Here is a 109,752-nt window from a genome sequence, read left to right as displayed (position 1 = left end):
TTTTTTTTTTTTTTTTTTTTTTTTTTCTCTATAACCAAAGCTTTCATTGAGAAGACATGAAAGAGAGCCAAGGGACTTACAACAACAATGCCCAACATAAGGAGCAAACTAATTAAATAACAAAGGGCTTCAACCAAAGAGAATCATGTCTAGTGAATAATTACAAAAGAAAATAATAATAAACCTTGGAATAGGAAGCCCAAAGAGAAATACTAAATTTAGGCAAAGTCCAAACCTCTCCTCAAGACCTATTAACTTCTCTAAATATCCTATTATTCCTTTCATGCTAAATACTTCATAAAACAGACAAAAAACCAACATGCAAAAGAAATTGTCCCTTGTAATGAAACTGTGGGTACAATAGAACAGTCCATTGCAAGCCAACAAACCCCGTAAAACTCTTCAAAACTACCCAAATAGAACAAGCAAATTGCCAGCTCCAAAGAAGATGATTGAGACCCTTGGATGTACTTCTGCAAAGAATGCACCTTTACAGCAATAAGCCTTGTCACTAGCCTTCATAAGATCATTAACAAGGTTTTGATTGACAGATTTAGGAAAGTTCTCTCTAGTACTTTCTAGGAATATCAAGGAGCCCTAGTTAAAGGAAAATAAATTCTAGATGAAGCCATTGTGAATAAGACGATTGAAGATTGTGAGGATTGTAAGGTGGAGAGTTTATTTTTAAGATTGACTTTGATAAAGCCTTTGATCACACAGACTGACACTTTTTGGACAAAGTGTCTTGGAAGAAGGCCTTGGGTGGAAATAGGATTCTAGACGTGGAACTGCCTTCAAATAGCAAATTTCTCCATTCTAATCAATAGTAAACCTAGGAGGAGAATTTATGCCACAGATATCGTGAGACAAATAAATCTTTTATCCCCTTTCCATCCTTGTAGTTGTCACGTCATTGGCAAGTTGGTGCCCACAGTGGATGTCTTTCATGTGGGCCGAGAGAGAATTCATTTATCCCATCTCCGATTTGCAAATAGCATGATATTCTTCCAATTGGGCAAGGGTAGAACAACCATTTGGTCTTCTCCCCTTCGGCTCAAGATATAGGACCAACAGGTGTTCCTTCACTCTACAAAGGACCCTAACCCTATTTAAGCTTACTTCTCCTTCACATGCTGACGCCTCTAATGTTGTATTCAAGGTAAGTTTGAGCAGTGGATTCATTCATTGAACCTGTGTTTTTCGGTGAGGATGGTGCACTTGAAGATTCTTCTTTTGAAGTTTTTGACTTATTATTTTAAGATTGTGACAAGAAGGCTCCTCTTCCATCCTCCATGCCGGAAAAATTGTTTCACTTATTGAAGCCTATGGTATGAGAAAATATAGTAGCTTACTATTTTAAGTTTTTGACTTATTATTTTAAGATTGTGACAGACCCCTTTATTGGCATGAGAAAATAAGAACATATAGTAGCTTGGGACATAAGATCAGTATTATCACAATGCAAACCTCCCTCTTGAAAGTTGGATACTTTCCAGCTTTTTCAGCATCTTTTCTATGACTGGAAGCCAAAACAACCCAAGTGGCAAATATAGGGAACATGAAACCAGTTCCCATGTACTATGGACCTGTCCAAATAGAAAAATGGGTGGGGGGAAGTAGCATTGACTCCAACTTCAAAAGGAGTCGGCCATTCATCCTCAAATTCATCTGTGATATGAAATGAAGGTGTCATCCTAGACCCAACAGCAATTTTGAGTGTATGCCCTTTGGGAGAACAAGAGTTGCTAATTTAGAGGAAAGGGGAAAATGTAGAAGAAGCTTCCCGAGAAGTGTTTGATAAGGTCACATCGAAATTTCCTGAACAAGTGAAGTATTTGGGCGAAGGGTATTGAGAGGAGTGGAAAACATCCATTGTATTTCAGTTTGGTCAGGAGGAATAGCTATGAGTCTAAGTAGAAGTAGAGGAGCGATTTCATATGAGAGTTGAGGGATTATATGTGCAAAGAGTGAGAGAGTAATGCAAATGGGTGTGTATGCTTGTGGAGGTAAGCCATGAAGGTTATATGGTCTAGTATCTGATATTCACTATAAGAACAGTAGAGAGAGAAGGGGGAATTAAAGTAACTAGTGGTTTCCAAGGAGATATTCGAAACTCTTGAAAGTCTATATGGTTTTGGTGTAATTACTTCTCCTTGCATCTTCATATACTACAGTGAAAGAAGTTTTTTCACCATTCCATTTTAGAGCAACTTTAACCTCCCCCTGAGAATACGCTCTGATCCTCATAGCAAGGAGAGATTCAAACCTCTTGAACTGGCCTTGAATGACGTTATACAACATAAAATAAAGAATAAAAAACAAATGCAACTACCTGAGCATCCTCTCTGATTCTTAGGTTTTGTCCAGCAGGATTCAACAAATCATTGACAACCTGGGATGAAGAAAATGTTTTAGTGTCATTAAAATTACAACACTTAAGTAGAAATCTGATTTTGAACTACATCGATTCTTTCATTAGAAATCCAAAAGCTCAAAAAAGTTTTCAACATGAAGCGAACAATGTTTTAAAAGGTTCAAGGTGGCCTCAAGGCATTTTCTCATGGAGAGGCGAATCGTAAGCCTAGAGGCAGTATGAGACATAAGCCTCACTTTAAATTTAGAAACATATTTAAATCATAAAACATAGAACCTTATATATTCTAAAGATTATAATATTCATTAAAAGTACACTACGTACTCTAACAATAAGGAAAAAAAATTCAATAGTCCATCGAGGTTTTGTTAATAACAATCTAAAGTTCATCCACAATATCATTATCACTAGGAAAATGAAAAAAGAAATAACTCCCCTTTTGCTGTGTTGCTGTCAAATAGTTACACTAACACCTTGAAATTTTTTTCTTTTGCTAATGCAGCCATTTACTATCAGCTTTATATTAAAATAACGCAACAGGAACCTTCCGCCATTTTTGTTCTTTTAAGTCAACCGTTTGAACTTCTTATGTATGCCTTTTCAGTTTTCAATGCACTTTTCATGTATTATTTGATATTTGCATGGGCTCACAGTGATGCCCCACCACCAAACGAAATTGGAAGACATGCACTGCTGGAAGGTAATTCACCACGTCATGATGAACCACATGGGCCCATGGTCCACTACCAACACAAGGCATATGCCTTATCGCCTAAAAGGCGTTTGCACAAAGGCTTACGCCTCTCTCAACAGAGGCATAAGCCTCTTTTTATACCTTCAAGGTGTAAGCCTTGAGGCATCGTACTGCTGCCTTGCCTCAAGGTTTATGCCTTGAGTGCTTTTTACAACATTGGAAGTGACAATAAAACGAAGCATTAGAAACTAAAAAACTAAATGGAAAGGAACGTACCTCATTGTAGATTTCTAGGTATGACACCCGAAGAAGAAACTCCCGATTTGGAGTCTGGATGTAGAAGACGTTAAACAGAGTATTTCTTTCAAGATTATGATTTAAACCGTATATAATTTTTTCATTATTACCTCTTGGATGATGCTAAATGCATCTTTCACAGCCAATGGTATTATTCCTGGCGACCTCTGATCACCCTATAAATGAGGTATGAACTATGTAAGTTTGATGACAACATCATCTAATCCAATTATGTAGCTACAGAAATCTTATTTTTCATAGTCTAATGAGAAAGTATGAAGCACATTAGGTTTAATTAAATTTATAACAGCCTGCGATCCTCCTTCAAATTTCCCCTGAAATGTCCTCTCATGATCAAGCGATAAAAAGTTCATCCTAGAATATGTAACATTTTAACTAAAAGTCAAAGGCATCCTTTTCCTGTTTAAACCTAAGAAAATGTAAATAATGAAATACTTAAATGTATGTGAATAATTGGCATCTATCTATTTCATTGCTGAAATTGAGAAGATTTCTTCATACTGAGGTGTGGCTTTTTTTTCTCTTCTTCTGTTAAATTGTATGTTCTTGTTCATGTAAAGATACTGATCAATGACAAAATAACGAGGAAAATAAGTCTTTCATTTTACATGCATAGTGTGAGTCTTCCCACTGCTCGTCACCCCATATGCAAATATCGTACCTGTGGATGAAAGAGGAGGAACATGATTAGGAAATAAACAGAATATCATATTATTCAAACAGCCTATCATGCTCATAAGTATATCTAATATAGAGATTAACACTAATGAAAACAGTCTTAATCAGTAATTATAATACTCTGACTACTCTTAGTAAGCCAGATGATCTCATGTGTACTGGTCAGGTGATCTCATGCGTACTGGTCAGGTGATCTCATGCGTACTGGTCAGGTGATCTCATGCGTACTGTTAGGCCCTTCATTAAGACCGTAAAAACAAAAGAAAAAAGGGTTTGGCTTCCCTTCGAACCATAGTGACAGACAAAATTATGGTTGCAGCTTTACTTTATTTTATTTTATTTTATAGGAAATTATAGTTGCAGCTTTAAGGAACCAGGATCAACTAATAGAATGTAATACGTTGTTCTTTTACTCCTTGTCCTTCTCACTATGTATTTTTCTCTCTGGTCAAGTGTAAAACTAAGCAAAATGAGGTACGTATATCTTTTATAATTCAGAAAAGCTAACTGAATCCCTAAATCCTAGGTAACACTAAATCTAAATACATTCATAGATACTTGATAACCATAAATCTAGGTAACGATCAACTACTTCCTTTATTTAATGGGATTACACAAATATTCTTAAATCAAGGTCATTCCTATAACAAGATATGATTCAAACTATTCACATAGAATGAACTTCAAAGCAAAATAGTATCAGAACAATATATCGATACTGCTTACCATTAACGCCATCCATAGCACCACTAACAACATGTTGTGCAGCAATATCATAGACATTACGAGTAGTTGTTGTTGGACCAAAAACTCGATCTAAAAGCAAGAAGAGAACATATTTGAAGTGAGATCACTACTTTTGACATAATAACAAAATTTAGAATCGTGACTTCTTCCAACAAATAAATTGATTAAAAATTTAAAAGTACTACAATAAAAATAATTAGTACATCTTGCATAACTATTTGGAGGAATTGCGAGATTAAATACAAAAATTTAGGGGGGGGAAAGAGAAAAAATGGATGTAAATACTAAATATGATATGGAATGGCATATGAAACATTAAGTATACATATCAATAAAACTTGAAATACTTTAGATTCTAACATACAATTTTGATAATTTTGACAAAACATTCAGGAGGATAATCACATTATAAAGGAATGTAGAATAACGAGTGTAGGATTAAGAGATCCCATCACCATGGCCTTTAACTCAACAAATTGGACAACATGCTAAGGAATTATTGGCAGTAACACTATTATCATTTTCACCATTGATAGGAGTATGATTCTTAATTTTTGTTTGTCGTGCGTCTTTTAATCTCAGGGGTAAGCAAACTAAGAAATTACTTCTGCATTCTTTCTGCCTCAACTAAGTACAAATATCTTACATCAAATGGTATCAAAAACACTTCAAAAATTTACCATAAGCATATGCTACAGTCGGATTATGCTCATTCCGCACAATTGTTTCACCATCTGCATACCATGCAATATCCTCTCCTTGACGAATCTCCCTTGGACTTTTCAAATATAAACAATCACTTTTCATTAGAACTTGCGCAGAAAACCTAATCATCAAAGCTATAGATGAATTTGTAAAAACAAAATGCACCTGAGAGGACGAAAGCGGACCGTGACTGTGACATTTTCTTTGGATCTCTCCACATCCAATTGCACACTTTCTGAGTAAAAGTACTGTGGCTTACTTCGAGCTGAAGAAGATACTGGAGAGCTCTGACCATCAACAGAAGTGTCCAGGTTCTGTTTAGATGAAGAGGTAGTAGAAGTTGAAGGCGATTTGGCAACCCTTGTACTAACAGAACCCAATTTTTTTGACTTTGGACCTTGCCGGGATGCCATAACCCCTTCAAATGGATCCTGGAAAGTGATGTAGAATAAAATCAAATACCGTTCAGAAACAATTTTGGTATCTCAGTCTCCTAAAAATTTCCATTCCTTTCGTGGGGTATAAAATTCCAAATTCAAGGCCGTACTTCAGCACGTTGAGATCATATTATCACTTTGCAACTAGTCTAAAATTAAATGAGCTCAATAAAGAATCTCTAACGCCTCTTTCGGACGAATATTTGCATATATGGGTTTTCATTGCAAAGGCAAATTTCACTCTCACCGAGCTAACTTCAAAACCCCACCAGTAGGGTTAAACATAAGTTAGCATGCGAAATAGAGCAAATTACGGAAGTAGAAGAGGGTTAAACCAGTCCGCCATTTCTCGAGACTTAATCAGCATTTTCAGCAACAAAAAAGCGAAGAACAAGAGCAAGTCGAAAATTCCTCAAACATTAGAAGAAAGAAAGGCCATTCAAAGTCGAATTCTACTACGTCCTGGTGAGGCTCAAGCAGGACAGTACCCTTTTTCCCGTTTCGCCCAACACCCATTTCCTCAAAACCAAACAGGATAAGATTGGAGAAAGTAAATTACCTGGACGGAAGCTAAATCAGAGAAGCATTGCAGACGGAATCAAGCTTTTGAAAGAAAAATGGGAAAATTCAGCAAAGGAATCTTCATCGAACAGAGGGAAATGCAGATCTAAGAGTGAGGAAGTGGAGTAAATTAATCAAAACAAATAATAAAGCAATATAACATCATAATCAAGTCATCATTATCATGCATCAGTGAGAGAAAAAGATAGAGAGATTAGAAAAACATACTATAATTTGTTAATTATAATTGTAGCTCTCCTTACTTGCCTTGGAAGCGATGCCCTCCATCAAAGGCAAACCGCATTTCCAATCAAAACTTTTAGAGAGAAAAGGAAGCTCATAAACTTGCAATTTCAGGAAGAGAGAAGGAAAAATGGAGAACAAAAAGATAGCAAAAGGGTCTGAAATGAGTTCTATGGCTTCGCCTTTTGGCAGCACTGTGTAAAAAAGACTACAAAAGAGTTGGATTCCTGAGGTCTCTTTTTTCTAATGCCTCAAATTACCATCCTCTCCTCCTATCTCTCTTCTAAATTATTATTTCTTTTTAACCTTTTCGGTCCTCGAAAATATCTCTACTTTTACAAAATTACAATATTACCCTTCTTTTATGTTAATCGTGTCCAAAATTACCTGGAAAAAACTCGATTAACACAACCCAGTTCGTACCATTGAGTTGGGTTATGAACTTATTTGATTTGGATTGAATTGGATTGAGTTCAAATAAACAAACACTTTATAGATCAGACCCGTTACGAGTTCCCATAAACTAGTTTAGGTTAAACTGAACCGACCTGAATTTATTGTTAATTTTATAACGTTTTACTTTTATTAAAAAAAAATGAATAAATATCCCGAATAAAACAACCAACCTAACCCAAAAAAAATTGGATTTAAAAAACGTCTCATCCTAACCCATGAATACCCTTAATTAACGTTTCAAAAACTACTGTAACAGTAGAAAATTTGTTGTAATATTGAATAAAACGTCTGTCCAAGTGTTAAAAATGCTGTTATTTCATATTTAATAATTCAACGGTGTAAAGTTTATTATTTAATTTTTACAATGAAAAGTCGTAGTTATAATCAATTAAAACTTCATTATTAGTTACCAACTTTTTACTTTCAACACGGTAACGTCTCGAATTATAATTTCGAGAAGGTAGGAAAAACTCGTCATTTCATACACAACCAACCCAAAAATAACCTCGAGTCAAACCCTAATGTAGCATTGATGCAACATACAGATAATAATCAAATTTTTAGCATCATAACGTTGAAATAAGTCGATCTAAGCATAGCAGGATAAAAATGAATATTTCTTTTAATTTATTTTTTTTTAATATAATAAACTATTTGGGGTACGAGAATTCGAACATCCAATCTTAAAGGAACGAAGACATGTCAATTACCGCAAAGTTATATTTCCTTTCACAAAAGTCGAAAAACCACCGAACCTATTACAGATCAATTCAAAAGTCTCTGCAATTGAAGAATGAGAATGGTCATAGGTCTTCATAGAAACGTAGATAAGGCTAATGACAAAACAAATAACGAACCTTTATGGCAACTTGTCGGTTTCGGGTACAGGTACCCTTTTGTTGAAGGTCGTTCGAGCTTTTCTTAGGAGCATGGCATGGGTTACTTCAGCGTCGTCACGCCTGGTACTCGAAAGTTGGCTCGAGGTATTTTCTCTACCCCTTCTCACCCTAAAAAAACAGGGGCACCTTGCGCCCTTGAACCGATAACCATCTTTCGGCTAACCTAGCCTCTTCCATCCCTTGGGATCAACAAGGGGGTAGTACAGGAATATTCACCTGTTGTCCATCGACTACGTCTTTCGGCCTGATCTTAGGCCCTGACTCACCCTCCATGGACGAACCTTGCGGAGGAATCCTTAGGTTTTCGGGGCATTAGATTCTCGCCAATGTTTGCGTTACTCAAGCCAATATTCTTGCTTCTGCTTCGTCCACCACTGTTCGTGCGGGTGCTTCCCTAGGTCACGTATAGCACGGTTATCCCACGTAAGACAAGGACGATGAAATTAAAATAAAATAGATGAAATAAATAGTAATTTAAAGTATTTTGTTTTTATGTATTTATGTGAAGATATTTAATGAATTTTGTTGGGCGGAATGAGAATATTTTTTTTGTTTGGTTCAATTTAATATAGTTCGAAAAATATTATATAATTTGCTAATAATGGAGTTGGCGAACCAACCCCCTGAGACCAGAATTTTTTACTTGTAGGGCAGGTATCCGGTGGCTTACAACCTACCATGTACTTTCTATATATATATATATATATATATATATATATATATATATATATTTTCCCAATAATGCTTTAAAAGTTTATATATAATTTTTTAGAAATTTTGAAAAATGATTTTGTTTCATTTTTTATTTACTTTATTGCTATATAAAATCTAATTTATCATATATATATATATATATATATAACTTATTTATTTTAAATGTTGAAGATAAACTTTTTAATTTAGTTTTTTCATAATTTTTTAATATAACGTATCTCAAAACTTATTTTTACACATTTTCATGCTCAATTTGTTATTTTGTGGGTTAATTTTCTATTAATTAATTTATAATAATTCGCTAATTTTTCGTTACTATTAAAATTAATTACAAAATTCTACATCATAATTATTTCAAATTAATTAATGAAATGGAAAAAATGATCATTAGTAGTGAAAAATTGAAAGCGTAAAATCTTCAAACTTATGAAATTAATAGAAATTAAACAAAAAAGAAAAAAGAAAAAGAAAAAATAATAATAATTTAAAATTAAGGAAGGAAATAAAAATTAAACTCAAAATTAATATATAAATGTCTAACATTTTAAAAATGAAGGGTTGAAATGGAAAGAATATTTTTATCTTCTAAAAGGTAAAAATGTATTCCTATTTTTCAATTTTTCACTCTATTCAACGTAAATTTATTTTTTTCTTTTCGACTTTTTTGACAATATTACTCTCTCTACCTTACTTTTTTTTGACAATATGTAATTTTTAAAATTTAGATATTAAAATATAATGATTCTAAATAGACGAAGAAACTCAAATTCATGTAGGAGCTAAATGGAACCACGTGCTCTCACTGTACCCTGTCATTTTGTGTGCTAAATGAAACTCGAATTTGTGACTAGTTTTGGTTTTTTATGGTTTGTCAATCTATGCACGAACATTTTCATATTCTCGGCATTTTATGCTTGTCAAAAGCATTCGATCAAACATGTTATTGGGAATTTTATCTAAGAATGAATAATGGAAAGATTTCATTGCCAATCTAACGCAATAACATTCTAGATAGTAAATTTTAGGAGATGAATAGTAGAAAGTAAAAAGATACATACACTTAATCAACTGGACTATACCATATTGTTCAAATACATGTAAAAAAAAAAAAAAAAAAAAAAAAACTAACGAGAATGAGGGAGACAGAAAATAGAATAATGAGAGCAACACAAGTCAAACCGTCCAACAAAGAATAAGAGGAGAACAAAGCGAGTCTCGACAGACATGAGAATTACTAATTAGAGCAACACAAGTCAAGTCGAAATAGGGAATTACTAATTCCCCATCTCATTCGAGACGGAGGACGGATCGAGTCCATCAAACCGTCCAACAAAGAATAAGAGGAGAACAAAGCGACAATCACAGACATGGTTTACTGGTTTACTAACTGTCAACCTTTAAAAAAACTATATAATTAAATATTTCATAAATAAAAATATTAAAAGTTAATATGAATGCTTTTTTTCTTCTTTTACGAGTCCGTATTATTTGTAGAGATAACAATATAGACCAAAATATTAAACGCATCAACAAATATCCGTCTAAATTTAAGTGACTACCATTTTAACTCAACCTTAATATGAAGCTCGGTCAAAATTGAAAGTAATATTCCATAATGAACGTCGAAAATTTAGTCAAGTTTTACATGAAAACATCATCACCTAAACATTGGGTCCAGAAGGAAGAAAGTAAAAGAAAAATATTGTTCCATCCAAGTCCACAAAGAAATGAAACCTGACCTCTAGCTAGCTCATCAGAGGAACTGCAAACAAAATATAAAACAAAAGGAGAGATATCAGAAACGGGGTTTCAAAATCATCATAGATAAATGCGTTGAAGAGAAGACGTGACTAAATGCACAAACGGATTTCTAATATGGATCGAACACGACACAGACAATTACGCAAATGAACTAAAATCAGTACGGGAAATGAATCTACATTTCATGGACAGCTTGATTCGTGATGTTGAAAGATATGCGTGGGAGGAAAAATAAAAGATAAAGTTATTATTCAAGAAATGAGTAGACAAAGCTATAGATTGATCCAAGACAACTGAGAATCGAATCTGGCTTCGAACAGTTCATATGAAGTGCAACTTAGAACTGTAGGAGACACAAAGGTGGATAGAACCAGGGCTACAAAGGTACTAATAGATGAGTGAAAGACATCTGATCTGTAAGTGGTGGGACTGGAATAAGTGAATTGTGAGGAAATGGACTCACAAAAAAACTTATACATCGGTCTGGAAGTAAAACTAGGATTCCTACAGTGAGGACCAAATGTGATAGAGTGTCTCGTTTATACAAAGACATTGAGTATCTATTTTATTGATTGATGGAATGGATTCCAAAAGAATGTTCGACCCGAGCCTACTCTATGTAACAGGATAGAATATTGGATAAAAACATAGAAGTTGAAAACATGATGAACATAAAAATTAAAACAAACATTTTTTTAGTTCAAAATTGAAACAAACTTCATTCTTAAAACATTCTACATCAAAGTACTTCAACTCTATAAAAAAAGAAGCACTACACTATGGGAAGAACGCATAAAGATGCCTCACGAATTTCTGATTGCAATATGATGCTCCATTTGGAGATTGAGGAGTCAGAACAAACCACATATAATCATTTTGGAATAAACAGACAAAGGAAGATGACAACATCCAACAACAGAAAAGAAAAACGAAGATTGAGGAACATAGTCCAGCAAGTTAATGAAGTACAAATTAAAGTGACACAATGATCACAGGATTATGTCACAAACGAACTATTAACAGTGCAAACAAAAATTGAATGTCGGAAATGAATAGCAACGAAGTATGCAATATCAAGTTATGCTGTGTTATTATCACATGATTAAGATGAACAGCATGGATGATTTTTTCCTTCATACAACACTAAATGCAAATGGTAACTAACAATTTTAAAGACTAAAACAATGGAAGCCGGGTGTGTACCTCAAATATTGCTGGGGTACATAAATACCCTAACTTTATCACCCTGCAAAATTGTCCAGTAATTCAATCAGAAAACACATCCCCAATTTACAATCCTTGAAAGTATATGAAGTAACAGCAAAATCATTCCATTTTACCATGGATTTTGGGGGCAAGTTTGACTTGAACTTAGCTCGAACAATGCCACTGTTACCATGAGCCCTGGATACTTTGCCCCAAATGCATCGATAGTGAGTTCCATTTTGCTTCACTTTGGCCTTGTAAATGTATGCCAAGCGTTTTCCAGCATACCACGCGACCTCTTCCTTGGTATTCACACCTTCAATCTGGATCAGTGATGTTCTTGGATACTGGTTTGACTTCGACCTAAACACCAACCGCACATTCTTAGCTCCCTCACAAACTACAACATCCCTCAGTAACTTACAACTAAACCTAACGCATATTTCAATTCCAGTTTCGTTCATTTTCTCGGCATCGCACCACATTAAAGAGTACTCTATTGCACCATTTTCTGTTTTCCAATCACATACTACGCATCACTAAAAGATAACGATTATTCCATTATCAAAGAAAAACCAATTACCTCTTGTAGCCAAGGACAGTTCCTCTGACGTAGAGTCTGAAACAAACACAAAAGATTAGCACAGCATTGTGAAGAACAAATAAAATCAAACAATCAAAACAGGTCGATCTAGGGCTCAGGAAAGAGACCTGACTCTTTCTCCCTTGCTTCCCTTCACCATGGCTGCCGCAGTCTAAGGTTCAAGAAAACGACCACTGCAAGGCAAGAAACTAAGAATTGAGATCCGTAGTCAAATGTAAATGCTGTGGAGAAGGAAAAAAAAAGGAAATCTTAGAGGAATAATCACCTTCGATTTGGAGGTTGAAGTGCGGAAGATGGAGCTGTGTTCGGCGGAGAAGGCGAGCGCCAGTAGAAGAGGAAGCTTTTATAGTGGAGGTTGAGGGCCAAAATGATTTGAAGCACTTCTAGGGTTTCTCTGTCGGGTAATACGATGTTTATTTTTTTATTATTTTTTTTCAACTTCTCCAAAAGAGTTTTAACTATTTAAATTTTAAGCTTAGGAATTTATTAAATATTTTTTTAATATAAGTATAAATTTGTTAAAGAAATAAAATTTAGAAATTAGACTTGTAATTTAATTTAATTTCAAATGAAAACGGTAGAAATGGACGTTAGAAATCAAAAATTAACCGTCGCTGATGAGGTAATATCAAAATACACTATTAATTTAAATTTAAAATGTTATATATTTTAAAGGTCAAGAATCGATTATAAAAGTTATTTTCACCTATGCAACTTAAATAAAAGTTTTATGGGCAAAATCTCATAATTCACTCGATGTTAAGATTAGGTCGCATATAATCATTTTGTGAAATATAAACTTTCTCGGTTAACAAATTTATAAAGAAAGATTAAATATTTCATGACAGAGTCTTATACAAACTGATTGTATAACATATCCCCACTTACGTGTGGTCAATGAAATAATTTGGATCAAATTATTTAAAATAATTAAAATGTGGGTTGCATCAATAGTGTTATCGAGATAAGCCACCGAGTATTATTCGTATGCTATAACATTTTAGGTTATTTCTTCAATATAATCCTCGTGTATATCAGACATATACAGTTCAAAATTATAAGAACTTTAGATTTTCATACCTTAGGTAACATTATACTACAAATAAACAATCAATATTATTATTAAAAACCTAATAATAACTACGAGGTTTTATGATATAAATCCTAATAATCTGACGTCCGATTAACACCAAATTTTGTAAGCTCTCACATATAACTTATACAAACTTAACCCCAAAATAGCAGGTCAAAACTCACGTCAGAACCCTAACTTTTAAGGTTATGGTCTATGACCCCATCTACCAATCTCTTACCTAACTCGACAATCTTGCCTGCTATTCTTGGTGTGATAAATGATGCAACATTCTTCTCGGTTGCATCATGACACTTAAACACTTCAAATAAGTGATTGATAGCTAAATCAATCATATCACGATATCAATTACGTCAAATTACTATCTCGAACCTAAACTTATAGCAATTATCGAACAAGAACAAAGATAAACAAAAGCATGAACAAAGCTTTTGCTTTTTAAATTATATATAAACTTTGGCACCAGTTAGCAGTAGGGATTCATAAATTTAAATTCAAAACTAGTCTACCACTTGATTATGTTCATCAAACTGCAACAATTCTTTTTACAAGTTTGATGAACTCAGTTTATCTTCAGATATACTACTTCCTTCTACCTACCATTATGATTATAGGGAAGTCATATCATACCTGCTCTCAATAGTTGAGCAACGAGTACTTTACTCTCAACACAATTCTACTCTTTTCCACGCCTAGCTTCGCACCTGTAACCAGCCAGTGACCTGGAGAATCTTGAGGCCCCTTGCTCATCTCCGTCGTGTCGACCAACTTCGCAAGCTTGTTGCCTTGTATGTTTTTCGAACCTGAACTCGAATCATCAGCAGCAGCATTACTATTATCACTGGACGAGACTAGTTTTTTCGACTTGTCGTTTGGCAAATGATCCCATAATGTTCTTCGTATCGTACATCCTGGCAGTCTAGAATACAGAAGTTTCATGTACAAAACGTTTCTTGATCCGAAACCCCAGACTCCAAGCTGAGCTCCGGTGACTATGTAAACACCAGATAACTCGCCCATGAAGGTTTCGGGGTTTTCGATAGGTGCGGTGCTCACGTGCGAAAAGTTCTTCCACTTTACTGGCTCGAACCATCGGCTATCTTGTTCCTCTGGCCCCTGCCACTTGGGAGCACCGATTGCAATGTGTGTGTCCCAGTATGGCTGCAGGATTTTTGGAAGAGTAGCTAGGTGTTGAAGATGGATACTCAACCGATTCTGCTTGCCCCCTTCGAGAGACAAACACATACCCGTCACTGGCTTACGTCCTATCAGTATCTGCATTATCATCGAGTCAACTTCATTTCATCACAAAATATTGTTTCACCAAAAAACTTGGAAGCATTTTAAGTTTTATGATACCTAAATACAACAAAATCAATGTGGATAATGGATACAACATATTAAGGGCATGAACTAGTCAGTCATCGAAGAGTCAGAATATAGAGCAAAATAGCCTAGAAAAAGTGAATTGATGAACATTGGTACAGAAAATATAAGACTAGGTGGAATAAAAAACACTGCATTCAGATCTAGAGAAGGCTAATTGCGTAAAATCGTTCAAAATCAAGATCGATGCGAACGTTTTCTTATTTTTTTATTGATGTCGTTTATGAACGAGGAAGCATGATGCAGATTAGAATTAGAAATAGCACTGTGCGCGTCTGGTAAATTTTCTAAAACAAATGAATGAAGAATGTTTTGACACAGTTCTCTACATCCTGATTCTGAAACCAGAAGACTTATTGCAATTTCAGAAAAGTTACGGTTTCATGTTCACGAAATGAATATCGAATAAGCAAGTTAAAAATAAGATCAAACCTGTTCAATGCTGACATATAGTTTTTGCCCCATTATGCTGAATTGCAAAGACGGGCATACCGGTTCTTTCCTTTGATGGCCAGGAATCGTGTCACGCACAGGAGCCCATACCCGAGGAATTTGAAACTCCAGGAAATATCTAAGTTCTTCTAATGGAGGTTTATCTGCAAAAAGGAAAACTCTCAGATCAGATTTAGAGATTGCAGGTGGACGAATACAAGTTTACTGATGCAGTAGAGCCGTGTATTCGTACATTCAAGATAGAGACGAATAGCTCGAGTTAAATGCTCCTTTCCAGCTACACCGTCAAGGAGAGCAGTTATCGGGTAAAAAGTCATCTCAATTACGTCTGGGGAGGACCTAACTGTTTTTGCCCACTTGACATGGTTTTGTTCTAAGTCATCTCCTCCTCTCCTCCGGAATATGACCGTGACATCCTAATTCATTAACATATAATAAATAACAAGCCACAACAAAATGAATCAACCATGAACTAACATTAGCGATCAAAGCGACGACAAACTAAAACGTCAATGGTTTCAGCAATCAAAGTGAATAACATGGCCAAAACATATCAAGTAGTGAGGAAAATGATCAAAATGAGTAAACAATAAAATTATACGTGCCCAGTGAGCGTAAAATCAGTTCTTCGAATAAATAACATAATTTCCACATACTTCTTTACCGGAGGGATATGGAGCAGAGGTAGGCTGAGGATATACCCCTTGGTTGTTGAATAGTCCTCCGTCGAGGCCCTGCAGGATTACGATATGAAGTAGGGATTAGGAAAAGGAAACTAAGTCTTCCCATAAATTAACGGGAGGAGTGTTTCAAACTTCTGTAAATAACCTTTTCCTTAAGTTTTCTACTTCCGGAACCTGCTTGGCCTTGCGTGTCAGAAAACCTCTGGTTTGCAATGTCCTGTACATATCTCTTTACCTCCATGGTTGATAAAGGAGAAGACTGGTGTTGTTTAACATATATCACATCCTTTCCACCAATAGTTATAGATGTGATTACATGTGTCCCAAAATTCTCAATAAAGCTGCCAGGAAATAAACTCGAGATCAGGAGAAAGCTTTATTGGCATTATATCACTTGCAAGAATGTGAAGGCTTCTCACCTTGCCAAGGCAGGTGGATCCCAAGAAGTTGGAACAGACCGCTTGACGTTTTCGTGCAACAATAATGAGGTACTCGTCAACTGAAATTTTGCAAGTGGAATATAAAATCCATCCGTGGAAAGGTTCTTTGCTGCTGCAGCATCAATCTGCTTTGAACCAGTGAAGCCGAATGCAGTATTAAAACTACCAGATGGATAACCTTCGGAAAGACCATCCTTTTGATTGAAATAATCTACCATCTGCAAGTATATAATCATGAGTGCATTGGTCAGTTCACTTGCAATAGCAACAGGGTTCTCCAAGGATAGTCCATAAGTTACTATCTACACAGCATAATTATGAGAAAAAATGCTGGGTTTAAAATTTTAAAAAAGAATTGTTAAGTAAAGGAATATCTGCTGACAAGGGAAGAGAGGCAGCCAACTGGTCATAAACTAAATTACAGTGCAACAGTCTAAGCCCACCGCTAGTAAATATTGTCCTCTTTGGACTTTCCATCCAAGTTTTTATAACGCGTCTTTGTAAAACGTGTCTGCTAGGGAGAGGTTTTCACACCCTTATAAAGAATGTTTCGTTCTCCTCCCCAACTGATGTGGGATCTCACAATCCACCCCCCCTTCAAGGCCCAATGTTCTCGTTGACACTCATTCCCTTCTCCAATCGATGTGGGACCCCCCAATCCACCCCCTTTTGGGGCCCAACGACCTTGCTGGCACACCACCTCGTGTCCACTCCCTTCGTGGCTCAGCCTCTTCACTGGCACATCCCCCGGTGTCTAGCTCTAATACCATTTGTAATAGCCCAAGTCCACTGCTCGCAGATATTATCCTCTTTGGGCTTTCCTTTCAGGCTTCCCCTCATTGTTTTTAAAACGTGTCTTTTTAAAAGGTGTTTGCTAGGGAGAGGTTTCCACACCCTTACAAAGAATGTTTCGTTCTCCTCCCCAACCGACGTGGGATCTCATATACAATTTCTTCTTGGGGTACTCTTGACAAAACAAAAAACTTAAAAGTTTTTGCCTAGAAAAGATGACAAAGGTGACTAATCGTACATAAAGTAAAGGGTATTATAAAAGCTATTTCAAATTATAACGATTCTACATCACCAGATTATGGCAAACATGGATAGAGATGCATCTTTTATCCAACTTTTCATCTGGCCAGGCAAGATAAAGATAGACATGAGGAATTATCCTCAAGTCGTTAAAAACTCATAATCGCTACCAAATCAAGGCAGCATATAATCAACTTCTGATCAATTTGTTGTAGTCGCCATGAAACAATTCCTTGATTAGGAAACTAAAGATATAGAAAATTTATATAGTTAGTTACCTCATCGAAACTACAAATTCCAGAAGATCGATGCCCAATAGGCTGCTGAAAGTTCTTGATATCCCAGGAAACATTGAGCAAAACTACATCATCATACAAACAGATATCCCTAGTGTGTTCATCGTCAACCTCTACTATGGTAGAGCCAGCTACGCCTTTACAATATAGTAACCTTGTATCAAAATTTACATCAAACCCTCTACCAAGTGCCTGTACAGCGTTAATAGCAGTGTGCAACGCAGTTCCACTCTCCTCCATTTCTCATCCGAAATCCTCCAAAGAGAAACAAGAACACTCCTCCTCCTGGATCAAAAGCAACCCCAAATCGGAACGGTACCAACCCACCTAAAAATCTTGTGCTTATTTTCCTGGAACCCCACGAAAATTAGGGTTTTACTCTCATCGATGCATTCCTCAATCGAACTGGTCATTGATTCTCAATCGAACTCTTCTTCTTCGTCTTCTCCTCCTCCTCTTCCCGCCTGAAGAATCAATTCCGAAGGAAATCCCGACGGTAGATCTTCAAACTGGATGGAAGATACTCCGAAACCTTGTCTTCAACTGCAAAATTCTTGACTCCACTCCGATATTTCTAGTGTCAATTTGGGCATATGCATTGACTCTACAGATGTTGCTCAACACGGAAATCAAGGGAATGATTTAAGGCGATAAAATCGCCACCGGAAATCGTGGCAATTGAAATCGAATTCTGAAAATTTTGACAGAGGATCGATTTGGAGATCGAGAGGAATGGAGAAGAAGACTTTGATCAGAGATTTGAAGGTCGAATTCCTCTGGTCTTCGCTTCCGTCGTTATCACGAAACGAAGATTGCTTCCCTGCTTGATCAAGAATTCTAAAGCTTCCTTTTCAATCGTGCGTATTTACGTTCACAAATGTCAAAATCTCATAGCTCAATTTGGTTCTAATGATAATATACACTATAAAAATTAAAAAAAAAAAAAAAAAATCTAGATGTCAATAGTTTCTCACTTCTTAACTAATCTCTTAATCACTTCGTTCATGTGAGATTGCAAATCGGTTGGAGAGAGGAATGAATAATTCTTTATAAGGGTGTGGAAACTAGCTCTTAACAGATGTGTTCTAAAACCTTGAGGGAAAACTCGAAAGGAAAAGCCAAAAGAGGACAATACCTGCTAGCGGTGGGCTTGCTTAGGTATACTGTTACCGTACACATTTCAATTCTATCTCATCGGGTACTCACCGGCTTCCTAAAGTACACTGACTCGTCCCTCAGTTGAAAGACCAACGCATATCCCGAGACCCTGGAGAGTAGCCCGCTCAACCCCACTTCCTCTCACAACCTCGGTTCCCTTTTCTGAAACCTACATTTCACATGAACCGGGTAGGAACAGAAAAACAGAGGTAGAGCTGCAAAACTTTAGTGATTGTTTTTACACATCAAAACAAGAGCACTCCAAGTTCTACAAGGAATCATCTTTGAAGATGTTCATCATGTAAGCAACTATAATAATAACTCATGAACAAATAATGAATTATGTATAATTATGTACACAAGACATGGACATTGCCACTATACAGTATCAACAACAACTACCCACAACAATCCTACCGACCAGGTTACAAAAAGTACGAACGAGTTCGATAAGCAGTTGACAACCTCAGTACTTCATCTAAAAGATCATCAAGAATCAAATCCTCCAACTCGAGAGATACGTACTCCGACTCGGATTCAAGGTTCATCCAATCATCGCCTTTTCGTAAATCTCTCTCCACAACATCGTCCAAAAACTGGTCTAGTTCGGGTCCTAAGCATAGGTACCACGCAACTTTTTCTCGGACCTCCTCGAGAACGTATAGTCCAAGTGGCATTGGACGGAGTTGACTTTTCGAGGAGAACGTTTTGAGGAAACAAATGAATGATTTTTCAAATACATTATGTAATGTCTCATAAACTAAATCAATCATAAGCTGATGATCAGAATCTTGATCAACCTTCTCCCAAGAGCGTTCGAGTTCGAATCTTTTGTAAGAGTGAGCCTCCTCTCCTCCTCCCTCGAACATCGAAGAACCGAGCGGTTGGTTTATTGCGTGATCGGTTTCGATAAGGCTGGTGAGCTGAAGAATGTACCTCATATAGTCGAAGTCACCGTTATTGATTCGATCGGGTTCGGAATGCAGAAGGAAAGATAGAGAAATCTTTTCAGTATCATCAATTATCTCATGATTCACAACGGTTTCAAAAGGTGGTAAAGCTTCTACGCTCGCCTCGGTAAATTGGTCGTTGGATGGTTCGAGTTCATTTACAATGCAACCTGACACGGTTCAACCAAACGCGTTTTTACGTAAGCTTCATAAAAGAGAACAGCATTAGTAGAACAAGATTGAATAGCTGTTTACCTTCTAAATCGAAGAGCTCGTGTTCTTGTTCTTGTTCTTGTTCATCAGCAGCCTCGTCGACATCTTGAATTTCCAACAGATGACGTTTACTGTCTGAAACATCAAGGCAAGGCATTTGCTTCCAAAGCTCAGCTGTCTCATCATTTTCGACCTCGTTTACGCTACCTAAATGATCAACAGCTATGTTATCATCACCTTGTTCTAACGCACTCGAAGCACTAGGCAACGGTTGAGATATCTCTACGTTCAACCGATGAGCTGGATTCTCGTCTCTTCGAACGTTATTACTGAAATGTACCACACCCCTTTTCGGTTTTTCGGGTCGAGAAACACCATGAGGAGGCTCAGTAAATAATGTATAAAAGAGATTAATATCCGGCATAGAAAGATTCCTTCCGAACGACTTTACAGGCGTCTCTCTAATCGGAATCTTATTGAACTTTTCTTCTCTGTTTCTATTGAAACCATACTCGGACAGTTGAGAACATCTTTCCAGTGAAGCAGTTCCTGTCTTGGTTTGAACTTCCTTATCAAGATTATCACTCTCAGAACTAGCAGCCTCACTATAGCCTCTAAAACCCGAGCCATCTTCGCTTGCAGTCATTTCTGATCTTTCCTGAGCCTCATTTCTGTCGGGAAGTTCATGTCGAGAACGATCTGCGGTCGGTGTTCGTTTACCTGGTTTCTGGTTATTTCCCTTCTTCCTATCCTTGATAGAGTGCCTTATTTTCTTCCTAATAAAGTTGAAACGCTTGATAACCAATTGATTCCACCCGACATACTTTAGTCCACGGTTCGAACCCAAAGAAAACGAGCTCGGTTGCTGTCGATGGCTCGAAGAACTATTAGAGTCACAAGGTGTCACATCTTCATTCATAGAAGAATCAGATTCAACCAACTTTGATGGTTGAGGGGCAGACTTTTTCCCTTTTGGAAACGACTCGGTCAGCTTGTGTTGGAGTGAGCTAAGCTTTTTGAATCCTTTTCGAGCTAAACCAGGAGCGGGAAAGGACCGTGATTTTGCTAGACTTGCAGACGACTTCGTATTTTTCGGGGTTCGGGGCGTGTGGCTATCGAATGAACCTTGTAACAATTCAGCAAATATTATTCTATTTGCCTTGAATACCTCTTCCCCATCATCATCTTCCTTTCTTTTCTTTACTTCTTCATTACATTTTTCTGTACAAGATGTCAACTTCATATCAATCTTTCTCTGAACAAAGTAATCAATATCCATGGCATCCAAAGAATTGCTCTTCAGCCCATTTGCTACTAATTTCATGCCACTTTTTTGCTGAGGACTGACTCGGCTGCTACCCGTGCTGCCTTCTGGAGAACAACACGAAGACTCGAAATGATGAATCGAGTGTGTTCGACTCAACCTTCGTTGCGAATTGGAGCTCAACTTCCAGTCTTCTATGCTTTCTTCCTCTGATGTCTCTTTAGCCATCACTTCACTTACCTGAGCTGCTCCAGATCTTCTATTATAAGGGCAACTCTGTGCAGTACACTGATAAAAGTATGATACATTCAGAACTTACTAATACTATCTTACATTAATGTTTCATTATCTCTGATAATGCTAAGATGACCTTACAAATTGAGGCGTGTTGTTATCGTTCATTTGTTCCGGCACTTCCGTGCCGTGGTGGCTGTACGGAGTCGATTTCGAACCTCCCTTGCCTGCATATGAGGTTTGAAGTAGCACTTAAAATACTTGGAAAGGGAAAATGAAATCAGATGAACTATATCGATACGAGAAATAGGATGCTGTTGGCTCAGTTGCCATAGCTATATCGACACGAGAAATGGGATGCTGTTGGCCCAGTTGCCATAGCTATGTTGACACGAAAGATAGGATGCTGTTGGCTCAGTTGTCATAGCTATATCGACACGAGAAATAGGATGCTGTTGGCTCAGTTGCCATAGCTATATCGACATGAAAACTAGGATGCTGTTGCCTCCCATAGCTATATCGACATGAAAACTAGGATGCTGTTGGCTCGGTTGCCATAGCTATATCGACACGAAAACTAGGATGCTATTGGCCCAGTTTCCATAGCTATATCGACACGCAAACTAGGATGCTGTTGGCCCAGTTGCCATAGCTATATCGACACTAAAACTAGGATGCTGTGCTCAGTTGCCAAAGCTATATCGACACGAAAACTAGGATCCTGTTGGCTCAGTTGCCATAGCTATATCGACACGAAAACTAGGATCCTGTTGGCCCAGTTGCCATAGCTATATCGACACGAGAAATAGGATGCTGTTGGCCCAGTTGCCATAGCTATATCGACACGAAAACTAGGATCCTGTTGGCCCAGTTGCCATAGCTATATCGACACGAGAAATAGGATGCTGTTGGCCCAGTTGCTATAGCTATATTGACACGAAAAATAAAATGTTGTTGGTCCAGTTGCCATAGCTACATCAACACGAAAAATAGAATGTTGTTGGGATGCTCTTGGCCCAGTTGCCATAGCTATATCGACCCGAAAACTAGGATGCTGTTGGCTTGGTCGCCATAGCTATATCGACACGAAAACTAGGATGCTGTTGGCCCAGTTGCCATAGCTATATCGACACTAAAACTAGGATGCTGTTGGCTCAGTTGCCAAAGCTATATCGACACGAAAACTAGGATCCTGTTGGCTCAGTTGCCATAGCTATATCGACACGAAAACTAGGATCCTGTTGGCCCAGTTGCCATAGCTATATCGACACGAGAAATAGGATGCTGTTGGCCCAGTTGCTATAGCTATATTGACACGAAAAATAAAATGTTGTTGGCCCAGTTTCCATAGCTACATCAACACGAAAAATAGAATGTTGTTGGGATGCTCTTGGCCCAGTTGCCATAGCTATATCGACCCAAAAACTAGGATGCTGTTGGCTCAGTCGCCATAGCTATATCGACACGAAAACTAGGATGCTGTTGGCCCAGTTGCCATAGCTATATCGACACAGAAACTAGGATGTTGTTGGCTCAGTTGCCATAGCTATATCGACACGAAAACTAGGATGCTGTTGGCCCAGTTTCCATAGCTATATCGACATGAAAACTAAGATGCTGTTGGCCCAGTTGCCATAGCTATATCGACACAAAAACTAGGATGTTGTTGGCTCAGTTGCCATAGCTATATCGACACGAAAACTAAGATGCTGTTGGCCCAGTTGCCATAGCTATATCGACACGAAAACTAAGACACTGTTAGCCCAGTTGCCATAGCTATATCGACATGAAAACTGGGATGCTGTTGGTCCAGTTGCCATAGCTATATCGACACGGAAACTAGGACGCTGTTGGCCCAGTAGCCATAGCTATATCGACAGGAAAACTAGGATGTTGTTGGCTCAGTTGCCATAGCTATATCGACACGAAAACCAGCTTCAACCAGTTTTCCCATCCCATCTCCACTCAAATCCTATCGATCCCCTCTAACAGCTAATAGTTGCACGATATCTAAACCGTTTTAACCAGAAAGTTAGAACTAGACTACACAAATCAAATGAATGATGCCAACAAAAACTTTAGTGGTTGAGAACAAAATACAGAAGCAATAGGCTAAAGTTCTTCATGTGCTCAAACTTACTTCTTGAATGCTTTCTGTAAGGAAGCATCTTTTTAACATTATGCCAGGGATGGTGATCAATGGCCTGAAATATGTTCCAGAAGCAGCCCGGAATGTTTCGGTTAAACGGCAGATTCGAGTCCTGGCGCCGTGTGTGCTTTTCCATTTTAAACATGATGAGACGTTTTCCTCCAAGCTCTCTACACACAGCTGCTTCTGTTTGCTATCATTCTTTATGAACTGAACATGATGTGGGGAAGCTTTTTTAGATAAGACATACAATACCATATTGTAAGAAGACTCGAAAACGGATATCTTAACTGTATTTTGAAAGCTTTTTGCTCGAGTTTCGAACACGGAAAACAGACATGAAAACTATCAGGTTGACTCGAATACTCGAACAATCACGATCGAGGACGGTTCAGATTGGTCTATATTTCAACAATGATGATCCTCTAAAGTCCAGTCAGAAAGTTCAATCTTGTAAAAGAAACATCAATAGATTTTTCAGGAGAAAGAACAAAACACAAAAAGAAACGTTACAGCAGAGCTCCCCCAAAAGAAACTCTCACAGGACAATATATTGATGCAGCTGAGACAAGTTAAAGCACCCTCAATAGTTATCATAGTATTTAAGAACAACCAAAAAGCGGGAACGGTTTTAAAATCTTAAATAGTACAAGCAATGTAACAGCCCAAGCCCACCGCTAGTAAATGTTACGTATCACGTCGGTCTCACGGTTTTACAATGTGTCTACTAGGGAGAGGTTTCTACACACTTAGAAGAAATGTTTAGTTCCCCTCACTAACCGATGTGAGATCTCACAATCCACCCCCCTTAGGAGCCAACGTCCTTGTTGGCACACAACCCAGTGTCTGGCACTGAAACCATTTCTAATAGCCTAGACCCACCGCTAGTAGATATTGTACGTTTTGGCCTATTACGTGTCGCCGTCAGCCTCACGATTTTAAGACACGTCTACTAGGGAAAGGTTTCCACATTCTTATAAGGAATGCTTTGTTTCCCTCTCCCACCGATGTGGGATCTCACAATCCACCCTCCTTGGGGGCCAACGTCCTCGCTGACACACCGCCCGGTGTCTGGCTCTAATACCATTTCTAATAGCCCAGACCCACTTCTAGTAGATATTGTCCACTTTGGCCCATTACGTATCGCGTCAGCCTCACAGTTTTATGACATGTCTACTAGGGAAAGGTTTACATATCCTTATAAGGAATGCTTCGTTCCCCTCTCCAACCAATATGGGGTCTCTCCAACCAATATGGGGTCTCACAATCCACCCCCCTGGGGACCAGTGTCCTCGTTAGCACACCGCTCAATATTTGGCTCTGATACCATTTTTAACAGCCCAAGCCCACTGCTAGTGTTCGCCTTGTGAGATCCCACATCAGTTGGAGAGAGGAACAAAACATTCTTTATAAGGGTGTAGAAACCTCTTCCTAGCAGACGCATTTTAAGACCGTGAGACTAACAATAATACGTCACAGGCCAAAGCGGACAATATTTGCTAGCGGTGGGCTTATGCTATTAAAAAAACTGGTATCAAAGCCAAACATCGGGCGGTGTGCTAGCGAGGATGCTGGCCCCCAATAAGGTAGATTGTGAGATCCCACATTGGTTGGAGAGGAGAACGAAACATTCCTTATAATGGTGTGGAAACCTCTCCCTAGTACACGCGTTTTAAAACCATGATGTTGATAACTATACGTAACGGACCAAAACATACAATATTTGCTAGCAGTGGGCGGAAAGAGACGAGACGGGGCTTTCTTTCTTTCAGAGGCTAAGAGAGTTTCACAGGCTAGACAGATTCACAAAGAGGCATCTCCAGGAGATGAGATAGAACACAACAAGTTTCAAAAGCTAACAATCCACACCCACATAAACATACAAGAAACTAAGAAACTAGGTGGGTTTGGCTTAATGAACAAGACATGATTTGAGGAGAACCAAAAGGAATCGCCATTGTTTTACCACAACAGTTTGATACATATTCATAAGGCGATGATATCATTTCAGAGCACAGGGGAAGCGATGGTATCATTTCATGGGTGTCTTCGCCTGGTCCAAACTCCATAGCCACGACCTCAGGGCAGAGCTTCATAAGATGAACACTAAAGAACTTAAACCCCTTTTCCTAGAAATCATAACCCCAAAAGCATTTTGTTCTTGTTCTTCTTCAACCCACCCCAAGTTTGATATTAGGAACACAAATCAATGATCTGAGAACTTCCAAATTTGTCGCAAAACAGAAATTTGTCTATATTTTGTTTACCTTTTTGGTTGGTTGTCGTTTGACCTGAATCCAGAGGCTAAGACCTTCAGCTTCAAAGCTTTCCATGAGTTTCTTGGCAGCCAAACAACTGTATGTTCCTCCATTATTCTAGGAAAGAACATGTTTTTTTCTTCTCATTTTCTTGCTTCTCCACATTAAAAATACCTTTTTTTATATTTTATTTCCACGCTCTAGCTGGTTTTTTTGTTTATTTATTTTTTAAATACAAAATATTTTTAAACAACAAATATTTATTAACATCCATTTTTTTATGCTAATTTATTCAATTTCCTCATTTTTTTTTTAAATTAAAGTTTTTTTAATTATTATTTTTTTATTTTATTTTTTTACAATTTCCTTAATAGGTTTCATGTTCTTCTATAAAAAATTTTGAATCGAGCTTGACTTTTGAAATCAAAATTCCTCGAATATAAAAACCGAAAACTAATGTATAATCAAATGTAAAATGATGTCATTTTTCATCGGAGAGAATCTTCTCGAACTATTTGTGTTCAACTTTGTTAAAATATTTAAGTTCTAAGATCTTTGGATTGTTTCATTATTCTCATGTATTCTTGTTGTAAACTACGTAATAGTCTAAGCTCACCGCTAACAGATATTGTATAAACTTTCAAATAATTTTACCATTAGTTTTGGATCTTAAACGGTTATTATTTTATTTCAAAAATATCTTTAAACTTTTAATAGTGTTTCAAAAATACTTTTAAACATTTTAAAAACGCCTCTTAAATCCATATCTGGTGTGGGCGTTAGAGCATTGAGAGGACTTTTCCCTAGTACGAGAGGATCAGAAAGGGCGCACCTCTGGTGTACCAGTTATCGTGCCCACGGTAAACGCTGGGTAGCCAAGTGCGGAGCGGATAACTGCTGAAAGCATCTAAGTTAGCCCACCCCAAGATGAGTGCTCTCCTATTCAGACTTCCCCAGAGCCTCCGGTAGCACAACCGAGACAGCGATGGGTTTTCTGTCCCGGTAGATGGAGCAAAAAAAAGTTAAAAAAGAATATTTATCATTAATATACGGATAAAAATCGTATATCGACATCTTATAAATTATCTTCAAACTTTTTAATGTTACTCTTGAAACTTCGAAATTTTTTTTTGAAACACCGTAGGAATAGTTTCTCCAAAATTAAGATGGGAGTATTTTTAATTTTTCTTTTTTAGTTTTAATGATATATTTTTAAATACTTCTAAAAGGATATTATTTTTAAAGGTATTTTTATTAATATAGTTTTTAAAAATTAAAATTGACATTTCATATACTTTTTAGGGAAAAAAAAAAACAATAAAAAACAATAAAAAACAATAAAAAAAAACTAACTCTCTCATCTTAGTCCCCAACACGCGATTCGAGTCCGAGTTAGCAAGTTCTTGTTGGTTGTTCTTCCTAAAACCAAAATTCCCCTTTCTTCTCTCAATCTTCAGCTGATCACTCGGGTGATTCTTCATCCGTCAAAGGAATCGAACACGAAGAATGAGGGATTGACGGATCTGTGCTGGTCAATCTCTCTGCTAAGACAACCAATCATAGTCCCCAAGTTGAACAAATCAAGTGATCGGTGTTCCAACTGAGAGACGTAGATGGGTAATTTGTTCGTCAAGAAGCCGAAAGTCACCGATGTTGATAAAGCGATTCTTTCTCTCAAGACGCAGAGACGCAAACTCGGTCAATATCAACAGCAGGTTTTCAATTCATTCATTCCCTATTCATTTTTTTTTTTAATTTCTTCTTCTTCTCGGCAAGAAGTGTTGTTTTCTGATTAATTTGATTCTGTGGTTGGATTTTTGAAATTGGATTGAATAGAACTAAATACGTTTTCAGAAATTGCTTCTGGTGGTAAAATGTCTGTTAGATCCTAACTTTAGCATTATTAAGTGGGAATGATATGGTAGTTTAGACCCTTGTTGTATATTCTAGTTCTGCAATTACGATATTTCTCTGTGGAAAATACTGTTGATTAAGTAGCTCAATGGTGATTTGAAAACTATTGAAATGCACTAACCTATAAAAGTTGTAACTGTATAATTCTTGGAAATTCTACATAGATCTAAGATTTTTATCTGATGATCTGTTTTCTTGTTAGTGAAGTTTTGTGCTCAAAGTACGGGAGAAATGTTATATAATCTCTGACCGTGTGAATGAGTTTAGAATCATTCATTGTTGGTCACTGCATATACTTGTTGGAATTGGTGCAGATGTCAGGCCCATGTTTGGTCTCTGTTGCCAAGATTTTCTTTGTCACTATTATTTTTCTGCTCTTTTGAGCTGGAGCCCTTTATTGTGATTGGGTAGTTTGTTTTGTTTTTGGCTGCATCATACTTGGACTTTTCACTTGCTGTAATTGCTCTTGTGGGTTATTTATTTTTAATTTCATTCATGAAAGTTGGTTTCCTTATTAAAAAGAAGAAGAAGAAAAACTATGAACCATGAGATTGGATAGCCTGTTTGATAGTGTGATTGCCGGTTGTTCACCATTTAAAACTTAAAAGTAGCTTCCTATAAGTTTAATTAAGTTAAACTTAATTAGCGTGACATTTTATGCTTTTTAATGGAGTATATTTAGTGTATTATATCAAATTTACATATATTAAAAAAAAAAAAAAAAAAAAGAAAAGAATGTGCCCCAATTGTGTCCATCTATATTTCAAAAATTAATGTATCGCCGTGTTCTGTCCATGTCCGTGCTTCTTAGTTTCTGGGCATCACGATTTAAAAAACACCTTTACAACGAATGTTTCGTTCCCCTCTCCAACTGATGTGGGATCGCACAATCCACCCTCTTTGGGGGCCTAGCGTCTTCGCTGGCACACCACCTGATGTTTGGGTCTGATACCATTTGTAACAGCCCAAACCCACTACTAGCAGATATTGTCCTCTTTGGGCTTTCCCTTTCGGGTTTTTAAACGCATCTGCTAGGGAGAGGTTTCCACACCCTTATAAAGGGTGTTTCGTTCTTCTCCCCAACTGATGTCGGATGTCACAATCCACCCCCCTTCAAGGCTTACGTGTCTACTAGGGAGAGGTTTCCACACCCTTATAAAGGGTGTTTTGTTCTCCTTCCCAACCGATGTGGGATCTCACAGATGTGAAGTAGAGTCTTTGTTTCAAAGTTTTCATTTGTTTCATTAATTGTTTCTTATCTTAGGTGTTTATTTATTTTTTTTCTCTTAGAAAGTTTCTCTCTTTTGTTGTATGCTCGGCAAGTTCTCTCGTTCTTTGTGTCACAACTCAACGACACCTCATTTCTTTTTGTTTATAGCTAATACTCTGAATTTTCAAACGTCTAGAACTAATGGATGCTTTGATTGGAATGACAGTGCAAGCATAGTATGAAATTACTAATTGATTATTTAAATTTTAATAGAATGGAAAGATCATCGTACATTTTTACTTCTTTTCATGTATAAAATATTCACGTTTCATGTTTAGACATCGTATAACTATTTTCCTTGACAAATTATTGCTATATATAATTTATTTGTTCATTTATTTATGTGCACCTCACTTCCCTTAGATGATGCTTTTTGTCGCCTCTCATCTTGAGGTGAGAGAGGCTTGTCACTTTGGTGTGTGTTTTGATATGCGTCTTATACTTTAAAAACAAAAATGGGGATCAAACACATTTAGGTCTCATTAATACGTTTATGAAATTCTTTCTAAATAGCCATGGAACTTTAATGATATCTCATCAAATTAATGCATTCTTTTTCAAAAGAGCTTGTGAGCCTTGAAGATATCTTCTTTTATGATGTTCCAACTTCTAAGTCTATTTAAAAAAAATTCCTGAAAGTTCATCTCTCATGAGTATTTATGATTTCCCATACTTTTGAATGCTGTCATGAACTACTCTTTAATTATTTGACTTCAATTTATCCATTATGAGTATTAATTAAACAGGATTTTAATTCATCTATAAACCATGGAATTGGTTTATGCATGACCACTAATAATCATAAAGAAAAGTTGCAATTTAACCTGGGCGTAAGACCCAAAACTTACAAAATATCTCTAGAAAAGGTCAGATATTACACAAAATGACTTCTCTACTGGTTTCTTTCATAGGAATGCAAGTATATTTTACTTTGAAAATTGAATAATAATTTTTTGTCTCTCCGTGACTTTTTCCCCTAGCTTGATGCTGTCATTGAAGCAGAAAAGAACGCTGCAAGAGAGTTAGTTCGTCAAAAGAAAAAGGATCGAGCCTTGTTAGCTTTGAAGAAGAAAAAGGCACAAGAAGAATTATTAAAGCAAGTTGATGCCTGGCTGATAAATGTTGAGCAACAAGTGAGTTCTGTTAACTGAAAATTTTTGTACTTTTTGTTTCTATTCAAAGTAATGGTTGCCTTAGATCTTAAAATCAATATTTTGATGGTTGCAATAGCCAGGTTTGGTTTTCTGGTTCAACATTAACAATTAAATTTTCTCCTTCGCTATTTGTTTTCCATGTTTAAAAACTCTATGTAGTTTAGAAATTTTTGTTCGTACCTTGATATAATTGTTGGCTTAGTTGTCAGATATTGAATTGGCCAGCAAACAAAAGGCTGTTTTTGAAAGTTTAAAGGCTGGGAATAATGCGATCAAAGCTATACAAAGTGAAATTAATATAGAAGATGTCCAAAAGCTGATGGATGATACTGCTGAAGCCAAGGCATATCAGGATGTAAGTTCTTTAATTTTCAATTCATATCCTTCAATTTATCAAGTAATTGTAAATATGCCACTATTGACATGTGATATGTATCCCTACTGGTATTATTATAAGCACTAGTTTTCCTTTCATTCCATGGTCCATGCTCGATTAGTTCTTTTCAACCACACATTTACTCTACGATCCTAAACATAACACATCTGGTTAAGACATATACTCACGATCCATGTTAGAGATTCAAATCTCCTCACCGAAGATGTTGATTTGATCTTTAAGAAAAAACTTACACCTTTGCTCTCAGTTAATCCAAATGTTGTAGTCAAAAACATTGGTAAGCACCCATGTTACCCCAACCATGGCCAGTTAGCTTTTGAGTAGGGGCTGAATAAGTGATGGCCAACACAAGATTTGTCTTGTCTTGAAAATCCATGTGTATTCATTTTTTCTCAACATGTTCTTTCCTTCTTTCTTAACTAGTATGAGTTTCAGTGGCTCATCGCAGTTTCCAAATGCGTTTGAGTCTCTAAGTTAGGAAGGAGCCCAATCTTCTTCCTTTGCTCCTTATATGGTGATCTTCCTTTGATGTTGCTGCTTCTATTGTTGTGGTCACATCAATGCTATTGGTTATATCCTATTTGGTGCCCACAATCAATCTTTTTTAAGCTTGGCATATTTCCATCCTTCTTCCACACCTTTGGCTTCTTGTTGTACAGGATATTCAGTCTGATTTGAATTTCTTACAAAGATTTCTCCTCTTCTTGTTAAGAAACCAAGCTTCCGTTAAGAGAGAATATATAAGGGCATACAAAATAAAGCCCAACAAAAGGAGCCCAGCGAACTCTCATTTGTCTTGACTGTGACAATTCCAATGTTCTCATCACCTCAACCTCCATCACAATCGGGGGACCTTCTTCTTTCTTAGCTTTTTGTGACAAGAATTTATAATTTTGTGGACCTTTTCTATTTTATTAAGCATGTATTTCTTTTTTTAGTTTTTCGATGTAATCTTGCATCTGGCCTCAGGCCTAGACTTCGGGGATATCAAAGATTATCTTTATTAATATGAGATCCCATGGCGGTTGGAGAGGGGAACGAAGAATTCCTTATAGGGCTGTGGAAACCTCTCCCTAGCAGACGCGTTTTAAAAACCGTGAGGCCAACGGCGATATGTAACAAGCCAAAGCAGACAATATCTGCTAGCGGTGGGCTTGGAGTGTTAAAAGTGTACCAAAGCCAGACACTGGACGGTGTGCAAGTGAGAATGTTGGCCTCTAAGGAGGGTGGATTGTGAGATCTCACATTGGTTGGAGAGGAGAATGAAGCATTCCTTATAAGGGTGTGGAAACCTCACCTAGTAGACGCATTTTAAAAACTGTGAGGCTGACGGCGATACGTAATGGGCCAAAGCGAACAATATCTACTAGCAGTAGGCTTGGTCTGCTACAATTAAGCTCATTGAAGAATCAAATATGCGCTCTTCGAGTAGATGCAGAGACTGTAGACCTTTGCCAGGGGTTTCCCCTTGGAAGCTATTTTATTAAGCATCATTGGATCCTAGAGTCTGCATGCTCCTTAGTTTGACCATTTTTTTTTTTTTTGAGAAGTCCGTTATAAACTGTTTGACCTTGCCATTTCAGAAACCCAACAGAGAAAATGCTTAATTACTCAAAATTCTTGTTTTGTTGGGCTCTCTAACCTATTATACAAAATTCGAAGTAGACCAGCATGATTTGAGCTTAAATTTTATATCTATTTTTGAAGGAAATCAATGCCATCTTAGGAGAGAAATTATCAGAAGAAGACGAGGAGCAAATCTTAGCAGAATTTGAGAGCTTGGAAGCTCAGGTATTGTGTGTTTTATTGTCTTTTTCATTATTATTTTTCATCTTGCATGATAGGAACCCATATAAGATATAAACTCCTAAGATCGATAGTTGTGGCTGCTCCCGATTGCCTTTTACAATACCAAGGCGATCTTGATATGAACTACCTCTTGTGGAATGATTCGAATCACGAGTTCAGAAACGAGTTTTCTTTATTTTTAATCTTGATCATCAAGATAATCCGTTTCAAAACTTTCCCTTGGGTTGATTCCATAACAAGCCTCTTATCAACTTTTTTCTCAGCTCACCGTTGAAGATCTACCCGAGATCCCAACGTCTAAAGAAAATGGCGAAGGGTTGGATCTTCCCGATGTACCGACCAAAAAACCTGTTGCATCAGCGGCGGCCGTGGAAGAAGATGCTGAAATTGTTCCATCTGATGCTCCCACAAAGAGAAGAGGTCTCTTTCTCTCTCTCCCTCTCTCTCTACTCTCTCTCTTTTACATCCACTGGTTTCATAATACATCAAATTTGTTGGATTGCAGCTATGGAAGAACCGTTGGCAGCATAAGTGTTTGAAGTAGTGGTGAAGTGGTTTGAGCTGAGAATCTGTTCTTTGATGATGTTGTGAATTCTTAGTAATGCTCAGAATGGCTTCATTTACCAATATATGATGTTGTACAGACACCTCCTCATGCACGTATATAAATTGTTCTTCTTTCTGCTTAGGATTGTGTTGTCTAAATGCTTGTTTTTTCTTTCCCCTTCTTTCTTGGATTAAGTTTTCAATTAAATTATATTGTTTTAATTAAGGTTGATATGATCCTTTGCATTGTATTTGAGATTGGAGTTGTCTCGACCACGATCGGAGAAATTATCGAGAGAGACTGCCTCATTGTAGCGTTGTGATTCTTCCACGATCATGGTCGATACTTGGAAGAATTCTAAAAAATTAGATGACTCTTGAAAACCAAAAACATTATGATATCTCTTTAAAGAGGTAAAGACATTAGTCTAGCCCTCAAGACATTTATGCTATGAGATTGTATCTTGGTCGGAGTGGAGAATAAAACATTTTTTTAAGAATGTGGAAACCTCTCTTTGACATGCGTTTTAAAAATCGTGAGGCGGTGACGATACGTAACGGGCAAAAGCGGATAATATCTACTAGAGGTGGGTTTGAGCTATTACAAATGGTATTAGAGTCAAACATCAGAGTGTTGTGTTAGCGAAGACGTTGGCCTCGAAGGGGTGAAGGGGGTGGCTCACATCGATTGGAGATGGGAAAAAAACATTCCTTATAAAGAGTGTGGAAATCTCCCTCTCTAGAAAATACGTTTTAAAAATTGTGACTTCAGTTTCTTATAAAGAGTTTGGAAACCTCTCTCTAGCAAACACATTTTTAAAATTGAGGTTAGCGGTGATATGCAACGGGCCAAAGCGTAGAACATCCGCCAGGGATGAGCTTGAAGTCTTATATATAGAAATATTTGAAAGTTTAAATATATTTTTGAGTTATTTATTTATTTATTAATTTAACCTATGTTTTTTTAGGACGGAAAGTTAATTTTGATGAGTTCAACGCCATTTGTTTCGCGCTCATTTGCAGTTGCAAAGTGTTGAAGAGCACAGTCGGTCGCAAAATTACAGCGAAAAAGGAGGAAGAGATGTCTGCAAGAGGAAAGCGAAAGGACGATGAAGACCACGCATCCGAAGGAGATGCTCCTCCGAAGAAGACATTGAAGAAAGATTCCGAAGAAACCGACGAAATCGTCGTCTGCGAGGTTCTTCATTTCTCTTCCTTCTTCTGTTCTTAGTGTCTTTTCCTTGCTTTCAACACTTTAAATGTTTTTGAAATGTAGATTTCGAAGAACCGTAGAGTTATGGTCAGGAACTGGCAAGGAAAGATTGTGGTGGATATTCGTGAGTTTTATGTCAAAGATGGAAAGGAAATGCCTGGAAAAAAAGGTTCATCTCACCATCGTCTTCTTTTCTCTCTCTCTCTCTTTCTTTCGCAGTTGATGAATTCGCCTTTCGTTTTGGATTTCTAGTTTGTGGCTTTTCTAGGGTTCATGTTCCACTTTGTGACTTTTATCGTCTTTCATTTCAGTAGCATTTGCCTGGATTTTATTTATTTATTTATTATTTTTTCTTACGTTTTTTTTTTATTTTTCTTTCTACAATTTGAGATAGATGTTAGGGAAATGATCGAAAACTGCATCTATGACTTCACTATGGGGTGTTTGGTTCAAAGTGAATAGGAATTTTGTTTTGGATGTTTGTATGTAAGCTTATGAAGTTTGGTGTATCTATATTTCATTTTATAGAAAATTTCTTTCTTTGGCTTCTGTTATGGCAAAACTTAGTGAGGTTTCAAAATTATTTTGTTTAAAATTTTGTTTTGCTTATACTTTTCTTATGTAGTTTATGTAAATAGTTTGTTGGCAACATTTAAGGAAGAACGAATATAAAGAGGATGAAAGAATAGATATTAAAGAGCTGGGTGAAGGATTTGAAGGAAAAAAGTACGGAGGGTGAAGAAGAGACTTGAGCGTGTTCAAATTTGCTGGAAACATATCATTGTTGTAACAAGACGTCAATTTCACGATGATTGATACAATATTAAGGAACCTTAAGGAGGTTTATGCATGAAGATTGCATATTTAGTCCTCTCACAGTGGCCAAAGCTTTCCTGAGAGGGGTAGTCAAGGAGGAGTTAGAGGAACTTTATAAGATATAGATGAAGGGTGGAGGATAGTGGGGGCTTTCTCACCCAAGTATGAGAGGTGGGACGCTGGAAAACACGGTTAGGTCAAAGTAATGCCATGCTATGGGGGATGCGTTAAGCTTCATGAATACCTTTGATGTTATGACAAGAAGAGATTTTATGAATATGTTAGATTGCTTGGAGGCTGTTATAAAACTATTGTTGCTTCTCCCCTTTGAAACTGAGATTGTGTATCCTAAAGAAGGAAGCTTTGTCGTTCAAATAGTTGTAAATCAATCATCAAGATTGTTAGTTGGTAGAGTGAGGAGTGCCCATGGAGGTTTTTGAACATAAGCAACTACTAATTTCTAGGTGGTTTGTTTGGGTAGAATAACTGGTGTTGAAACTTCAATTGAAGCAGTAGTAGAAGGTTGGCCAAACAAGTTTTTTCACAATTCATGCTGATAACATGGGGTTTTAAATGAGAGATAATTTTGTTGTTGAAGATGAGTTAAACAAGTTGCTGTTGGAGGAGAAGGTGAAACGTCTCGGTTTTGAAGAAGAAGAGAATGAGTTGTTTAAAAATAAATACTTTGCTAATTTGATTGAAGATGTTGGAAGAGGAAAAGTCATATGTTTATGAGCTTGTATGGAAGATGAAGTTTAAGTGTGTTTCAGGTGGTGGTTTAAAGGGTTCAAGAAAAAAAAATTTCTAGATTGCTATTGCGTTGGGTTTTCCTTTGTTCTCCTAATGGAATGTTTGGAAGCTCTTGGTTTCATTTTTTTTTTATAAATGCTAACTTACCATGATCTATATTATTGACATGACGTTGCATATAATACTGCAAATGTAGAAGTTGAGTATGTCTTTTGATTTTCTTTTTGTTTACAGGCATCTCGCTATCCTTGGATCAGGTGTTGTGCACTTCTACTTTCTTAAAATTTTCAATTTTCAATTCTGTTATTAAAAACAATTAACTTTTCTATTTTCTTTAATCGTCGTCTTTCTGCAGTGGAACGTTCTTCGAAATCACGTAGAAGAAATCGACAAAGCTGTTAATGAAAATTCGTGAGGAAATTAAATCAGGCGTCTTTTGTTGAGGACGGAAATATGACCTTTTGTACAGCTAATGGACTTGTTTTTGTGGGCATGAAGACCAAAGAGCAGGTATTAGCTTTTATATCTACATTAACTGCATCACTTGGATTGACATTTTGATATTGTAGACCAGAAACATGATATTATAACATATTATGGCATAACTGACAATATTACTTTTCTCAATTAGTAGATAATTGAGTATCAAGTTAGCATTTTCTAGATTTAGAGATCCTTAGTCCAAGGTGCTAACTACTTAAGAGTTAGAACTTTTCTGCCGTAAAATTAAGTACCTAATCATTACATATTTAGCTTCAGTGCCCTCAGTTCTTGAGCCCACAAGGTGTAGCTTGAGTTCTTTGCAACCACATCTTTAGAAACCTCCTTTCTTTCAACCAATCCTCTGGCATACCTTTCAAAGTTCTCCAGACTTCTCCAGACTGGAGCCAACTTTCTCACATCTCCTTCACATTTAATAATCTCAAGCATGTCTTTGGCTTCCTCCAACCTTGCCCAAAAGCATGAATCTTGAGTCAGACCTGCGTATTTCGTCCTCTGAGTATTCCCTTTGTCTGCAGCGTCGCTCCCTCTCCACCATTTGTCGAAAATCTCGTATCTTCTGTCTCTTCCATGCTTTAAGTAATGCCCATGAGCAATGTGCTTGCCACGGCAGTAATATTCTGCTATGTCTAATGGCTCTACTAGGAGTTTGTAGAAATGCGAAGCATTGATCCACTTCGCTCTTAAGTTGAAATCTGGAGGAAGCTCATTGTTCTCCCACATGTTGATCACTCGGTTCCAGAACGTCGCAAGCTTGTGTCTGTTCATGTTCACTCTAGCATGTTTTACTGAAGTATTTACTTGCTTGAAACAATCATAGTACCCCAATTGGTCACCTGCTTCATCACAAGAGGCTTTATACCATTCTATCTCAGCCCTGTAAGGCGTAATCTTAGATAAGCTTACAGCCAGTTTCGCTGCGTTCAAGTTCGGCGTTTGTCCCATTCTCCTGGCCGTCCTCAAGCTATTTTCAGCCATTCGAGCCACTTCATCCTGCAATTTTGAAATACTAAGTTTTCTTCTTCTCACAAACCAATAAGTTCTGTTATAAGAAAGGGAAGTTGAGAACTTTTATTACTTGGAAAGGTATTCCTGAGGACTGCAATGCTAGAGCCAGCCCTGCTTCATAGCTCGAATTAGGAAGACGCTCGGAGGAGAAGTTTTTCCTCTCCATGTGTTGAACTCCAACTTTTTTCACATAATCTCCATAGTTGAGATGATCCTCAATGCTCATGTTTGGAACACTTGTTTTGAGCAACAAATAGAGCATCTTCAGAACTGATATAGCATTGTCCAAACAAATTGCCCCATTTTCTGAGCAAAAGAAGAAGTTCCCAAATGGCCAAAACTGACTTCGTAGCGACTCCTCTTCTGAGTTAGATATCGTGTTAGAGTGAGCCAATACAACCCGAAAGAGCTCGTCTTTCTCTTTATCTGACAGTTGGGTAGCAAGCTTCCCAAACTGCAGAGAGGCCAGCGACAAATGCCAGTATCTAAGGAGAACATGGAGCTGGGAAGAGAGGGAGGAGGAAAGCGGAGTAGAGAGAAGCCTCGGCATAATGTCGTGGTTTGAGACTACGTGACAGAAGTTGCCACACCATCGTTCTCTAAGAATAGCTCTCGAAAGCGACTCGTTGCCGATCAACGGGGAGCCAAAGGTGATGCATAACAAAGGGTGGTGCGTGGTTTTGGAATGAAAGAGAGAGAGCAGCCAAAGAGTACATAGAGAGGCTGCTGCCCCTCCAAGTGAATGGCCTGTAATCACTATTGACTTACTTTTCTCCATTACCTTTGTCATCTGCAACAGATAAGATCGCAAAGAAAAAAAAAAGAAAAAAAAAAGAATTACTATGTTTTTAATTATTAATATCGAAATTACTTACTTATTATTATTATTATTAAAAAACATCATAAAAAAAAAAAGGTTATTTTTTAAAAAAATGAAAAATAAAAAAGAATCCTACAATTATTAAAACAAAAGGTCAACATCCACTTGATTGAAGAAAGGCTCAAATGTCCCTATCCACTTAGTTTCCTTTAAATCTCCATCTCTTTTCCATTCAATTTAATTAAAAGAAAAAAAAAATTCAGTTCACACTACCTTTTGCAATCAATCATGGATTTCTTTCTTAACCAAGCCTCGACGTAGTTTACATGTGTCGGTTTGTATAAAAAATTTAGTAGTTAATATATGAACATGTGTATGTGAAAATAACTTATGCTAGAAATCTGATAAGAAGAATTTGTATTATTTCGTAAAAAAAAAAATATTATTTTAGACTTTAAATTTGTTCTTTATTTTTTTTATTCTTTTAAAAGTATTACTTAAAATGATTATTATTATTAGTAATTTTTTTTAGAAGTAATTTGAGAGATTTACAAAAAAAAAAAAAAAAAAAATATATATATATATATATTTAAAACATTTAGGTAGAGATTTAAAAAATTGAAAAATAGTGAAACCAATAACTAAAAAAAACTATTGAAGTCTATTTTGTGAGGCTCATTTTATGACACAATTGTATATTATTTTTTTTATATCATTAATGATTTGTCCTTTTTCTCCCTCTTCAACCCTTCTTTAAATTAGTTTTGCAGTCAATGGTCAATTTAAAAAATAAAGATGGAAGTTTTGAATATTTGGTGAAGATGTTTGAAATAAAGATCAATATGTCATCCATTAACCAATTTGAAATCATTATCAAATTATATTAAAAAAAAATTAAGAGTGTATACGATTCTTTGAAAATCATTTGAACCAACCCGATTTGATTGGTTGGGTCCATGACCCAAACAACTCGAATAGAATTCACACTCTAATCTAATCCAACCCTTTATTTTACAGCCTAATCTAATTATTTAAAAAAGATTATTTATTTAGAATAATGCTAAATAAATAACTAAAATTTTATAAAATTCAAATATCAAACATTCACAAGTCACACCATATCATTTACATCGGTTACAATTTTAATTTTCATAATAATCTTAAAAACGTAGGGTAGAGTTGGATTGTAATCTTAAGTGGGTTGACCCGACCAAAAAACGTCAATCCACTGATCCTAATTTTTAGATTTCCAAAATCTAACCCAATCGGACTGAATAGTTCAAGTTAGTCGAGTTTTTAGATCAACAAAAAAACATTAAAAAAAAAAACGAGAGGAATTCTCCCATTTTTCCATTCAAAGTTGTAAGTAATATTTGGTGAATTTAATGGAAGACTTTCCAAGTCCCTTTCCTACACTTGAGTCAACCACACCCCCAAATCCCCATAAAATTTCATAATTCAAAATATAGTTATGGATAAATAAATTAATAATTTAAAGTTAAAATATTTTTTTTCTATTTTAATTTCGATATTTTAAATTTTAATTACAATTTGGCGTTTCTATTATTATTACTATTATTTTATTATAAAATTAACCTTTATGGTTTTTTTTTTTTAATTTTCTAAGAAATTTCGTCCTTTAAATTTTTAAAATAGGTTCATATTGTATTGACACAAAAAAAAAAAAAAATTATTATTTTAAATAATTAGCTGAACCAAAAAATAAAAATAGAAAAAATATATATCTAAAAAGAATGAAAAATAAAAAATAATAATAAAAAAGACCAAATTCAAAATTATCTAACAAATTATTACTTTTTGGTTAAAATTGTATATATATATAGAGAGAGAGAGATTGAACCTTTTCGGAAAGATTCTGATGAGTAAAAATACTCATAAAGATTTTGAGGATGCCGGAATCCGCCATGGCCGGTGCCCGGAGCTCTTCACGGTGGCGATTCAACGGCCAAAACAGCTCCTCAACGTCACCTTCCAACGCCACTAACTCTCTTCCGCCGCCAGAGCCCGGCAGGATTTGGACAGCGGAGAAGGCAACAAAAGCCACATCTCCAATAACCTCCACCGAGAAAGTCTCCGGCGCGGCGGCGTTGGCGGCGGCGCAGAGCGTCCATGACTGCAGAAGCAGAGGACTGGAACCCAAAAGCGCCGCCATAATTTCACAACTCTCGAATCTGCACAGCAAAAAAGAAGAATTTGGGGTTGCCGGAAATTGAAAAAATTGAAAAATTAAATATAAATAAATAAAATCAATTGAGAAATTGTGAATTACGTTGAAGATTCGGACTCCATGGATGAACTTCAAGGTTTAGTCTGCTCTCTCTCTCTCTCTCTCTAGAAAAATGAAATTGGGTGGAAATAGGGTGAGAGTATTGAAGCTTTCTTTGTTATATACTCCTAATTTTTTAATAAATTCATTTCTTTAATTAAAAAAATATAAATTATGCCGATATTTTCGGTAACGCGGCATATTGAGCTATGTTCATGATGACATACACTTTTTAATTTAATGGTTACAATCTTAATCAGTTGAGTTATGTTCCGTTTACATAATTGAGTTATGCTAGTAAATTTACGAGTAATGTTTGGGTTGACTTGATTGTTTTAATTAAAAAAATATAAATTATGCCGATATTTTCGGGAACGGGGTGGATTGAGCTATGTTCATGATGACATACATTTTTTAATTTAATGGTTACAATTAGTTTATATATTTTAATCAGTTGAGTTATGTTCATGTTTACATAATTGAGTTATGCTCAGTAAATTTACCAGTTATGTTCAGGTTGACCTAAATTTACAAGTTATAATATATGTTTTAACTAGTTGAGTTTTGCTTACGTTGATTTTTACTAAATTAATAAAAATATTTTAGATCAGCGGGTTTCTTCTTCTTTGCTCAATTTCCTCGGGTTTTTTTTTTCACTCTTTTCTCTCGCTGTTTCCGTTTCGTCTCGAACCCTCTTACGATGATGGCTAATGTATTTCATCATTTGCCACTCGCTTTGGTGAACCTCCTCTCGTTGGTTCATGACAACGAAGAGCCTTATACACAACGGTAGTCGTGGAAATAGAGAGGAGAAATCATACCTAAACCTCAATGGAGCACTAGGGGAGGGGAAGATCGGATGCTTATCGAAAATTAAAATAATAATAACAACGACGTATCCTAATTTCACCGTGCTGGTATTTCAGCAAAAATTAAAAAAAAGAGAAAAAAAAAACCCATTTTTTAGAATGACATTTCAGATGAAAAAACGGTTACTACTTATTTGATTCTCTTATTTTTCTCTTCAAATGACATAAATCTCGGTCTTATAATAAAGTTTAAAATTTAAATTAAAGGAAAGAATAATTAATTTTGATGTTGATATTATTATTTTATAGTAAGAAATTGATGATATTTTGTTCATAGTTTCAATCATATAGTTTGAATTAAATATCCATTAAATCACTAATTCATTTTCTGTCACATGCTATAAAAACAAAATTAGCCGTATTAGTTTCAATTTTTCAACCCAACATTTTTGAATCAAATCTAAGCTCCAAACTATGTATCATAAAATAATTTTAGAACATATATCATATTTTCGTCTTAACATCACATAAATCATATTATTTTTACGGTTTATAACAAAAATTGATGCACATTACCTGTGATATCCCACGTTGGTTGGGGAGGAGAACGAAACACTCTCTGTAAGGGTGTGGAAACCTTTTCGTAGCAGACACGTTTAAAAGCCTTGAAGGGAAGTTCGAAAGAGAAAGCCTAAAGAAGACAATATCTGCTAGCGGTGGGTTTGGGCCGTTACATTTGGTATCAAAGCCAGACACCGGGCAATGTGCTAGTGAAGAGGCTGTTCCCCGAAGGAGTGTAGACACGAAGTGGTGTGCCAGTAAAGACGCTGGGCCCTGAAGGTGGTGGATTTGGTGGTGGTCCCACATCGAGAAAGGACCGAGTGTCAGCAAAGACGCTGAGCCCTGAAGGGGGTGAATTTTAAAGCCTGGAGGAGAAGCCCACAAAACACCCTTTATATACGAAACAATGGTGTGGAAACCTTTCCTTAGCACACGTGTTTTAAAGCGTTGAGAAGAAGCCCAAAAAAGACAATATCTACAAACGGTGGGCCTGTAGGCAAAATAATTTGTCTTTTGGTGGAGGAGACAGGTGAACGTGCGTGGAATAAGTAAAGATAACATCAATAATTCACATTTCAAATTACTACCATGATAGTGTAGTGAGGTTTGGGTTTGAAAATTTTGTACTTATTTGTTTCCCTTTCAAATAATTCGTTTTCGTTCTTTCATTCGCGATCAAATAATTGGTTTTAGTTCTTATCCTAGTTTCATATTCTCGTGTTCCTTGTTAGATACTTCAAAAATATGATCGAATTGTTACTACGTGCGTATCGTCGAAGCAGCTCTAAAGACAAAAATCCATTAAACGAAAAACTCTCTCTAACTTACTTCAAAACTTCGATCGTGAGGACAACAGTAAAATATCGATTTTTTTTTTGTGGAATAGTATCCCTATTCTCCAATATTACGTAAATCCAATTCGTGAAGGAAGAACGATCATCAGAGTGGTCATGCTGATAAGTCGAATTTCTAAATTCTTATTTTTCGTCAAATTACACCCACCTTGTTACAATTTATCGATTTGGGTTAGAGGAATAAGAAAACCAAAGATCAAATGTTCAATCTGTAAGGTCGATCTCATGTTAACTCGCTCTCTTCTTTAATCCCTCTTTTTGGTTACCAATAACAAGGGACGTGTGTGCTCTGTGAACCTTGTACGTGTCATGTTTTATAATTGTTTAACGTGTGTTACGTTATATTTATGCTATGATATAAGTTATGTCATGATACAGTTATGCTATGTTTTGAAATTATGATGCACGAACCTTCATATGCCACACCATGTAAACTGTGTAAACATGTTCACTCGATGTCTATAAGACATTGATAAGTCATTTATATCCATCATAAAAGATATGACTAGTACTACGTACGTTTGTCTCATAGGGATACTATGTCATGAAAATAATGTAGATATGACATCATTTAAAACTATGGAGACCTATTCCCATGAAAGAATAGGCGGGGCTTATATACAAACTGACTGGTAGGTCCATACTCGCACGTATGAACCATATGTAGAACAGTAAATACACATCTAATTAACTCGCTCGGGATAGCCACCTAAAGAATATAGACTGATATAATAGGTCTCATTCATGATTGTATCAGCTTGCATCTAAATCCGCATCTAACCCCAATAGTGGGGTTACTTGCTAAGTATTTCTTAAAATACTCAAGTCATGTGCTACTCTTATTTTTTCTAGGTAAAGGCAAGACTCCCCTATACGGTTGACGGTGACATCACAATTCGAGACCATGATACATGCATAGGGTAGTTATATTTATTTTCTTAGACTTAGGTTAGAATATGGTTTTTTTTTTTTTTTTTTACCTATACTATTTATTTATTTCATTTAGTATTTCGTTGTGTCATTTTAAGGATGTTTTTGAACACGTAAGTCCATGACAGTGTTTTAAGATGAAATTTATGTTTTATGAAGTTTAAACACTCATTTCCGCACAAAAATAATTACATGACAGTAGCGACTCTAGGTAATAGAGTTTTGTGTATATTAAAGAAAACCTAACCGAAGCCCATTTGGATTTTAATTATGGGCTTTCCATGTGAAAGTGAAAACAATCTTAACAAATCTCTTCCTTTTTACTATTTGGGAGTGAACAAAGCTCTAACGAGCCATGTCTAGGATTTGTATCTCCCGTAACATTGTCAGGTTACTTACTCATTGCTTTTAAGAGTGAAGATTATCCGCACAGATCAACATCGAGTCCTTCCAGCATATTTTGTCTTTACTCATATGTAATATACGAAAATTCTCAAGAGGTCACCCAACATATAATTGCTCAAAGCAAAACACGCTTACTTTTAGAGTTACAATGATCGAGCTACCGAAAAACAAGATGTACCTTCTTTTTCAGTAGCTCAATCATAAAAGCTCCAAAATTAAGCCCCAAAATATTAACGGTATCAGTAATAATATATTTTTTTAATTTTTTTTTTAAAAGTTCAAAGGTATTATTTTTAAAGTTTCATCAAAACCCTACTAAATAGAGCGTTTAAAGCTCACGGTTCTAGAAACGGTTGAGGTCGAGGGCACGAAATTTTGGTAGTTAATATTCCCCATGATGGGATGTGGCTGATGATGAACACATACAAAAGAGGGACAAAGCCAAATAGAAGGACGATATGACATATATTGTGTTATATCCTATGGTTCACACAATATTATATATTATTATTATCATAATGTGACTAAATAGTGCATAGAAAGCATCCATTCATCACTACTATTTTGATTTTATCCCATAAGGTTGGTCCACAAGTGAAGACCTTTTAACATAAACCCTAACTTTCACGTGAATTTTCAAGATATATGGGGTCGTGATTATTATTGGAATGTCGAGTTCTTGTTTCCTTCGTGGAAATACCCGTTTGAGAGGACGAGTCATGTATATAGGTCGGATAGTTTAGCCGGTTAAGATGTAAGAGTATGAATTCTAATATTTTTGGAAATAAAGAACTACCGAGACAGAAGGAGCTCAAGGTGGAAATAGTTCCGAGCCAAACGAGCTCTAGGAAAGCTTTTGGACTGGGTTCAACCTCTTTCGGTCTAACTTCTGAGGAGGAACGAAAATCCTCTTTCAATTCCAATCTTACAAAGGAAACTCTAAAATCTACGTCGTAACACTTTTCTCCGTTATGACTTAAACATTGAAGTGTACCCGTGGTAAGTATTGTGCTCGTGTGTTATTCTTTATTTTGTAGGTCTCCTCTTTTTCGTACCGAACAAATTTTTCTGTTGAAACATGTGCTAGTTAGATGATACCCTTTGTCGGAATTTGTGCTTTAATTGTCGTTATTGTGAAAAAAAATGGAAGTGTTCTACTTTTGCAAATCAAAATCGAGAAAGTGAAAATCATGTTAGATGATAACCTTATGAACACGTAAAATTGTAAGATTGATAAAGTCAAGCTTGAATGATTCTAAGCACGGAACATGAACTACATAGAATTGCAAAGAAACTTAGCTCTAGACTAAAAGATATAACGGACCTTATTTTTATTACATTTTTCAAGTCTCTTTACGAGGAGAACAAATACGGATTTATATAGGCTCAAAATGAACCCTTTTTCAAGAGTTGTAACATTGTCACAACCTGATTTTCAAGGCTTCGTAAACAAGGACCGAGACTAACACATAATGCAATGAAAACATGTATAAACGACAATAGTGAAATTACGATAAAATTTTAAAATGTATGAGATGTCCAAGTAGTTTATAAAAGAGGGAACGAGATCTGAATACAAAATAGTTGTAATTACAACCCACGAAAATTTAGAAAACATAATGGCCCAGGTCGACATCCCTCTATAGCTGCAGAGCTCTGAATCACCCCTTCACCTCGACCAACGACCTACTTGCAAGTTCTCATTGCATTCTTAATCTAGCAGGTTTCCACGAGCTTTACTCTAGGCCACAGGAAGTTCGAGCCTAGTTTCTACTGCCAGATGAGCATTTTGGATGCCTTGAAGTTTCGAGCATCTTTGATAAGAATCTTACCTTCTAGGGGTCTGTGCATGTTCTACAACCTTTCTGTTTTTTGACTTACGTAGCTTGCGTTACTTACACAATGAAGGTCGAGGTGCTACCTCATAAAGTTCTAATGGATTAGTATAGTGTCGGCTAGTCTTAACATCATCCACGGGAGTTTAGCTTGCAGATCTTCCCACAAGACCATAAAGTCACCTAAGTTTGAGGGGAGTGATCCCGTGTGCCAGTCAGGTACTAGGTTAACCTTTGTGATCCCACACCCCCTAGCCATTTCCAGACACTATATCTTCCGACTAAACTAACGTTTTATAAGGTAGTATTTGTTTTCGTCTTTAAAAATGAATTATTTAGGAATTAAAATTAAAAACTATAATATATCCAAAACTAAATAATTAAGCACACAATACAAAGGAAGGAAGTTTCATAGAGAAGAGTTCAAATTTTATTTTGTTTTTAGAATGAACAACAGAATATGTGAATATGAAAAGGAGACAACCACAAAAAAACATGAGACAGGACATAGTGGAGGGGTCTATCAATGTTTTTTTATTTTTATTGACGTTAATGATCGTAATGAATGTCCCAACTACTTGCATGCATCCAAGTATCAAATTCTATTGGAACGAGGAGGAGTGAGTATCGATTAATTTTAGAGTGGAGGGTTCTGTGGGCCGAGCAACAAGTCAAATTAAATAATTGATGTTCATCACTTGGTCGAATTGATAAATGTACGAGCTCAAGTAGAGCTACATTTGTGGAACATGGCTGTGAAAACAAGGTAGCATAACTTCTATACTAAAACGCCATCTAACAACTCGGATTCAATCCCTCAAGTTGAGATCACCCAACACCGTCGAACGAACTTCTCAGAACTTAGAACAAGTGAATCAGACAACAGAGGAAAGGAAAGAAAAAAACCAATTGAAATTTCCTATGTTACTCAAAAGTGTGATTGTGAACACAATTTCTTCTACATATTCACCCAGATTGTACATATCACAAGCAAGAATCGGTGAAGAAATGACTTCATCATCATATTTCTACTTCATATCTAACTCTTCCCCATCATATTACCATTCAGATCTTTCTTCCTTTTTCTTGACTTGGAGCATCATCATCCATTATACAGGATAAACAAAAAGAATAAGAAACAATTAAATCATATTACCATTTGGAATTCATCTCGTCAACCAAATCACGACCACGCCATGGCTTACTGGTTGCATGCCAAGATGAACTCCGAAGAACACCACCAATATGAAGCTTTCCTTCAAACCAGATAACCTAACCATTCTCCCCTTCCTCTTACAAAAATCATCAAATGAATTTAGAAAAGTTCCTCCGAATTAAATTTGTTCCACGCCTCCTGCCATCACGGTATAGACATCTTTAATAAGTGCAATCGAGATCACAAAATCCGAAACACAACAGAGAAGAGATAAGATAGTAGAAACTGAGAGTTTATAGAGACATATTTTTGTTTTTGAAATTTGACTAAGAACTGAAATGTAATTGCAAGTATGGTAAAAAACATATTATCGAAATCGAGTGTAAGTAGGCATAACTAAAAAAATCAGTACCCAACTACAATAAAATCGTCTATTGAAGTGCTCATATAACATCCAATAACTAACAGGAAACATTGTGAAATATCAAATATTGCAGTAGTTGAAATTTTGAGTTAGATTATGGCTTTTCTTATCATTATCAAACTATATATTACTCTGAAGTACCTTTAAAATGTCAAACACCTTCTCAGCAACATACTTTTGCTGAAGAGTGGCACCTTTTTGCTGCACCTTATCGGGGTGAATGCACAGTGTTGCTTTCCTATATGCTTTCTTGACTGCATTTGGAATAACCATCTCAGTCAAAGAAACTGGCTGCCACCCACACTCAGGCCAGAGCACCTATTATAATTCAACAGTGAAAAAAACAGGTAAACCAACCAGTCAATCAGAACAGTATTCTCATGCCATGTTAACAAAGAACAATTCATTCTGACACCTAGCCTCTTATAATACCATTTGAATTCTTTATTCTAAATGAAATGCTTGCAAGGTTCTTTAGCTAATAAATCCACAATGAGTTTTGTTAATATCTTCAAAATATAGGTACTCACAAAAAATTGAGGAACACGATGGTTTGGGTTGGATTATAAGATGATATTAGGTTAATTTAGATTCAAATCAGTTCAACAAGATTGAATGGGTTCAGTTCAAATGATCCTTCATTATTCAAGTTTGAACTGAAAAAAACTTATGAAGTTAAAATGTTTTGAGGTAAAGAAAGTGAAGGCCCACATGCTCTCAGGATTTATAATGATTTCAGATGATGCAATAAAGCAAAACTAAAATGCTGACGAAGAACATACATATTGCAAAGTTGATAAAAGAGCACGTAAATTGCCCTCCTTCCCGGCAGCCCAACGCTTGATCTCAGAATCCAGTGTTTCAGAAATTCTCTGCAAACATAATATTGAGGGAAAATCTAATGAAATGCTTGCTTCTTAAAAAAAAAAAGGTTTCAAATTGCAAGATTGTTCTATGTAATATAAAGATATAGAGTGGCAGAAAATGTTAAATAGTTTCTTCCACTTCATCATCATCCGGATATAGCATGGGGAAAAACAAGCAATTTCAAGAATATCAAACAGTTAGTAGCTTCAGATCATGGTAAATTTTTCAGGACTTCCAATTTGAAATTAAGTTCTAGACTGCAGTGACCATCACCTGACTAAAACAAATTTCCTTCCAAGTTTTTTGGTTGGTTTACAAATCGAGGTGTCATTACACCATTTTTCTAACCAGATTATATCAAGTACTTCAAATATTTCATTGATAAATCTATGTTAAGTCTCAGAAAATTACGAGAAAAGTAAATGAAAACAAGATGTGGCAGATAACAACAATATGAAAAACTAGGTTTTCTCCAATCCTCTTGAACAACACAGATTCAGGACAATAAAACCCTAGTTCTAGCACGCACAAAACATAAATGGATGAGCTCAAAAATGGAAAAGAAACAAAGGCAATAAATATCAAGAACATGCACTCACATGTCTCTCGGCTTGTTCCCTCTGCATTTGAAGATCTCGCTCATTTTTCTCAGCAAGAGCTTTAGCCTGAAACAAAACATACAAATTTGAAAAAGCTCTTTAAAGCAGAGCACATTGTAAGGGCAACAGCATAAATAGATTATAATCAAATATAAGTCCATACGGACTATAAAATGTAATACAGTAGTTCTAGTTCCAAGTGTTTTATCTCTTTTGTCAGTGTCAATCTGTTTTGTAACGCATATTTAAACAGAAAGCACACAAGCATACCGCACGTGATTGGACCCTCTGGTGGCGTTCCAACCTGGCTCTTCGTCTTTCCTCACTTTCCCCATCAACTTCCTGGAATTCTCCAGAAGATGGAGGACCTTTGCCAAAACAAACACTAAAAGTCAAGGACTGTGATAAAAAAGGTTCAAGTTCTACGCTGAAACTTTGTCAAATATAGTATTCAGATTGTAGAAGTACCTCCAAAAATAGCTGAAAGATCATCAACAATATTAGTGGCTGAAGATGCTTTCCTCAGATTTGATGATGTGGCAGAAGATGGTTTAGTTGTCTCAGACGCTGGTCTACTTGGAGGTTGGGCATCAAAGAAGTTATCCTGAAAAAAACAATCAGTAGGTAACCAGAGATTGGAAAGGAAGCAAGGGCAGCCTCAGAAGATTTACAAACTCTAGTCCTCACCATAGGGTTGGCCCTAGGCCTAGGTGCACTACTGGCTCTACCCATGCTAAAAAATGACTCAAGGTCATTTTCAGCCTTCTGTTGGCTTGCCCTGGCTGCAGCAGCAGCCCTCTCTCGAGCGTCTACAGCAGCCCTTTCTCGAGCCTCTGCAGCAGCTCTTTCCACAGCAGCTCGCTCTGCCCTACTTCGTGCTTCAGCTTCTGCCCTCGCAACAGAAGCTCTCTCTCGTGCTTCCCTCTCTTTTGCTTCTGCAGCTGCCTTTTCTGCTTTTTCCCGTGCCTCTGCTGCAGCCCTTTCTGCTCTTTCCCGGGCCTCTGCTGCAGCCCTTTCACGAGCTTCAGCTTGAGCTCTCTGAACTGCAGTCCTTTCAGCACGTTCTCGAGCCTCCGCATTTGCCTTTTCAACAGCAGCCCTTTCAGCTTTTAAGCGAGCTTCAGTAGCTGCCCTCTCACGTGCTTCCCTTGTGGCCCTTTCAACAGCCTGTCTGACTTTTATCCTTTCCATCTCAAGCTCCCTAGCTCTCTCCCTTTCCTTCTCTAACCTTCTTTGTTCTTTCTCCCTCTCCTCTCTTTCCTTCTCAAGCTCCCTCGTTCTTTCCCTCTCTTTTTCAACTCTCCGTTTCTCCTTCTCCTTCTCTTCCCTTTCCCTTTGGAACCGTTCATGATCCAAACTCTCCTCATCTTCAACTCTCTCATTTCGCATGCCTTTCTCCTCTCTATCCCAATATACAGCTTCTTTACTTCTAGAAGTTCTTGTACTCTCTCTCTCCCTCACTTCCTTGGCATGCTTAAACTTCGCCTCTGCTCTATCCATTGCCTCCTTCATGGCTGCAGCAGCAGAATTCATCTCTAATTCTTCACTAGAAAGACCGTTGACTTGTTCATCAGCATTACTTTGATTTCTTCCCATGGCAAATTCCTCAAGTTCATCAATTGAAGATACTTGATCTCCCACTGAAGCAGAGGCAGGTTTAGGAATCTGAAAATGATGTGTAGAATTGGGAAATGAAGAAAAGTCATTAGCATTCATCTTTGAACTTCGGGAGCCAGACAAACCCATTCCTTCTTTTGGAACCTGCTGTGGTATAGGAGGTGGTGGTCTTGAAGGGGGTGGTGCAATAGTGGGTTGTGTAAAAAGAGGAATCTCTGATACAGTGAGCCATATTTCATCAGGTTCAACATTATCTTCAAATCTAGATGTATCCCCCATCACATTTTCATCTTTTGAAGCAGGAGGAGATGTTGATTGAGGCATAAATTTGTGAGAATTACTCGAAACTGTAGGAATATCAAACATAGGCTGATCATCTTGTCTATCATTCTTAGCAGACACATCCTTCTTCAAAGGTTGTCCAGAAGTTCTTCCAGATTGTTTTTCCACAGTTTCTTTACTGTTAGAATTTTGAGGCCCAGCAGCATTTCGGTCTACCCTAGGAGGACTCCTAGCCATATCTCTATTACTGCCTTCTGATGAAAATGCTGGGACAGATTTACCAAGGCTAGCAAATGGGTCCATATCATCAAAAGCTTTATTATTTGCATCTGAGGAAGGGTAACCATCAAATTTTGGGCTTTTAAAATTACCAATGTCACTAGCTTCTTCATGTGGGTCACTGTGCTCCTTCGATGTCCCAAACGGGTTTTCCATTGGCTTGGAGGATGTTTTACTCTTAACTGAAGTTGGCTCTGATGACCAGCTAGCTCCTGAGGTTGACCTGAAAATAATATTATAGGAAGCATAAGCATCATTCCATTTTTCATTTGCGGGTCAGAACAGCATCCATTAAAAGAAAGGAAAACTCAGTTCCAAAATTTCTGAGTGCCTATGAAACGTTCGAATATACTGCTCTATTTAGGCAGTCTCTTCTTCTATAGTATAGTAAAGAAAGTCCAAATGAGGAAGAAAGTAGTGGAGGAATCTCAAGGGGGATTACATAGTTAATAAAGTACAATAATGAAGCAAACTGACAAAGAAAAAAAGAAGAAGAAGAAGGAAAATGAGCCATGAGACTGCCACGATAACATATTTAAGTACAAGGACTTGAAATTTTGTAGTGAATAGAAATGAATTTGTTATTTTTACCAGCAGACAGCATCATTCAAGCCAACCATCCTCGACTAAAGCGAATGCTCAGCTTGAAGATGCTGTTCATGGTCTAATAGCTGATTATTATTTCAAGCGAATAGAAACGAATTTCCGAGTGTGTTCACTTTCCATGGTAAACCCAGAAACGAGGCACAGGTTTGCCATGGAAAATGCTTTCTATTCAAAGCAGATTCTGATATTTCAAACCTACCCCTCGTTTCTAGGTTTGCCCAGAATTTTGTAAATGCTTCATAGGTGGATACTCATCTCATCATGGTTGCTTTAATCTTCTTGGAGATGAGGAAAATAAAATTCTCATTGAAGCAAGCATTAAGAGTTCCATCCTAAAAATCAAATTAAAAAAAAAAAACAAAAAACTAGATCACTTATACAGAATCAAACTTGGCTATGCTCAAACACTTCTTCAATGTGTAATAAAATCATCAAGGTAAGGAGCTTTGTGACTTCCCTAACTTTTAATTATTTTCCTAATCTCTGTGTTGTCAAAAGGACTAATAAATCATCCAATATCTATTTCACTTATCGGATCCCAACAGATGGCATCAAATATGAAAAAACAGGCCTCCCTTCCAGAGTTCAAAAAGAGATCAACCACGCATCTCTTAATTTGGTTCTTTGTAAACAAGATCACACCCAGTTCTTGATCAACTCCTAAATGAAAGCTTTTCTCCTACTACCATTAGCAATTTTGTGAAAGAAATTGGAGTCTTCTCCACCATCTTCAAGCCAATGAGTTCGACATTACTAAGGCCATTGCCTATCTTCTAAGTACATGTCTTGAAGTAGCTCAAGTTTCCATTTTCTCCCAATAGGTGTAAAAATTATATTCATTGCGTGGGGGATGTAGCTCGAGTCACTATCTTTAACTGACTTGGTAAATTTTAACTTTTTCATAGTAGGATCTCCAGAAATCTCCATATTCCATCCCTTCAAACCTTGCTTCAAAATTTTGAGTTTTTCAATTTTAACTCATTCCACCACAGAAGCAATGCCACCTTCTTTTCTAGATTGAGAAGCTGTGATGAGAAAGCCAAAAGTTCTCAGATTTAATAGCATAGGTCCCGAATAAAAGGTACATGTTTTTGGGAAAACTACAAAAAGGATCCATTTCTCTCCTTCCAATAAGCCAAGGAGACTAGCAACCACTCATTTGAGACAAGAAACCCTAATATTGGACTAAGAGAAACAATTGAAAGGCAAACATCCCTCAATGAAAGCTCACCAATGAATTTGTAAAAATGTCTCATATTAAAAGTGATATTTCCTCTAGAAGATTTTTCAAAAGCCCATCTAACAACAATGAATCACCTGTAATGCACCAACAACCATTACAAAGACCATAAAGATCATAATTTTCTGCCAAAAATGATATCAATACCTACCGTTGGCTGGCCAATAAACACCTAAAATCCATCAAGATGTGTTACTATCGAATGAAAACTTTATGAAAAGTGAAAAGACACATACCTCCAAGGACTTCAAAAGCTGAGTGAATTTTCTTTCCAAGGAACAAAAATATCAGTAGCAGCTCCTTCAAAGTTAATGAAAGACCACCCTAGTGAGAAGAAGACTGAATCAAACTGTCTAATAGAATCCCACACCAAACTTCTCCTCTTTCAATTCCAAGGCCTCTAACATACCAAAAAAGAATCTTCACAAAATAGGGGAAAATTCAATTTGCAATGATGACCCAATGACTAAGTCATAGTTGACAGAGGTATTTAGATTTTTTAATTCTCTGCATTATATCCCAAATGCTTTTTTTTTTTTTTTTTTTCTATCCACTAACTTTCTTAATTGATCTCTTCATAGGAATGGTACAGAACACAAGCCTAAATTCTTTAATTGAATGGCATCTGCTCCCAATATTAAATGACTATCTGATAGGGAGGTCAATATTTTGGTCGAAGTGGCCAAGGTTGTAGTTCCCCACAAAGGAAAAAGAGAGCAAATTTATTCCTCGTTTGAGATATTTATGCCTAATACCACTGCAGTTTTGCTATTTGAAATGTTGCCATTGTAATTAGATTCCAAATTTTTCTTGGTTAAATGGAGAAGGACGAGTAAATGTGAAACCATCAATCCCATTTTCTCTTCAAGGAGGTTAAAACCTTGGGAGTATGAACAAGAACTACACAAGGGTACATTTGTCTAACCTTTTAGAGACTCTCTCAACAACAAGGGACTAGAAATCTGGCTTGTTGGTATTACTTCCCAACACAAAACGGAGATAACAAATAGAGGCCAAGAATCAACCAAATAACCGAGTCTCTCAACTTTCCTAGAGACCTCTCGGTTTCGTCTACATTAATATTGACAAGAAGGGTCTTCAGTAGATTAATTTTCATTCATACCGCAAGCTCAAAAGACTTTAGAGTACCCATAATATTATCTAGTTCCATCTCCTCGAAAGGCCCCAAAAACAATGTTATCAACCACACATAGTAAAATGACTCAATTTGGTTATGTTGCTGCAAGTTCTAAGTTCTTTGTCTGATGAGAAAAGGAGAGATGAGATCACTTTGCCTAAGATCTTTCAATGAATTCTACCTCCAGGTTCACCATTAATAAAGACCACGAATTTGGTGATATAAATTCTCCAAGAAATCCAATCCGACCCAAAATCCTATTCAACCAAGTGAAAGGCTTTCTCGAGATCGAATTTCAAGACTCAAGACCGATTAATGGAGTATTTGAATTCATTTCATTTAGCATAAAGTCTTCCATAGAACGCCATGTACTCGGTGCAAAGCAGCCCCACAAAACCATGTTAACCTAGAGTCGGCTAGCAAAAGAAGTCAAGAAGAAACAAGCAATTGCATCAAGAGATGTAAAACTACCAGGCTTAACCAACATGAAATATAGTGGAGACAGTAATAAATCATTCTAAAGTGCCAAATCTAGAAAACTTCCCGAACCCAAATTAATGAACAGGTAATTACAAAGCTTAATTAAACTACAGAACTCTATTTGAAGATTGCACACCATCACCACGTTATACCTGTCACCAGGGGGGCTGCGGCTTCTAAACCCAGGTATCAAATCATCAAAAGCAGGAATTTCTTTATCTTTACCCTGCGTTCCTTTCCCACCCGTACCCTTCGACACACCTTCCGATTTTCCAAATCCCCCAAGAAGATCATCGAATGCTGAATCTGCTTTAGGCGGCGAAGACATAGATGAAAACACATCATCATACTGAACTTTCGACGAGCTTTTCAAGCCCGGAATGCCATCAAAGATATCATCATCATACACAGGTTTATCATAAACCGGTGAGCTCGAAGCTGCCGGTTGACCAGAATTACCAGCCCCATGAAATAAGGAGTCAAAATTAACATCCGAATCACCCCCACGACTCTCCGATTTTCTGGAGAATTTCGCCGACCCACCAAGCAAATCATCAAGACCACCAAATTCGCGATTCTCATGAGCACTCATCGATCGATGAAGCGAATCATGGTCATCGGCGAGAGACCCAGATAAGGAATTAGAGGCCTTAGTCGATCGGAAGGAGCCCCGAGATCCGAGATCGAAATTAGGGGAGGTGGTAGCGTTGATATTGGACGTACCCTTTGGAGCAGCCATTGGGGCGGCTTTACCTTGGGGCTTGAATCCATAATTGGTTGCTAGAAGACCCTCAAAGTCGTTCATAACGATAAGCTAATTACAAACAGAGAGCGATTCAAAAACAAAAACAGCAATCCAGAGAGGAAGAAGTCAAAATTTGAAGGGGGGGAAGGGATCGGCGAAGGAAATGAAAGGAAATGAAGGGATCTAAATTCACCGGAGAGAGAGAGAGAGAGAGAGAGAATGAAGGACCTCCTGCAATGAAGTGCAGAGAGGGAAATGGGCGGCAGAATCAGAGGGAATACAATACAAGAATTAAGCCCTCATTTTTTTGTATCGTGAAAATCTCTCAAAATCAAGATCGGGATGTTCCTGTTGTAAGATAAGATGAGTGTTTTTCATCTGTGGAAATATTCAACAAACCATTAATTATAGAATGCTTCTTCCTTTTCATCTTATATTCACCTTTTAAAATAAGATAATGACTTCGAACTCAAAAATTAATAACGTTAAGATTAACATATATTCTTGTTTCCGTCTCATTAAAAAATTTTCATTCTTATTTTCACTCCATTACTCGTCTTGGATAGTCAGGTTGAAAATCTCTAAGGCCTCGAGACTCAAAAAAAATTTCATTTTTTTTTATTCTAGATTAATTTTAAAAAATCAAAATATATATATATATATATATATTGTATTTATTTATTCAAATAATTGATTTTAAAATTATTTAATATTTTATTATAGTTTAATATTAAAATTATATATAATAATAGTATAACACAAAAGTTGAATTAGAAAAAAAATAATAATAATAGAAGCTAAAAACAGGTATAAGCAACCATGTTATTAATTTTTTTATTCAAAAAAATAAAATGAATTTATTGGGCCGGACTAGGGACCCAAATAGATTTCTCAACGTCGAGTCAAACGGAGGATTTTTCGTTTCTTTTGAGGCAGAGTATCACGGCCATATTTGTTCAAAGCGTGTTATTTGTGGGCGCATATCGGATGTCCCGATCATGTTTATTTAGGACATATTGTCCATGGTTGTATGCTCGTTCCAAACCCTTAACATGTTTTCATGTTAGATAGGTATTTACTATTCTTGTTGTGTCGATACAAGAGTGTATAACCGATCACCAAAATCTCGTCTACACCCATCAGACTAAAATGTCCCAATATGTATTGAGGAATGCGACTAATTCTCAATTTTTCTTTGACTAATTCTCAATTTTTCTTTGACTAATTCTACCAAAACCGTTGTTGCTTATTTGCTTTTAGCTTATAACATTGATTTTTTTCAAATTCTTTTCAACGCATTTCCTCGAACATTTCTTCTAAACGTGACCTGAAGGCTCGATCATACATCAAGGTTGTCTGCAAAGTCTGCTTTCCGTATGGTTGACTTGTTCACCGGGTTTGAATTTTCTTAACTCATCCTTTTCCTACCACAAGTTTCATATTTTAAGAGAAACGATTTGAATTTTTAACCAAATTAATATATATATATATAAATAAAACAAAGAAATCTGCCACCAAAAATAAAATAACATTTATATGCTTAAGTTTTTTAAAATTCCAAAACAAAAAAAGTAATTTACGATAGAAATTGGGCGAATCATTATTAGTATTCACAATTACTAACATTAATAAAACATAATAACGAAACAAAAGTATACACACTAAACCCGAACATAATAAAGCTTGCAATGGTAGCAATTCTATGTTCATACTGATCTTTAGCTATTTTTTAAACAGATAATATCAATTTACGCTTCATTCATAATTTATAAAGATCACTAACTGTTCCACTCGATACCTATGTCCCAATACCTGTAGAACTTTTGTAAACAAATAATATCAACTTACGCATAATTCAATCGATTAAAACATAAATAATTTAAATTCTCAACCATAAGATCACTAACTATTCCACTCGATAACCATCGAGAGATTTCAATTATCAACAGGTTATCGAGAAAGCCCATAAAAACTTTGTTGAAATAATCAAAAACTGCAAACGGTTCTCAAAGTTCATTCTGAATTAGCTCAGAAACTGCAATTTACAGACAATGCTACAAAGAAGGGGAGGAAAAAAGGCATGTGATTGTGTAGCAAGGTTAAATTTGATGCCATAGTATCAACAGAAGCAAAGAACATGTAATACTGAGGCCAGCTAAAATAAGCTGTTATATGGTGTCATAGATCTCTTAGGTCTACAAATTCGGGACTAGATTTCTAAGAAATGGACGGAATTTACAATAATCAAAGCGTGGAACGTCTTTTCAAGACGTTTTAAGTTTTGGGAAATCAGACACGTAACCTTTTTACATCAGTTTCGGGGACGTTGGCATCGCTCCCGTTACCCCTCACGGATCCTATTGATGGCCCCTGCACCTGAACGAACAATATCGTACATAGCATTAGAACCTGTGTTTCTCATCGTATAATTCATTCATATCTTACTCGTAAGCTACGTATATCGGGAGTATCATTCGATAAAGTCACGATAATAGTATTATTTAATAACCTTACTTCAACATGACCTGTTCTATAGGTTGTACAACTTTGTCCTTACGAGCCAGTAACATTAACCCTACTACTTTACTTCTGTGGTAAGAACTTGAGATGTTTGATGATACCCTTCGAGGTCCTACGTCCAAGTCCCCTATTTGAACCTCGGAACTTAAAAACTCTCTCGGAGTTGGTCTCGGAGAGAGCAGAGGCTTTCTAGGGAATGGGACTTTTGGCTCCCAGCACGATGGAGCTTTAACAAGTCCAAGTTTCGACAAACTTTGACACAAATGTCAAGACGAACTTTGGGTTTCTAACTCTACAAAGACTTGCTAGGACTAGGTTTTTAACTCTGAAGGTAAGGATCTTCGGGTCTTTAGCCTACCAAAGCTCCAATAGATCCAAGTTTGGACGCACGAACTTTGAGATGAACTATGAGAAGGACGAACTTTGAGTTTGTAGCCCTCCAAACCTCTAATAGGTCAAACTTTGGTCCGAACGCCGAGACAGACTCAAGAAAGGACGAACTTTAAATTTCTAACTCTCCAAAGCTCGAAAAGGGTCAGAGTTCGGCTCTCCAACAATCAAGTTATTAAATACATAAATGTGTATATATATGGATAAAATTTGAAAAGCTTAATCATATCATCACAATTAGATGTTACCCAGACTTCAGCATAAGAGAGCACCCTACAACATTGACTGATCCCACCAAAATTGAAATGAATTTCTACTTGAAAGTAATAAAATAAGCACCATTCGAGCATCATCTTTCCCATTTCTAAGTTTCAAGCAATTCTTGTAGTAGGTTGCATCCGAGCCATTTAATCAAGCCTTGAACAAGTTCGATTGTGGAGTGACTCAATTTAGAACAAAGTTCCAAATCTTGATCTAAGAAGGTATTAATTTCTTTGATTCAGGTGTTCTTGCTTATCAAGCCTTGAATAAGTTCGAGTGACTCAGTTTAGAACAAGGTTCCAAATCTTGGTCTAAGGAGGTATTAATTTCTTTGATTCAGGTGTTTTTGCTTATCAAGCCTTGAATAAGTTCGATTGTGGAGTGACTCAAGTTAGAACAAGATTCCAAATCTTGATCTAAGGAGGTATTAATTTATTTGATTCAGGTGTTCTTGCTTATCAAGCCTTGAATAAGTTCGATTATAGAGGAACTCAATTTAGAACAAGGTTCCAAATCTTGATCTAAGGAGGTATTAATTTATTTGATTCAAGTGTTCTTGCTTATCAAGCCTTGAATAAGTTCGATTATGGAGGGACTCAATTTAGAACAAGGTTCCAAATCTTGATCTAAGAGGTATTAATTTCTTTGATTCAGGTGTTCTTGCTTATCAAGCCTTGAATAAGTTCGATTATGGAGGGACTCAATTTAGAACAAGGTTCCAAATCTTGATCTAAGAGGTATTAATTTCTTTGATTCAGGTGTTCTTGCTTATCAAGCCTTGAATAAGTTCGATTATGGAGGGACTCAATTTAGAACAAGGTTCCAAATCTTGATCTAAGAGGTATTAATTTCTTTGATTCAGGTGTTCTTGCTTATCAAGCCTTGAATAAGTTCGATTGTGGAGTGACTCAAGTTTGTAGGAGTGAAAGCTTCATATANTCAAGCCTTGAATAAGTTCGATTATGGAGGGACTCAATTTAGAACAAGGTTCCAAATCTTGATCTAAGAGGTATTAATTTCTTTGATTCAGGTGTTCTTGCTTATCAAGCCTTGAATAAGTTCGATTGCGGAGTTCAAGGCTTGATAAGTTAGAACAAGGTTCCAAATCAAAGAAATTAATACCTTCTTAGATCAAGATTTGGAACCTTGTTCTAACTTATCAAGCCTTGAATAAGTTCGATTGTGGAGTGACTCAAGTTTGTAGGAGTGAAAGCTTCATATAACTCGAGCATATAATTCGAAAAAGCAAGAGCAGCAAGTCCAAGTAAATAAAATACGAAACAAATACGTAATTTTTTTAGGATTAAACAAAAGGATTCGCAAATAAAAGTGCTAATGCTACAACCAGTCCATAAATTGTTAAAGCTTCCATAAAAGCCAGACTAAGCAATAAAGTACCTCGGATTTTTCCCTCCGCCTCGGGTTGTCTCGCGATCCCTTCTACAGNAAAAAAAAAAGTTCCATTCGAGATTGGACTAAAAAAGGGAAGGAAGAAGGCGAGTCAGTATGCTAATGCCTCATCCTCCTTATCAAGCCTTGAATAAGTTCGATTGTGGAGTGACTCAAGTTTGTAGGAGTGAAAGCTTCATATAACTCGAGCATATAATTCGAAAAAGCAAGAGCAGCAAGTCCAAGTAAATAAAATACGAAACAAATACGTAATTTTTTTAGGATTAATTTCTTTGATTCAGGAGTTCTTGCTTCAACAAAAGCTTGAATCGTTGGGCTTAGAATTAGGATTGCCTTATCAATTAAACCCCAAGCAATATTATGTGAAAAAAATGAAAAGACCAATTAAAACTAAGCTTACAGGTTCATCAGGAACAATCGCATATCTTTCTATTGGAGACACCCAAGTTTTTCCTGCACAAGAAACAGCACAAGGAAGCAACAAGTTAAATTTTTACATCAAACACATTAGCAGGTGTTGAATAAAGCAGTACCTGAAGATGAATCTAAGTTTGAGGATTCAATATGTTGTCCCCTACAACCATCCACGCTTAAAGCTTCGAGGATCATCGGTGCGTTCCTTCGATTAAAGAACAGATATCATCAGTTCTAATGGACAACTTTGAAGTAGACTAGTTGAAAAAACAAAGGTAAGACATCCAGCTAAAGCAAAAGGAGAGATTCAAATAAGGAAATCCACAAAAGAGTTAAGCCGCCATGCCATATCATGAAACTTACAGCATCTTACAAAGCCAAAAATGAAACTTTTGTTTTATAAGAGCTGAGATTTTATATGAATCTCTTGTAATTAGCTTACTTTTTCAATTATAAAGATTGTTGGAGATTCTCCCTTGTTGTTTGGTTGCATCAAGACGAAAATAAGATACAGGAAAAAGAAACGCACAACACGAACAAAAGTTGAGCTAACATTTAAAGAAGCTATATGAAATAAGTGGAATGGATGTAACGACCCAAATCCACCGCTAGCAGATATTGTCCTCTTTGGGCTTTCCCTTTCGGGCTTCCCCTCAAGGCTTTAAAACGCGTCTGCTAGGAGAAGGTTTCCACACCCTTATAAATGGTGGTTTGTTCTCCTCCCCAACTAACGTGGGACATCACAATGGAAGATAAAATTTGTAACAGCCCAAGCTCAGCGGTAGCAGATATTGTCCTCTTTGAGCTTTCCCTTTCGGGCTTCCCCTCAAGGTTTTTAAAACGCGTCAAGTAGGGAGAGGTTTCCACACCCTTATAAAGAATGTTTCGTTCTCTTCCCCACCCAACGTGAGATATCACAATCAACCCCCCTTCAGGGCCCAGCGTCCTCTCTGGCACTCGTTCCCTTCTCCAATCGATGTGGGACCTCCCAATCCACCCCCCTTCGGGACCCAGCGTCCTCTCTGGCACTCGTTCCCTTCTCCAATCGATGTGGGACCTCCTAATCCACCCCCCTTCGGGGCCCAACGTTCTTGCTGGCACACTGCCTTATGTCCACCCCCTTCGGAGCTCAACCTCCTTTTTGAGCTTTCCCTTTCAGGCTTCCCCTCAAGGTTTTTAAAACGCGTCTGCTAGGGAGAGGTTTCCACACCCTTATAAAAAATGTTTCGTTCTCCTCCCCAACCGATGTGGGATGTCACAAAATTGAAGCAAGATATCCATACAAAAGCAATACCAAAGTTCTTAAAAAGAATACTGCAAAAGAAATAATATAAGCATTTTGCAGAACATGTATATCAGTCCAAACAGCCATATATATTACCTGTCCACTGACTCTCCATGTCCAAGCTGCCCATTTGTACCTCTACCCCAAGAAAACACATTTTGCTTATCAGTAACAGCCAGTGTATGCCTCCATCCACACGAGATCTGAATTACTTTCTGTTAAAAGAGCAAGGGAGATCAAATATCAAACAAAGAGCTAATCATGTCTCCTAACTTATAAAGGTGAAAATATTCACATAACAAAAATATGACAGGCTGAAAAAATTACTAGAAGCTCAGAAACAAGTATATACCTGATCCGACGGGAAATTTATTTGCTTGGGAGAGCAATGATCAACATTATCACCAACTCCAACCTGCCCAAACTGTACACGAAGAGGGAGACACGAGAACGATTAAATTTATGTCTAAACATGGATTTATTTAGAAGTATCAAACTTAGTTTTCCTTAATTTATTATGCAAATTCTTCATGACACATCAGATTATCCATTAATTCTTTTAACAAGAATAAAATCTAATGAATATATGAAATTTACAAAGAATATACATAGATGATGCTTATCGAGTAGACCTATGTGATGAGTTATAAAAATCAATCCCATCTTCAGAATCGTTAATTGTTTTGAGTATCACGCACCCGATGCTTTTCAGCTAGTCCCCCTAACTCGAGGTTGAGTTATTTTCCAAGGGAGAGGAAATCTAATATGAATTTTAGTTAATTACTTTTCAGTTAAGCCTTGTTAGCAAGGCTAATATGAATTGTAGTTACACAGTAACCTACAAAGTTTGGTATAGACATTAAGCCACAGTTTGGTTTGCTCGGGACAGTTATGAGCACATAGTCTAAGTTTCCCTGTATAGGATTATGTTCGACAAGAGCCTACAAGTTAGTTGCTTACTGAGTATATACTCATTCTATGTTATTCTATTTTTTCCAGATGGAGTGTAGACCACTGTTGATGGCGGGTGCCGGAGCCATGCAGCTGCAGGGATGCCTTTTAGATCAAGTCTTCTTCCTTCTTGTCATTTTTCTATTATTTTAAATGCTACTTCTCGAAACTCATGTATTTTTGTAAACAATTTTGATTTGACTCCGTGGATTTTACCTTTAAACTACTTATATGTCGGTTTTGAATGCATATTTAAATTTTAAAATACTTGAGTCTCCCGTTTTACAAAAGAACATTTTACCGCCCTTTTTACCCTTGAGTGTACGTAACGACCTGTTATTCGAGGTATCAAAGAGATCAGGTCGTTACAATACATCTCTTTTGTAAATTTCAAACATCAATAATTTCATTTTGTTAGTGAGAAACTACATCAAGGTTTTGTCTACAAAGTACATGAAAACTGTAGAAAAATCAAGAAAAGTTTCAACAAAATCTTTTGAGGGGAGTGTTACGGTATATGTGTGAATGTAGGGAGCATATTAATCTTTAGTCTTTCTTGTAATTTTATTATTCTTAGTTTAGGGCTTTCACGTTTGCCTAAATATATTCAACTCCTCTGATATATAGAACAGATGGAAATCTTCCACATATTGGTCTCTTTCTGTGAGAGCCCACATTGGTCGGAGAAGGGAACAAATCATTCCTTATAAGGGTGTGGAAACCTCTTCCTGCATTTTAAAACCTTAAGGGGGGAAGCCTAAAAGGGAAAGCCTAAATAAGATAAGCAGTGGGCTTAGGTTGTTATAAATGGTATTAGAGCCAGACACCGGGCGGTGTACCAACAAGGGCGTTGAACCCCCAAGGGGGGGTGGATTGTGAGATCCCACATCGGTTTGAGAGAGGAACGAAGCATTCCATATAAAGGTGTGGAAACCTCTTCCTAACAGACGCGTTTTAAAACTTTGAGAGGAAGCCCACAGAGGAGAGCCCAAAGAAGACAACATTTGTTAGCGGTGAGCTTGAGGAATCATAAATCAACGAACTACTTACCATAATTATAAATTTATAACGGATAACAAGTGGAGAATCGACAAACCTTATTCCAGCCCCATCCGTAAAGTTTCCCATCAGTTGTAAGAGCCAATGTATGCCTCCAACCACCTGATATCTGAAATTTTTAAGACAACAGTGCCTTCTTTTACAATTTTGAAAGAGAACATTAAAAGAAAAGAGGTAAATGCGTCAAAATAAAATGAGAATTGATAATTCTTAATGAAATCAGATGTCACAGCAAAAGAATCCTCAAAGAAATTTACTCAAATCAGTTTCATTTCAGCACCATTCTTTCCAGTAAAAAAAAAAAAACATGTTCCGAATGCACTAATACTCTCCTCGATCTACCTCTAAAACCTCCTGTCGACCCCTCGATAATCATACAAAGGAAGCTACTAATTTTTTACTTACACAATTAAGAAAAGAATTCAAACACTAATGCTATCAATTTCTTAAGGGAGGAGAAGAATCGCTGTAGAGTTCCCAAGAATTTATTCTCCTGATAGTACGATTAGTACGATTAGACATGCATACACGAGATCTACATATAATAACTGCAGAAAAGCCACCTGAGAAATAGAATCCCCACATAGCGCTTCTAGCCTGTGAGGTATGAGGCGATCCTCAAAATCTCCATGTCCTAGTTGTCCATATTTGCTCCATCCATATGTGTATAATCCGCCCGAAGAGGAAACTGATATAGTGTGCCGCCATCCACAAGCAACCATCACCATCTTGTCATCCTGCAACGTAAGTTTTGCAAGATAGTACATGAGGCAGACAGAAGAATAAGTCGACAAAAATTATGAATTACAAGTTCCCCATGGAATGAATTATGGGGCCTATTCTCAGCATCTGATCTGCCTTCCTTTTTATGCTTCTAAATTATGGGGTTCTATGATTACATGATATCTCAGAAGACAGAAAATTCATTAACTAAAACCTTCCATGACTATTATCCTTGATTTTCAATTCAATAATTAAAATTTTGAAAGCATGGAGTGATGTTATCTAAAAAATATAATATTAAATGTAGTCAAACAGAGACTAAAAAATTAAAAGTTACAACTTATACCAATAACTTGGACCTTTCTAACTTTATAGTGAAGCGTATTTAGCTAGGAGCAGTCCTATGTTGGATGAAGTCTTAAGAATTTTCCTACGAAACATGTGAGTGAAGACAAAGCATGTTAAAAGGACATGAGTTGGTTTCTGGGAATAGTCTTCACTATTAGAAGCAACTGAAGAACAGTAGGTAACGTAGTCATGTCGCATGAGAATGTTGGGGCCATCAAGTGTGGAATCAAGATTCCAAATCCTAGTTCGAATCTTGGGCATGAGGCATTACAAATTGTATCAGAGTGAAACCTCTCCTAGTAGGATGTAGTTTGGGGACGAACTAAGACAAAAGTTGGTGGGCATGTGATGCCCGAGTAAATGAGGGGTACATAAATGAACAGAGATCACATTCGAACTAGAGCAATCCTAAGAATATGATGGTTAAGAAAAGCTTAAAAAAATTGAGAGTTAATCCTTATACCAAAAAGGTGCAGTTTTTTATTTTTTTTATGACTCAATCATAAGAGCTTCATATTGAAGCGTGCTTAGCTTGGAGCAATCTTATATTGTGTGAGCTCCTAGGAATATTCCTAGAAAGCATGTGAGTGAAGACAAAGCATGCTAAAGTAACATATGTTGGTTTGTAGGATAATCTTCACTCTTAGAAGCAATTCACGACAAGTAAGCAACATGGTCATGCCGTGGGATGCAAGGAAAATATAAGAGCTATCATGTAGAATCGAATTCCAAATCCTAGTTTGAAACTTGGGCATGGAGAGTTGCAGTCTAGACCCCAATCCTTCTAGAGGTTTCTCTTGTTGTTCCTACTTTCTTTTTCGATGTCGCTCCTTCCTCGTTAGCTACTCCTAAGGCTTATATTTTTGGATCTCTTTTGAAGAAGTGAAGCTTTGAAGCTGTTTGCATGGCAAGTTTTACTTTGAAAGGTTAACACTTAGGATCATGCCCAAAGGCACTCTTCCTATTCCATTCAATGTTCCATTCAAAATAATCCAAATCAGAATATTAATTCCTTTAGGACTCCTTGATTCCCAAATGGCCTGAAACAATTCATAATTAATAGGAGAGCCCGAGGCTACGTGGTGAGACACGGAACTAATAGAAAATCTGCCCGAAAAAACAAGTAACTAGCGTTGAGCCATCTACCAAAGGATCCAATAAACCCAACAAAGATTGAAAATCTAGGATTTACTCAATCTTTTAAAAGTCTTCTGTACAAAATATTCCAAGACAAATCAAGAATCCCAAAAATCCGAAATCGAGACATTAGGATATGAAGAAATCATAAAGAGCTGATGACAACGGATCTTTAAAAAACCATCAACACACCAAACGTCATGCCAGAAGAAAATACATTTTCCATTTTCCAGTTTAAAGACAGCAAAGGATTCATTGTATGTTCTTAAATGAATATTCGTACCACAAATATGACAATATTTGCATCGTTATGACAGATAACTCGATCTTAGCAAGACTCCCTATTCTTGTATTGCATGTTTCATGGATTAAGTGTTAATCCCAAAGCATTAATAAAAAATGACCATAGCCACCAGATAAATATTACTAATCACTCACTTAATTGGAACCTTAAATCATTATTTATTGGGATAAAAAGGATAAAGAATGCAAAATTGTCAACATACATCAACAGAAGAAACTTTCTGGGGCACCAATCGATCATTTCGGTCACCTAATCCCAAGTTTCCATACCGACCCCAGCCCCATCCAAAGAGCTCTCCATCTTCTGTCACAGCAGCAGTATGTTCAGCACCTGCAGCTACCATTTTTATGGATATTCCCTACAACAGAAGTTTAGTTACAATGTCAATTTTAGAAAGAAAAAAAAAATTACAAAATGAAAGAGTTCTTCAAATTATATTTAATATTTCATAAACAAATTTGCATCACAAAGGCATTGGATTAGATCACAGTTTGAATACACTAAATAAATAAAAATAACAATCAAATTCCCACTCATATAACAATACAGCGAGAACATGAACTGCTGCAGATGATCATAAAATGCATGCAGAATGTGATGCTTGAATGCATGAGGTTGTAATGTTGCGCCTATGAATATAATCATGCAGTGGCAAGCAAGTCAAATTTGGTATATGTTACCCTATTATAGTTCTTAAAAAAATCATAACTATAGTTAGAAAAAAAGGTTCATTTTAACATCAAAGCATATTTTGTTCCTAAGGTCACAGTAATCTTCTAATTAACATTTCTCTAATCATTAGAAAATGTTGAATATTTTAAGAAATGGAAGTGTATGTTTCGAGAAAATCGGTCTTTATCTTTACGGACTAAATCATGAGATAATGGGATTAAGTTATAATAGCTAATTAACCTTCCGCTTACAATAAAACTTAATGAACCTGCAAACTAATCCTAGACAGCCAAAAGTCGAAAACAAAATAAATAACAGAATAAATATTATAATTCAGTATTGCACCCAATAACAAGCTGACATCAGTTCTATCTCCCTTAAAAGAAACCGATCCTCGAGTTGTTAAATATCAGAAGCTTAAATGTTAAAATCATTTTAGATGCTGAGATCAGATGGTGATAGGCCATAGTTAGCTGTTTATCAGAGAGAGAAGGGAGAAATAGTTAAGGTATATGTGTATATGTGAGTCAGTTAGTTGGAGGCCCACTTGTAACTCAACAACGGGAGTTCATGGAGTAGGGAATATCAGTAGATGTGAGTGGGTCTAAGGGAGCTTGTATGCCTTAATTGGTAGTGAGATAGAGGAATGGCCCCAAGAGCGCTTATGTCATATGGGAACTCATGGCTGGAAACAATCCTTATGGTTTTGATATTCGGTAGGAATAAGAAAAATCAAAGTCCAAGTTGGTTGGTGAGCCTAGCGATAGGAAACTATCTAGCTTGGTTCGGAGAGCACTTGTTGGGTTAAAGATTTTTTGTTGCTAAATGCTAAACTATTGACCCTACTTGTTCGGATGGGTGTTCACCCCAAAGTGTTCCCGGGGGAAAGCACGGGAGCTCGATAATCTTCTCCATGGTTTGTACTTTTTGTGGGAGGATTCCTCTTTCATTAATAAAGAGAAAGGATACAAAAGAGAGGACAAGAGGTCCTTACAACACAAAAATCCCATGGAGTCCTAACCAAAAGGCTGATAATAAAAAAAGCTATTAACGTGAGAGTAATAATAATACATAAAGATCCATCAATTTGTAACTCCATAGAATTTGCAAGAACTTAATCCTTCAAGAACTAAAAATATACAGTCGAGGTCGAGGTCAATGAGTTATATCCAATGAACGATTTCACATTAATAACTTAGTCCAAATACCGTTTTTCATATCTCATTATCCAATGACATATTTCGCGCTTACATATCTTGATCTAGATATAAAAATGACAACGGTAGATCACGAGAAGCATTCGAGGATAAAGTGTAAAATTTGTAAGCACAATATCCATTTGAAATAGCAATCGAAACGATACTAACCTGAAATGCTTGGATTTTCTGCGGCACAAGAGCATCTTCAGTGGTACCAAGACCAAGTTGACCATTTTGATTCCTTCCCCAACTTCATCCATATACAACCAAATACAGAGTAAACCATATACTATAAAGTATTAAAATAAGATATAAATATGCAGAAATAAATTAAGAAAACAGATAAGTAAGTCATATAAAGACTAAATATCTCCAATTGCGATCACGGTGTAACTTGACCTTAAACAAAGCTTCAGAATGTGCACTGACAATTTTTTTTTTTCGCCGCCTTTTCGTGATGAAATAAAAGGTTGGTCTATACAAATAAAAGAACACAAAAGCGAGAACAAAAAAAAATCCACTACTAAATAAACCAATATAAGGGACAAAATTGAATATTACAAAAAAAGGATCAATTTTGTAAATAATAAGAGATGATAGACGATTCTAAAATTCCTTAAGCCATACACCGAAACATGAGACATTAAACCTACCCAAATCCCGTACTTCCTCCTCTAAGAACTCTCGAAACCTCTAAACATTCCCCTTTACCTCTCGAGCCAAATATTATACCGAATGAAACGGTCTCTCCCTTATCTCAAAATACCTTCATGATCAAATGGCATAACTATTACGATTCAACGTCAAGCTCTCATTGGTAAATGAAAGAACACAATGGCATCCGAAAAACCAGTCCAAAAATGAGGGAGTCAAGAACGTTGAAGTTAGCGTTTATCATAATGTCGCTGCACAAAATTACATTTTTTTAATTTGTCAAACTAGACCATAATTAACTATCACAAAAAGGAAAATAATAATCATCATAATACACCCCGAAACCGTCAAAAAGGTCGAGTTACACAAAAATGATTACCTTGAGATAATTGATAAAATAAAGTCTATAAGGATTGGGAAAATACTACCAACCTCTGCACCTCGCCTTCCATAGTAACCGCCAAGCAGTGGCTATCTCCACAAGCAATTTGCCTTATCCTAAGACCATGTAATGCTTTAATTGGCTTTGGTGTGAACAGATCACTAGAATTACCATGACCTAACCTCCCAAAGTCACCCCTGGAAATCAAGTTAAAGAAAATAGTCAATAAGATACATCTCAGCAATAGTATTAAAACGTAGCGACTTCACCAACTTAAAGAAGGACCCAAATTCGAAGTACCCCCCACAAAACTAAATCCAAAGGAGGTCAGGAAAAGTTTAAAAGTATTGATTTAGTGTACTTAAAATGTTTATGAAGACCCAGTCAGAGTGATTCTTTACAGGTTTCAAACTATTTCAATTAATACAATGATATATGTCTCCAAAAGCGACTGATTTTTTCTTCAATGAGTAAAATTGGTCTTGGCAATAAGGTTGAATCAAATCCTTGGATATAAAGTCTGGTGTGTTTTGTTTAGACCTCTTCTTCACAATATTTATTTTTCTCTCCATAAAAGAAGTACGTTAAGCCAGTGTTTCATGCATCAGCCATACCTACATGGGAACTTGGCCTTGTAAGGAAACTTAAGTCAGTGGCAGGTTAGAGAACTTAAGTGAAGGTGGATTGGATGGTTCAGTATGTGACTCTATTGTGACTGAATTTTGGCTAGAATCTGTAGTAGGAGTGGACTCAATGGTTGGATTTAGAGTGTCCAAGGGATCCACTATTTCCTAAGGACTCTCTTCAACTACAACTTTCTCCCCCGGAATAGAGGCTTCGGAGAAGAAAGGTTTATGCTTGGTAAATGTCACGTCATTCGAGATGTACGATTTCCTAGATGGCCTTTTATAATACAAAAAGAACTAACGAAATCCTGAAGAATTACACCAATATTCCTTAAGTTAAGGTTATTCTTTCCCCATAAACTATTGACTTTATGTAGAGATTGTCTATCGTAAATATTCTAGTAAGTAAATAGGACACTATAAAAGTGAGTGCCGAAGTGTAGTCACTTACCATCCCCAACTATAAACTTCTGTACATGCTTCAGAATAAGCTATTGTATGATCAGCTCCACAAGTAACGGATATTATTTCATGGCCATCCAATGCACTCAATTGGGTCGGTGAAAGTCGATCTTCAGCATCTCCATGACCTAATTGACCATCTTCTCCACGACCCCAAGAACAAACAACATTTCCAGCTGCACACCATCCAAAGAACGATTAATATCCATGACAAATGGTTAAATGTGACTGCAAACCTTTCTTGTTACAGCAAACAAAAACATTGCCTAGTTGATATGAAATTACGAAAAGGAGATACCGTCATTGTAAATTAGCTCCGAACTAAAACAACATTGTGAATGGAAAGTCATGTGTGACATGGAGAATAAACGTTTAGTCTATGTGAGGATTTTATCAAACTATACGGACTAATTCTAACATTTAAAACCATAAGAACTAAATTCCTAACTTTTTCGAAACCACAGAGACCAAATTAGTAATTTAACTGGATTGGAGTCCGTTCTTATATTTAGTTTTGGGATTCTTTTATGGGCTTGTTTTTGTATGCCTCTGAACATAAAAGCTCTCTTTCTTATCCAAAAATGAAGATACATTCTGTCACTTTTGATATTCAAGACATTGTAACACATTGCACAAGTTTCAAAGAAAATCATATAGAAAATGAAACTTTCATGGGAAGAAACAAAATAACACAAAAAATGCATTAAAAAACGAATCAAAAGTGCCAAAACAAAGTACAAACTATCATTACAAAAAGGGATTCGATCTAAAACACTTATCCTCGTAAGAAATTACAAAGACCATTTGATATCAACGCCCAAAATGAGGCATTGAACCTAAACAACAGGACCCACAAACCCAAGAAGAATCAGTATCCAAAAAGATCTAACCCTATCAAGAACAACAATAGCTATTCGAAGTCAACCAACGCCCGATGAACAAACTCACACATCATCATAGAACGACGGTGCCTCACTTAACCCATTTTCATCATTATCTTGAAATAAACAGATCAAAATCTTCTTTGTCAGCACCGCACATTGATCTACCAGAACAATAGCAAGGAAATTGAAGAGAAAAATCGAAGTAGCTTACAAAGAAGAGCAACCGAGTGGCTAGCACCGGCAGAGATGAAAAGAACACGACGAACAGGAGAAGTCGCTTCCATCACCACCTCAGTCATTTTCGCTCCCTTCTGAGAATCCGAATCTCAATTTCGTTTGCTTGAGTGATGCCTTCAAAAACAGTACGGAACAAGGACAAAAAAAGCTTAAAGAGATGGAAAAAAATGGGAGTTAGGGAAAGGGAAAATCAGTAATGGATAAACAGTGAGAAACCCATATAGAATTTGTGCCTCAAAACAAGAAATTGGACAGAAAATAGCCAAATAAAACCAAAATTGAAAAGAGTTAAAAGAAGGATAAAAAGTATTTATAACGATAGAGACATGGATATCATTATTTGAAGAGAAAACCTGCAGCAAACCAACTACCACCCACTGCCGACTGACCAACATTTAAACTGTACCTCACATTCGCAGTGGCTGAGATTGAGAGTTCAAGTGGGAATTAGAGAAAATAAGGAAGGGGACTAGACAAGAGCATATGGGCATTGGGCACACCCATGATGAAAGTGGCATTCAATGCGGTGGGGTCCGACCTGTGGTTTCTTTCGCCTTCATTTCTCTGCCCGTAGTTTCTCAATCCGACAAATTGTTTCTTTTCTTCCATTCTCTAAAAGACTGAACCAGAAGCTTCGTTTTCCCTTTTGGTTACTTTGTGGCTCAAGCTACAAATCTTCAATTATGGAACTCAAAATTGCACTAATTACTGACCTTGTTTCAGTGATCAGTGGGAGATTTCCAAATCATAATCCATTTCAAATCAAATGATTATTATAATTACTTATGATCCAACCTACAAACTCAAAATTTGAAGAGATTAAAAAATTAAAATCATTTTTTGAATTTTTTTTTTTTGGTATTAGAGAATAAATGGAGTTGGAATTTATGAGAACGTCACGATTATATGTCGTTTTATCATATTAATTATATAGAATGATAGACTAAAGCGAACGTAGTTGTGCGCTGATTGATACGTTTTGTTTTATTTTATTTTATGAAGATGAGGTTAAAATACCCTTCAACCACATTTCTTGTACTAAAAAAATTATATATGACAGTATAATATTACAGATCTTAGGTATGTAACAGTGAAACATTCACATTTTTTAACTTTGTAGGATTGCCGTAAGTTTGCGAGTCAAAAGTTTGAGTCCATCAATTTAAACCCTTTTTGAAATAAGAATTTAGGTCCACCAATCTTGTGAGCGAAGATATCAAGGAGTATAAGCAAGTAAACGAAGCTAAAACAGTCTTATTGTTAGGAGTAAAATTGGATCGAGAGGACAAATGCAATACAAAATTCAAATCAGTGAGGCAAAGGAGTAGGAAAGAATTAGGGTTGAAGCCCAAACTCAACACCTCAGCCTCGGTATAAGATGGAGCTGACCTCCTGAGAAAACGTAAGAAACCCTAATGGTTCTCGTATAAAAATGTCAGCACTTTCTCAGTTTCATAATTTTTTGTGGTAACTCAAGCATCGGAGCTAGTGTGATAGAGCTCACCCTGGTGTGTAGTTTCTTCTCCTTTTGTACGTCACGTTCTCTCCCCCTGAACAAATTTACGATTGCTATCACGTGAAGATCAGATGTGCTTTCCCCGTTCAAATTTTGACAACACTCATAACAAAAAGAAAAAAAAAAACCGAGTTAATGTTCATAAATTTCAACTTTAAAGAGTTTGTTCGTGTTAAAATGAAAGTGTAAATGCATTCAAATCGTACAGTCATTTTAAAAGAAACAATTGCAATCAATACAAGGCAATGGAAAGTTGAGAGAGAAAAGTTGTAGAAGAAAAGGAAACAAAGGACAAAAGATTCCCCTCTTATTTTTTCTTTCCATTATAGATCCGAAATTATAGATCCGAAATTTCATGCTTATTTGACCGAAATTTCATGCTTATTTGACGGTTGAATATAATACAATCTCGACGGTTGAGTATAATACAGTCTTGACGAATGAGTATAATTTTAAGACTCGAATAGTTGACAAGAACATTTTTGTCACTTTCTATTCTAATAAATGCCGAATTGATGTTTCAAATGATAGTATTTGTCGGTAGTACATATTAGAATTGATCAAATTCTTTGTGCTTATAATGAATATTGATATATTAAAAAAGTGTCGGTTTCATCTTTAGCTACAACAGAATCAAAGGTATGAAAATCAATGTTTTTAGTTTTCAAAACTTGACTCGATAAATAAATGTAAAAAACAGATAACAAAACAAAAGAATTTACGGGCAGAAGTAGTGTTTATAGGTCAAACATTCAAAAATAAAAAACTAGACCTACAATTTCCACATCCATAATCCGAATCTATATATATTGACAAAAACAAAATTTTGAAAACTCCTATCTTTTGGTTTTCAAAACTTAGACTCGATAAATAAACGTAAAGAACAGATAATAAAATAAAGAAATTCCCGAGCATATATAAACAGTCAAATATTCTAAAACAAAAAATCAAATAGTTATCAAACGGGACGTACAATTTCCACATCTGTAATCGAAACCTATATATTGAAAAACAAAAACAAAATTTTGAAAACCATTGGTTTTGGTTTTCAAAACTTGGCTCGACAAACAAACGTAAAAAACAAATAACAAAATAAAGGAATTCACGAGTAAAAGTAGTGTTTATAGGTCAAATATTCACAAACCAAAAACCAAAAACCAAATAGTTATTAAACGAGACTTACAATAGTTCATTGACCTGTGAAGACACCAGTTAAGGTGGTCTGAATTGATGCAATGGAATCAACAGCAGACTTTGTGAGCCAACTGATACCCACTTTTAGCCTATGCTCATCCGTTGGCAGCCTTATCAAGTATGCTATTTTTCTTGCTGCCAAAATACAATGATATAATAAACAGAAAGAACTAAAACATGCCAAAACCACCTATGCTATGTAGGACCAAAAGCACTCAAATTCACCCGTTCTTAAATGACTTTAAGTACGACAACTTAAGTTCACCGCTAGCAAACATTGTTCGCTTTGGCCTGTTACATATCGTCGTCAGTCTCATAGTTTTAAAACGCGTCTACTAGGGAGAAGTTTCCACACCCTTCTAAGGAATGCTTCGTTCTCCTCTCCAACTGATGTGGGATCTCACAATCCACCCCCTTGAGTTGCCAATGTCCTCGCTGGTACACTGTTTAGTGTCTAGCTTTGATACCATTTGTAACAGCCCAAGTCTACCGCTAGCATATATTGTTCGCTTTGGTCCGTTATGTATTCCTGTCAACCTCACGATTTTAAAACGCATCTATTAGGGAGAAATTTTCACACTCTTATAAGGAATGCTTCATTCCCCTCTCCAACCGATGTGAGATTTCGCAATCCATCCCCTTGGGAGGCTAGCGTCCTCGCTAGCACACCACCTAGTGTCTAGCTCTAATACCATTTGTAATAGCCCAAGTCCACTGCTAGCAGATACTGTCCGCTTTGGCTTGTTACGTATCACCGTCAGCCTCACGGTTTTAAAACGCATCTACTAGGGAGAAGTTTCCACACCCTTATAAGGAATGCTTCATCCCTCTCGAATTGAAAGTATTTCGGCTCAAATACTTGTCTCGAAAACACTTCAAAAACTATTTATTTAAGGATTCCGAACCACAGCTTTATAAAATTCGGCAACTTTTAAACCTATTTTTGAGGGAAATACTAAGCACTTACTCCAAGGGACACTTCAAAAGTAAATATTTTCTTTCAGTATTCTAACAGCATTGTATAACAAAAGTATCATAAAAACTTCTAAATTTTCTTTTAATTAACTCAAGACTTCTCAAGAATGAGCCATGTCGAACTCATTCCCAAGCGTTTTTAGAATTTTTCTAATGCATATTTGACGATACGATAAACGTATATCAGGAAAATTTTATGGTTCAAAAGCACTTGTTGCTATAACATCGTGACATAACAGGTCGTATCAAACTCGCGAGATTAGAACATACCTGCATGACCAGCTGGACCTTCCAAGGTTAACCCTTCAATGAAACTTGGAGTAACTGAAGCGTCATTTCTACCCAAAGTCATCATCTCTCCTAAGTTCTGAAATCTGCAAGTCAAATAGAGAAATCACGACCAGCGAGTTTGGAACGCCCTTTCGAAAAATATAAATATGTATGTTTTGATCAAGACACTTTTCTTGCTTGATCTTAACCACTTTTTCTCGAACGCCTAGTTTTTTTCTAACCACTCTTTAGAGTTCTAACCAAATACAGATAATTTTGAAGAAAAAAAACAATTTGAGTCCTCCCTGAATACTTTAAAAAGCAAGCCAAATACACAGGAAAGGAAATAGATCAATAAAAGCTGAGAACAGGTTAGTTTTATATCGAGACGATCAAATTTCGAACCTAAAGGGCAAAAGAGGACGGTTGTTGATGGCAGCCCAGAGGTTCCAACCAGCGAAGTCTGCTTGCTGGAAAGCAACCTGCACGGACAACAGGAGCATATCTTCAAATCGACGACTCCGAAAATATATTCAGAAATAAAATCAAATAAAATAAGCGGACGAGTAGGGAAAATTGAAGAAAATACGAAGGAGGCTTTATCTAGATATTTGACATATTGGATGTTACAAGGAAATTCAGTGAGGTTCTCACTTGTTTATCAAACAATAGTATGCCTGCATGTACATCCTCAAGAACATAGAGACTGAACAGATGGAAAAATCAGCATCCAAGTTTAATGCATCAGCTCAAATTTGCATTGCATACCTGTGCTGTGGCAGGAAGAAGCCGTCCATTTGAATCTCTCAAGGAAGACGAGTCGCCGAGTGCAAATATCCGTGGATGACCCTTAACACGAAGGGTTTCATCGGTTTCAGCTTGCCCCCGAGAATTCAGAGGAAGCTGCTCACGGTAAGTTTTGGAAGATTCCAAAGTCGAAAGCAAAGATTTTGATCCAACGGTCCATAATACTAAATCAGCTTCCAGGGTACGACCTTGTGATCCTCTTTCAGTAGGTTGAAGCTCCAACCTATAACTACTCGAAGCAAGATCTGATTGAGCGCCTTGGTTTGGTCTGCTGTTTGGCTTTTCTGAGGTTTCTGCATCATCCACTCTCTGAATACTGCGGACGACGTAACCTAGGAGAAGTTCGACATTGCGAGATGATAGAACCTAACATGTATAGCAAGATTTAGCTTGTATAAGATTACCACAAATCTCATATTCTAGGAATCGTCGAACTAATTAATTCATGTTCTGTTATGTCTTAAGTTCGATAACATACTTTAAGTGCAGCCTCTCTATTCCCTGGTGGAGCAGTAGGGCAGATCGTGTTCTCCAGATTAATCGCTTGCACCAAACCTCTGTCTTGCAGTCTCTCAGATATTGTGGCAGCTAACTCAACACCAGAGTAACCACAACCAACAACAGCCACACGAATCAACGATTTCTTACTGAAGTTAGTCCTCTCCAGGGTTTTTAACTGGCTGTCAACCCTCTGCAAAAACAACGAATATCGAAACATAAAATTTAACAACTCACTTCAGTACAAGTAACATCTTAGCTGAGGTATTCTTTCAGTTAGCTCACTTGTGCATCCCGAAGGGTAGAGAAAGGTAAAGCGTATTCAGTAGCCCCAGGTACAAGGTCAAGCTTAGTTTCAGCACCCAAGGCAAGAACCAGCCTGACTGTCCAAGGTTCATAAGAGAAAAAAGTTGAGACTAGCTTTTTCAAGCCGAGCTAAAAAAACGTAGTTTATAAAAACTTGCTTTTGCGGTTGGAATTTGACCAAGAATTTGAACGTAATTTTAGGAAAGATGAAAATATATAGAAATGGTGGGACAACAAGTACAAGTTTTTTGGAGAAACCAAAACCAAATGGTTATCAAACAGAGCCTAAATTATCTACATCAAGATTTTCGAAATATCTGATAGAACGCTAAAGAAATACCAATCATATTCAATTTGGAGTCCACTTTCAAGATGTACGGTTCCACCACAACTAGCACTGTTAGGATTTTTCACATCAATATGATCACAGGGGTCCAAAAGTTTCACTTTGTCTTGAACAAACTGGACACTCGTATTTGCCAGCAGATCAGAAAAACGAGGTGCAATTTCCCATGCATCCACTTCTGCAAGCAATGGAACAGTATATTTTAAATTGATGTAAGGTACATTATCCTAAAATGCAGTAAATTCTATAACAACACAGAAAGACAAACCTCCAGATAGAAGTTCATACAACATTGGCTTGAAAACAAAACGTTCAGACTGGTCAACAAGAAGCACCTGGTTTTGTTTCAATGTCGGAAACAGTGAGCTTCGACGATGTATAAATCATGAACTATACAAACAGGAAGTCAAGGGAAGAGAAAGACGCACAATAATTCTCCTTCCATATTTTGCAAAATAATAATAATAATAGTAATAAAATTCATAGAATCTTTAAAAGGGTCTCCATATTTAGGGAGAGAAAAAACAAAATACTACCTTTAAAGGATAAAAATTTGGTTTTCTACAGATTCGGAAGTAAAACGAGAGCACGTGTTTGTGTGGACTTAGGTCTCAACATGACAAGCTGCTTGAGCTATTGAAAATCGAGACCAATGCTAAGAAAATGTTTGCGAGATATCATAGCTCCACATTGCAAGGAAAAAGGGATAATGCTCGATGATTTCCAAGATCTTCTCTACATGAACCGTGGTTCATACTAATCCTACCTTAAAAAAATATATATGCAGCTAAAATTATTGGAAATCAACACTTAGTTCAAGAGAACGTAAAGGTTATATGGGCTAATTTCAGCTCAGCTGCTCAGAAATCTTATCGTTGCCAGCAACAAGGCTCACCAACCTAGAAACTGCAAAGATTTGCTTTCTAACTCGCAGATGTTTCAAGAACAAAAACAGTATATCAAAGTAGCCATAAAAAGGAAAGAATTTTCTGTAAATATTGCATTTATGCCTAATTCACAACCAGTTTGATGAGTTGGAAAGGGAAAGTACGAGAGACACGACATTATAGAATCTAATATGACCTGTATGCACCATGACATGGGCCATAAAAAAATAACTTTTGGAAAGAAAAACAATCAAAGGGGATATTACCTGAGGTTTTTTGTTATCTGGCCAGAAGAGAGATTCAAGTCTCAGAGCAGTATACAACCCTCCAAATCCTCCACCTAAAATACACACCCTTGGCTTCTGTGAATGAAAAATTATATTACAATGGAACACCTTCGCTCAATCCACTTTGACATTCAATTTAAAGAATTTCCATAGAGCAGAAAAAGATAGTACACATTATCTTTTGTAAATAAACCTAAAGGAAACAATACACATTAACTTTTAAAAATAAACCTAAGGGAAACAATACCATAAATGCACATTTCAGATGCAATAACGTTGGACATAATGAATGACTATCCTCCTGCATATTATTCTGTCATTTGTTCCAGTGATTATGTTCCAAGTCTATACCATTAGTCTTTGGTTTTTTATGTGTACATATATAGAGACTTTAGTTTACAATAACAAGACTATAAACTACTTCATTCACTCGTGGCTATAACCCGTTCACATCTCCCATCTCTTCCTTTGTACTTAAATCTTAATTTGTTATCTGAGAATCTGTCAACAATCGTAAAGCTAGAACTGGGTCTTCTTGACCTGCCACCGAACAGCTAACCTCCCCAATCTACTAAATTCTTGTTTCTTTGATAACACAAAATGTAAACCTACTCCATTCTTCTCTTCTTGATCTCAACCTCTTGATGTAGGATTTGGAGAGCATGATGCAATGGAAGCACCTGCTCCAGAATGTGTTTGCTGGAAATGGTTCAGACATTCAAAGATGGACCTCACCATGTCCTAATAAATTTACTTTAGTGAACAGAATCAAAAAATCAACCCCCTTCATGGATAGTGGTCAAAGTGTAACTTTATTGATGAGTTAGATTCTGGTGGCAGACCAACTAGTCATGAGTCACATGACAATGGTCGGCCTTGAAATAGAAGCTCTGGCATAGTTCAGATGGCATATAAAGGCTATTGGTCCCAGTATGAACTCCGATAACTAATTCTCTGAATGCTCAAGTTATAACATAAATCTACCATAAGCAAGAAAGTTATGAATTTGCACCAACATCTACTAATTGTGCATGACTATTAACCACAGTTTGAACTCTTGGCAGCCAATTTATGGGAAATGAACGAAATAACAGATATTTCATGAGTGCAATTTATGGGAAATGAATGTACTAACAGATATTTCATGAGTGTGTTGAAGAAGGAAACCAAGGTTGAGTTAGCTCACGATGACAAAGAACTAACCTAATTCATTTTTCCTGTGCTTAGTATCACGGTCGTACATTTCCAACCATGCAACGTCTTGATTTTGACATGCTCACGACAAGCCTTGAGGGGAACCCAAGTCCCATATATATTTTTTGCCCGTCCTTGTGGCTTTGTTGGACCTTTTGCATATGGAGGCAATCTAATATGGATCAATTTCAGGAAATTGCCTTAGCCCGGAATAGGGGAAACCAAAGTTCAGTTTTAGAAAGTCTCGAGGGGTTAGAAGATTGGTACCAAGTGTATAGGGATGACCTTGTGTATAGGGATGACTCTGTGAAAACGAAGATCTTAACCCGAGGATCAAAGAGGTTTTCAAGAATGATCCTGAACCTTTCACGACTGATTGAAGGAGGTAAACAGGAGGATGATTATTGAACTCGGTAAATAGACTGGATGAGAAGAAGATGAGAGTCAGTCATGATGTATTGTATTTGTCTCGAGCTTCTTGAACAAACTAACTAGGTGAAGTAGCTCTTTGATTGAAGGAACAGAAGACTCCTTATTCTATCTAGAGAGTTTACGTTACGAACAGAACTCAATCAACTTGTCCCTGATTTCACTGATCTTGATCCTTGTCTTTCACTCTTGGACTCTCCTGCCTGTAACCAAGGGTTGAACTATTTGACTCTGATCTTTCTCCTTAATTCTTATTCTTGTGAGTTATTCTTGAACTGTAAACAAGGGAAAGACGATCGATTCATTCTCCTTTGAGGTTTGTCTTCGCCCAACCGAACACAACTCATGCGACCTATGCATGCATGTTTAATCTTCTGTGACCCAACTGACTTGCCTCTACACTAGGCCAAGTCATCCGGCTTGACCTTGCCTCTACTCAGGGCCAAAGTCTCTCAATGCAACATCGCATCTCATCGTGTCCATCTCAGTTTCCAATCAACATGACCTACATGCCTTGATGCTATCCCAAGTCCCAAGACGTCATTGGTCGTCATAGCTCGCTCTGTCATGGTCATCAAGAAAGGACCTATGTGTTGTTCATATCATCGGGTCATCCCGAACATCCATCCATCCATCTGGGTTATATCGAGGCATTGGACCCCTATCGTGTCCATGCTAGTACATTTACAGAATTTGTTCCAAATAGCGGGTGCATAATCCAACCTCCGATACATGGGCGGAGGCGCAATGTCCACACATTCGTGCCATCTGACATTGTCCTTGAAAGTCCCATTTTAAAGGAAGTCGTCTGAGACACTTGTCTCGAAACGCTCGTCCTCATTGTGACACACGCATGTGCCACAAGGTAGCTCTCTTAGGACATAGGGCCTAGGGGTGGTGGAGAGTCGACACCATACCTCTCCTAAGGTACATTTTGAGGCATTTCCACTTTGGCATGTATAGACATGATTTTAGCAAACGGTCATATGGTGTCGTGGAGCATCCATCCGGTGTCTAATTGACACCAAATTTGGCGAGCTTCCATCTTTCATACATAACTCTAGAACCACATGCCTAAACTCCTTTTGGAACCCCAACTTTTGAGGTTAAGGCCCGGTGCCCTCCCGGCCCTTCATCAAGCTTATCATTGTCCCTCATGTTGACATCGTTGCCTCTGTCTCACATGTGCCTCAGCTTGGCTTCAATGCACATAACTTTGGTGTGTTCAGTGATGCACCGTCCTCCTCGGTTGCATCATGGCAGGGTCACAACCTTCTCTCTTCATAGTATGGTTGTGACACCTAACACTAGACAAGTCCCCCAATCACTTACCATGTAAGTGAAATCCTACTTAATAAAGAAGTAATAAGTAGATGCATAAATCATATGGATCGTACTGTACATAAAATTAACAGTTGTAGCTGGTGTAGTGGAAGGGAAATAAGTTTTATTTAATCAGGAATGAATGCATACAGCCTATACAATGAATAATTATACTAAAGTAGCTAAAAAGCCAAACAAACCACCTAACTACAACGGCTAAATCTTTAAGACCTGGACCAGCTTGGTTAAACATACCAACTTTCACATCCCCACGGCTGCGTAAGACAACAAAGCTAAATTACTGAAGTACAGAAATATCCAGACATCAGTAGCTAAGCTTTTAAGTGACTGCCAGATATACTTCAAATAAGGAGTAATCAAGAACAAATAATTAATCCAGGCCAAATTACACTGAAAAAAAATAATAATAATCATCTACATGAATGAACTAGTATGACGTCATAAAAACTTGGCCAGCCTCATATCTGCTTCAACTCTGAGATAGCCAAATGGCCGAAAGAACAAAATTCCTGAGTAGCTCAATTACAGGAGTGCATATTGTTCAGTAGGCTTGTATCTTACATAAATATGCACCAATTCAAGTTCAATGTTTTCAGAATAAATGAGCAAAATTGCTTTCTTCGAACCATCTAGAACACTGACCTTGTAATCTGACCAGGCATAGAAGCGCTTAGCCGATTCACTTCCAGATATCTCTGCAACACCTCCATTGTTTTTTGATGAACTTGAAATAGCACATCTTATCCCCTTCCCTTGAGAGCTTGAGAATCGACATAAATTGGTTCGAAGTTTTCTTGAAGAACATGGAAAAAAATTTCCAGATCGCCTTGCCACACCTGAAACTATAGCCATCCAAAAGATAAGCATCAGCGTTGAAAAATCACCATGATTTGAAACCACAGATTTCCTCTCACTTTTTATGGAGTAAATTTCTAGGTAATGCAGATGTTGAAAATTATTATTATTATTTGATTACTTTCAGTGATCTTGCCCACTTATGTTGGCCCAAACTAATCTCATGGAACAACCACTTGAAACTACTACATCTAAGTTGCTAAAGAAACCTGTAAGATATTAAATCCTAGGTAGCTAAGCACCATAGTTTGAAATCCATTCCAACACTTCGTATATTTTCCTTGGTTCCATTGATCACTAAGTTACCCATGGATAAAAATGCAAAAAAACGCTGATAGTTCATTGGCAGCCATATTTCAACGAACAGCTCGAATCGACAGATCTCAACAGGCAGCTAACTAGTCCAAACATTTGCAAGACATACATGCCAGTATCGACCTTCCTAGCTTGCCATTACATCAAGCTCCCGAAGAAATCCAAATAAAACCAATGGCTAACGTTTAAAGGAAGCTAACTAAAACGAATGAATCCAAAGGACCATAAGCACGCAATTTCCAGAAACCATAACTGAAATCTTCCAAAAGGGAGCCATAAAATTCTGTTCACAACAAATAAAACCCTTTGAAACCCAATTTTTTGTTCGGTAGAAAGAAAGAAAGCTTACAATTGACGGTTCCAAGAGCGACAGATAGAGATAATGCGATCGGCGCCATGGATGAGTGCAACAATTACAGAGTTTTCAGTATAAGAAATGGGAAGTGGTCATACGAGCCAAGTACTTTGTAGAAGAGAAGAGAAGCTCGGAAAGTGGCTGTTCTAATTCCACGTAGCGTCTGGCAGATGGAGGAGAAATAAATTTATTAATCTATTGAATTTTTTTAAAGTAATTTATTTTTATCCATTTTTTTTTTATTTAAAAATAAAGACCCAACTCAATTGTTCGATATTTATATATTGGATTGCTATATCAATTACACGTATATACTCTTATATACATAGGGGTACAGTTGATTCATAAATTAATTAGATGTGTCTGGTGTCATAATCGCACTCTTGCAATAACGAAACAACGATTGAGCAACACTTGCTCTAACCCAACGAACAAGTCAACCATGAAGAATTCGAACTTTGCAGACAATGTTAGCATATGCTTGAATCTCAAGTTGCCTTTGAGAGAAATGTTTTGGAAAACGCAAGAGAGGAAATGCGTTGAAAACAATTTGAAAGAAAACAATGTTATAAGCTAAAAGCGATTAGGCAACGACTTTGATAGCATATAACCTGAGTAAAAAGAAGTGACGACTAGTCATATCCCCTATAGTACATTTTGGAGCATTTTAGCCCTGACACAGGTGTAAACATGATTTTGGTGTATAATCATACACTTCATCTTAACACAACATGAAGTAGTAAAGGTCTATCTAAGATGAAAGCGTGTAAAAAGGGTTTGAAACAGACATGCAGCCATGGACAACACGTCCTAGACAAGCATGACCAAGACATCTGACATACAGTCATGGACAGCATGTCCTAGACAAGCATGACCAAGACATCTGACATGCAGTCATGGACAACACGTCCTGGACAAACATGACCAAGACATCTGACATGCGGTCGTAGACAACACGTCCTGAACAAGCATGACCAAGACATCTAACATACGGTCATAGACAACACGTCTTGGACAAGCATGACCAAAACATCTGACATGCAACCATAGACAATACATCTCGAACAAGAATGACCATGACACCTGTTATCTAGCACAAGATCATAACAAAAAAGGGTCATCAAATGTATTTTAGAAAGCTAAGGTATGGAGCAAGTAATCTCTGTTCCTATTACAACATAAACTTATAAGCTCCCATTGTATTCATTCAGGTCATTTGCATATCAACGTATTCATTCAGGTCATTTGCATATCAACAATCATTGCTTTCAGACAAAGCGTCCATGGGGGAGAAAGTAATCCAAACTTAAATTAGTCACCTCCTGAAATGAGCAGAGGTGTTCCATTTACATAATGCCACTCATAGTTCTTGTCTAATACATCACATATGTGAAAGCATATGGCTCACTCAGTATTCTTTTCTGAAGAACAGAGAGACCCATAGCTTCTAAAGGTCATAAAAACGACACGTTTTTCTGATCTCGACATCAGATTTCACCGTATTCAAATGTCATCATCTCGTGTGAATTATTTTACCAAAACCCTACTGGTGTTGCAACTTATATCTCAGTTTCTGTTTCAATAATTTTGTCTTTTAACTTTGTATCTTAGAGCGCTTCAAATAGAACAATACACCAATGCTTGTTAGAGCAATGGCAGCAGCAAAAGCACCAGAATATAAAGGTACGGATCCTGGTTTCTGGTCTAATGGTGCATCCATTTGGGCTTCACTATGCTGGATCGACTCAGGAAAATCCAAATGCAACCTTAAAACCTGCAAGTTTTTTCCAACGAGTAAACCAATCAGCTACTTGTCAATTGCTTAAAAATTTAAAATAGTAAACTAGAATGGCATAAAAATGCATTCATATTCTGCCTGCAGTACCATTAAATTTAAATTGCTAGAGAACGTAAACGCCAGAATAACAGTTCGAAGACGGTACACAAAAGATACAGACATTAATTACATTATGAACCAGGAGAGCAATACCAAGTCTGTTCAAAGATATTAAATTCAGCAGTATATTAGATATAACAGATTCCTTTGATTTCAGCATCAAGACAAATGGGTACTGAAATTTAATAAAACTAGAGGATCCAAATGCTCTAGTGTAACTTTGGTGTGGAGGAAAGTCACTAACTACAATGCAGCTTGTAATAGATAGAAACAAACTAGCTGAACTGCACAAATTAGCAAATTTAACAATGATAATAGACATAACAATAACCTACATGGCTAACAGAAGTAAAGGATAAGAATTCAAAAGATATTAGAAGATTAAGCTTTGTATCATCCTCTTGATGCACATTATCCAAACTAAACACACTTCTCCTAAATATCTAAACGAGGAGAAGTAAGCAGCATTCTGGGAGCTGTTGATTGATGAACTCGGCAAAATTGGATGTTTGGACGTGGTGGGCTTGTCTAAAGGAGGTAGGGTGACCCTTGCACAATTAGTGCTCAATCGGTATCAGACATTTGAATTGGAGAGGTTGAACATATAAACCAGGTGCAGATGCAGTTGGTGATAGTCAAGCGTGGATGTGGGTCTTAGAAGTGCTCAATTTGATGGAGAGAATAGTTGGGTGGCTTTGGTGGAGAAGATTAGCTGTGTGCACGACCTTAACAAAGTTGATTTGGAAGAACAATTGCGCTCAACGAGAGTTAAAAGTATTTCTCAGGTCTTTGGGCTACAGAAGCCTTAACACAGATGACAAATTACAGAGAACGTATAGGGGTTGTCCCCATCTCCGTCGGACTGTAGGCTGCACTTAACAGAGGGTGAATCAATTGATTATTTGTATCTTAATTGTGAGTTTGTTTCTCGATCGTGCAGCCATGTTGTAGAGCTGCTGGGTATTTCTGTTTCTTCTTAAAAAGGTGGATGGTTGGCTTATGAAAGGGGTGAATGGGAGATCCCACATCGGTTGGAGAGGGGAACGAAGCATTTAATATAAGGGTGTGGAGTGATGTCCCACATTGGTTGGGGAGGAGAACAAAACACCATTTATATGAGTGTGGAAACCTTCCCCTAGAATACGCGTTTTAAAGCCTTGAGGGGAAGCCCGAAAGGGAAAGCCCAAAAAGAACAATATCTGCTAGCGGTGGATCTGGGCCGTTACAAATGGTATCAAAGCCAGACACCGGACGATGTGTCAGCTTTCTTGCTGTTCCCCGAAGGGGGGTAGACACGAGGCGGTGTGCCAGTAAGGACGTTGGGCCCCGAAGAGGGGTGGATTTGGTGGCAATCCCACATCGATTGGAGGAAGGAAAGAGTGCCCGCGAGGACGCTGGGCCCCGAAGGGGGGTGGATTGTGATGTCCCACATTGGTTGGGGAGGAGAACAAAACACCATTTATAAGAGTGTGGAAACCTTCCCCTAGAAGACGCGTTTTAAAGCCTTGAGGGGAAGCCCGAAAAGAAAAACCCAAAGAGGACAATATCTGCTAGCGGTGGATCTGGGCTGTTACAAGAAACCTCTCCCTAGCAGATGGGTTTTAAAACCTTGAGGGAAAGCCCAAAGAGGACAATATTTGTTAGTGGTGAGCTTGGGCTGTTACAGATTATATCAGAGCCAAACACCGGGCGATGTGCACCGAGGCCCCAAGGGGAGTGGATTGTGAGATCCCACATCGGTTGGAGAGGGGAACGAAGCATTTCTTATAAGGGTGTAGAAACCTCTCCCCAGCAGACACGTTTTAAAACCTTGAGGGGAAACCCAGAATAGAAAGTCCAAAAATGACAATATCTATTAGCGGTAGGCTTGAGCTGTTATAGTGGGCGGAGTGGGTGGAATTTGAAAGGAAAAGCCAAGGTGGTGGCAAGTTGTGCCTTCAGAGCTCTCTTATGACATTTGTGGAAGGCAAGGAATGCTAGAACCTTTGAAGATAAGTCTTTAGGGTAATTATGAATAATTCAAATAAGAACATGATATCACAAAAGAAAAAAAAAACAGAACGTGTAAGTTGAAAACTTTAACTAAATTAACTACCTTTAGTCCTGTGAATCTGGCATGATTTACAGCACCGGAGAGGTCGCCATCAGTAGAAAGAACTACTTTATCACCTTCATCATCTTCATACTGGAAAGAAACAGAACTATCGACTTCCGCAATGAACTCGAAAAAATTCCAGTCAGAAAAGCAGTAAGAAGCATACCAAAAGCACAGGACGACTCGCACCATTAGTCGCACCAACCCTTTGCATCACGACAGATACCAACTCGTCTAAGGTCTCGGTGCCTAAAAAAACAATTATTAATTATTAGTTCCACTGGGTAGAATCTATCATATAACTTCTGTTTCTTTAGGAGAGTATATCGCATGTTAATATATATCTGATGGCAGGTATAAGAGGCCTAAATGCAACCGGAAGAGAAAAAATAGAAATGACTTGTAACCGCCAAAGTCCACCACTAGCAGATATTGTCCTCTTTGGGCTTTCCCTTTCGGGTTTTCTCTCAAGGTTTTTAAAACGCATCTGCTAGGAAGAGGTTTCCACACCCTTATAAAGAATGTTTCGTTCTCCTCCCCAACCAATGTGGGACATCACAATCCACCCACCTTCGGGGCCTAACGTCCTCGCTGGCATCTTTCCTTCCTCCAATCGATGTGGGACCGCCCCCACATCCACCCCCCTTTGGGGCCCAGCGTCCTTACTGTCACACTGTCTCGTGTCTACCCCCTTCAGGGAACAGCGAGAAGGCTGGTACATCGTCCAGTGTCTGGCTCTGATACCATTTGAAACAACCCAGGCCTACCGCTAGCAAATATTGTCCTCTTTGGACTTTCCCTTTCGGGCTTTCCCTCAAGACTTTAAGACGCGTCAGCTAGGGGAAGGTTTCCACACCCTTGTAAATGGTGGTTTGTTCTCCTTCCCAACCAATGTGGGACATCACATCTACCATCAGATGCGGAAGTGTGGTTGGAACAACACAGTACATTTTTTCACAATGAAGAGCAAAATATGGAGTAGATTTGCGAAAATTCAGTTTTTGTTGCCTCAACTTGGAAGCTTTGTTACTATTTCCAGCAAGGGAGTTCATAAAAACCATAAACACTCACCGCAATTTACGCGATGTACCCGACCCTTCAGATCCTCAAATTTAAAAGTAAACGAGTTTCCAAGACCTAGAGATGGATAGTTTAGTGTCCCTTCAGAAGCCATTAGTGCAGACATTTCACTGCAAAATTCCCACGAAGGTTTACAATCAGAAACAATCAGACAAGTACATAACTATTGAGACCTCGTACCTATGTGTATCAAGATCATCAGGTGGTTCTAAAGCAAGTGCTGAATCCCAAAATTTTTGCATCATTGTGCTTGCCATATCATTAGCAGATCCAGACCCACTTTCAACCTTGAATCACAAAAAACTTTATCAGCAATTGACGTTTAATACCTCCTAATGAAAACTAATTATCACAACTAAGTCAGAAGCTTCTTCAACGAGTACAATTTCATGCAAAAATATGCACATGAATCTTGCCACTATAGATTTGCAAGAGCACCAAGAAATGCCCATAGAAAGCTATTAGCTATTTTGATAAGATTAATGATTACATAACTGTGAGTGAGACAGAAACGCTTTACCGTGGATATTGCAGCGTGCGTGATCTGCAGAACATCTACACAAGCAACAACACTCCCCTCTGCACGATAAATGATGTTATCATTAAGTGGTTCGCATCGGGGGAGGATATATTCACATTGTAGAATTCAGATTCTGAGAAAGTTCTCACCGCTATCTAAAACAGGAAGATGCAAAAACTTTCCATTATGCATTATGTGCAATGCATCAAGGATTGTTGTCTCGACAGTCGCGCACACGGGATTTTGGGTCATTACCTTGAGAATTGGCAGATTGGAAAAGGAATCAAATACACTAGGATCAGTAAATACAGAGCAACACGGTAATTGATGATTCCACATTCCAAGGGCACAGAGTAATAAGTAAAAATAGCTTTTCAAAAGCAAACCTTTTCCACCAGAGTCAACTCAGGTGAAACATTCTGGGACACTACTCGCATGAGAATGTCCTTCGAACTGCAGTACAGTTGCAGAAAACATAAGCAAACACATGATCATAACAATAAAGTAAATAAATATGCAGGAGAAAAAAGATGATCTTCTGAATCATGATGAATTAAATGCAAAAGTTTTGTACCCAACATCCACATTAGACCAGCCGTCAAACAACCGACAAAAGTACATCCAAAACCCAAAATGTCGACATGGCAACAAATCTCCTGTAAAGACATCACATGGACAAAATGATTCTGTTCTCAGGAGTAGAAGCCACTCAGTCTAAATCGCATCTCCAAGAAGAAGAAGAGGAATTAGGATAAGGATAACAAAAGCTGGATTCTTGTCCCTTCCTCAACCAATCATATCATCTAATGAATAGTTATCCAATCCCTATTGCGCTCCTTACTTCGACGAGGAGAACTACAATGTATAAGTCAAGTTACACACAACGACTGTTCTATACTACCAACTTACTATACAAAGGCTTTTATGTCGGTGGCTAAAACCTCATTCAAAACAAATAATGAAGTATTTGGCTTGTAAAATTATTAGGCACAAGTATCAAAAGGAGAAAGCTAGTCATAGAATAAATATTAGAGAGACGTGTCATACGTGAGGATTCCTTGAATCTTGGTTCCCATTGTCATTACAACAGAATTAACCCGCAAGTCCCGCATTTTTTTTGCAGCAACAGATATGGGATCGGATGCTGAAACGATTGCAGCTCTGAAAACATAAAAAGCTACAAAACTTGGTAATGATCCAAAGGTGAATTACATATATTCTTCAAATTACAGAGAAATAAGAAGGCTAGACAAAGTACTTGGTATTTTCAGAAAGGATGGTTGATAAGGAAGGTTTAAACATCCGCTCCCTCAACGTCTCTATAAAAGCATACGGAGCTGAAATGATGATAAATAAGTTATGAAATTACTATTTCAAGCTAAGGGATACTTATAAATTTGATTAAATCCACCATCATAACACAAGTCATAAAAGATATGCAATAAGGTCACATAAAGAAGTACATAAGCTAACCACTACATACCAGAAAAATCATTTCCCCACTGGCGTTCCACCCCTTCAACAGCAGCAGCAATGGCACTACCCTGCTCTGCAGCTTTCTCCATTCTTGATATGGCATCATAGAGGCACTTTGTAATATCCAACAAAGCAATAACTTCCCCATTTTCAACAACAGGAAGATGCCTAAATTTTCCTATAGAAAATGACGGGTAAAATGTAGGATGCTTCAGTGATCAGGTAAAGGATAAACCAAAGAAGAAAGACCCCATTACCAACAAAATACTAAATACTTAAATATAGCGCAAAATTCAACCAAAATAAAAATTCTTAGCTATTGTAGATATATAATAGCATGAACTTCAAGTAAATACTTCAACTTATATTATAAATAACCAACTAAAAGAACAATTTAATATATAGCATGAAACGGGACGTAATATACATATTATCTAAACAAAAGAAAATAAAAAAGCTTATGTCACTAGACACGTTGACACGGAAGATCAAAAAATCAGACATACCTGCCATCTCATAAAATAGCTCTGAGGTATCAAGGATCAATTTTGAAGTACAATCAAAATCTATGGAATGCCCATTGACATGATATCCCAGCCAAGATATATCTAAAATGATCCTATCCACTACACATACCAAAACCGACTCCCAAGATCTCTTAACCAATACGATTAGTTCTTTCAAGCAAAAGACCCTACAAAATAGCAAAAACTACATAAAACGACTCCAAGCACAAAAGGGTGACTGAAGAAGAAACTCTTCCAGCAAAGAGCTACACAGATGGAAGTGAGACAAGCTGACGTTGAACATTTGAAAAGGAAGTCTCAAATCAAAGAAGCAACATAACATCTCCACAAAAGGTGATAAGGTCCTCTGCCACTCTCTTGCAAAGGATACAACAATGCAACAATATCAAAGAGGTTGACTTCCTCAATATGCAGCCCAAGGTGTCATTTTTAACACTACCATGAAGCACTTGCCACACAAAAGGAAGAACTTTTTCTTTGATTTTTGATCTTATTACAAGAAATGGTGAATGGTAAAAGAAAAAAGGGGAAGGGTACAACCTAGGGGCCAGGAGTGGAGGAAACCCCCGTCCAACACTAAAGAAGAATGGATTTTAGCTCAGCCAAGTCCCAACTGCCCAGTAGATTTCCACATGGAAGAGGGCCACAAGATGTTCCTCCCAAGTCTTGGTCAAAGGAGCCCGCACGAGGCAATTGAAAGTGAAGCATGGACCTTCATTGATGTAATAAAGTTGGGAAAAATAGTCAATAATTTCTTTCTCAATATCTTTTTCGGTGGTAAGAGTGTTGAGTGTTGCCACGATGATTTCTGGTACTAAAGGTCTCCTTGGAAAATTTAGTAATAGACTGAATAGACCTACAATGGATCATTACCTCAATTTTACTCTCCATGGGTTGCTTCAAATGGGGGCCCCACGCCCTTCGCTGGTGGCCAAGACATGGATTCATTAACCAACTCAAATGGTTAAACATGACGTTAAGAAATGAAACAAGGGGCTTTTGGTTGTATTTCCACAAACAGAAACCAGCTCCTTATAAAAATTACTCTTCTTGACCAAATGGAGGAAACCGACCTATCACAATGGTTCAACGCACATAAAAAGCTCATGAAAGCCAAACTCATTTCATTGGCTACAAAGAAAGAGCAACCTTGGAGACAAAAGTGTAAAAAGAGATGGCTCGAGGAGGGTGACACAAACTCCAAATTTTTTCATTGCATAATGGCCTCAAAGAAACAAAAGAGTACTATCATGGAAATTCTATCAACACAAGCAGAAGTTAGACAACAACGAGGAAGTTGTCTCAAAATTTGTGTCCCTTGATATGCCATTATATACAAAGATAAACACAATCACTAAATTTTCCCACAATCTTGACTGAAGCCCAATCGATCAACACCAAGCAGCTTCCCTTGAGGTTGCATTTCACCAAGAAGAAGTATGGAAGACAATAAAGATTCTGGGTTTTGACAAAACTCCCAGACTGGATCGATTTACATTAGAATTCTTTAAAAAAAATGTTGGAGCATTCTAAGAGTCAATATCATGAGAGTGTTATATGATAACTTCATTTTTTTTTTTTTTTTGTTGCAAAATGGAATTATCGATGGAAACTTAAATAAAACATATATCTATTTGATCTCAAAGAAAATGGATAACCTGCACTGTCACTAACTTTCGAGCCACAAGTCTTAAGACTGGACTATACAAAATTATAGCAATGGTGGTATCAAAATGCCTCAAAAAGGGTTCTCCCTTCCATGATTATTAGACAGCATACAACTTTTGTAGAGGGACGATAAATCCTTGATGCATCCCTTGTGGAAAATGAACTTATAGATGAATGGAAAAGGAGTAAACAAAAATGCGTAATCATCAAACTTGATCTAGAAAAAGCTTTCGACAAGGTCGATTGCGTTATCCTCAAAAACATTCTTGCAGCAAAATGCTTTGGCTTAAAATGGAGGAGGAGCTAAAAGGTTGCATCTCTTCCAAAAAAATTTCCATCATCATCAATGAAAGACTGGGAGTAACAATCTATGCCACACGGGGTCTTTGACAAGGGAATCCACTATCATCTATTCTTTCCATAATAGTAATGGATTGGCTTAGTCGCTTACTTACGAAGGCAGAATATGTAAGGCAGGTAAAGGACTTCCATATTGGTAATGAAGGCTTAAGTATCAACCACTTGCAGTTTGCGGATGACACAACTCTCTTATCTGATTCATCAGATGTCTTCTCCACAAAAAGACATATTTAAGATAGTGAAAAACTTCCGAAGTTTTTTGGGACAAAACATCAACCTCCAAAAAGCAAAGACCACTGGCAACAATGTTAGCATAGAGGATATCGAAGACTTTGCCAACATATACGGTTGTAAAAAAGGTGACGGGCCAAATATGCATCTAGGATTGCCCTTACCTAGGAATCCCAAATCTTTCTCCTTCTGGAAGACGATCATTGAAAAAATAGAAATAAGGCTATCAACATGGTCCTCACACTACACATCTAAAGGCAGCAGGCTCCACCTTGATACAAGCCATATTATCCAACCTTCCTACTTTGCTATATGTCTGTAAAAGGGTGTCCATTGAAAAAATAGAAATAAGGCTATCAACATGGTCCTCACACTACACATCTAAAGGCAGCAGGCTCCACCTTGATACAAGCCATATTATCCAACCTTCCTACTTTGCTATATGTCTGTAAAAGGGTGTCCCAATAGGAGTAAAGATAAGAGTGTGGGGTCCTTTGGTGGGGCCAACTTCCAATTAAAAATCAAACCTCAAATTGTTCCCAAAAAGCCGTGATGTGTGATTGAGTCTCCAAATCAGCTTTGCAAAGGATACACCTACTTGGAGAGAGAGTCATGGAGGGGAACTTCCTTCCAGTCTATCATTTGTGTCTAAAGCCAAATGTGCATACTCCCAAAGGAAGAAGTTAATCTTCTTTGGATAAACACCGGACCAAATGGCCTTGTATGAAGGCAAGGATTGTTTGTAGACGAGGGAACAAGGCTGTTTAGTGAGATTTTCCTGTAAAACTTCCAGACTTCTCATATGGCCACACCCAAATATCTTCCTCACTTGATATATGGTTGCTGTATAAGATGAAGCTCAAATCAGCCCACGCTGCCGCTTCTTCTTCTTTAAACTGCCTTCTGATGTGCAAGTCCCACAAAGCCAAATCCTGACTCCACTTATCTTTTTGTAGGAATGTCCCATCTCAGAAAATCCTTCTTCAAAACTCCAGGAAAAAGGTCCCAAGTCAGCCTAGAAAGCCTTTTTGCTCTCAATTCTTTGAAAAAGTCCACTCGAGCTCTAGGATGAACATGTAGCAAGAATGGTACTAGGCGACATGTAGCAGTGTGCAATGGGAAATTACACAGAACTGTTTAATATTAGCAAATTTTAAATCAAACTCAAGGAATGAGAAAACTATCAATTTTGGACAAAAGTAGGCTGCTCTTTGAGGTTGGACCACGTATAAGGGCCAATACTATGGGAGGATCAACAAGATCGAGAGAGAAAATTGAAGAGTTAAACTTTTACATGTTTCTAGTAACTCTATCGTTGTTAAGCTAAACATTGTTCAACTACTTAAGACATTATATCCTCGAACAAAAGGTAAAAGGTTCAAATACCCACCCCCACAGGTGTTGAACTCAAAAAAGTAGCTCTACCGGTGTTAGACTTCCCTTTTAACCATCTGGGCACATTGAAGTCTCCCCTAGTGCACCAAAGCCCCTAAGATTGACTAAAAAGGTCACCCATTTCCGACCAAAAATCTGATTTTCTGTGAAGAGATGGCACCACGATCTTCCTAATGAAGGGAAAGTCTACTGGCATAGGGATCGATCTTCCTCGTCCTCCGTAGGATCCTCTAGGGAGCTGACAGTCATTAGTGGTTGAACTTTTTCTATAACAAATCAAACCAAGTTCTAGGAAAGATTGCAGAGCTAAATTTTTTTCACCAAGACTCTGTCCTCCCTAAGAACGTCGTCGTACAAGTGTGGAGGTAAATGGCTCGTTTATGCATCCAAAGAGAGAGACTGTACGGCCTCCTCCGCTTAAGTGATTGAGATTTTGTGTTTAATTAATATCTAAGAAGCAACAATCAGCCAATTAATCCTTGCAGGAAATATTGAAACACATGAGAACATCAGAAAAATGAATAGACAAAAAACAAACCAACCCTGAACCATTTTCTGGAGGGCTTCCATGGCAAGTGAATCTGAAGCAACAAAAATGGGATTCCGCGTCATAATTTTCGATACGACTGTCTGCTCCGGCCTCAGCCCCTCTGCTATAACCCTGGTAGCAATGTCCTGATAGAATCATCACCACAAACAAACACAAAATACTAAGAATAAAACACAATATTAGGAAGAAACCAGAAGTGAGTAAACAATAACATCTCAAAACAAACCTTATCCGTAAGAATACCCGAAAGCATAGCATTCGCATCCGTCAGCAGCACAGCATCAACACGACGAGCAGCCATCCGTCGACACGCTTCAGAAACCGTCGTCCCCTCCGGAATTGTAAGCGCTTTCGACAACCTCAGCTTCTTCACAGTCCTTTCCCCAGCAGCAGCAGATCTAAATCATCCCCAAAACCACAACAATATCAAAACAACAACAACAACAACCCAGAAACAAACCAAAAAGAAAAAACACCACTCACGGCAACTGAGGAGAACCCGGTTTGGGAACATTGCCATTACTAGCGCTACCATTATCGGCGGAGACCGACTTCCTGCTGGAGATGGAAGAAGCCCGTTTCTGGGTGTGGGAGTTCCTCCTCTGGGAAGAAGAAGAAGCAAGCTGAGTACTCATCTTCAACGAAACACTGAATTAAGGGTTTAATTCCCTTCTGAACCGATTGGGATAAGGAGTTTATGCATGAATTGAGGGTCAATGGAAATTGAATTGGGATTGAAAAGGTTGACTCGGAAATCGGAGAAAGAGAAATTAGAGGTATGACGACTATGGCGCAAGGATACGGTAGCCCCAACTTTCTCCCGGCGTCGGAAGTAGAAACCGGCCAGCCCTTTGTCTCTTTCCCAGGCGGTCGAATGCGAAGGATTGGCTGACAAGCAGCCACACGCGGCCTTTCTTTTTGTTTTGTCTTTTGCAATACAATCTACCAAACGACATCCCGATTAGTTCCTTTCTACATGTCGTTTCTTTCTTTCTTTCTTTCTTTTTTTATTTTTTTTATTTTTATTTTTTTACTCATGATACTTTAAATATACATCGATTATTATTCGGATCGACCATTACGTTGTAATTGTTGATATTATACTTCTTTAGGAAAACCGAGCTATGGTTCAAATAGGTAAGCCCAAAGCGAGCAAAACCGAGTTCAATGGTTAGGCTCAAAAGTCGTTAAAGTGCAAACCATACCTCCACTGAAAAGTTCGACAAAATAGAAGAGTTCTCTTTCATTTAAAAGACTAGTAAACAAAATCATAAAACGCTCTAAAATTTTCAGGGTTGAATACTATTTTGAAGAGCAACGACTCCCGAAGAATCGAAGACTCAAAAACATTAAAAGAATAATTGAAGTTTCAACCTCGAGAACAAGCACTCCAACCCTTGAGTGGAAATACTCTTCAGAGACTAACGACATTTTGAAGATTATAAGACGGTAACGACCGAAATAATTCATTTTTCTAAAATTTAGAAACTAAATCAAACAGTATAAAAATTTAAACTTTCTCAAAATCGTTGAAGTTTTTAAAGAACTATTCGTGTAGTTTTTATAAATAGGCTATTGGCCTACCAAACACTCGCCCACTACTCCGACCGCCCCGTCCCGTCCCGTCCCGCTCCCTTCCAAGTGATTCAAATCGAATACGACAAGTCAGAATCACCCACCAAATCGAAAATAGAGACTAAATTATAAGTTTCACGAGTTTATGAACCCTAATAAGTAGTCAAGAACACACAGAAACAAGCTTTGGATAACATATGCCAATCACAGCACAACATATAAGTTGTCGCAGCAAGCTATTTTTGTGTCAGAAGATCGTAGAAAACTTCTGGCTTTTTGTAATCAGCAACACAGAGAGCCTGAAACCAAAAATCAACAACAGGGGGATCTTAGTTTGAGCGGTTGAGCGGGAGGAGACTCATATTCTAACCGCTCAAACCCACCGCTAACAGATATTGTCTTCTTTGGACTTTCTGTTTCGGACTTCACCTCAAGGTTTTAAAATGTGTCTTCTAGGAAGACGTTTCCACGCTCTTATAAAGAATGTTTCGTTCTCCTCTCCAACCAACGTGGGATCTCACAATCCACCCCCTTGGGGGCCAGCGTTCTCGTTGGCACACTGCCCGATGTCTGGCTCTGATACCATTTTTAACGGCCCAAGCCCACTGCTAGCAGATATTGTCTTCTTTGGACTTTTCCTTTCGGGTTTCGCTCAAGATTTTAAAATGCGTATACTAGGAAGAGGTTTTCACACCCTTATAAGGAATGCTTCGTTCCCTTCTCCAACCAATGTGGGATCTCACAATCCACCCCCCCTTGGGGGCCAACGTCCTTGCTAGCACACCGTCCAGTGTCTGGCTCTGATACCATTTCTAATGGCCCAAGTCCACCGCTAGTAGATATTGTCCTCTTTGGGATTTTCCTTTCAGGCTTTCCCTCAAGGTTTTAAAACGCGTCTACTAAGAAGAGGTTTCAACACACTTATAAGAAATATTTCGTTCCCTTCTCAAACCAACGTAGGATCTCACAATCCACCACCTTGAGGACCAGAGTCTTTGCTGGCACACCGCCCAGTGTCTGGCTCTAATACCATTTCTAATGGCTCAAGCCCACCACTAGCAGATACTGTCTTATTTGGCATTTCCCTTCCGGGCTTCACCTCAAGGTTTTAAAACACGTATACTAGAAAGAGGTTTCCACATCCTTATAAGGAATGTTTTGTTCCCCTCTCCAACCAATGTAGGATCTCACAATCCACCCCCTTGGGGACCAGCGTCTTTGCTGGCACACCGCCCGATGTCTGGCTCTAATACCATTTCTAACGGCTCAAGCCCACCGCTAGTACATATTGTCCTCTTTGGCCTTTCCCTTTCGGGCTTCTCCTCAAAGTTTTAAAACGCGTTTACTAGAAAGAGGTTTCCACACCCTCATAACGAATGTTTCGTTCCCCTCTCCAACCAGATCTACAGTGTACAAAACTATAAATATTGCTATCAAACCAAAGCTTACCTGCATTGCATATGCTATATGAATGAGCGTTGCTTCACACCAAGGCTTGCCAATGAACTGGAGGCCAATTGGCAAACCAGTTTTATCATATCCAATCTGTAAACACAAAGTTTTCACAAAGAACAAGTCCAGTAAATTATGACACCCCAAACAAGAACATCAAAGGATGAACTCATTGATATCTTACTGGAACAGTTACTGCAGGCAATCCAAGGAAGTTCCCAGCTATTGAGTATCTAACAAGTGCAGCTGAAATATGATACAAAGTTATCCATTTCCACTTGCTTATAGTTCATGATAGGAAGCACTTAATTGAAAAAACTCTATACATGGATCATGAAGTTGTAAATTTAAAAAACAGTTCGAACGAGCGCAGGCGTGAACGAACGTAGGCTCGTACCTCCATTAATGTAGTCAAGTTCTCCAGTCTTGAGAGCATCATTCAAGATAGGGTAAGCAGTTACACTGGTTAATAGAGTATAAATATTAGAATATAACAACTTGTTAGAAAAGAGTAGGTCATGACTCCCACGTACAAACAACAGTGCCGCTCGTCTGACCATGTTAATGGTCGAGAGAGAAGTGCCACAATGAAATTGAAGAGGACGGTGCATCATCTAACACATCAAGAAGAGTGTACAAGAAAGCCAAACAAAGACGCAAGCAAGAAGAGAAGCAACGGAGTTGAGTGCATGTAAGTGTAAGATGCAAGCTCGTCAGATTTGGTGTCAATTGAACACTAGATAGACGCTCCACGTTGGCATATGAATCCTCACCGTTTTGATGTGCATGAGTGTTAGACCTATAATGCGTAGAATGTACTATATAGGGAGGCATGATATAGGATATTTATTACTCCTAGGTCTCGTGCTTAAGTGAGCCACCTCATGACTTAAGTGAGCTACTCATGACAAATGTGTCTGTTATGGTTTGGATAAGCATTGAAAAATGAGTGTCTTGGGCGTCTTCCTTTGGGAACGAGATTGCAAAGACTTGGGTGGGACAAGTGTGCCGACATTGTGCCCCTTCCCATGGGTCGAAGGTTGCATCATAGGTTGGACTTTGACATAGTGTGTAGAAACGACTCAGCATGGACACGGAATGGTTCATGCCTCGATAGTGTCCAGATTAACTCTAACTCTGCTAGTTAAGATCCATTCATCTCTTCAAGCCAGTAATGAACATGAACTATAAATCCAGTTAAAAGTTCGTAAAGAGGTCACTGAAAAGTACCCGGTTGTCGGTGACACGATGACATCAGCATGTGCTAGTATTTTCCGATGAAAATACATTTGGCGATTCCTGTAAACATTTGTAACCATTTAATACCAAATAAAATGAACCGATAACATTTCAACTTTTATCAGGTTAGGAGCCTCCTGCTTGAGCTATATATGGTAAATATAGTAAATGGTCGTATATAGAGGCTATATATAGTAGATAGTTATATATAGTAGATGGTTATATGTGGTAAAACTATATTATAATAAACTGAACTATATATATACCGAGTGCATATACTTTTTGGATTCTCTGTATTCTCTTTTACTACTATACATACTTGAAGTCGTCGATATAAACCTCTAGCCAATATTCCTCCTTGTATTTTCTCTCTCATGTTCTTTGTGTTCATCTAGATCGAGTGTGTGTGTTGTTGTGCGATCCAAACACTTATTTCTCTCGAAATTATTAAAGACACAAAAAGCTCGTGAACATCTGGCAAACATACACGATTTCTTATCCGTTCCATCTTTCGACAAAATGATTTAGTGAAGACGATAAAAATATTGTTTCTAAATTACCTAATCTTCTGAGCTTTTATGTACTCCTTACTACCAAAAGAGCCATAAACAGCAAGTGCTACTCTTGCATCCCATCCTAGTTGTGAGGAATCCCTGTTTCAATAGGTTGAGTCGAGTCGAGATATATCGAACGTTAAATGATAGGTAAATATCGAGGCTGAAGTTAACGTACAGCTTTTCGAGATAAGAACTCAATGCAGTGCTGCATTCGGATGCAATTGTCGAATAATGTGCTAAACGCATCACTTCTATCTCGGGAATCGTCACCTCGACCATCTTTACAGTAAACAAGAAGATCACCTCAGCATGCATACTTTATGTTACTTCATCGAAAAGGGACCGATAAAACAGTATGTCGGGTTTTCGTACCTTCCAGCCATGATGTTTTTGAAGTTTGTCCAAGGCATTAGAACAGCAAATTCTGATATCATCACTGCAGTCGTTAAACCACTAATTATCTCAATTAGTGGTGTAAGAAGAAATGAGATGATTTGAAAACATTACTATATTGATTATGAACATCGTGTAAGTTAATGTTGCATTACTAACCTCACCATACTTTGCCATTGTAACCGAAGGTATTGGTCTTGATGTGTTCAGTAATGGGAAACAAAGTTTGGGCTGAACGCTCATAAAGGTGAATGGAAAAGGTATAAACAAAGGATCATGACATGTATAGAAGACATATGAAAACATGTATATGCAAACAAAGGATCGTGTAAGGATGATAGTCGTACACATTTGAATCGTTTCAGTCACAGTATCTGTAACGGTCCAAGCCCACCGCTAGCAGATATTGTCCTTGGATTTTCCCTTAAGGTTTTTAAAACGTGTCTGCTAGGGAGAGGTTTCCACACCCTTATAAGGAATGCTTCGTTCCCCTCTCCAACCAATGAGGTATCTCACAATCCATCAGGGGCCAGCGTCCTTGCTGGCACACCATCCATTGTCTAGCTATATACCATTTGTAACAGCCCAAATGCACCGCTAGTAGATGTTATGTTCTTTGGGCTTTCCCTTCTGGACTTCCCCTCAAGGTTTTTAAAACGCGTCTGATAGGGAGAGGTTTCAACACCCTTATAAGGAATGCTTTGTTCGTGTCTCCAACCGATGTGGTATCTCACAATCCACCCACTTGAGATCCTAGCGTCCTTGTTGGCACACCGCCCGGTGTCTGGCTCTGATACTATTTGTAAGTGCCCAAGCCCATCACTAGCAAATATTGTCCTCTTTGAACTTTCCCTTCTAGGCTTCCCCTCAAGGTTTTAAAACACGTTTGCTAGGAAGAGGTTTCCACATCCTTATAAGGAATACTTCGTTCCCCTCTCTGACAAGGTGGGATCTCACATGTCCTCTTTGAGATTTCCCTTCCAGGCGTCCCCTCAAGGTTTTTAAAACGCATCTACTTGAGAGAGATTTCCACACCCGAATAAGGAATGCTTCATTCCCCTCTCCAATCGATGTGGTATCTCACAATCCACCCCCTTGGGAGTCCAACGTCCTTGTTGGCACACCGCCCGATGTCTGGCTCAGATACCATTTGTAACAGCCTAAGCCCACCGCTAGCAAATATTGTCCTCTTTGGGCTTTCCCTTCCGGGCTTCCCCTCAAGGTTTTTAAAACACGTATACTAGGGGGAGGTTTCCACACCCTTATAAACGTTTCATTCTCCTCCCCAACCGATATGGGATCCCACTGACTTCCAACAAACTTCAAACAAGCACTTACCAGTATAGCATTCTGATGCGAAGGAATTTTGCTGCTTATGGCTGCATAACTGAATAGAACATCAAGATCCAAAAAAATTTCATCAAAACTCTCTCAATTTGCATCAAGAACATGAAGAAAAGAAAGAACACTTACACAATAAACGCGTCCTCAATCGTGGCAGCCAGTATCCCTACCATCCCAACAGTCCAATTCAGAGGAAGAACACTGAAAACACAGAATGTGAGTGCCCAAATCATATTGAATTTTCAAAGGCATAAATGTAGACATAAGTTATCACCCAGAATGAGGAACACGCCCAAATGTTGGCTTCAGACCGACAACTCCACAAAGAGATGCAGGGATTCTCACAGATCCTTTATAAAATTACCAATGAAGAGAGTTCAGTTGTTACATATATAAAATACTGCACAGGTTCTTGAAGACACCAACTTCATTAAATATCTTGATGCACATAAATTTCTGTAAGAGCTAGTTGTTTTTAGTTAATAATGTCATCCTCAATGGAATTAGGACCCATTGTTAATTAGATTGTTCGACCTCAATTATACTTTTTGTTTCAAAAGGGAGAATATATTATCCTTTTTGGGCTTCTCTTTAAAGTTTTTAGAACGCGTCTCTTAGGTAAAAGTTTCCACATTCTTATAAGGAATTCTTTGTATCCCTTTCCAACCGATGTGGGATCTCACAATCCACCCTCTTGGAGGTCCAACGTTCTTGCTAGCACACTGCCTGGTGTGTGGCTCTGATACCATTTATAATAGCCCAAGTCCACCACTAGCAGATATTATACTTTTTGGGTTATCCCTTCCGAGCTTCCCCTCAAGGTTTTTTAAAATGGGTCTGCTACGGAGAGATTTTCACACCCTTATAAGGAATGCTTCGTTCCCCTCTCCAATCGACGTGGGTCTCACAATCCACCTCCCCTAAGGGCCCAGCGTCCTTGCTAGCACACCGCCCGATGTCTGGCTCTAATACCATTTCTAACGATTTAGGCCCACTGCTAGCATATATTATCCTCTTTGGGCCTTCCCTTCCGAGCCTCCTCTCAAGATTTTTAAAATGCATCTGCTAGGGAGAGGTTTCCACACTCTTACAAGGAATGCTTCGTTCCCCTCTCCAACCGACATGGGATCTCTCAATCCACCTCCCCTGAGGGCCCAGCGTCTTTTCTAGCACACCACCCAATGTCTGGCTCTAATACCATTTGTAATAGCCCAAACCAACCGCTAGCGGATATTATCCTTTTTGGGGTTTCCCTTTCGGGCTTTCCCTTAAGGTTTTTAAAATGCGTATGCTAGGGAGAGATTTTCACACCCTTATAAAGAATGTTTCGTTCCCTTCTTCTACCGATGTGGGATCTCATAATCCACCCCCTTGGGAGTCCAGCATCTTTACTGGTATACCACCTAGCGTCAGGCTCTAATACCATTTGTAATATCTCAAGCCCACCACTAGTAGATAGTATCCTTTTTGAACTTTCCCTTCCGGGCTACCCCCAAAATTTTTAAAACGCGTATGCTACGGAGAGATTTCCACACCCTTGTAAGGAATGCTTCTCGTTCCTTTCTCAAACCAATGTAGGATCTCACAGATACTTTCTTCGTACGTACATTCTTTCTATTATCAAATTTTAAAGAAAAGATAAACTAAGGATCAACATGGAAATATAAAGAGAGATTAGAGAGTGGTATGAGAAAAGCTAGTCCATCAAAGGTAATATTATTATTAGGTTAAATCATACCTTATATCCCTATATTTCATGTTTGTTGACTTCATATTCATCCTTTTAAGCTTATAATTTCATCCCTTTCTTATTAATCTAATCATAATCAAAGCCTCTAGCACTGCCTTATTCATAAACAAAATTACCTCCTCCATCAACACCTAAAGCAGCAGGACATAGTCCTGCAGCAACAACCGCAGCCGATCCGCTAGAAGAACCTCCACATATCCTGCTCGTATTATACGGATTTCTCGTCGACCTACATGAGCCATTCATAAAATATACCATCTTAGATCAAACCTTGGAGTTTAATGAGGAACCATGTCATGATGTAATGTCTAGACACTATATTTTATGAACAATGTGCAAGGGGTAGTACTATAGTATTTGACAGTTCATAAAGAAGCAAGAAAACATCAGATCTTCTCACCCATGATGAGGGTTTATTCCACTTGTTCCAATACCAAGTTCATGCATATTGGTTTTACCAACAATTAGAGCTCCACATAACCTGAGGTATCGTATGCAGCTTGCATCACTGGTACAAGGTCTTAGTTTGTGCAACCAACTCGTCCCCCCTACAAGAACAAGGCGCTATCAAGCAATAAAATAAAATATTGTGATGTCCCACGTTGGTTAGGGAGGAGAACAAATCATCCTTTATAAGGGTGTGGAAACCTTCCCCTAGCAGACGCATTTTAAAGCCTTGAGAGGAAGCCCGAAAGGGAAAGTTCAAAAAGGACAATATCTGCTAGTGGAGGATCTGGGGCGTTACAAATGGTATCAGAGCCAGACACCAGACAATGTGCCAACCTTCTCGTTGTTCCCCAAAGGGGGTAGACACGAGGCGGTGTGTCAGTAAGGACACTGGACCCCAAAGTGAAGTGGATTTGGTGGTGGTCTCACATCGATTGGAGAAAGGAACGAGTGCCAACGAAGACGCTGGGCCCTGAAGGGAGGTGGATTGTGATGTCCCACGTTGGTTGGGGAGGAGAACAAATCACCCTTTATAAGGGTGTGGAAACCTTCCCCTAACAGATTGAGGGGAAGCCCGAAAGGGAAAGCCCAAATAAGACAATTTCTACTAGCGGTGGATCTGGGGCGTTACAAATATACTCATGAGAACGACTCGACACGAAAAACTGAGAAACGCCAAGTTACCTGTTGTTGGATATGGTAGACAATCTATTTCATCCTTGACAGCAATTGGCACTCCATCTAGAACTGAAAGGGGTTGTCCTGGGACGAATCAGAATAACGAGTAAGAACGAGAGGAAAAACTCGAACAACTTTTCATAAGAACAACAAGAAACTAATGACAAGATAATAGTCTAGAACACATGAACTTTTCTCCCAAGGCTAATAGGTACCATGCTCATAACGATTAGTTGATTCAGCTGCTTGCTTGAGAATGTCTTCGACATTATAATTAATGAAGAATGACATGTTCAATGGAGGTTTGGATGATTCACTCACAGCTGCTATGAATCTCTCTGCAACCTATAAAACAAAAGAAGATCCAAAGCTCATATGAAGAGAACATGATGAACAAGAAAAACATGAGAAGCTAAAAATTGTCTTACAGTTAGAGGAGTTATTTTTCTTGAACGATATGCTGTTGAATAGTCCATTATTGTCCATCTGTGAAATGAAGGGTTTAAGGAATCCACTTCTGTGTCTGACCATGAAGGCAGACAACTAACTGCCTCTTGAACTTGTTCTGTTTCAGACAGAGCCACGCCTATGTACTTCACCTCCTCATTTTCTTTTTCTGCAAAGTAATTTTTCATTAAGGAAAGATATGTGTTTCTTGAGCTATTTACCGAGCCTATTGCTAGTTGATATTGTCCGCTTTAGCCCGTTATGTATCGTCGTCAGCCTCACAGTTTTTAAAACGCATCTGTTAGGGAGAGGTTTTCACACCTTTGTAAGAAATGTTTCGTTCCCCTCTCCAACCGATGTGGGATATCACAATCCACTCCCTTTGGGGGCTTAACATCCTCACTGGCACTCGTTCCTCTCTCCAATCAATATGGGATCTCACAATCCACCCCCTTCGGGGCCAGCGTCCTCGCTAGCACATCGTTCAGTGTTTGGATTTGATACCATTTGTAACAGCCCAAGTCCATTGCTAGCAAATATTGTCCGCTTTGGTCCGTTATGCCGTCAACCTCACGATTTTTAAAATACGTCTGTTAGGGAGAGGTTTCCACACCCTTATAAGGAATGTTTTGTTCTCTTCTCCAACCTAAGTAGTATCTCACAATCCACCCCCTTGGAGGTCAATGTCCTTGCTGGTACACCACTCAATGTTTGTTTGGCTATGATACCATTTGTAACAGTCCAAACCCACTACTAGAAGATATTATCCGTTTTGGCCCATTACACCATCAGCCTCATGATTTTTAAAACACGTCTGTTAGGGAGAGGTTTCTTCACCCTTATAAGGAATGATTCATTCCCCTCTCCAACCGATGTGGGATCTTACAATCCACCCCCATTAGGGGTCAGCGTCCTCGCTAGCATACCACCTAGTGTATGGCTCCATACCATTTGGAACAACCCAAGCCCATTACTAGCAGATAATGTCTGCTTTGGTCCGTTGTATCACCGTCAGCCTCACGGTTTTTAAAATGCGTCTGTTAGGAAGAGGTTTCCACACCCTTGTAAGGAATGCTTCGTTCCTCTCTCCAACAGACGTGGAGTTTCACAAGATTGTTACAAGATAAATTAAGAACAAAATGAAAAATGAGAAAGATAGCATACCTTCTACAGGATGCGAGGGTAAAAAAACAGGCGATTCTTCTATCTCCGCATTTCCAACGAGCTGCATAACTTTGATGTTAGTAAACAATAGAAAATGGCATCAAATATACAAAGTTCATATTCACAACTGAAAGCAAGAATAAAGTAACCTTAACCAAATAGAAAAACCAAGTGTTAGGTTATTTATATCTTTTAAGTGTTGTGTTAGCTTATGCCTACCTCAACTATTCTCTCGAAATAACTATTTGGGCTCAACGAATTGTGAGATCCCACATCGTTTTAAGAAAAGAACGAGTGTCAATGAGGACGCTGGCCCCGAAGGGAGTGAGGTTCTGAGATCTCATATCGGTTGGAAAGGGGAATGAAACATTTTTTTATAAAACCTCTCATAGCAGACAAATTATCAAATAATGTTTTAAATATTATAATTTTACTTCAGCATTCAATTTATTCCAAAAAAAAAAAAAAAAAATCCTATTTTAATTTTTTCTATAATAATTGAAATATATTACAAAAATTAAAAAAAAAAATTGAATCCCCCTAAATCTTTCAAATTTAAATTTGATATATATATATATATATATATATATTATTTAAAAAAATTAATCATTTATAAAATATGACATTATATTTTGTACTGTACTAAGCACTTCCAAACTAGCTGAACAGCAAACAAGAACAATCATCTTATTTTTATAAAAAAAAATACAATAATAAATATTTTTCAGAGAAATTAAAAAAAGAAAAATTGTAAAACAAGACAAAAGTTAAAAAAGAGCTGTCAGGTTTTGTACCCAAGTCACCAACCAACGACCAAAATTTCACCAATAATAACAATAATAATATAAATATAAAGTTAAATTACCATTTTAACCTTACGTGATTTTACTCATATTTTAAAAATAGATCGAACCAATATAATATTTTTAAAATAGAGAATTCGACTCCTACTACAAATTTCTTTCCTAACAGTTCTAAGACAATAAATCGAGCCATCAGCTTCTTAGATGACAATAAGTGTATTGTTAATTAGGTATGTTCGAGTTAACAACCAGCAAATTACAAAATTACCCTTTAGGCCGACATCAACGTCAATATTATTTTTAAAATAGAGAATTCGACTCCTATCACGATTCTTTCTGCCTAACAATTACAGCTCAATTCTTAAGATAATTATAATATTTTAAAAATAGAGAATTCAACTCCTATTATAAGTTTTTTTTGCCTAACAATTCTGAGGAAATAGATCCCGTCATCACCTTTTAAGATGGCAATAAGTGTATGCTCGAGTTTAAAACCAGGAAATTACAAAATTACCCTCGAGACCGACATCAACGTCAATATTGAATAATATTTTTATCATAATTTTAGGCACATATATACATATATTAAATATGAGAGAGAGAAGAAAATGTACCTTGTAAATGAGATTATTGGCCTTGAGAACGTACAACAGCAATTTCCCCAAAATCCTCATTTCTAGGACCCACGCAAATATTTTCACCACTATTCCAACCATTCGAGGAGCTAAAAATAAATTTTAAATAATTAAATAATTTCTAAAATTAATTTGATCCATTTCTTACTTAATTAATTATTTTCTAAACCTATATATTAGTAATTATTATAACAATTGATTAATCATAATTCTCATTTATTATTTAAAAATATTATTGGAATATAACCCAAAAAAAAAAAAAGCGACTAAATATTATTTTTTTTACGTGTTCATTTTAATCACGGCTCTGTTGTTTCAGGTCATTGTCAGATTTGTTTTCGGTCGAGCAATCTAATAAATTTTTATTTAAAATTATTTAGGAAAGAAATTAAAAATAAATAACATTTTTTATATATATATATCTAATTTAGGTTACAAGCATGAGAGGGACAAGGTTGCATATGAATTTAGTAATTTTTCAGACAGAGAATTAAAAGCATTAAATTTACAAAAAATTAGAAAAATTCCTAAAAATCTGAAAACACCTCTCCTGGTAATGCCCTTTTCATTGTCCAACTAACCTTGGCTTTAATTTATTAAGGTTTATTAAGGAATATTTAGGTTGGCCCATTTTTTTCGATAGTAATTTTTCTATTATTAAGACGTTTTAAGAGTATAGAGACTAAAATAACATCTAAAATTCTACGGAATAATCTAGAGGAACAATGGGTTGTTCCAATTAGAATAAGGAAACGTAGAAACCGAAAAATCTGACCGACCCATTAGAATTCCACTGAACACACAAAACGGAGAAACCGAGAAATCCGATCGAGACCCATTAGAATTTCGAACAAACACAAAACGTAGAAACTGAAGAATCTGACCGAGACCCATTAGAATTCCCAACAAACACACAAAACTTAGAAACCGAAAAATCCAACCGAGACCCAGTAGAATTCTCAACAAACACACAAAACATAGAAACTCTGGAATCCGACCGAGACCCATTAGAATTCCCAACAAACACGCCAAATGTAGATACCTAGAAATCCGACCGAGACCCATTAGAATTCCCACTAAACAAACAAAATGTAGAAACCGAGAAAACAGACCAAGACCCATTAGAATTCCCACCAAACACGCAAGACGTATAAACCAAAAAATCGGATAGAGACCCATTAGAATTCCCAATAAACACAAAATGTAGAAACCGAGAAATCCGACCGAAATCCGTAAGAATTCCCCACCAAACACACAAAACGTAGAAATCGAAAAATCTGACGCCGAGACCCTTTAGAATTCCCACCAAACACACAACAGGTAGAAACAAAAAAGATCCAAAAAAGATCGGACCAAGACCCATGAGAGTTCCATCAAATACAGCCATAAGTCAACCGAAGAGAGAGAGAAAAAAAAAGGAGAGGAGAGAGAGAGAAAAGAGAAACCTTTGACATTGGCTGTGAGGTAGAATTCAGAGCTGGTGGGACTCAAATCGACATCTTTGGCAGGCTTGTAAGCCACCCCACGAGAATTGAACAAATCCATTAGATATGAGTTATGGATATGGAGCAGCGCCAAGGCAAGGCCTTATGGCTTATGAACTGATATCAATTTCTGAAGAACAAGCAATGGAGAGCGACGGAGAGAGCAAGAAGAACGCATATGAAATCACATTTTTATATATACATTTGGCTGATAAAAACTAAGCAACAAAGAGAGAGAAAGTTGGTTGGAATGGATGGATGCTCATTTTCTCACTAAAGATTATTGTGGTAAGTTTGGGTTGGTTGGAAATTAATGATCTTAATCAATATGTTAATAGCTACTTCTTTTTACTTTATGTGTATTACTTTTTCAAACACCCTCGAGCCTTCGAGGGTGGGTAGAAATCTGAATTTGATTGATATCAAATGATAAGATTCAGATTACCTTGTTGATCAAATAGTTCAAGGTAAGAATACAAATTCGAATCACTCCACAAGTAAGATCGATCGTGTCAAGCTTGAATGATTCTAAACATGCAACTTAAACTATGTAGAATTGCAAAAGAAATTTGTCATTGGCTAAAGAAACGCACAAATACTATTTTTATAAAGACGACATGTATGACTTTATACCGTTTAAAATATCAAACCGTTACCTTTCCTGAGATATTTAAAAAACTATAACTTTTCTAGTTTATGGCCATTGTGTAAATGTAATTAAAAGTAAAAAAAAAATCTTAAAATATATTAATGAAATACAATAACTCAAATTATCTTCTGCCCAGAATTTGTAATCATTCAAGAATTTTTCTTGAAGTTCACATGGCATGATTTGATATCTTAGTTCATATCACACATTTTCATTGAAAATTGTACCTTAAAATTGAATAAGTATTACAAATTTTGTATTCGATTTGATAGTTTGTTTTCGTTTGGAGAGTCGTTTGCATGATTGAGGTGTTTTCCTCCCCGACCTCAATCCGCCCAAGTTTCCCTTTTTAGTTACGATCCTAATTTGGTTCAGCTCAATTTAGTTTAGTCGGCAAAAATCGATAATTGATCATAATAAATACTATTGTTTAAGTTGAAGAATGCGAACGTTTTTTTAATACATAATATTGTTTCTATTTCTTAAATCCTCGCTAGACTAAATTTCTTCTAGTTAATTTAA

General features: G+C 37.4%; 12 protein-coding genes across 22 annotated transcripts in view; 2 read left to right on the top strand and 10 right to left on the bottom strand.

Annotated features, from left to right (window-relative positions):
* LOC111432438 (kinesin-like protein KIN-7K, chloroplastic) overlaps positions 1-6,934 on the bottom strand; it is a 19,066-nt gene extending 12,132 nt beyond the window's left edge. Inside the window, exons 1-9 of one of the 3 annotated variants that reach the window (XM_023069319.1) lie at positions 6,743-6,934; positions 6,513-6,620; positions 5,682-5,947; positions 5,492-5,589; positions 4,791-4,880; positions 3,995-4,047; positions 3,476-3,541; positions 3,345-3,398; positions 2,333-2,392 (exon numbers count right to left, since the gene is read on the bottom strand). In XM_023069319.1, coding sequence (XP_022925087.1) covers positions 2,333-2,392; positions 3,345-3,398; positions 3,476-3,541; positions 3,995-4,047; positions 4,791-4,880; positions 5,492-5,589; positions 5,682-5,929 — 669 coding nt within the window. In that variant the 5' untranslated portion in view covers positions 5,930-5,947; positions 6,513-6,620; positions 6,743-6,934. Of the gene's footprint in view, positions 1-2,332; positions 2,393-3,344; positions 3,399-3,475; positions 3,542-3,994; positions 4,048-4,790; positions 4,881-5,491; positions 5,590-5,681; positions 5,948-6,512; positions 6,711-6,742 lie in introns of those variants that run through there. The other 2 variants (XM_023069320.1, XM_023069322.1) reach the window with 2 other exon arrangements.
* A 3,466-nt stretch (positions 6,935-10,400) lies between these two features.
* LOC111432549 (60S ribosomal protein L35a-1-like) lies at positions 10,401-12,780 on the bottom strand. 2 transcript variants are annotated; one of them, XM_023069486.1, is made up of 6 exons: positions 12,663-12,780; positions 12,505-12,570; positions 12,377-12,412; positions 11,928-12,156; positions 11,791-11,833; positions 10,401-10,588 (listed from the first exon to the last, which is right to left on the bottom strand). In XM_023069486.1, the coding sequence occupies exons 2-5, from the start codon at positions 12,534-12,536 to the stop codon at positions 11,792-11,794; spliced, it is 339 nt and encodes a 112-aa protein (XP_022925254.1). In that variant the 5' UTR covers positions 12,537-12,570; positions 12,663-12,780; the 3' UTR covers positions 10,401-10,588; position 11,791. The 2 variants fall into 2 exon arrangements, with proteins under 2 accessions (XP_022925254.1, XP_022925256.1); XM_023069488.1 differs by having other exon boundaries at positions 12,505-12,585; positions 12,663-12,768.
* Positions 12,781-13,919: 1,139 nt separating this feature from the next.
* LOC111432562 (MACPF domain-containing protein CAD1-like) lies at positions 13,920-18,671 on the bottom strand. The gene is made up of 7 exons (XM_023069509.1): positions 17,763-18,671; positions 16,432-16,670; positions 16,158-16,353; positions 15,986-16,063; positions 15,562-15,745; positions 15,309-15,472; positions 13,920-14,765 (listed from the first exon to the last, which is right to left on the bottom strand). The coding sequence occupies exons 1-7, from the start codon at positions 18,018-18,020 to the stop codon at positions 14,127-14,129; spliced, it is 1,758 nt and encodes a 585-aa protein (XP_022925277.1). The 5' UTR covers positions 18,021-18,671; the 3' UTR covers positions 13,920-14,126.
* A 615-nt stretch (positions 18,672-19,286) lies between these two features.
* LOC111432558 lies at positions 19,287-26,139 on the bottom strand. 4 transcript variants are annotated; one of them, XM_023069503.1, is made up of 7 exons: positions 26,016-26,139; positions 25,715-25,838; positions 24,040-24,198; positions 23,740-23,958; positions 21,741-21,826; positions 20,144-21,653; positions 19,287-20,058 (listed from the first exon to the last, which is right to left on the bottom strand). In XM_023069503.1, the coding sequence occupies exons 4-7, from the start codon at positions 23,891-23,893 to the stop codon at positions 19,364-19,366; spliced, it is 2,445 nt and encodes an 814-aa protein (XP_022925271.1). In that variant the 5' UTR covers positions 23,894-23,958; positions 24,040-24,198; positions 25,715-25,838; positions 26,016-26,139; the 3' UTR covers positions 19,287-19,363. The 4 variants fall into 4 exon arrangements, with proteins under 4 accessions (XP_022925271.1, XP_022925269.1, XP_022925270.1 ...); XM_023069501.1 differs by lacking the exon at positions 25,715-25,838; XM_023069502.1 differs by lacking the exons at positions 24,040-24,198; positions 25,715-25,838.
* Positions 26,140-27,361: 1,222 nt separating this feature from the next.
* LOC111432566 (vacuolar protein sorting-associated protein 20 homolog 2-like) lies at positions 27,362-33,238 on the top strand. Its single transcript, XM_023069516.1, has 6 exons — positions 27,362-27,721; positions 30,171-30,323; positions 30,547-30,699; positions 32,449-32,532; positions 32,814-32,970; positions 33,056-33,238. Exons 1-6 carry the CDS (start codon positions 27,620-27,622, stop codon positions 33,079-33,081), a joined length of 675 nt encoding a protein of 224 aa, XP_022925284.1. The 5' UTR covers positions 27,362-27,619; the 3' UTR covers positions 33,082-33,238.
* An 847-nt stretch (positions 33,239-34,085) lies between these two features.
* LOC111432568 (RNA polymerase II transcriptional coactivator KIWI-like) lies at positions 34,086-36,487 on the top strand. Its single transcript, XM_023069517.1, has 5 exons — positions 34,086-34,294; positions 34,373-34,478; positions 36,110-36,132; positions 36,231-36,286; positions 36,345-36,487. The coding sequence occupies exons 1-5, from the start codon at positions 34,178-34,180 to the stop codon at positions 36,346-36,348; spliced, it is 306 nt and encodes a 101-aa protein (XP_022925285.1). The 5' UTR covers positions 34,086-34,177; the 3' UTR covers positions 36,349-36,487.
* Positions 36,442-40,514, bottom strand: LOC111432561 (lipase-like PAD4). The gene is made up of 4 exons (XM_023069507.1): positions 40,495-40,514; positions 40,066-40,396; positions 37,455-38,174; positions 36,442-37,369 (listed from the first exon to the last, which is right to left on the bottom strand). Exons 1-4 carry the CDS (start codon positions 40,512-40,514, stop codon positions 36,617-36,619), a joined length of 1,824 nt encoding a protein of 607 aa, XP_022925275.1. The 3' UTR covers positions 36,442-36,616.
* Positions 40,515-46,779: 6,265 nt separating this feature from the next.
* LOC111432557 (auxilin-related protein 2-like) lies at positions 46,780-55,726 on the bottom strand. The gene is made up of 8 exons (XM_023069500.1): positions 54,726-55,726; positions 49,619-51,332; positions 49,400-49,535; positions 49,202-49,299; positions 48,932-48,997; positions 48,248-48,337; positions 47,607-47,783; positions 46,780-47,239 (listed from the first exon to the last, which is right to left on the bottom strand). Exons 1-8 carry the CDS (start codon positions 55,376-55,378, stop codon positions 47,201-47,203), a joined length of 2,973 nt encoding a protein of 990 aa, XP_022925268.1. The 5' UTR covers positions 55,379-55,726; the 3' UTR covers positions 46,780-47,200.
* Positions 55,727-57,320: 1,594 nt separating this feature from the next.
* LOC111432565 (ultraviolet-B receptor UVR8) lies at positions 57,321-71,770 on the bottom strand. The gene is made up of 13 exons (XM_023069515.1): positions 71,643-71,770; positions 71,211-71,350; positions 70,105-70,291; positions 69,078-69,224; positions 68,160-68,241; positions 66,323-66,478; positions 64,172-64,345; positions 63,646-63,717; positions 61,951-62,022; positions 61,695-61,813; positions 60,433-60,518; positions 60,300-60,352; positions 57,321-57,694 (listed from the first exon to the last, which is right to left on the bottom strand). The coding sequence occupies exons 2-13, from the start codon at positions 71,296-71,298 to the stop codon at positions 57,608-57,610; spliced, it is 1,323 nt and encodes a 440-aa protein (XP_022925283.1). The 5' UTR covers positions 71,299-71,350; positions 71,643-71,770; the 3' UTR covers positions 57,321-57,607.
* LOC111432563 (CBS domain-containing protein CBSCBSPB3) lies at positions 65,605-95,538 on the bottom strand. 2 transcript variants are annotated; one of them, XM_023069511.1, is made up of 16 exons: positions 95,097-95,538; positions 94,840-95,011; positions 94,606-94,738; positions 89,890-90,060; positions 89,665-89,743; positions 89,454-89,567; positions 88,793-88,859; positions 88,556-88,661; positions 88,407-88,465; positions 88,067-88,173; positions 87,878-87,996; positions 86,973-87,055; positions 86,807-86,896; positions 84,448-84,588; positions 71,155-71,160; positions 65,605-65,640 (listed from the first exon to the last, which is right to left on the bottom strand). In XM_023069511.1, exons 1-16 carry the CDS (start codon positions 95,246-95,248, stop codon positions 65,620-65,622), a joined length of 1,620 nt encoding a protein of 539 aa, XP_022925279.1. In that variant the 5' UTR covers positions 95,249-95,538; the 3' UTR covers positions 65,605-65,619. The 2 variants fall into 2 exon arrangements, with proteins under 2 accessions (XP_022925279.1, XP_022925278.1); XM_023069510.1 differs by lacking the exons at positions 65,605-65,640; positions 71,155-71,160 and having other exon boundaries at positions 84,099-84,588; positions 95,097-95,537.
* On the bottom strand, positions 72,488-82,977 carry LOC111432564 (alternative NAD(P)H-ubiquinone oxidoreductase C1, chloroplastic/mitochondrial). Of its 3 annotated transcripts, none has more exons than XM_023069514.1 (12): positions 82,809-82,977; positions 81,932-82,131; positions 78,302-78,397; positions 77,417-77,483; positions 77,143-77,326; positions 76,782-76,875; positions 76,477-76,689; positions 75,960-76,364; positions 75,597-75,673; positions 75,192-75,295; positions 73,936-74,081; positions 72,488-72,786 (listed from the first exon to the last, which is right to left on the bottom strand). In XM_023069514.1, exons 1-11 carry the CDS (start codon positions 82,855-82,857, stop codon positions 73,942-73,944), a joined length of 1,629 nt encoding a protein of 542 aa, XP_022925282.1. In that variant the 5' UTR covers positions 82,858-82,977; the 3' UTR covers positions 72,488-72,786; positions 73,936-73,941. The 3 variants fall into 3 exon arrangements, with proteins under 3 accessions (XP_022925282.1, XP_022925281.1, XP_022925280.1); XM_023069513.1 differs by lacking the exon at positions 72,488-72,786 and adding an exon at positions 72,836-72,854; XM_023069512.1 differs by lacking the exon at positions 72,488-72,786 and having other exon boundaries at positions 73,683-74,081.
* Positions 95,539-96,284: 746 nt separating the features above from the next.
* LOC111432560 (fatty acid amide hydrolase-like) lies at positions 96,285-108,856 on the bottom strand. Of its 2 annotated transcripts, XM_023069505.1 has the most exons (20): positions 108,543-108,855; positions 107,077-107,186; positions 105,660-105,720; positions 104,477-104,664; positions 104,264-104,393; positions 104,055-104,132; positions 103,324-103,471; positions 103,040-103,152; positions 101,448-101,523; positions 101,303-101,374; positions 101,168-101,216; positions 99,989-100,060; positions 99,809-99,889; positions 99,612-99,715; positions 99,440-99,532; positions 98,871-98,939; positions 98,038-98,102; positions 97,825-97,886; positions 97,638-97,733; positions 96,285-96,487 (listed from the first exon to the last, which is right to left on the bottom strand). In XM_023069505.1, the coding sequence occupies exons 1-20, from the start codon at positions 108,640-108,642 to the stop codon at positions 96,425-96,427; spliced, it is 1,830 nt and encodes a 609-aa protein (XP_022925273.1). In that variant the 5' UTR covers positions 108,643-108,855; the 3' UTR covers positions 96,285-96,424. The 2 variants fall into 2 exon arrangements, with proteins under 2 accessions (XP_022925273.1, XP_022925274.1); XM_023069506.1 differs by lacking the exons at positions 96,285-96,487; positions 97,638-97,733; positions 97,825-97,886; positions 98,038-98,102 and adding an exon at positions 98,116-98,777 and having other exon boundaries at positions 108,543-108,856.
* Positions 108,857-109,752: the final 896 nt, after the last annotated feature.

The sequence above is a fragment of the Cucurbita moschata genome, unplaced genomic scaffold (genome assembly GCF_002738365.1).
Source record: "Cucurbita moschata cultivar Rifu unplaced genomic scaffold, Cmos_1.0 Cmo_Scf00038, whole genome shotgun sequence".
NCBI classification, from domain to species: Eukaryota; Viridiplantae; Streptophyta; class Magnoliopsida; order Cucurbitales; family Cucurbitaceae; genus Cucurbita; species Cucurbita moschata.
The sequence above is the reverse complement of the archived record's forward strand: the minus strand, read 5'-3'. Positions and strand labels throughout refer to the sequence as shown.

Bases quoted from the DNA above. Each gene is read 5' to 3' on its own strand.
- LOC111432549 (XM_023069486.1), bottom strand. From the start codon at position 12,536: ATGGTGAAGGGAAGCAAGGGAGAAAGAGTCAG. The intron at 12,157-12,376 runs GTAATTGGTTTT...GTTGGTGTTTAG, and splicing joins ACTGTCCTTGGCTACAAGAG to GTCGAAGTCAAACCAGTATC. The intron at 11,834-11,927 runs GTAAAATGGAAT...ACAATTTTGCAG, and splicing joins ACTTGCCCCCAAAATCCATG to GGTGATAAAGTTAGGGTATT.
- LOC111432562 (XM_023069509.1), bottom strand. From the start codon at position 18,020: ATGGAGGAGAGTGGAACTGCGTTGCACACTGCTATTAACGCTGTACAG. The intron at 15,473-15,561 runs GTACGAATACAC...TCCTTTTTGCAG, and splicing joins TATTCGTCTCTATCTTGAAT to ATAAACCTCCATTAGAAGAA. The intron at 14,766-15,308 runs GTTTGATCTTAT...ATGATAATGCAG, and splicing joins TATATGTCAGCATTGAACAG to ATACTGATAGGACGTAAGCC.
- LOC111432558 (XM_023069503.1), bottom strand. From the start codon at position 23,893: ATGTTTAAAATGGAAAAGCACACACGGCGCCAGGACTCGAATCTGCCG. The intron at 21,827-23,739 runs GTAAGTTTGAGC...CCTCATATGCAG, and splicing joins TTACAGAAAGCATTCAAGAA to GCAAGGGAGGTTCGAAATCG. The intron at 20,059-20,143 runs GTAAACAGCTAT...GAACCGTGTCAG, and splicing joins CGAGCTCTTCGATTTAGAAG to GTTGCATTGTAAATGAACTC.
- LOC111432566 (XM_023069516.1), top strand. From the start codon at position 27,620: ATGGGTAATTTGTTCGTCAAGAAGCCGAAAGTCACCGATGTTGATAAA. The intron at 27,722-30,170 runs GTTTTCAATTCA...TTTTTCCCCTAG, and splicing joins TCGGTCAATATCAACAGCAG to CTTGATGCTGTCATTGAAGC. The intron at 32,533-32,813 runs GTATTGTGTGTT...CTTTTTTCTCAG, and splicing joins TTGAGAGCTTGGAAGCTCAG to CTCACCGTTGAAGATCTACC.
- LOC111432568 (XM_023069517.1), top strand. From the start codon at position 34,178: ATGTCTGCAAGAGGAAAGCGAAAGGACGATGAAGACCACGCATCCGAA. The intron at 34,295-34,372 runs GTTCTTCATTTC...TTTGAAATGTAG, and splicing joins ACGAAATCGTCGTCTGCGAG to ATTTCGAAGAACCGTAGAGT. The intron at 36,133-36,230 runs GTGTTGTGCACT...GTCTTTCTGCAG, and splicing joins TCTCGCTATCCTTGGATCAG to TGGAACGTTCTTCGAAATCA.
- LOC111432561 (XM_023069507.1), bottom strand. From the start codon at position 40,514: ATGGAGTCCGAATCTTCAAC. The intron at 38,175-40,065 runs GTTCAATCTCTC...TATCTGTTGCAG, and splicing joins ATCAGAATCTTTCCGAAAAG to ATGACAAAGGTAATGGAGAA. The intron at 37,370-37,454 runs GTAATAAAAGTT...TCAAAATTGCAG, and splicing joins CCTCAGGAATACCTTTCCAA to GATGAAGTGGCTCGAATGGC.
- LOC111432557 (XM_023069500.1), bottom strand. From the start codon at position 55,378: ATGAACGACTTTGAGGGTCTTCTAGCAACCAATTATGGATTCAAGCCC. The intron at 47,784-48,247 runs GTATGTTCTTCG...GAATTATAATAG, and splicing joins TTTTATCAACTTTGCAATAT to GTGCTCTGGCCTGAGTGTGG. The intron at 47,240-47,606 runs GTACTTCAGAGT...CCGTGATGGCAG, and splicing joins AGGTGTTTGACATTTTAAAG to GAGGCGTGGAACAAATTTAA.
- LOC111432565 (XM_023069515.1), bottom strand. From the start codon at position 71,298: ATGACTGAGGTGGTGATGGAAGCGACTTCTCCTGTTCGTCGTGTTCTT. The intron at 70,292-71,210 runs GTAAGCTACTTC...GATGGTGTGCAG, and splicing joins CCACTCGGTTGCTCTTCTTT to CTGGAAATGTTGTTTGTTCT. The intron at 62,023-63,645 runs GTTTGTCGATTC...CTTCGTGTACAG, and splicing joins ACGGATGGGGCTGGAATAAG to TTTGGGCAGGTTGGAGTTGG.
- LOC111432564 (XM_023069514.1), bottom strand. From the start codon at position 82,857: ATGGCGCCGATCGCATTATCTCTATCTGTCGCTCTTGGAACCGTCAAT. The intron at 75,674-75,959 runs GTATGCAATGCA...TTGTCCGTGCAG, and splicing joins TTCTTCCTGCCACAGCACAG to GTTGCTTTCCAGCAAGCAGA. The intron at 75,296-75,596 runs GTTCGAAATTTG...TTTGACTTGCAG, and splicing joins CGTCCTCTTTTGCCCTTTAG to ATTTCAGAACTTAGGAGAGA.
- LOC111432563 (XM_023069510.1), bottom strand. From the start codon at position 95,248: ATGAGTACTCAGCTTGCTTCTTCTTCTTCCCAGAGGAGGAACTCCCAC. The intron at 88,174-88,406 runs GTAAAGCGTTTC...TTGTGATTCAAG, and splicing joins CGCACGCTGCAATATCCACG to GTTGAAAGTGGGTCTGGATC. The intron at 86,897-86,972 runs GTATGCTTCTTA...GTTTCTTTCCAG, and splicing joins CGAGTCGTCCTGTGCTTTTG to TATGAAGATGATGAAGGTGA.
- LOC111432560 (XM_023069505.1), bottom strand. From the start codon at position 108,642: ATGGATTTGTTCAATTCTCGTGGGGTGGCTTACAAGCCTGCCAAAGAT. The intron at 101,217-101,302 runs GTAAGTGTTCTT...TGTTCTATTCAG, and splicing joins ATTGAGGACGCGTTTATTGT to TTATGCAGCCATAAGCAGCA. The intron at 96,488-97,637 runs GTAAGCTTTGGT...TTTTGGTTTCAG, and splicing joins ATATAGCATATGCAATGCAG to GCTCTCTGTGTTGCTGATTA.